The sequence below is a fragment of the Acanthopagrus latus genome, chromosome 4, assembly GCF_904848185.1.
Source record: "Acanthopagrus latus isolate v.2019 chromosome 4, fAcaLat1.1, whole genome shotgun sequence".
NCBI lineage: Eukaryota > Metazoa > Chordata > Actinopteri > Spariformes > Sparidae > Acanthopagrus > Acanthopagrus latus.
Window position 1 is genome coordinate 8190397 of NC_051042.1, and position 144179 is coordinate 8334575.

At 40.9% G+C, this 144179-nt stretch overlaps 3 protein-coding genes and 1 long non-coding RNA gene across 17 annotated transcripts; 2 read left to right on the plus strand and 2 right to left on the minus strand.

Annotated features, from left to right (window-relative positions):
* Positions 1-7337: 7337 nt before the first annotated feature.
* On the plus strand, positions 7338-44363 carry txlng (taxilin gamma). Of its 6 annotated transcripts, XM_037094637.1 has the most exons (13): positions 7496-7961; positions 10147-10189; positions 10287-10395; positions 10990-11137; positions 15145-15236; positions 19000-19071; positions 27944-28114; positions 31517-31711; positions 35577-35696; positions 35826-35900; positions 36038-36130; positions 36253-36348; positions 41463-44363. In XM_037094637.1, the coding sequence occupies exons 3-13, from the start codon at positions 10303-10305 to the stop codon at positions 41868-41870; spliced, it is 1563 nt and encodes a 520-aa protein (XP_036950532.1). In that variant the 5' UTR covers positions 7496-7961; positions 10147-10189; positions 10287-10302; the 3' UTR covers positions 41871-44363. The 6 variants fall into 6 exon arrangements, with proteins under 6 accessions (XP_036950530.1, XP_036950535.1, XP_036950532.1 ...); XM_037094635.1 differs by lacking the exons at positions 7496-7961; positions 10147-10189 and adding an exon at positions 7338-7486; XM_037094638.1 differs by lacking the exon at positions 10147-10189.
* Positions 44364-45657: 1294 nt separating this feature from the next.
* On the minus strand, positions 45658-91476 carry LOC119017720 (histone-binding protein RBBP7). 2 transcript variants are annotated; one of them, XM_037094643.1, is made up of 12 exons: positions 91278-91476; positions 90508-90652; positions 62256-62401; positions 54441-54614; positions 54217-54332; positions 53421-53581; positions 52972-53098; positions 52807-52884; positions 51744-51820; positions 49805-49862; positions 48150-48260; positions 45658-46371 (listed from the first exon to the last, which is right to left on the minus strand). In XM_037094643.1, exons 1-12 carry the CDS (start codon positions 91291-91293, stop codon positions 46300-46302), a joined length of 1281 nt encoding a protein of 426 aa, XP_036950538.1. In that variant the 5' UTR covers positions 91294-91476; the 3' UTR covers positions 45658-46299. The 2 variants fall into 2 exon arrangements, with proteins under 2 accessions (XP_036950538.1, XP_036950537.1); XM_037094642.1 differs by having other exon boundaries at positions 54441-54617; positions 91278-91473.
* Positions 91477-96153: 4677 nt separating this feature from the next.
* On the minus strand, positions 96154-105949 carry hdgfl3 (HDGF like 3). Of its 8 annotated transcripts, none has more exons than XR_005074530.1 (7): positions 105623-105949; positions 104818-104894; positions 103736-103874; positions 103273-103434; positions 98537-98663; positions 97867-97952; positions 96154-97252 (listed from the first exon to the last, which is right to left on the minus strand). XR_005074530.1 is itself a non-coding variant. In XM_037094649.1 (6 exons), exons 1-6 carry the CDS (start codon positions 105704-105706, stop codon positions 97170-97172), a joined length of 672 nt encoding a protein of 223 aa, XP_036950544.1. In that variant the 5' UTR covers positions 105707-105949; the 3' UTR covers positions 96154-97169. The 8 variants fall into 8 exon arrangements, 6 of the variants coding, with proteins under 6 accessions (XP_036950544.1, XP_036950547.1, XP_036950546.1 ...); XR_005074531.1 differs by having other exon boundaries at positions 97207-97252; positions 98532-98663; XM_037094649.1 differs by lacking the exon at positions 97867-97952.
* Positions 105950-128726: 22777 nt separating this feature from the next.
* Positions 128727-130814, plus strand: LOC119017728. The gene is made up of 4 exons (XR_005074535.1): positions 128727-128739; positions 129023-129074; positions 129632-129796; positions 130767-130814. It is a non-coding gene; the product is annotated as an uncharacterized LOC119017728 (long non-coding RNA).
* Positions 130815-144179: the final 13365 nt, after the last annotated feature.

The window sequence follows — 144179 nt, forward strand, 5'->3', positions numbered from 1 at the left end:
ACGGTTTACACACGTAGGTTTATTATAGATAGTTGCAGATTCGTTTTCTGTTAAAGGAGAACTTCGGTCGATTTAATCATGCAGCTTCATTGCTTAAGCTACCCTTGGCTTGCCAGCACCGAAGACATTTGGTCCAACCATTACAGGGCTCCGTGAATGGAGAGTTAGCATTGACAGCTACCAGCATTGGGTCAAACTTTACACTGTGTTTTAAGCTTCTTAACATGCTCCACATCTCCAAAAGTTATGCAACATCAACAGCCACCTTTCAACACAGCACTGTAGCGTGTATGACTCAAAATGAATTAAAAAGTAGTTAAAACAGTGTGTTTGTGCAAGGACATACATACCAGTTTGTTGAAATGTGTGTCTTCCGGTAGCTAGACCAAACTAGTCAATCCGTCGAGCGTGTGCTTAATCCCTCGCTGGCGGAGACAGAAATGTATTCCAGCATTTTCATTTTTCTGTTCAAAATGTACATGTCCATATTACAGCCTGTCATGAGCCATGAGCCTGTTGAGCACACGCTCAACGGATTGACTAGTTCGGACTAGCTACCAGAGGAAACGGATGTCAACATACCAGTATGTGGCTACTTGCACAAACACACTGTTTTAACTACTTTTTTATTCATTTTGAGTCATACACGCTACAGTGCAGTGTTGTAAGGTGTCTGCTGATGTTGCATGACTTTTGGGGTGAGATGTGGAGCATGTTAAGAAGCTTAAAACACAGTGTAAAGTTCTGACCCTATGCTGTTAGCTGTCAATGCTAACGCTCCGTTCACAGAGCCCTGTAATGGTTGGACCAAATGTGTTCACGTCTTCAGCACTGGCAAGTCAAGGGTAGCTTGAGCAATGAAGCTGCATGTTTAAATTGACCAAAGTTTTCCTTTAATTGACTGATTATTTAGACCAGGCAGACCCCATTGGAAGCAGTTCCTGTGTGATCCTTTAAAGTGATCCCCCATGCTGATGGAAAGTCAGGTAAAGTTTTGTTTTAAAATGTCAAAATGAATTGATTTGTAAAGATGTTATTTATAAATCATATCTAATCGAATATATTTAAATCATCCAAAATCACAGTCTCATTGCCTCAGTGGGCTCTACAATCTGTAAAGTGAACAACATCCTCTGTTCTTACATCCTTAGTTTGAGTGAGGGAAACTTTCAATGATGAAACAAAGAAAATCTTTTAGCAGGGGTAAAAGATGGAAGAAACCTCAGGGAGATTAACAGAGGAGCAATCCCTCTCCGAGAACAGACAGGCATGTAATAGATGCCACAGTACAACAAAATTACAGATTTACAGAATTCACTGAACATCTGATACAAGTAAATTATTCAAAATATATTTGAGGAATGTGGCTCCAGTAGGATGACTGTGCAGCCTAAGGCATCACCAAGCCAAGCCACACAACCGCCACTCCTCCATGGGGACCTGGATGTGGACAGGCCACACAAATTAATACCCCTGAAACCCAGTTCATACAGGTTGCACGCTGACCCTTTTGGCTTAGCACCTCCAGTGAGGATTTCATCTAAAACAGGGTGAAAATTTCATCTTTCTAAGTTTCAGTTTGGGATTTTGGATTCTTAGATTATACTGTACAAGCTGCATGGAGCCATTTCATGATTTAGTTGTTGTTTTTAAATCCCCAGCTACGGTTGTTTCCAAGGATACTGCATGTATCTGCAAACAATACTGTTTGTAGACTACTAAACCTCATTCAACATTCCATCTGCATGGCAGTGAGTAGATGGTTACTGAATTTTCATTTTTGGCTGAACTTACCCTTAAATTTTGAGTGTAAACTGTTCTGCATCTGATTATTTTTTAAATTTTCACCATATTTTCTGTATTCTCCATAATAAAACAGCCCATGCACACTTAGCAACAGTGAGTTTACCTTTAAAACCACCAGAACATCACTGACACCATCTACAGAGCATCAGTGACATCAGTGAAGTGAGATGTCTGCACAGAGTCCAAAGCTATGAAAAGACAACACCCACCCAGACACAGTCTGTTCATCCTGCTGCCATCTGACAAAAGATACAGAAGTAGCTGCCGCTGTGCCACCAGACTACAGAGCAGACTCACTCCCCATGCTGTGAGATTCCTGGACTCATCTTCCCCTGTCTACTACAGAAATATTTTTTCTTGTGGAAGGGAGTACAGCTTACAACCCTGTTGTAGAATGACAAATAAATGTACCTTAAACTAACTTACATGGCCCCAGAAGTGCTGTGTGATATTTGAATTTTTTTTATGACTATACAACATGCTGGAACAAAAGTGAACGAAAAGTGAGTGTAAGACCTGAAAAAATATAACATTTTCCAAATGAGCGTCTTACAATGAGCATAAGGGTTAGGGTTAGTACAGGTGTGGTTTTTATACCCAGATTTACTTTACAGTGAACATTGCTCCATTTAACACATTTCCCAGATAGCAAAATTTGATTGTATCAACATTGAGATATTGTCAGGCTGAAGCTTGTAATCAACATTGATGTCAGATATTGAAATAAACATTGAAAGTTCTCGCTATGATCAACATTGAAATAATGTTGAATGTCCAATCAGTTCTGACAATGAATCAACCTTGATTCAACTATGATTTGATCAACATTGACATAACATGAAATGGCCAATCAATTCTGACAATGAATCAACCTTTATTCTATGATATGATCGACATTGAAAGAATGTAGAATTAAATCAACATTAATTCATCTATATACATGCATTGCATTATACATTGAAACAGGGTTATTTTTAAAGGGGCATTTCAACACTTTTCAACCTTTCTTTGTGTCACTCCCTCAAGGAAATACATGGGACAACGATACTTCAGTAACAGATGACTTTATTCCACTCCTTCATCATAAACCTTCCTTCGTCGAACTGTTAAATGCAAAGTGTATCATTTTAAGACAAAATTTGTGTGTGACAGAAATACAGAATATAACCACATATGCACGATACAACATGACAGAAATAAACGTACCTCGCTGGCTGCACACAACCGAGAGGGAACGAGTATACTTCAGAAATATTTTGAGCAGTAAATACCTCTGCAAACTTAAGGTTAAAACTTATTTTTGGAGGCTTGCACACTTCTCCTGCTTTATAACCTTCTTGTTCACTCTTTTCTTCCTGAGTGACGTATCGTGATCAAATTCGTTCTACTTGCAACTCAGGTTGAAAACAAGTTCTTACTCATTCTAAAATTATTATCCATGAAAATGAACAGAACAAAAATAAAATATATAACAAATCATTAAATGATTACATGAATAATATTAGTGGCAGTTAAATTTTGTATGTTTTAATATGCCTCATTAAAAGCCCCATTAGATTATTTTAATTCTTTTTAAGAAACCAAGGTTGAGAACAGCTGCTTTACTGCATGTTCATGAACAAAACCCCCCTAACAAAACAGACCATTATTCAATAAGTTATTTATTATATATTCAAAAGCAATTACGCTTTTGTACTTTTTTTTTTTAGCACACACCTTTTCATCTTTCATCAGGTTTCCTGCCTGGCTTAGGTGGAGAATTATCTATTTGCCCTGAAAATCCAGGGGACACAAACATTACAAATAGGACCCCAGTTCAATATGAACTGAACATAAGAGCACAGTAGCTTTAAAGCAGGCATGTCCAAACTATTCTATAAAGGGCTGGTGTGGCTGCAGGTTTTCTCTTCAACCAAGCAGCAGCACACCAGACCTGAACCATTTAATCAACTTATCTCAGTCTTCAGAAACTTGATTGTTCAAACTGTGTGCTCTTGACTGGTTGGAACAAAAACCTGCAGCCACAGCGTTCACACTGGTTCGGTTCTCCAATAATACAGCCCCGATACTACCTCCATAGGTGGATCAGGGCCAGAGTGAAATTTCACCCCTCACTGCCTCCGATAGATTCACACTGAGATGAAGGTGGAATTGGTGTACTAAAGCCACACCCAAAAGCCAGTGTGAATGTGGCTTTTGTTGATTAATTGTAGAGCATTTCAACATTGAAAATTCATCATCTGTACTACACTGATCCAACAACAGTTTTTCAAATGTTGAAATGTTAACTGTGATTAAACATTGCATCAACATATATTTTTCAACCTCAAACAAAAATAACCAGTCTGACCAAAATCCAACATTGAATTAATGTCTTTTGCTATCTGGGTTGCGGCATGCTGCTTTCGATAACATAATTGCAGATCTCTGAGAAGGTAATGCTGTACCTGGTGGGTGAAGACACTGTATGTATGCTGTGATGGGACAGGGTAGTGGGGATATTCAAATGATCAGTCAGTGACGTTGGAAACCGATGCCAAATATGACTTGCTCATCTGGAAACTGCAGGGATACACTGTGAGAAATCTGTGTCTCACTCAGAAATGCACAGATGGTCTTTTTTTCCTTTTTTTTTCAACATTTATATGAGTGTGGCAGCACCATAGACCCAAAATAACACCAGATCCCAGAAAAGGTGAGTTTTTCATAGTATGGGACCTTTAAGACCTGTACCCAGACTTCATAGAAACTGCAAGACTGGCTGTGATTATCAGAGTTCATCACTGGATGAAGGCAGTGGAGAGGTAAACCATTAAGCCACCTCTGATGGCTGGAGACCCAACAGAGGTGTTTGCAGTTTGCTGTTTGCAATCCAATAATAGACATGGATCAAAAGAAGCAAAACAATATGGAATATCACCTCATACCTCTTTGCTCACTACATACAGATAAAATACAGCTTAGAATTTTTTTTTTTATACAAAAATGCCTTGAGAAGCAGGTAGTCATTCGTTATCGTATCAGCTGAAAAAGAAACATAGTGTGCAGACTAATTGTGTTGCATGTAAAGTTTAAAACAAATAATCACTTCTAAATGTGCACAATACAAAAAAATTACAGTTATCTGTGAGGAGAATTCACTTCATTGCAGAGGCCAACACCATGGTCCTCGGCTTTTGCGATGAATTGAATTCTCCTCACAGATTACTGTTGTAGAGCATAGATTTTTTTTTTGGCTTGGACTCATATGGGATGTGTCAGTGACTTTGTACTCCACGCCAGAATGAAAAGAATGTCCATTATTTGCTTGTGGATTGTGTTAGTTTATTGTCATCTAGAATGGCACCAAATAGAGTGCATTTATCCACCAAGGCCCTCTAGTTCTCTTTAATTCAATTTACTCTCATCTAATATCAAATAAAACATATTCAAATCCACTTGGTCCAGATTAATATGTGGATCTGCATCAAGTTAAGCCTGCTGACATTCCAACTGACCAACAAACAAACTGAAAAGGGCAAAAAACAAAACAAAAGGCTCCTTGGGGTGGTGAAAGTCTGAATATAAACTGGTAATAAATCTACTTCTAAACTGCATGGTGCAAAAGTTGTACCAAAACCCATATAGCAGGCCCTCACTGCCTTTGGCATTTTAAATGTGAAACAAACTCTTACAGGGAGCAACTTCATGGCTTAGTAAAATACTTTAGTATATCATGGTGCTCAATTTCAACTGACTAGGGAGAGTTCTAATTTCTTGAGTTCTCTACAAAGCTGTGTTAATAATGTCACTTGAAGAAACAGGGAAGACTTGTAAGAAAGACTTAATGATGTCCATTATACTGTGGGTTAGGGTTAGGGGTTAGGGTTCATACATGGAGCCAATAGAAAATGTTGTACATTAAGGAAATGCAAGGCAAGTTTATTTCTTACAGCACACAAGGCAACTCAAACTATTTTAATGGGGTATAAAAATTCTATTAAAATAAATTAAAAATTGCATTTAAAATACAAAAAATAGGAAGCAATCAAGAAACAAAACATTAAATCAGTAAAATATTAAAAGGTAAGAGCCCCCATTTCATACACACTGCAAGAGCTTATGCAGCGATGCAGCCAACCAATAAAACTCTGAGACTTAAATTTCCCTTTGTGGGATCAATAATTGTCTAATTGCCTGTTGGACCATATGTGAGTACGTGCCTTTGCTTTCTAAAATTAGTTTCTTATTCTGAGCATACTGTCTGTGGCTATTGTATTTGGAGTAATTAAATAATTCCTGTAAGTAAGTAAGTAGTTACTGTGGATGTGGTTGGGATTCTCTGGGATTACTAGGTGACTGTGGTTTTCCTCCCTCTCTGACTTTGTGAGAAAAGAAGGGCTGAGCTCAGAGATTTCCGCTTTTCACTTTTAACTGCTGCGGGTTAGTCACATTACTACCACAATCATGAGGGTTCAAATAAAAGGCATGGGAAAGTCAAGTTAGCAGGTGCAGAGGAGGGCTACAATTACATATGATCAGGATCAGAATCAGAGTTCCTTCATTAGTCCCACAAACGGGGAAACTGGTGTGTCATGGCAACCAGAGGACAGTTCAATTTCACAGTAGACAATAATAATAATAAAAAATAAACTATTTGATAAAAAGCTAAGAAATAGAAATAAACACGTATATATGTACAAATATAAACAGTGTAATTAATAGTGTATTGTGGCAGTGTATTGTTATTGATAAATAATGAAAATGGTTATGTAAATTGCCTAGTGGCTTATGTATGGAGTTTTTATTGCACAGAGCAGGGTGCAGTGCTGTTTGCAGATTCTGACAGCAGCAGGAAGAAAGGACTGTGAAACTTCCCCTTCACACACAGGTGTATCAGTCTATCACTGAAGGAGCTGCCCACTGCTGTGATAGTGAGCTGCAGGGGGTTGGACTCCTTCACCAGCAGCGATCACAGCTTGTCCATCATCCTGCTCTCTCCCACCACCTGCACTGGGAGGGCATCCCAGGATGGAGGTAGCCTTCTTGATAAGTTTATCAAGTCTCCTCCTGCCTGCTGCCAAGATGATGCTGCCCCAGCAGACTACTCAGAAATAGGTAAGTTTATCAAGTCTCTTCCTGTTTGTTTGTTGATATGGGTATGGTGGAGTTGGTATGATTACATTTGCTGTTAAATGTATTAACATTATACAAATTATTTTGTAATTTTATTTATTTATTTATTTATTTATTTATTTATTTATTTAATCTATATATCTTTTAGATGTAGTACAAGTGAACGTACATATACAACATGGCACAAGATGAGACAGGTGACACTAATAACAAAGAAACACAAAAACAAACCAAAAATAAATTATAATAATAATAGGAAAGAAGAGAATGCTTCCAAGTCAATGGTGAAGGGTAAATCTTTCAATTAAAAACAGAGTAGAAAGAGTTGCCAAAATTGCACCTCTTCTGTTGCCTGATTAACACGAATACAGACACACTATTGTTAACAATGACATGAAAATGGTTGGAATACAATGTTCTGGATGTCTCTCTCTCTCCCTCTCTTTTTTAACTTGGGCAACAGTTTTATTTTGAAAATATTTAACCGGACGTTTTACTTGTTATCGGACACTTGAAGCTCGCTTTACAACTGTGCCCAGCTTGCATCTACAGTGAAAACACACAGGTAAACGCTTCAGCTATATGAAAAACACATCTGCTGTGTTGGTATTGTATAGTGCTGATTTTATATCATTTCAAAGCAGAGTATCACGTACCACTATAAACTTAGGCGTGCAGCTTTTACATTCACTATTAAACATTTAGTATTTGCCGAAGTAAAGTTGACTTGTAGTGTTAGTCAGCAGGGCTAGCCGCCGACTAGCTGTTAGCACAGGATTAGCATGGCTAACAATAGCAAACCAATGTTAGCTGACCTGAGAAAGCTTAACCACAACCAGCTGCGTTCTTTACAACCCAAACACCTGACAGAATAGATGCACGGCATATGTTAACGGAAGTCAACAGTTAGAGGGATAAATACTAATATGCCTTTGCGTTTGGCTATGTAACGTTAGCTAACGTTAGCTAACACGAACAGAAACCGTACGCGCCGTTCTGTCCTGTGCCGATGGGACGTCATACCACACTCCCTGTAAAATGTAGGAGGTTTACGGTTTTCTCATTAATATGCAGTACCACATTGCTGATACACTTCCTTTCAAGCTTTTAAAATGAATATGTACGCGTTTTTCGATTCGGCTAAGGCATTATATTTAAGTTGGCGCGGAATTCTGCGTATTTTCATCTATCTGGAGTTGAGTAAAGGTAGACAACTTAAATTATTGCTAACAAAGGTCAACAGAAAAGTCCGTCAGTGGAGGTCAGACGTACGCCGGCGTAGCTATTTCAGAGGATATAGGTTACATGAACGCTTTCTTTCGGTTCGTTTGTCCTAAAGCATTCTTCATATTCAGTAAATAACATGACGGCTAACGTTATAGCTGCCAAGTTACATGCTTTGCGTGTTTGTCAGTCGATGGTAATGCATCTGCTGTGAAGGTAGCTCTGATAATGCAAGACCTGTTGGGGATTGTGTTTCTTCGACTCGAAAGAGTCCACAATAAATGCAGCGTTCAATACAATCACATGGCGTAGTACCACAGTCAACGGCAACACTGACATGACGTTACACCAGTTTTTGACAGGATGAGTTACAGTAACGTTAGTGATTTAAAAGGTTAACATTGGTCCTTTTGTCATCTTGCATCATAGACTGTAAAAATCCGACAAGCTGAGCTAGCTTAACTGCCATCAACTTGTAATGGTTACCTGTCTTTTGTTAAACCCCTATCTCATAAGGTTATGTAAGTTAGCTATAGCCTGGTGTTAAAGGTGCGATCTTTGAGCCGTTGAAATCATTTCATGTGATTGTGGATGCGAGAGTGCTAAATTAACAGTTAACTATCTTGCTTACATTAATGCACCTGCAAGGATTAAAAAGTAAACGTGTTTGTGGGCCTGAGAAGCCTGACAAGCTTGGTCCTGTCGCAGCTGTACACACTGGTTGACTTTTGCCGCTTGGTTAAGTCTTAATTATCTCAATGGGGTATAGTCAAATGACAATAGCCACAAATGACTTAAATGGGCTGGGCAAGCTTTTGGAGGGGTTTCATATTTGATAATGTTGAAATGGCTTCCTGTAATAGGAATCTAATGTAACTTCAGCCCTGCTGTTGTGTGTGTGTGTGTGTATATGAGTGTGTGTGTGTATATGTGTGTGATTCTTCTTGCTGTAATTCATCTCTGTATTGTGTCGGCATCTTCAAATGACCTCGTCAGTCTCAGAGCCTGTCCACACCAGCCCATGCAATTTTGCAACCGTGAAGTTATGTTCCTGGTTAGAGGTTGTTATCTAGCTAGAGTAAACGTTTGCTTGATAGGCTAAAATGAACCTGACAAAGTTGTTGTTGTTTATTGGCTTGCTGTCAGCTGTGTTCGGCTGTCATGTCCAGCTGCTCAACCTAATGCAACAACGGTGGCGCCTAGATGAGCAACGAAGGAGACTGCTCCTCTTGCTAGCGACCCCAACTACAACTTTCTCAAGGAGACAGCAGAGACCTTTCCGGTGTCAGTGGAAGTTCTGGACGAGGCTAAGTCGGACCTCTGCCTGTTGGGATAATTTAGAAAATAATGAAAAGTTTATTGGTTAAAACAGCCTTCCCATTTTACCTTACATCACCACCTATTGCTGTGGCATATGTATTACACATATATTGCATCATTTGGTGGCGGATTTTACGGTTGCGTGTGTACATAGTTATTCTCTGTAATTTTTATTACACCACTCGTGTGGACACAGAATTTTATTTAACAAATCCTTGGTTGCAAAATAACCTGGTCTTGTGTGGACAAGGCCTCAGAGGCTGTGTTCAGTCTCAGTAAGGTGTTCAGCTGTGTTCACTCTCAGACTGCTAAACCAGTTTTAGTTTAACCCTGTTGTCTGTGGTGATTCCCTTGTGATCCCAATGTCTTGATCCAGGCAAACTCTTGTGTGACTGGGTCTTGAGCTAATTGAGCCATGAGCTAATTAGCCAAAGGTAGCTAGTTACAGCCAAGCGTAGCTAATAAAGCAACAAGGTGCACTGGTGATATGCTCCCTCCTGTACTTTTGAAGCTACCTTCAAAATTCAAATAGCACCTTCAAGGCAAGTTTTTGAAATACAGTCTCAAATTAGATTACTGACTGACTGAAACCCAAATCCAATCTGATATGTGAAGATTGTTTGCCCAGTTGTCATTTTACTGATCACTGGCTACACTGTCTCTTTCGGTCTTCGCACTAAGTGTTGAAGATCTGCTTGGAATACACAAGTACAGAGGAGGCAGAGTAAGTGAGGGAGAGGATAAGAAAATTTAATTCTGAATTGTCATGGTACAATCTCACTTATGTTTTCTAACAATGTTGGTTTACTGTGAATTTCTAGCTTGTGATCAGGACTAATGGAGACAACGGAAGTTTGTGAGATTGATGTGGCCACCAGAAGAATAGTGGGAGGTAGTTATTCTCCTCCAAACCTGGACAGTCCAGGACAGGTAAACACTATCAACATGTTTTGTTGATGTTCTCTGCTGTTCTTCATTTTTTCATTAAATAAAAGCAAGCAAGCATGCTCAATATGTTAAATGTTCTCTAAACACATTCAGATGTAAGAATTTTGCTGGTTAAGTCAGGAATTGTTTGATAACAAATCTGACCAGACATTTTAGTACTTCTCAGTTGTTGATACTCTGTGCTTTGAACAGAAGTTTACACTCATCATTATAAACTATTTTTGTATGCATACAATGAAAAGCTAAATGTTCCTGGTATGCTTATTATTACACAAGAGTTTTGACTTGTTTTGACTGACAGAAATTTCTGTAGTTACCAGTTTTCAATCCTGCTATTCATACATCTTTACCAGAAAAGTACTGAGGTGAGATACCCATCCCTACAGCAGCACAGAGTTTACAAAAGTCATCTGCCTGAAACCTCAGACCTATTGGCAAATTGAGGGTGGCAAAAGTAAGATAGAGGTATGCAGTGAGTAACATTTCCCTGCAGAATCCTGTAGCATCGCACTGAATCCCTGCCCTGTTAAGAGCTTATTGAATCTGTTATTTAGTCACTTGGGTTTGTGTTATCAGGAGGAGGTTGCAGAGTTTGGTTTGGGTCTGTGCTGTGCTGAGGAGGAGAGGGGAGAGACTCCAGGCAGAGAGGACAGTCCCAGTGACCTAGGGGAGGCAGAGCTTGACCCCGGAGGAGATCCCAAGACTGGAGAGGACAAGACTTTTGGTAGGAACAGTAAAATGTTAACATGTCAAACTGACAACATCAATCTTACCAAGTCAGAACTGCATTGAATGGATCATACATCAGCCATTATTGAACCAATAATGATGTTTGCAGTTAGTGTTGTTCCAATTTCAGAATGCTGAAATTCAAAGTGCAGTCGTAGGCAACTGGATGTGTTTCAATTTCTTGAAGACAATTCAACTCTCATCCAAGAGGCTTTATCAGTTCTAACTAACTGGAGGAGTGTTGTAGGCTTTTAAGCTCTGTGTCGGAGTGTCCTTCCAGAGTCGTTAAGGATGACCATGAAACTCAGAGCTCACAAGTGTCTTCTACAAACTGAAACACATCCATATGCCTATAATATAGCACTAGCATCCAAATCTAAGTGTTAAATCTAAATATTACATCTAAATCTAAATGTCAAATCTGAATATTACATCTAAGTCTTAATGTTAAATCTAAATGTTCACCTGACCACAAAACTCCCCTCCAGAAGATTTTTTTGTTCGTCCACGTTATCAAAACAGTCGGGAGTACTGAGCTCTTTGGACTTGCTTGTAGAGCCTGACTGATAAAGGATTTTTAAGCGGGATACCGATACTGATAAATATTTGGTGATTAAAAAATCCGATATTCCGATGTATTGGCTGATATTTAAAAAAAAAAAATCCAGAAACACGTAACAAAACAAATATATATATATATATATATATATATATATATATATATATATATATATATATATATATATATATATATATATATATATATAAAATAATGCAGTTTAAAATATACTTGTTTGTTTTATTGTCATAACAGAACAGAGGAACATCAAAATATATTACAGGGTTTGTGGCATTCTAAACACGAGTGTTACCATCAGGGATGTTGTAGAGCAGGGGTGCCCACTTTTTTTTAGCTTGCACACTACTTTCAAAATGACCAGAATGATCTACGTATATAACAAATACTAAACATCTGTTTATTTATACACACACTGAGTATACTTTATATAACACAATGCATAGCTGATATTGAGAGAGTAATGTAACCCTTGGTTGGTATTGCACATAAAAACTGACAGCAGTAATGCACATAGGTGACAAACAGCCACCAGTACTGCACACAGTTTCCACACTGGGTGCTGGTGGTTTTCTGCACAGTTTTTGAATGCCTGAAAAATGTCCTCTCCCCGCATGCGTTCCTTCATGAGCAGTAATGTTAATAGCTCCACTTTTGCAGTCATATCTGTAAACACCATCTGAAGAAAAATGCGCAACTGGGCTGTATCGTTGGTGTCTGTCGACTTGTCTAACTGCAGTGAGAAATACTCGTAGTCTGCGATGTCTCTCCGAAGCTGCTGTGTCAAATCCTTGGCCATTACCTCACAGCGCTGTGTAACTGTACTTCTTGATAACGCTGAGGCTATGGTGGAGAGAGGACCAATGTAATAATGATGGACAGCCCACAGAGTATTGAGTACCTCAGTTTGACAGTTAGCGTTTCTAGGGGAACAGCTGATCGACGAGGCTAACAGCTTATCAGCGGGGTTAACAGCTAATCAGTGGAGAAGAGTGAGTTCACGGAGCCAGTTGTTCAGGTGGGCAGCCTTCAAAATTAGTAGCACAGCCCCAGAGCTTGTAGGGGACAACTTGGCTTCCTTTTTCCAACAGAAAAAAACAGTTTTGTAACGGATTGAGAAGTGGCGATATTCACGCCAGCATCCTCTCGCAAGATAGAGTGACTCACCTGTAGCAATGCTTCGGTGTCAGCCTTTGCTTGTGACTTCCACTGTGTGGAAAACGACAGCTGTCCGATTGACTTTGATTTCAGTTCCCTCACCTTTGTCTTTCTCAGCTCGCTCTTTGGGGGGAAGTCAGTCAGTGCGTTTACATGACACTTCACCCTCTGGGGTCGGGGGTATAATTGGCCGTTTTTGAGTATTTTTGATTTTACTGTTATATTTCACCTTAAACTATTTACCTTGCCTTGTTTGGTGTCATTTTTTTCAGCACAACCTCACATGTGTGACTGTACAGTTATTTATTCATTTTGACATATTATATTAACAATATGGACCTAAAATCACAAAAAAACATGAAATTCGAGTAGGAAAAAGTTGCAGCTATTTACATTTAAATGCAAGCAATGCCTCAGACTCTGGTCTGCCTGAGCTCCTCCTTGTTTTGACTCATTAAACAAAAAACAACTACACTAAACACACTACACTAAACACTATATAACACACTAATTATACACTCCAAACACGCTAGATGTCACAAATCTCTCAACTCTCAAAACTCGCTTTCTCTATTGCTGCCTCTGTGACCGGCCCTGCTGCTTTCACTTTTCCGCCCCGTCACTCCCACCTGTCCCTCAGCAACCAAATCACGTGACTTGTCATGTGATTTTGTAATTGGCTGGTGTGGTTCCTTTTTCCACCAATAGGAAAATGATGCTTTTGCTTTCAAACACTTCCTGTTTATGGACACTTTCGTGAGGAAAGCCCAATTTTACTGTCTCTCCCTGCACCAAATGCACAGCAAACGTGACTGTGACATCAGCGAAAAAACGTGCCGTACATAATATATGGTAAATCCGGTTTTACTTGGCCTATCAACACGATTTAAAAACTTATATATAGTTTGAAGGCTGCTCAAACCCATAAAGTCAGAGCCGAGACTCACAGAGGCTCCGTCTCACTGCTGCGTCATCTTAAATTGGTCATGTGATTTCGATGTGCCGGCATGTGAATCGACTCCAGAGGGTTAAGAAAACCGAATTACATGGTTAGTCTGACTATGATCGGATCCTTAAGATGCATGTATACACCTTGGTCTAACTAAAATCGGACCAGATCAGATTTCTCATAGTCGAATTAAAGCACCCAGATTACGCCGTCTATCTTGAATGCCGAGGCAGCTGGTGACTTAAAGAGGTCAGCCGGAGGTGTTTCTGTTACCACTAGTTGAAATGGGTACAGCGCCACCTAGCGTACCGGGGTATGACATGCACTGGCCCAGTGATCCGATTTTCTCACTGGCATGTATACTCTGATAATTGCAGTTGTCTGATTGAGTGGCATAGTCTTTGGCTGTAATCTGACTAAGCTGTGCATGTAAACGCACTGACTGTCATACGTTTTACAAACAATTTGAAAGTGCCTCTCAACATTCCCCTTCTTCAGAATAGTGACGGAAGTTAGACAAATCAGACAAATGCACTTTTTTTTTATATCCGTTCTTTTGTTGATATCAATTGAAGCCGCCCACCAGGACTTTTAGCTCGCTTGTGTTTTGCATTAGCTTGCGCTTTTGCACATGCATGATGACCCATGACCCGTAACCTGTGACATGTGACCCATACAAGAAGAGATCTCAGACTGGTTGTCCTGTACGTCAATCAGGTGGTATAGACCCGACCTGTTGTAGAGTGCCCTCTGGTGGACACCAACACATAGTTGGAGGGTGTTTCGTTTCGTCTATTCATTTATCGGCCATTACAAATGCAGATACCAATAGTTTGGAAAATGCCTAATATTGGCCGATGATATCAGCCCACTGATAAATCGGTCGGGCTCTACTTTCTTATTGTGATTTTTGTGGCCCCTGGGAAAAAACGTTTAGATATAGGAAGGAGAAAATGCTATCACTACATCTTTACCTGCAGTATTATGTAAACCATATCTCAACAGGCCTACAAAGTAGAGTAGTACTTGTTTGGCGGATTATACCAAACAAGGACCTCAGCTCCTTTTTATTGATTTTTCATTGAAAACAATCACAAATTAACATGTAGAAACGTGTATAAGAACGAAAAGAGGACACATGTGGCAGGGAGTTCAATTATAATTGAACACACAAAACACATGGTGTAAGGATAAGGCACGGTGCCCCTCACTCAGCTCAACAGAAATTCATAAATGTATCAGATATGTATCGCTGCACCAGTGCTGTAAAGTGAAGATGTCTCTGTAAACTTTTTTTCTCATATTTTTTATGTTCCAGGGAAGGAGGTTGTTCTTTTGATGCAAGCCCTAAACTCCCTTGCCACTCCTGAGGAGAAACTGGCTGCTTTGTGCAAGAAGTATGCAGACCTGGTAAGCAGAACTTGTGGATATCTTCATTTGAACAGCTGTAGCAGTTGTAACCAAATGAAACTGTTTCCTCAGAAATTCATTATATGGATTAAAATAGTGATAAAAATAATTCTTGGCTGTCTTTGACCGTCAGTATTTAGTGTCTCCTAGCAAGCATGTTGACAGCTTTTGTGTAGACTGAAGTAATGTCTACCCACTACTCACTGGTTATGTCTAAGGCACTGTGTGTGAGCAGCACTAGTGCATCAAAACTCTTGCCTTTAACCCCTTCGCACCCACCTTTGTTGGTAATTTTCGCCTAATTAGAATACCGAAATGGAAAAGCTTATAACACAACAACTACAAGTCCCCGATGGATGTATGATACTTCACTTGAAAGCTGAGTACCTAGCATGTACCATACACACAACCTAAATGACATCAGTTCAAACATGGCTCTAAAACATTTTTTTTTCTTTGAAAAAAATAGGTCATTTTTGAATAACAATAACTCAGATGTGCTTTAGGTAAGGCATATGGCAATATACCACATACCTTCTACATCTTGTCAACTACACCTGCATGAAATTTCAGACTTCTAGGCCTAACCTTATGGGAGTTATGGAGTTTTTAGTTTGTGGTGTCACTGGCGTCCACAAACCTCTCCAAAATGTCTCCAAATGGCCAAATTGTGCCAAATGCTTTTTCTCACTTCTGTGACACTGGAAACATTACTGAAGCATTTTGGTGACTATAAAGCTTTCCTCCATGATTCAAAACATAATTTTTTCACACATTCATTTGATGGGTGGTCGGAGGGGTTTCCACACACTTCTAGGTGGCCATATTGAGATATTGTCATGCGACAAGACACTACAGAATAGTAAGCGTTATACAAAAATGACATACTGAAGTGAATTTCAAACAAGGATTTTATTATCTTTCAATATACTAGTACTGTATGTACGCAGTGGGGGAGGTAGCACTGGTGGATGCAGAGGAGGATCGTTGGCACTTCTGATGACCGCCTTCAGCAGGAGAGGGGGTTGGGCGTCTGACTGCCTCACTCTCAGGCTCCCAATCCACGTCACTGTCTTCAGACTGTGACCTACAAAACACAATGCAATGCACAAATGTTAATAATGAAAAAATATAATGAAAAAATATATAAATGCAATTCAATAGGATGCTATTTACATAGGAAATAAATAAACACAGATATATATATATATATATATATATATATATATATATATATATATATATATATATATATATATATATATATATATATTACATATTACACAAAGACATCAGGAAAAGTAACCGTACATAAACAGAATAACTGAATTGGGGGAATATTCCCAGTGTCTGGTCAGTGAAAAAGATCTAGTTCTATTTGTTTACAAGCTTGAAAAAAAAAAAAATCTAAATAAAAAGGAATTAGAGGCTCAAAGAGAATTACATCATAGAACAGAATTACAAGGATTACATAGCTTTGGTTGAGTAGTTGAGGCTAGCTAGGCTAATTAGCCCCTGGGGCCCTAACCATTTAGTGTCATTTATGAAATGCTGATGTATACTGTACTGTTTACTGTAAGCATAAGAACCCCTTCCCACTAACTTTCATTCAAATTTCACTCATGGCTAAATAAATAAATCAAACATCATCAAAGATAACGGTACTCACCGATCTAAGATGTCGTCGAGGCCCTTAGCAAACATCTCCTCTCTCTCAGAGCCCTACTCACTGTCTACAGTTTCATCAGATGATGCCATGATCCATTCCAGGTCTTCTTCTCGGATATATTTAGTGTTTTTTGCGGATTTCGCCATTGTAAACTGTGAAAACTGCCGTCAAAAAAAATTTAAATGCCCGGTGCGAGTGCGTCTGCTGCGTAAAGTTAGCCCGCTAGCTGCCAGACGCAGCGATATTCCTCGGCTTGTACAAAACGGACCTGGGCACGCCTACCATCGTTGGAAAGGTAAAATAATTGGCTAGAAGCCTGAGTGATTGACATGTTGATAGCCAAAACGCTATCCCCGTACTAAGGCGGCAAAAAACAGTAAACAAAGCCGATTGGCCCTTTAAACAAGGGGCGCTCCATGTACTTCACGGGCTGTGCTGGGGTGAAAACTGAACAGAGAAAGATGGGGACACTTTTATTTTGTAGCCAGCAAAGTGATGAAAACAAGCACACCCAACAACACAATACAGGAACTAGAGAAAATAAAGATACGGCCGGCGAAGTCTGGATTTTATGTGACAAACAAAGTTGGTAGACGGTAAACAAATGGACTTTATAGGACGATATTCACAAGCTGGAATAATTTTATGAAAAACCATTGTGATGCTTTTCATCAGTGTATTCTTACGGACAACTGGAATATAAATAATTGAGGATCGGACACATATTACGGCTTTATGGCCGCGTCAAAGGTAGGGAGTCGCCATGCGTTTCTTGTATCTCACGTTTACCATGCTGGTAAATATCAATGATTTATGGTTTAGTGCTCATGATTTCTGCAAAATCAACTGGATGAATGAATTGCTGAGATTCTACCCTTTCCAACAATGTATAGTATGTCCGTAATGATGAAAGTTGAAGCGAGATACGTCACTGCGCAGTGTAGAAAACAGTCAGTTATCTGAAATCGCCCGCCGGCGGGCGGGTGGGTGCGTAGAGGTTAATGTTGGTGCCCATGTTGACACCTAACCCAAGATGGGTATAGGACCACTTTAGTGGTCAGGATCTACAAGAAAGCAGAATATTTCTAACATCGTAGTTTTTGTTCTTTTATTTTGTATTTAGTTCCATATTAACATAGTAATACAAAAATGCAACAGTTTGTGTATTTTTTTTATATGATTTAGTTTTTTACCTTTAGTACAGATTTTTTTTGGCTACTCTCAAATAACTTATTTATACGTTACTCTGAACTAGCCAATGGAATACATTTGTACATTACTTCTTTCCATACAACTGGCAGCACTGCTCATACTTTTTTCAGAATCAGTATTCCTTTACTGTCCCACAAATAGGGAAATTTGTTTGCCACACCCAAAGGACAGCACTATTTACAAAAAAACAATAACAATAGTAAAAAAAGTAAATTGATGATGAAATTGATTAATGAATACAGGTATTTATAAAAATTGTCCAGATAGTGCAAACTAAAAATGATAAATGAGTTATGTATGCTACTGGGAGCAGTGCTGATTGTAGAGTTTGACATCAGCAGGAAGGAAGGGCCTGCGATAGTAATTGACCCCTATTAGAGTATAGATTCTCTCAAGAGAGGCTGGCCAAGCCTGAGCCTGACCCTGACTGCAGGCTGGGTCGGGTCGATATTTCCCTCCACTATCCTTGGGCCGGGTCGGATCGGGCGCTTAATCAAGCATCTGTATTTTTAATAACTCAAAATAATGACTGTATTTCCAGCTACAAAATGTGCATCTCTCTCCACCCCCCATGTTTTTTGAGTCGCTGCATGGTCACACGTGAGTGAGTTGACCTCATGCTGAAAACGTGACTTGTTGCACACGTGACATCACTCCCTGAGACGCAAGAAGAAAGCAAAAATATATATTTTTTTAATAAGGAAAATGACAAAAATAATTATAACGCACAGTGAATTGAATAAGTTCCTTAATCTGATTACTGGTTTGGAAATATTAACATGTTAGATTAGTCTTTACTGAAAAAAGTGGTCAGCTCATAATTACAGTTAATGTGTCAATTTTGTGGGCCCGCTCTAAACTCTAATCCCTATACGCGAACAGGGTCAAATCATAGAGGACCGGGTGTTCTGCTACAGCAGCAATCAACTTTTCCATCGCCATCTTGGAACAATGGTAGGAACCAAAACTACGCGGGTTGTTCTCTGGGTTATCTATTGTTCTATGGGTTCTCTTGGTTATCGCATGGCTTTTCCACCTTTTCCACCAAGACGTTTCATAGCTCATTTCATAAAGTATGTGTTTGGATGGGGCTTTAGTACGCCAACTCCCCGCCTCCGTCTCAGTGTGAATCTCTTAGAGGCGGCGAGGGGTGAAAATTTTGCTCTGGCCTTGATCTGTCTCTGGAGGTAGTATCAGGGCCACATTATTGGAGAACCGAACCAGTGTGAACGGATAAGCCAGCTTCGCGTATAGAGGGCATGTCGATCAGACGGTCAGTTAACTGCACAGGTCCTTCACTCAACTGAATACAGAGAAATGTCTAGGGGTGGGTAAAAATATCGATTCATCCGGACGCCTCTTGGTCCCCGTCTCCAGCAGCTGGAAGCGCCTTGCCCGTGACCTCGCTCGAGGGTTGGAGGGTGATGCGCCACGGAAACACTGTCTGAGCTGCAGATGCAGATAGCCAATGTCTGACGCACCGCTCTTTCAGAGACAGTAAACTCCCATGGCAGCCGTGTGTTTGACTGGGGAGGCGAGGATATGGGCCACGGGTCCATAACTAAGTAAATCTATCAAATGTCGCCACATTTCTTACGATGCATATGTTGTACATCACTGTTCACGGTCAACTTCATGCTTCGTGTCACATCTCATGTTTATGCCTACCCCAGTGGCGGCTTTTTGGGAAAGAAGGAATATTAAACCTCCCTTTTAGATAGACAAGGCAGCAGAGTGCTGCCTTTACCTTGCAGCAAATGCCTTTTCTATCTTGAAGGGGCTAGTAATTACTCTCTCAACCAGTAGAAAATGCTTGTGAACACCTGATTATGCATGAAAAAAAATTACCGGCATATACCGTGAAACCCTTAGAATTTTGAAAAATACCTATACATTTTTGGTCATACCGCCCAGCACTATTTCTGCCCGAAAAAAAGCGTCAGTCACTGGCAAAAAAGTTGAACTCACTGAGTGAGTGAATTCTCTGTGAATTCACGGTGGTTCGTCTTTAAGGCAGAAATGCTTTGCTTTGTGTGAATCACCATCGGTGGAGAATTGGTGAACCGCCACTCCGCCGTTTATGCATCTTCTCCTGTGTGAATGGGGGTATTGCAAGAAGTCAGGAGTGGCCCTTGCATGCCAAAGGACCTGAGCTTCCTCAGCAGATGGAGTTTGCTCTGACCTTTCTTGTATATTGCTGCAGTGTGATCAGCTCAGTCCAGTTTATTGTTCATGTGAACTTCCAGGGTACTTGTAAGATGTCACCATCTCAATGTTTGTTCCCAGCATGTTCACCTGTGTGCAGGGTTTGTTTGTGCCTGTGGAAATCCACCACCAGCTCTTTGTTCTTCCCGACATTGTGCTGAAGGTGGTTCTACTGGCACCATTCTACAAAATCCTTAATGGGCTCTCTGTATGCTCTGTCATCCCCGTTCCTGATGAGGCCAACGTTAGCAGAGTTGGTTCGAACTTTTGCAGAAGGCTGTGAAGTAATTGGTGGGATAAGTCTTTAGTGTACCTGGTGAACAGGAAAGGGGCCAGGACTGTTCCCTGTTGGGCCCCTGTACTGCAGACAACTGTGCCCAACACACAGTCCCAAATCCTCACATACTGTGGTAGTCAAGGATTCAGGTTGTGAGATGTTGGTTCACCCCTGTGAGCTCCAGCTTGTGCCCCAAAGGTGTGGGCTGTATGGTGTTGAAAGCACTGGAGAAATCAAAGAACATAATCCTCACAGTGCTTCCAGGCTTCCTCCAGGTGAGGAAGTGATCTATCCAGGAGGAAGATGATGGCGTCGTCCACTCCGATGCCAGGTTGAAATGCAAACTGGAATGGGCCCATAAAAGGACCCACCAGAGGGTGAAGATGGGTGAGGACCAGCCGCTCCAGGGTCTTCATCAGACAGCAGAGCGTTGTGGAGAGTGCTCCAGAGCATTGTGGAGAGGGTGAGAGACATGCTGCAGTATCGCCCGCCCCTTCGAGCAGCATCCTCCTGTCTGACACTGCTGACAAAGTGTCCAGCTCCATCCCCACAATGTCACTGGCCTTTCTGATTAGTTTATTGAGTCTGTTGGCATGGGCTACTCTCAGTCTGCTGCCCCAGCACACCACAGCAAACAGAATAGCACTGGCCACTCAGACTCATAAAACATCCTCAGCATTGTCCGGCAAATGTTAAAGGAGCAGAAAATAGAGGCGGTCCAGTTTATTGTAAATGTACACACCCAGATATCTGTAATGTTCAACAATGTCCACGTTATGTTCCAGGATGGAAACTGGGGTCACTGGTGTCTTGGTTCTCCTCAGATCCACCACCAGCTCCTTGGTCTTTGTTGTGTTGAGCTGCAGGTGGTTTAGCTCACACCGTGAGACAAAGTTGTCCACCACAGCTCTGTACTCAGTCTCTTCACCCTTGTTGATACATCCAACTATAGCAGAGTCATCAGAAAACTTCTGAAGATGGCAAGACCCTGTCTTGTAGCTGAAGTCCGTGGTGTAAAGGGTGAAAAAGAAAGGAGAGTGGACAGTCCCTTGTGGAGCTCTGGTGTTGCTGACCACCGTATCTGACACACAGTGCTGCAGGCGCATGTACTGTGGTCGGCCAGTGAGGTAATCCACAATCCAGGACACAAGGGGAGGATCCACCAACATCACTGTCAGCTTGTCACCCAGAAGAGCAGGCCTGATGGTATTGAAAGCACTGGAGGAGGGGATCCAGGTGCAGACTGACCATAGGCCTGAGCTGCTCCAGGACGAGTCGCTCCAGGGTCTTCATGATATGAGACGTAAGAGCCACCGGTTGGTAGTCCGAGAGACCGCTGGGCTGTGGCGTCTTTGGCACTGGAATGAGGCAGGATGTCTTCCATATCACAGGGACGCTCTGGAGGCTCAGGCTCATATCGAAGACATGGTGAAGAACTCCACAGAGCTGTTCGGCGCAGGCTCTGAGAACCCATGGGCTGACACCATGAGGGCCTGCAGCCTTACCGACGGGGAGTTTGCCCAGCTGTCTCTTTACATGAAGCAGTGTAAACAGTGTAGGTTGAGTAGAGGGAGAATTAAAGTCCACAGTGAGGGGAGGGAAGGTTGCAAGGGAACTAGGAGAGGTGTGAGTTTCCACTCCAGCTTTCTCCTGTAGCTGTCCTTAGCCTCCTTGATCTTTGATTTCAGCTCCCTCTGAATGTCTCTCAGCTCCTCCCTGTTGCCAACTCTGAAGGCCCTCTTCTTCCGGTTGATAATGGCTTTGATTTCTTTAGTTACCCAAGGCTTGTTGTTTGGGTAACAACGCACAGTCCTTGCTGGGACAATGCCGTCCACACAGAAATTTATGTAGTCTGTAATGCGCTCAGTAAGCCTAGTAAGTAATGTCCTCACCATGCGGCTCACAGAGTGCATTCCAGTCCATCACCTCAAAACAACCCTGCAGTGCCTCATAGCAGTCCTCTGACCATGTCCTCACTGTCTTTGTGGTCACAGGCAGCCTCTTCACTAGAGACACATAGCAGGGGGTGAGAAGCACCAAGATGTGGTCTGATCTTCCCAGCGGGGGAAGGGACGTGGAGGTGTATGCGTCCTTCACATTAGCATACAGCAGGTCCAGTGTCTTCTCCTCTTTGGTTTTACAGGTCACATACTGGGTGAATTTTGGGATTGTCTTTTTAATGGAGACATGGTTGAAGTCACCCGAGATTGTAATGAGAGCACTCGGGTGTGCAGTCTGTAGTCCGGCTATTGTCGAGTGGATGGGGGGAATATTCACAGCCACTGCAATGGCATGCGAGAACTCACGGGGTAAATAGTACGGACGGAGGCCCACAGCTAACAGGTCAATATCCGGGCTGCGGATGCACCAATTGTTTGATTTGTGGGCTGCCACGGTCTTCTCCGTCCGTTCCCCAGCTGACAGTATTGTTGTGTAGGAACAGTGAAGTTTTGGCACCGCGAGTACCATGCAGCATGTAAGGGATAACACCCGATGATGTATCCATAAACAGAAGTAGATGGACGACTTGGAGGCCTAAGAACCGTCCGATGCGCAGCCTTTAGTCAGCCGTGACTAACAGAGACAGCCATGATGCTGCTAATCAGTGTGCTTGCAACAGCAGGGCATTATAATTAATTACTTGTGGTGGTGTTGTTGTTGTTGTTGTGAATGTACGGCAGGCTGTAGCAAACGATATATAGCGCAATTCATTACTTATGGGAAACGTTTCAAGAGCAACAGGCTTGCCCCCAGGCAGCACAGCACAAGGGAGAAGTGGGTGTAATGCGGAAGACGAAGCTGGCACTGGAGCCAGTTCAAACCAACCAATAGAAACTCTTCTCTCATCCACCAGCGTAGGCCCTGCCCATCAAGTGCAGTTGAATTCGTAAGCAAAACTTTAGAACTTGCAAGCAAAGAGGACTGATTTGCAAGCAAAGGTTTTTAACTTGAAAGCAAAGAGGACTGATTTATAAGCAAAATGGTCGTATGTTTTTACTTACAAACATTAGTTTTGATTAAAGTTGAAGAAATATGTTCTGTCATATTTTTTTTCAATTGCAACCTATTCTGTTTCGATCTCAAAAAAAAATTATGATTGCCACTCACTTTTTTTTGCTCTCAAATCTATTTTTTGGTTTCAAATCTATTTTATTTGATTGAATAATAAAGGAACACAATTCTCTCCATAGTGTTATACTTTCACATAGAGACTTTATTTGAACATTAAAATATGAATTAAAATTTTACCTATTGATGTGTATTTCAAAGTGTCAGTAGGCTTTATAATAATATAATATAATAATCAAAGTTCCATGATCATGATAATTTTGGGAGAAATGTGGAGATAATAATGGATGTGTATGGGAGAGGGATTAAAATCTATTCTCTGTAAGGCTTCACAGAAGCAAATGTGAGTGTACATTTATGATTTTACCTACAGAATTTAGACAAACCTGATCTCTCCCATGAAATCTGGCCAAATAAGCAGAGAGACAGAATTTGCACAGTAAGCCTCGGAGTGCAGATTTTTTTTAACTTGCAGGTATATGCCTGATGCTCTGGGTGCAAGGGGTGTGTAAGGTGTTTCACATTCACTCATGCACACAGCTGCGTGTGCCGGTAATCTGCCCCTAAGGAATGAGCTCGAAATGTTTTGGTGGGTATATTCCTAGTCACCTTCTGAAGATATGAAGATATCAACTCAGTTTTGTGACAATCAGAAAAACGGTTAATGATTTGGGGCCAATATTCGCTAAGCCCCGCCCTTTGCGAGGATATTTTTCTTGTTTTTTGACTGATCGTGCTCATTGATTAAACAAATTACTGGATTGGTCCTCCAATGTCATATACCAAATTTGGTGTTGATGGCATATAAAGTTCTATTCATTTTACTGTTTTAAAGTTTATGCAAATTTGAAAAAAATCTGTAATAGCGGCTTTCATGACTACAGAGGCTCTTCTGTAGAGGACTATCAGGAGGATGTGTATGAAAAATTTCAAGTCAATAGCACTTATGGCTTGGCAGGGAGAGCCATTCGAAGTTTACACCCTATGTTCACATTTTTGGAACAGCATTTGGTCTTCATTTATATTCAGCGTACCAAGTTTCGTGTCTCTGGGTCCTGCCAGCTTGCCATAAATTGATAAAATGCAAACAATGATGGTTAATGACGAATAGGCCATGCCCACATGGCACTCAAGATATTAGTTAATACTTGCCTGCAAAGCATTCATACCAAATTTGGTGAAGTTCCGTCCAGTGGTCTTTGAGATACGCATTTGTAGCATTTATAGCGCCCCCTGTAGGTTGAGCTCAACATGCTTTGGTAGGCAGATTGCCAGTCCTGTTTTGAACCTACCCTCCAAGTTTTGTGATGATAGGGCAAAGGGTGTGGGAGTTATGGCCAATCATTTTTAAGCCCCGCCCATTAATGATAAACAGGTACAAACTCAATAGGGTTCTACCCCTTCTTGGTTAGAACCCTAATGAGTACTGGTACAAACTCAGTAGTGTTCTACCCCTTCTGGGTTAGAACCCTAATGAGAGGCTACCATATTGGTCATCCTCAGAGATGGCAAAGACCCAGTGTGCTGTGAAGGTTACAGACCCATTAGCCTGCTGTGTCATGATCAAAAGTTGCCAACCAGTAATTTGGCAAAAAGGATGCAAAAAAATTTGTAACAAAATTAATTATTCGAGACCAGTCTGGCTTCATTCCTGGTTGGCAATGAGCCTGCAACATTAAAGGGATGCCTTATAACATGGATATTTTTGTATAGAACACTGGCATCTATGGGAATTTGGGGTTAAATACAAAAATCCAAAGTTGTGTGTCAGAGGAAATGGTGGTGTTCTGATTTTTTTTCAGCCTTGAGAGAGAGGTCAGATAGGTAGATTGCCTCAGTCCATTACTTTTTGCCATATATTATATTAAATATTATATTAAACCGCTAGCTGCTTTAAATTAGACAAAATAATAACATCACAGGCATAAGTGATTCAAGTCGAACAGATCATGAGATTTCCTACTACTGTGGACAATTTATTGATGTACGTCAGCAGCCTAGTTAACTGTCTTTATGAAAAAATATGGCAACCTCTCAGGGTACCAAATTAACCAATCAAAGTCAGAGGCGATGATGCTGATAGGGCAATGGCCCACAAAATGGTCAGGAAAATGGTAATATTGCTGGTCCTAGCAAGTGCTTCAGATACCAAGGGAAATTATAACTTCTGAAATTACTCAGTTGTTTACAACTAATTATGGAGAACTGATGGGCTTTGTAAGAAATGACCTTAGTAGGTGGGAAGTCCTCCCCTTATCCCTAATCAGGGCAAGTGTAAACAGTACAAATGAACATACGGCCAAGCCTATTTTTCCCGTTCCAATGTTAACCTTAGAGATACCTACCTCTACTTGTAAGATAATTATTAAATGCCTGTCTAGCTTCATGTGGCAAAATAAAAGACCCCAAATTATTTAAATTTTTTTTATGTTTTTAAGAGATTTGAGTGCCTCATTTTACCCAACAATTATTTGAAGGATGTGATCTTAGGTATATGGAACAACTTAGGTGTAAATAAATTGAGCCCATGTTTTCTTTCAGTATGTCCAACTGAGAAATTATTTACAGAAACACAAAGAATGGCAAAAATGATGTTCCTCACCATCTACTTCCAGATTATTATTTTTTAATAAACAAAGGGACTATTACAAAGAAGACACTGAAAGAGCTGACTGGCAAGGCAACAAGCAAAAGTGCCTGTCTGGCAGTATTTCTGATTTAAACTCAGTCATGATAAAGAACCTGATACATTAAATGAGGAAGAAGTAGATGTAATCTCACTAAAGAAGCTGGAAGTGTGCAGCCTGTTGCCTGCAGCTCCTCATCCAACAGGACCTTCTTGCCCATAAAAACTACTTCCTGACATATTTAAAATTGATCTGCCATTTTTTTGCGAAGAATTAGGTTTTTATTGCATAAAAAGGGGTTTAATAAAAAGAAAACGAGAAATAATTTTGTGGAAGGGCTAGCAGTTTGAGACCTTTGATGTAGAAAGATGAGGCTAGCAGTAGCATCACTGCAGCAACAACACTCGTGCGTTTACATGACACACACGAAAACCGAATTACTGCTTTAGTCTGACTATGATTGGATTTTTAAGATTTATGTATACACCTTAGTCTGACTAAAATCGGATCGGATTTCTCATAGTCGGATTAATACACCTAGATTATTTGATTGATAGTCGCATTACTCTTGCATGTATACGCTCCATCAGATCGGATCAGATTTTTGCGTTCTGCGCAGGCTCGAGATTTTTCTTTGCCGGGGCCGTGAGCTGGAAGTAGAAGGACGGCGGTGGCTTTCCTCCGGAATAACCGCAAGCAAGAGCGCAATTGTGCATCTAGTTTGTGTAATTATCATGTACACCATATACGAAATTTACAAAGATGAAGTTTCTCCTCGCTCTTCGTATGGAATCTTTCTCGAATGCCGAGGCAGCTGGTGACGTAAAGAGGTCGGCCGGAGATGGCTCTCTATTACCGCTAGTTGAAATGGGTACTGCGCCACCTATTGTACAGGGGTATGACATGCTTCGGCCAGTAATTCGATTTTCTCACCGGCATGTATACTCTGACAATTGCAGTTGTCTGATTGAGCACCATAGTCGAACTATGGCTGTAATCTGACTAGCTGTGACTCTCAGGTAGAGGCAGTAAGTGTGACCCAGGTGTGACAAATGTTAAACAGGTAGGATGTACACACTGAATTGAAGTGAAAACAAAATGGTAGTACAGATGGATTATGATTGATGGCTCAGTGAAATGTGTATTTAATTTCCTTTTTCCTTGTCATTACTTATGTGATTTTAGGTATGATTTGTTGGTAAAAAAAAAAAAGGAGAAATAAAAATATGTATCTTTAACAAACATCCTGAACTTTTTTAGGCAGGGAAGATAACTGACCATGGATTACTTTTAACAATTTTCTTGACAAAGTCCAGTTGCCTACCTTTTCAGACTAACAGTATAGGAGCAATTGCCTTTTATCATGGGAGTTGTTCCTTAAATGCTATCCACGTAAGGCACCAAGTTTAAAGGAGAACTTCAGTCGATTTAATCATGCATGTGTAAAGTTCTGGCTCTACGCTGTTAGCTGTCAATGCTAACTCTCCGTTCACAGAGCCCTGTAATGGTTGGACCAAATGTGTTCGCGTCTTTGGTACTGGCAAGTCAAGGGTGGCTTGAGCAATGAAGCTACGTGATTAAATCGACCGAAGTTCTCCTTTAACTGTAATGTAATCCTTTTCATGTTGAATCTGTGTTGTGGATTTAGTTGGAGGAGAGTCGCTGCATGCAGAAGCGGCTGAAGGCCTTGCAGAAGAAGCAGTCTCAGATTGTAAAGGAGAAGATCCACCTGCAGGGGGAGCACAGCAAAGCCATCCTGGCCCGCAGCAAGCTAGAGAGTCTCTGTAGGGAGCTGCAGAGACACAACAAGACCCTGAAGGTACACCTCATCCTACTTTTGCTGTATTCATCAAAGTAATTTTCATCTTGTGTTGTGGCTTGACAATATGTCATTAGGCAAATCACCACAAAATAAGTATTTTCACAACATAAGTTCATGACCAGTACAGTTTAAAGCATGCCTATTCAATTAGTGGCCCGTGGGCCACATGCGGCCCAGAGCCAACCCCCAAATGGCCCGGCGTGCCTGAATTGAAGAGATGCGGGGACAAATTTCATTTGTAGTGTTTGAGACAGTAAATGCAACGCTCCACATAGCTTAGTAAGTCTGCCCACAATGCAGCACGTTGTTTTGATGCGGTTCTGTCAGAAGTAGTTCTAAGACAGCCAGGCAATTTGGCTATCAATAATAATAAATGATTATTTGGGATAATGATTAATTATGATACATAATGTGATCCAATTTGCATTAGATCAACTCGTGGCACCACCCTTGAAGAAGGGAAAAGATAGCAATTTTACTAAATTGGTCTTATAAAAATGTACTGAACTGCTTATAACTGCTTAATAATTAACTTATTAACCACAACCAAATTTACCATAATAGCCAGTAATGTGTGAAGGATTTGGAGTTCTTGACAGAGTAGAGGTTAGCAACATTCACTCTTGTACGATATTAAATAGACAGCAAGAAGGTTCAAAAGTCTTTATTCCATGGTCTGGGGGAAAACTCGATTCTGATTGGCTGCAGGATGTCCATTAACCCCTGATATATGGACACCTACTAAGTAGTGCCAGTGAAATTGTCTGTTCACCGTTCTAAATCAATGCACTAGCTGGCGTATCAAATCTGAGTATTTTACATATTTCCAACACTGAGTGCAGTCCATCAGTCCTTCAGTGCCTTATCCTCTGAACACCACAGGGTGGCGACTTACCCTCTAAAGTGAATAATCTCACATCCCGTTCACTGTTCAACTCTCTACTTCAGGCTACGGACACAGTAACGTTAGACACGGGCGATCATTTGTTCGTGAAAATCTTGCTATTGATTTGGGGACAATGACATGACTGGTTAGCTAGCTAGCTAGCTAGCTACTGTCAAATTATATTTACTATTTGTCAACCGTACGCAATGTTATTGAGTTTGAATCTTGCTAGCATAGTGTTAGCTTTCTGGCTCATCGCTGAGCGGACTAGAATATCTCCCATTGCCAAGTCATATCTATGGTCCATCTTATTTACTGGAGGAGTGAGAAGAATCTTACGGGAGACTAATGATTGTTCCAGATATTAGTCAAACCCTCAGGCATTACCAGGCAAACTAAGGTACGGTTTGTGAAAAACTTTATATTTTGATTGTAAAACGTATGAAAATATAAATGAATGGTCCGAATTTCTTTTCTTTGGCAAGTGACCATAGTATAAGTGGGATAATGCCCTTCGAGGTGTCCATAATCAGCTGTGCGTTGGACGGTTCTTAGGCCTCCGCGTCATCCATTAACTCCTGATTATGGACACCTCCTTGGGCATTATCCCTTACTTATTCAACACAAAGATGAAAGCACATGATCTGTGTGTGTGTGTGTGTGCATGTGTGTGTGTGTCTGGCAGAACAAAGAAACAATGGCGGTCACTAGCTCTTTTTAGATGGAAAGGTGGCACATTTGCTCCAAGGTAAGGGCGGCAATGTGACGTGACGTGAAGCTTGAAGTTGGGCTGTGAACAGTTACAACAAATTTGTCTTATAAAATAAGAGCTTTACATTGCACCCCATTGGAGTTTAGAACTGGGTTATTAGCGGGGGGGCTTTTAATTAGAAAGTAGCTACCGTTCCTAACTTGCCGACACAACAACAAGATAACATAACCAAACAGGTACAGAGACCGAAGAGACACTAGCATCTCCTGGATCTCAGCGGCTGTCCAGTTGCTCATCTTAATGTCCGCGGATGAAATGATGGACTGACTACTGTGATCAGCTGTTTCTTGGTTTTAAAACTCCCCGGCTGTGGGACGCACAGGTGCAGGTAAGCAACACCTCTGCCCATCTCACGCAGAGGCTGGAACATTTATGCCTCATTTTTAGATAGCAGGCGAGGCGGAAATAAGTGTACCCTCTGAGGCGGAAAATCGGCGGACCAAAGCAGACCCCCAATTTGCCCACCTCTGTCTAAAACCACGAACCGAGCCACCAAAGGATGGGCAAATTGGCGGCTTGCTTCCCTGTATAAAAATGGCAACTGATATCACATGTGGGTGTGATATGCTCTAGGCTCAAGGTATGTGTGGAATGTGCTTTCAAATCAAAAGCCCCCCGCTAAGATGGCGGTTCTAAACTCCAATGGGGTGCAATGTAAAGCTCTTATTTTGAAGACAAATTTGTTGTCACTGTTCACTGCCCAACTTTGAGCTTTACGTCACGTCACATGTTTACGCCTACCCCTAGATATATGGACGTATTTTATCCATAAGTATTGGAGAGTGCTGTTGGACAGAAAACTTTTCTCTCCATATTTCAACTTTTCAACTTTTTTTCCAACATATTTCCACTGTTTTTTTTTCATGATATGATGCTACTGCATCATCACTGTCACTGTGTAGCAGATCTACAAGTTAAACACATTGCAACACGTTGAGAGCTTGTCGATCTTATGTACTTATTGACCTAAATTAATTTGTTAAAAGACAAGTTCACATTCAGATTTACATATATTCAAATTTTGTCCACAAGTTCACATTGTCTGAGAGAGGTGCACAAATATGTTTTGCACAAAATATACTACAACAATTGGAGCAAAAATGTGAGCGTGTCATTTTTTTAAATCTGTGACTTGTAAAATAGGATTTGTGCACCTGTAATTAAGTATGTGTGAATGCGTAAGTGTTTTGTATTTGTGGAGAGAAAAAAAATCTACAAGTACACAACTCATAGAGTACGTGACTACACATTTACTGACACACATATACAATCACTGTATACAACTACAAATTCCACTGTTATGGTCCTCAAACCTTTGGCACCTTCATACAGGTGGCTGTCCAAAGGTAAAGCACTGGAGCGTTTCTGTGATCTCAGAGAGGAGATTACAACTTTCCTCCACAGCAGCAAGCACAAAAAGCCAGGCTCATGCTTGAAAAACATACTGGACAGCAACTGTAACATATCCGGCCCAGCTACATTTCTTCATTTTAAAATTTAGCCCAAATGAATTTGTAATTGAATAGCCCTGGTTTAAAGTCTCAGGAATATCATTCACTTGGTTCTAAATTTGTCCCCAGCTTGTCAGCTTTTTAATGTTGACAGTTGTGCTCTCCAAGGTGCAGTGCTTTGCTGTGTATATTATGTCATTTGTTGTCACTGCGAAGGAGTCCCTCTCCTCCCCTGTCCTCTTTTAAATTCCTTGTTGAGCTCCTGTCTTCCCACTCATGTCACCTAATAGGAGGAAAATGCCCAGCGGTCCAGGGAGTACGAAGAGCAGCGGAAGGAGGCCATGCTCCACTTCCAGATGACCTTGAGCGACATTGAGGTGCAGATGGAACAGCATAGCTCCCACAACACCAAGCTGAGGCAGGAGAACATGGAACTGGCCGAGAAGCTCAAAAAGCTCATTGAGCAGTACGAGCTTCGAGAGGAGGTAGGGCTGCCCAGGAGTCACATAATTGGCTTGTTGAGTTAACCTTAACCTGTCCTGTCCTGGCCACCACACCAAATGCACATGTGTCAGCAAACTTTATTTAGTTTTGGTGGTGTTTAAAAATATTTAAAGGGAAGATAAAGTAACTATGTGGTGACCCCATCTTGATCATGTGGTAGCACTTGCATGTTTTCTGGCTCAGGCAAACTAGTTTGTATTGTATTTTAAGTATTCTTAAGTTCTGGTAATGGTAAAGCAGATTAATTTATAAAGCTCTATACACTACAAAAGCAAGCTAAAAGCTAAATGCTAGCTATGTTATTTTACAGTGAAACCGCAGAGTTCTTAAAAATCGAATAAAAATACCATAACAAAAGCTTTATTCATTTACAGTGAAGTTCTTCTGTCTTTGATAGAATCTGTGAAGATGACAGTAGATGTCCGATGACTGTATGACTTTCTTCAACAGGACAGTCAATAAAAGTGACTTTAAGTGAATTTGAGGTCCCCTTGATAATCATAAACACTGGTATATCTGGACTCTTATTGTTAAAGGTGTGTCTGTAATGCTGATTAAACGGTTGACAGCACTGGTTCAGGCTCAAATTACAGAACCACCATATCCGTAAACATTAGGAATTCTGTCTTGATGTGATGTACACTATATTACCAAAAGTATTCGCTCACCTGCCTTTACTCATTCTATGAACTGAAGTGCCATCCCATTCCTAACTCATAGAATTCAATATGATGTCGGTCCACCTTTTGCAGCTATTACAGCTTCAACTCTTCTGGGAAGACTGTCCACAAGGTTGAGGAGAGTGTTTATAGGAATTTTTGACCATTCTTCCAAAAGCGCATTGGTGAGGTCACACACTGATGTTGGTCGAGAAGGCCTGGCTCTCAGTCTCCGCTCTAATTCATCCCAAAGGTGTTCTATCGGGTTCAGGTCAGGACTCTGTGCAGGCCAGTCAAGTTCATCCACACCAGACTCTGTCATCCACGTCTTTATGGACCTTGCTTTGTGCACTGGTGCACAGTCATGTTGGAAGAGGAAGGGGCCCGCTCCAAACTGTTCCCACAAGGTTGGGAGCATGGAATTGTCCAAAATGTTTTGGTATCCTGAAGCATTCAATGTTCCTTTCACTGGAACTAAGGGGCCAAGCCCAGCTCCTGAAAAACAACCCCATACCATAATTCCTCCTCCACCAAATTTCACAGTTGGCACAATGCAATCTGAAATGTACCGTTCTCCTGGCAACCTCCAAACCCAGACTCGTCCATCAGATTGCCAGATGGAAAAGCGTGATTCATCACTCCAGAGAACGCGTCTCCACTGCTCTAGAGGCCAGTGACGGCGTGCTTTACACCATTGCATCCGACGCCTTGCATTGCACTTGGTGACGTGTGGCTTGGCTGCAGCTGCTCGGCCATGGAAACCCATTCCATGAAGCTCTCTGCGTACTGTACTTGGGCTAATCTGAAGGTCACATGAAGTTTGTAGCTCTCTAGCAATTGACTGTGCAGAAAGTCGGCGACCTCTTTGCACTATGCGCTTCAGCATCCGCTGACCCCTCTCCGTCACTTTACGTGGCCTACCACTTCGTGGCTGAGTTGCTGTTGTTCCCAAACGCTTCCATTTTGTTATAATAGAGCTGACAGTTGACTGTGGAATATTTAGGAGCGAGGAAATTTCACGACTGGATTTGTTGCACAAGTGGCATCCTATGACAGTTCCACGCTGGAATTCACTGAGCTCCTGAGAGCGGCCCATTCTTTCACAAATGTCTTGTTTCACAGTCTGCATGCCTGAGTGCTTGAATTTATACACCTGGGGCCAGGCCAAGTGATTAGAACACCTGATTCTGATCATTTGAATGGGTGAGCGAATACTTTTGGTAATATAGTGTATGAGTAATGATGGCAGTATGTATTAGCAATAGACATGTCATCCATAGGAATAAATAAATAATTAGATAAAATGCGTGATGGACTCATAAAGCCTGTTATATCTCTTGATAACAGAGAATTTAACAAATTGCTGGGCCTTGCATCACATGAGGCCCAGTTAAGGAGTGTTTATGCAACAATAAAAGGGAGATTTACGTTAAATTTAGCTATCAATAATTATCAATGATTATTTGGGATGATTATTAATTATAATGAATAATATGATCCAATTAGATCACATCGGGGCACCACCCTTGAAGAAAGAAAAAGATAAATCGGTCCCATAAAAATGTACTGAACAGTTTATAACTCTGGTTAATAATTTACTTAATAACTACAACCAAATTTACCATAACAGGTAGAAATGGTTGAAGGATTTTGGAGTTCTTGACAGTGTACAGGTTGGCAACATTCACTCTTGTTGAATTGTTGAATAGACAGTAAGAAGGTTCAAAAGTCTTTATTCAACACAAAGATGAAAGTACGCAATCTAACTAACATGTAGTAGATACAGGTAGGTGTGTGTGTATGTGTGTGTGTGTCTGTCAGAACAAAGAAACAATAGAGGTCACTGATATCACATGTGGGTGTGATATGCTCTAGGCTCAAGGTGTGTGTGTGTGTGTGTGTGTGTGTGTGTGTGTGTGTGTGTGTGTGTGTGTGAGAGACATGATGCCAGATTATAGAAGATGGTTAGTTGTATGCATAGACCCTGAGTCTGTGTGAAGACTAACGTCAAATTAGACGTCTAGGAAAGCAAACTACCAATAACTTGACCTAAGGTCACAGTAATACCAACAGTGAACGAACACATACATTGAACACAAATGCATTACATCAACCAGAGTTTAAAGTCCTGCTCAAGTTACCAGTCTGTGAAGAAAAGGTGCCGGTGGTTGCAGAAGAATGTTGGGGTTCCGGTGTTGAGCAATGCTGTTCTTGCTGTGCCAGGGTTGATGAAAGTCGGCAGAGGAGGAAACTGGTCGCTCCTTTCATTTGCAAGGATAGCAGCTTGGTGCTAACGTGCTTGATGTTCCACACATCCTCAGATTGGCAGGATCTTGTGTCGCTGCAGTGAGGAGAAGTTCTTTGGGCCTGCTGGCAATGCAGCTTGTAGCTCTCCACAACTTGTTGGGCCCAGAAGAAGAGATCTTGAGGGCAGGCAGCCCTGTGGGGGAGGCGGAGAGGAGCCCTGGAAGAGCCGAAGTTGAATGAGTAGAGGGCGTTGAGTGAGAGAGAGGGAACAATGAAAGCGCTGGGGTTTTGACTACCTGATTGGGGGGGGGGTCACCCTGACTAATAGTAGCTCAAACCTGAATTTTCCACCTAGGTGTGACGAATGGGGAATTCTGGGACACTGAGTTCAGTTCAGAGTCAATTTTGAAATCCACAATGCATGACTTCATCTGTGGGTCTCAACAAAGTGACACATCCAATCATTTAAGAGAAAAATTCCAAGTGTGCCTCCTCCCTGGCTCACTTAAACATCATATCATCAGTGTCAGCGACTTCAGCCATGTTGCATGATTAACAATTATTTAAGAAACTGCTTGGTTGTAAGCTGAACAATATTCACCTGTTTGAAGGCTGAATGTTATTTAGTATTATATGGTTAGACACAGTCGGCAACCTCCAACCTCACACTCTGATGTATCATCTTGGGTTTACTCGTTATCGCAGCAGCTGACCAAATTAGACACACTGATATCTTTTGATAGAATTACAGAGTCTTCTGATTTGGTAATTGTTAAAAAAAAATTCGTTAAGTACGCAACTAACCATGATGTTTAGCAGGTTAAGTTGTTTCTAGACATTTTATTGATGAAATTTTGCATATTTTGCCTCTCTATTTTATCTTTGATATTTGTCATAGTTGCTTGCAGCACAATGAAACTCTGATGTACCTTTCCTGCAGCACATAGACAAAGTGTTCAAGCACAAGGAGCTGCAGCAGCAACTGATGGACGCCAAATTGCAGAGAATTACTGAGATGATGAAAGAAGTGGAGGAGAAGCAGCAGAGAGAGAGAGACTTTGTGAGTACATCTTCTGTGCCTGTTCTTTTTCTTATGGTCTCTCCTAGTTCTCAGACGTAAATAGCCAGCAGATGAAGTGTGTGCTGTACCTGTGAGAGCTGTAGAACTGACTGTACTGTGATATATCAGCTGCTGAAGGATGCCACAGAGTCCAGGCAGAAGTGTGAGCTGATGAAGGAACAGGAAACACAACTCAAACAACAGGTAAGAACACACACAGTTTCTTGTTGGATGGCTCGCAAACACTGCAGCCAAAAACACTGGCTCTTTACAGGAAATGGACTGGAGAAGCCTTATATTTACCTTAGAAAATAACTTATCACTACTCTTCTCTCTCTCAGCTGTCTCTGTACATGGACAAGTTCGAGGAGTTTCAGAGCACTCTAGCTAAAAGCAATGAGGTGTTCACCACTTTCAGACAAGAGATGGAGAAGGTGAGGGCAAGATACACCTCACCTGTCATTTGTCAATGACAGACTGACTTCCTGTTTCCTAGTTTCTTCTGGTTGTGTCTCACTGGTTTCACTGCTAACTATCTGTCTGGATCTTCCTCTAGATGACCAAGAAGATCAAGAAGCTGGAGAAGGAAACAACACAGTGGAGGACCAAATGGGAGAATAACAACCAGGCCCTGCTGCAGATGGCTGAGGAGGTGATGTTTATGATCCGTGCTTCACAGTTAGCTTTTGGATGCTTTGGTAGAGTAAGAAATATAAAAAGATTAAAATTAGATTATTAATTTTAGAAAATGTGCCTATTCACATTTAGCGCCTGAACGTTTTTATCGGCCGGTAGGGCCCTTAAGTGGGCCCATTACAGACATAAATGTGATTGTGTGTATGTTTTCTGATAAGCGCTGATATGAAAAACTTATTTTACAAGCCATATAGTGCAGAAAACCAAGCCTGAAATAATTTAAAATTGTGATATTGTGTACAGAGCTCATTCCGACTCCACTCTTAACACCATTCTGAGACAGAGCAAGGCTAGCAGAATGTTGCAGTGTGTGTCACAGCTGACTAGACACTAGTATGGATGAAGCAAAGTGAAGCAGTGTCTTCGTGGTAAGGTCTTAACTGGTTTGTGAGTGAAGCACACACTGGAAAGTTAATAAATAATGTCCCCATCATTTTCTCTTTTTAATACGGTGTCATTTCACCCTGTCATATTAACTTATATGGTAGTTGCTTGCTAATGTTAGCAAGATAGCTAGCTAGCCAGTTATAGTACAGTCAGTTATATAGCTGATTAAAAAATAAGTGTCTTAACAAATTTTTGCAGCTGAGGAGACAACTGTGTGGTGGTTTGAGTCTGAGACAAGTGTTGAGTGTTTACTTAATGTTGTATTGTCACTTGAGAGCTAGGTGCTGAGATTCAGTGCTGGAAAATATATGAGCAACATGCCCATACTTTACTCTCCTATGACAACCCCCATTATCTTACACACTTATCACATCTTTCCCATGTGAGTGAGGTTGTGCCCAGCTAGAGATTGTTAGTACACAAAATAGCAGATTGAAATGTAAGCAGTAAGCATCAGAGCATCTTTGTGCAGCTCAGCAGAAGACAGTCCACTGGAGTTTTGAGTCACTTGAGTGTTAATTACCTAATTTGTGAGAGACAATGATTAAAAGGAAATGAACAACATCCCCATCTTTTACTCTCAGAGAAAACTAAATTATTATAGTTGTTAATGCTAAAGGTTAATGGTGAAATATTGTTAAGATGACATAATGATAAAGAACAAAAGCTTTTCTGATTGCAGGTTCATTGGAATAATGGTTCAGAATTGGAGCAAAGCTGCAGCATTAATCTTAAGAATCGTGAAGGGTTTAGTTGAGAGCAGATGTGGAATGTAATGACTCAGACTTTATTTTATTGTCATTCGAATTTCCCTTTATAGTGCAATGGGACTGAAATTTTCATAATCAATGGCTCAGAATAGTGCAGGATAAAAACAACATGTACTTACGTGAAAAATAAATGATCAAAAAGTGCGGACATAAATACTATATAAAAAATACAATATATTGCACAAAATACAAAAAGGATGGAGGAGGGAATGGTTATTTTGTGTACAACAGTCTTATGGCAAGAGGGAAGAAGCTGTTGTGGAACCTGGCTGTTCTGCCGCGGAGCAGAGTCCAGCCGCAAGAACAGTCAATGGTGGGGGCGGTGTCACTCCTGATGTTGTGGGCACTGAAGCCACAGGGGGCCAGTTTGCTCACCAGATGCTGCGGGATGATGTTGTTTCCTCCGTTGTAGATGTTGTAGGCTCGGGTGGTGTGCGGAGGAGATAGAGATGGCATCCTTTGTGGAGCATTTTGGTTGGTAAGCAAACTGGTACGGGTCAAATGTGGGAGGGGGAGTCTGGAGACTGCATGGTCCTTTACTAGCCTCTCGAAGCACTTCATCATGATGGAAGTGTTGGGAATCGATGATAGGGATGTTTGATTACTAATTAAAATATTATTATTTATTAATACAGTTATTATAGTTAATAAATGAAAGGTAGGTATGTATGATTCATTGAAGTGACACTCCCGCCAAAATGCAACCTACACTTTTTTTGTGAATGTATGAGTCAAACCTTAGTGTAAAAGCATAATTATAATGAAAGAGGCATTTTTTTAGATTTGCCATATTTTTGGGTCAAACTTGAGTGCTTGAAGCAAATTAGCCATAGCAACAAAATCGCTATTTTTAAAACACTAAGAATGCTTGACACAACATGAAACTTTGCTCGTAGTATTACCAGGGTCTCTACATATGAACACGCGCATTGAGAACATTGTTTGTATACACAGAGTTTCCTAAAAAGAGAGTTTTTGGACAGCTCACATTAGCAGATGATTCCTCCGCTCGCCACCGTCCTGCCAGTGAGAAGTGTCGATCTCCGAATGCGACATAACATGGAGGTGAGCTAAGGTGGACCATTCCTAAAGCTTAGTTCCATATAAATGCACAATACTTCATTGTTTTGTCGTTTGAGATAAACAATATTGACCTTTAAGTTGAAAAAGGAGACTCATATCAGAAAGGGTACTAAAATAAAAAGCCGGAAAAGTCACATGAGATCTTGCATGGATAGTTGTTGCCGGAAGACAGTAGCATTCCACCTTAACTCTCCTCCAGGTTACGTCGCATTTGGAGATTGATACTTCTCGGCTACCGTGACGGCTGCGAGCGGAACAGGCTACTGCTAACGTGAGTTGTTCAAAAACTCTCTTTTTAGCAAACTCTGTGTACACAAACAATGTTCTCAATGCTTCATGTTTCATGAAAGTACAGTAAATCTTAAAAGTGCCTCTTTTGTCGTAATTATTGAGAGGTTTGAATGATATACATTCACAAAAAACGCCTAGGTTGCATTTTGGCGAGAGTTTCACTTTAATGAACATGGGGCACCCTGAAATCAGGGGTCGATAATCAAATGATAGACCTTTAGCCTCAAAGCCTGAAATTAATCCAATTGTCAATATTATGAAAATATCAATAATTAAATAAGAGGGAAGGCATAAATCCGAGCACTGACCATCTCACTTAGCTGTTATTATAACATGGGATTGTGCAAAATTATTACAGATACTGCTCACTTAAAATCAACAGTGTTTATTAAAGCTTTCTCCAAAACATAAACCACCTACGTCAATAAACAACAGTTGTTCTCTAGAACTAGCACCACAAAAATATAAGCAAGCGATACATAAAAGGGTGGAAACATAAATGTCTGTGTGTGTGTGGGGGGGAGTAGGGAGTCCTTTGTAAAAAACTACCAATATGGCCAGACGTGGCTTGGGATATCAGGTTCACCGGACTACAAACTAGTGGACGTGACTTGGTAAATCTCGTCAGAAAGACTACAGAAAGTGTCAAACATGACTTGGCGAAGTCACGTGAGAACACGGACTCCGAGGTGATGATTCCTATTCAATCATACACCTGGAATTCAAAAATGGCGGCAGTGAATGTGTCAACTGGAATACGACGTACTGTGATCACACATGGGGGGGAAACTACATAAGCTATCCACAGAGTGGATCAGCATGAATGAGCTCCTAGCGAGCTTAATAACACGTTTAGCAAACATTACAGTCAACCATAAGTAGGACTTGGCGGTCCCTTCACAACAAAAGCACGCTATTTACTATCTGTTTCTGCCCAAACAGTAGCCTCTTACTTGGGTCACTCATTGCGACTAGCATGAAACTTGGATGCGAGCGCGGGGTCAGCTGTAGCATCCCGATGATAGGCTGCTATCACACAGCGTTACCGACCTGATGGAGGGACCAGACCTTGGTGGTTCTGTCTCTCCTTCTTGAGGCAGTGAGGAACGACAGGGTTGCGCAGCGTTCCTCTATGGATCCAAAACAATAATAAAGAATATTCTAACAAAAATGAAAGTAAAACATAAACAGTCTCTGTCTCGTCCAGCGAGGAAAGAACTGAAGCCTAGGTCAAGCAAAGTTCAAAATGTTTCTCAAGTACACCATTACGGTAACTACTTGATGAAACTGAGTCTTTCCAAAGCATCATGTTACCCTAGGAATGTGACGTGCAGTGGGGTCTCCTGACCTTTAAACCCATAGTGACGTCATGGTCATCTTGGCGGAGTTTCCTGGCCTGCAGCCAGTAGGGACCAGGTAAAAGTTTTCGGGGTGTGTCATACCTTGAGTTACAGTTCTTCACACCTTTTGGGCTTTGGTTCAGTTCCTCTGTTCTTCAACTCCACATGTTGATAAGGCCCTCGTAGTTGGGCTTTTGTTTTTTTAGGCACCGGTATAATTGTGGCAGTCTTGAGGCATGTTGGTACCACAGTCTGGATCAGTGACGTGTTGAAGATGTCTGTGAGAACCCTTGGCAGCTGGCCAGCACATTCCTTGAACACCCATCCTAGTATGTCTTCAGTGCCCGGTGCTTTCCAAGTGTTCACTTTCCTCAGGGTTCTCCTGACATCAGTTGTGTCCAGGCTGAGTGGCTGCTCATCCTGGCAAGGAACAGATTTCCTCAGAGGAGTGGTGTTGAGTGCCTCAAACCTCCCAAAGTGGTTATTTAGCTTACTGAGAAAGTTGATGTTGTCACTGGGGGAGGAGTAGATTTATAGTCTGTGATGACTGATACCCTGCCACATTCGTCTAGTGTTAGTGGGGTCATGGAAGAAGTCTTGTACTTTCTGAGCATGAACATGCTTTACAATTCTTATGGCATGTTTCAGGTTGGCTCTAGCTGTTCTAAGTGCCATCATGGCACCAGATCTAAAAGCAACATTTCATGCTTTCAGCATCGCACGTACATCACTGTTAATCCAGGGTTTCTCATTGGCCCGTGTGGTGATGTTTTTCATCAAACTAACATCTTCCATGCACTTTTGAATGTATAGACACAGACTCAGCATACCCCTCCACCCGCGTGTAATGATTGTCAGTAGTAGCTGCCTTGAATGCAGAAATTAGCATCAGAGAGATGGTCTGGGGGTCTACTTAGACCTAAACTTTTCCTACATTTTCCTTAGTTGCACTGTAGTGGAGAGTTTTGATATTACGGTGTCACTACCTTTGCTAATTCAAATAAAGGGTCTTGTTCCAAGATGGAGAAACTTACTGTCATAGCAGCTGGGTGGTATACTTTCTTTGTCCAGAAAGGGGAATACAGTTGTATTTGATTTCCTGTATAACAAAACTACGAAACACTTAGATGTGATAATCTTTGCTCAAGCTCAGTGCACTACCCATCTTATCATCAGGTCCATTTTCTATTGTGTTGTAGAAAACTCTGCGAGACGGACACTTCAAGGCCCTGCAGGGGAAGCTGGAGCTGCTGGAGAGGCTGTGCAGAGCACTGCAGAAGGAGAGGAATGACCTCAACAACCGACTCAGCCTTCTCCAGGAGCAGGGAGACAAAGGGACCGCTGCACCTGCTGAGGCCGAGCCACAGGAGGCGTCAGCAGGTGAGGAGGAGGAGGAGGAGGAGGAAGATGATGATGGTGATGATGATGATGAGGAAGAGGAGGAGGAAGAAGGCTTGCCTCAGGGTGACAGCCTGAAGACGGAGAGCATCCACCAAGCATCCAGACTATCTGAAGAGGGCCCTACACCGGCTGCTATTGACAAACCCACCACTGCTATGATGACAACCAACCAGCCTGCAGAAACACCACCCACACAGCAGGACTGAACGAGCCTACATGGCCTGTGTGTGGAGATGAGAAGGCTGTGATAGGAGGACTCCACACACCTATGCCTTGTTCAATAACTAGCCAGAAAAATGTCTTTGATGGAGATAAGTTTCTTTTTTTATATTCTAGACTGTCCTCTCTGGGTGTCTACACAGAATCTGAACCCATATCTTTTTTGTGTGATAGTCTCAAAAGATTCAAATTATTGTTTCAATAATTCTATTCAGTAACTTGGCCCACGTTTACATTGGTTGTAAGAATTGGCTTTGTGGCGAGCACTTGGTACTCCCTGTTTTATATCATAAGTGTATTTTCATATGGGATTTCCATGATGTCAAATCGAGGCTGTTCAGAGTCAAATTGGCCTTTTATTTCTCTTTTCACATGGTCTCTCCCCTGTAGTGTCATATGTCTCTGAGGAAATGCTAGGGATTCAATTCAGAGATGGGTACACCAATAAGCCACAATATTGAATCCACTGAGAGGTGAAGTGAATAGCATTGTAATGTTACAATGCATTGTTCTGCTGGGAAACCAGGTTTACGTCTTGTGTTCCACGTCACATTCATTCTTAAACAGCTTTTGTGGGGGCAGGGCCCATTGTCCTGCTGGAGATCAGGTGTCCTTGTTCTGTGACAGTGTTTGCGTGGGTGGTGTTCCAAGTGGCATCCACATGAATGCCAGGCCAAGTTATCACAGCAGAACATTGCATTGTAATGAGATGATCAATGTTACTCTCTAGAACTCTTAGTGGTTTTAATGTTGTGGGTGATTGGCTTATATCACATGGTCACTTATTATTGATTATTAATGAAGCCTTAAAGACACAATGGGACCTGTAAAGCTATAAGGGATGTGGGACGAAGTGTAGAAAATGTGCAGAATCAGTTTTTTTTTTTTTTTTTTTTTTTATCTGTATAGGCCATAGGGTATTGAGTGTTTTTTTCCCCTTTTTTTAATCACATCATTCATAACGTGGATATGTTTTTCTTTTCTCAATTGTGGGATTGTTCGGTTTGCTAATTGCCAATTAGCAAGCTAGCTCACAGGGCTGTCACTCTTGATCTGAAAAGAAAAACAGAGTATTTGATTTATGATTTGTTTGAATTGAAAACAAGCCTGACAGTCCTAAAATCCACATGCTCTGTAAGTAAACTGGTTATTGCTTTTCTTTTTGCAATTTTACAATCAAAAACACGTCATTCTGAGAAGTAATGTGTGGAAGCAGTTTGGATTGTTGGACGGAAGAACTATGGATAAAAGTGAGGCTGACTTTGGAAAATGTAACTTGGGTCTTGGCTAGTGAGGTCGCAGTGGCTCCATGGACAGAAAAAAAATTACTCTGCAACAGAGTTTAGATTGGTCTGTGGCTTTCCATTCTAATTAACTGAAACAAATGATGTTGCAGTCTATATTTGTTGGAACTTGGCTTTTGTAAATGGTAATGGCTCTACTAGCTAAATTTCAACAAATTTCTACCACAGCTCCTGCTAAATACATCTCCTTTGTTGCGCAGTAGCACTGGGGCATTCATAATTGTTTAACTATAGGGATAATAGGCTAGCTTTGTCTATTTGAGACAGTTTTTGAGGTTCAGTGATACCTCATTGGAGTTTAAGTCTCCAAAAAAAGTCTGCTTGTATAAATGCCACTCTTGGGTGTTGTGTTCTGTGGACTGGGACTAAAGGCTGTTTTAAGGATGAACTTGATGGCTCATCACCAGATTGATTGATGATTGATGAAGAGGGTTGCTGGTAGTTGGTTCTGTTGCAAGCTGTTGTTCTCAAAGTTATAAACTGTAAGATTATTTTGTATCAATCCTCAATATTTGTTGCAGTTTAAGGTTGAATTCCTTTCTAACCTTAAACTCTGAAATTGCACTCTGTAATTTTCGCTAAAGTTTGCTAGTCTATAGTCCAACTATGTGGAATTCAAACAACTGGCCTCTGTAGTGGTGGATTCTGCACAGAATTTTAGATTTGTATTACTAAATGTCACTTTAGTTAGCACAAGTGTCACCAAATCAAGCAGGACTTGGGGATTAAAAATCCCATTTTTTACCTGTTTTGTGTTCAGACAGTCCCGCCATCCCTGAACTATGGGGAAATTAAAAAATAAAAGAGTAATAAAGGTCAGGATGTTTATTTAGTTGCCTGCCCGAGGGACAACTAAAGTGATGTAAAGAGATAAAAGGTCAGTAAACATGCAAAATGTTCTGCATGATTTTAATCTGCAGCTCTACAATCGATGTTTAATTTAATAAACCATGTCATTTGACTTCCATATGGTCAGGTTAACAGGGTGTACAAAGAAAAGGCATGTCAGGAGTTCTGAATCGCCTTTGTCCACCGGCAAATTATTTTCTGTAAATTATGTTTATTATGTCACAGTAATGGACCCTGTCATTTTTGCAAATTTATACTGGAAAAAAAATGAATGTGATTCGCTTTTCTATTACATTTTAATAAATATATTTTGATTTCCATCTTTGATGCGCATCAGTAAGGGGCTGTTACAGGAGCTGCAGTTATTGTTCATGAGGAAAGTCATCAGGGCCTTGAATTCAGGACATCTGTTGTCACCAGGGTCAAATCGAGTTTCACTCAAACACACATCCTGTCTGCTTATTGGATTATCATTGAACAGTTTTCCTTTGAGCCACCATTTGCAGATCTTGAACACTGCTTGCTCCATGACCCATTCAGTAGCTCCTGAGGCAGAAACTGTTCTGCAATGGGCCCAGTATCTTGAATGCAGGCCTTAAAGGCAAATTATCAATGGAAAGTGAAACGTTGCATTTTTTGTTTAGGCGAAATACTGTTTTGCTTGAAAAATGTTTTGTGGACTGCAAAACTTCACCTGACTTCGATCAGCATGGAGGGGGGAGATGATGACTGAACTTTGATTTTTTCAGTGAACTATTCCTTTAATTCTCAATGTTAACCCACCCCCCAGTTACTTAATTAGTATCCTTATTTCGCGTCCCAGTCTGTTTTTTGTGGGTGTAAATACAAGACTGATGCCAGATGAGGAGAAAATTCCCATAGCACTGTTAAGCCTGTTTCAGCTCACCAGCCACCAGTTCTTTAAAGCAGCTGTCCTTTTTGAAATCAGAAAAATATCAAGTCAGTGAGAACCATACGGGTCGTACTGACAGTCATTCCTGTCCAAATGCGTACACTCACTGGCCGACAGATAACTCATGTGTAAGGTCCTCTAAAATGTCCAGTTGTAGTCAGATGGCGACCTCTGGCCTTTATGAACTTGTCGTGCATTTATCTTCACATTGTGCAGTTCAGAAGCACGTGTACACAGTGAGGTGGTGCCTGCGTGATTTTCTTTCGCTAGAGGATAGGTCTAGTCACATCCCAAACTGAAGGAACACTTGTAAGCTATTTCCTCTTTCATTGGAGTTGCCCCAGACTTACTCAGGTAATGTCAGAATCTACCTCTGCAGGTGAGACTAACTGTGAAAGAAGAGGCGTGAGTCACCATAACTTTGGAGAGCTTTATTTTTACTTAGGAAAATGAGTCCATACCCCCCCCCCCCCCCCCCCCCCCCACCGATTGTACAATGTTCTTACAGTCCTTTTTTTGCTTTTCAATAAACATTTTATAGAATTTTCAATAATGATGGATTCATTTCCTCTAAGCAAATGTTGACTTGTGTAGTTTCCACTGAGAGTAAGAATCAAGTAGGTAGGAGGTGTGAATGTGTAATGGGAGTGTTCAGCCAGTCCTCAGTCTGAGGCCACATTCCAGGTAAAATTTACATGAATGCAAAACTTAGTTTTGAAAAGTTATAAAAGTTTTATTGCAATTTATGGCGCAGGAAACAAAATATGGCAATTTCACATGCAAGAACACAAGAAGGGTAAAAATAAAGATGTGCACTCCCATCAAGTGCCCTTAGTCAGTCAACTTTTACTCAAGCCAAACGCTGAAGAGCTTCTGTACCTTATGAACAGGAACCAAACATGGCAGGGAATGTATATCAAAGGACAGCTGAGAAGTGTCATGTCAGTACCACATTCTGTGACAAAAATAAGGTATGACAGAACTGGCTGCTCACAAGTCAAACTGTAAGGTAACACTTCTGAGTTATCCTTGCATGACTCCTTTGAAATTATCTTATAAATAACTCGCATGACTTTGTGCACATGAAGATGTTTTGCTCGTACGAGTTTTCAAAGCCCCTTTACCACAACATCCCATTCCCCAAACACTGCCAGCTCCTGGCAAGTGATTTTGGGCAATAATGAAGTGAAAGCAGGATGACACAGAGTCCAACTGTTAGCAAGGGTGGAGACCATGTCGTACGTAACTCCCCACAATGCTCACAGTCATGATAAACCAGAGAGGGATACGACAGGCTGGGCTCAGTCTGGCACTCGGGAGTGGAGGGGGTTGTGCCTGCACGCAGCTGTGTTATGACCCCTGAGGCTCCAACTCTGATGCAGGGGTGTTGTCTGGCTCCTCATCATTGTAGATATTCTCAGCCTGGGAGAAGAACAAGAAGCACGAGGACAAACTCACAGGTTTAATGAGGGCAGTAGACAGCTCTGTGACAATACTGATCCGGACATTTCGTTTCTAGATCAACATTGAAAAGGCTCTTATTTGACTGTCAATTAGAAATTGGGTTGACAAGGAGCATAGCAAAGCCATGGTAATATTAATGCTTGACAAAATACTGTAAAACCTCAGATCATTACCTCAGTTGTAGAGAGAACCAGGCCTTTGTTAGTGGACATTAGAGATAGATCATTGGTTCAGCCTGTTCTCAAGTTAATACAAACCCAACATTTCCTCTATGTTCACTTGTTGTCTTTATTAAATTAAGTCTGATGTAAAATTCAGCAGCACTAATTCCATCACTATACAGCTGGAGTCATGTCAGTCTTTAAGTCTACCTTTTAATATTTATAATATTATCATAAGTGGGCCATTAAATGTCAAACTAGGATTTCCACCTCATGGTCATAAGCCTCCACCAACCAGTCAAGTTCCAATGTATATTAATATCTGTCAAGACTTTGAACTAATTTTAAAAAAGCTAAAAGTGTAGTTCTTGATGACATGGGAGTTACCCCTATATTGACATGTATGAATCCGGTGAATAATTAAGACATACAGCCTTCACTTAAAAAGGAGTCCAGAAGACTGCTATTATACAGCTTCAACGCATGGTCCACAGAATGAGAAGGTTGGGGTTGAGAACCACGGGTTACAATCTTGAACAATATGTTGTTCATCACAGTAATGAGTAAATTAAAGTTTTACAGTTGTAGTAAATACAGCTACCTCTGAAATGTCTCTGGAGAGGTGTAGATGTAAAAGAGTAGCATGAAGTAACAATGCTCAAGTAAAGTAATTAGGGTTCTAACCCCAAAGGGGTAGAGACCAATTTACTTTTGGGCTAAAGACCAAGGAAAATGACATGAGCTTTGATTTTCCCTAAAACTGGAATTTAGTCAGAGATGTTGTATGATGTGGTAAAATGTGACCGCTGTGTAGAAACCAAAGCCACAGTTCATGAAATAATCACAGCAGAAATGTAGCATAAGTCGGACCACCAACTATTTATCTTTAAAATGTTACAGTTACAGCTGAAAATGACAAGAGAAGGAAACACATTTCAGACTGCATATCCATGGAGCAACTTATCTGGCAGTGGTCAACATGGAATGGACTGTTGTTCGCATGTCCTAGTGAGTCAGGCAACACTATAGAAAAGGAGTGCTGGAAAAATGTTGGCAGAGGTTCTGGTGACCCTGGTCACAGACATCATGATTATGGTAACAGTAACACTGTTGTAGACTCAGCTGGCCTGATGGAGCTCTCCTGATTACGAGCCTCTTGGTAGTCTGACTTGACTAGCCATCTAACCATCCATCTCAAAATCAAATGGCTTGCTAATTTCACTTAAAAAACAACTACCGGTACCTGCCATTCAGCTGTACTTAACTGGTGACCAGCCATTGGTTTTAATAGACTGGGTATGGCTTGCTTTGAGCATTAAGACCTGCACAAACTTCATCCTGCTGGGGTCTCTTTGGAAAGTGCAGAGAAAATAGAAAACACGTTTTATAGGTCTATGTATAACTCTGGTATACCACAGATCTTACAGTGTGAACAACTGCCACATTGCAGTAAACAGCTCGTCCGCTGGAACATCACAATGTTAATCGTGACAGAGGTGTGATGTTCCAGGTTCAATAATATACAAATAATGCAAATTGATACATGCAAAGAGCTAACATACAACTACTTCTCACCATCTGCCAGACTTGCATGATGTTGTCTTCGGACACTGAGCATATGACCCAGGGTTCATTGGGGTTCCAGGAGAAGTCAGAAATCTTTGCTGTGTGGCCACCATGGATGAACTGATGGAAAATAGGGAGAAATTAGAGACAGGCACTTGAATAACAGCCAGAGAGCAAGCAGGAGTTTGGTTAGCTCATGTCATGTTCAAGCCCCACTTGTGTGTTCTGAAACTGACTGGGAACACTGAAAACTTAACTGGAATTACACCATTGATCAACCACTTAATGTGATAAATTATTAACAAAGTGATTAAGTTAAAATGGGCCAGTCACCTAGACAGCTGCAGCTAGACACACCTGATCAACTCTTACATGTTTAAAACTTGCTCAAAGCATCATTTTAGTGAACTTCCTGTCCAATTGCAGTTGACAATCCCCCTTCCTACTCTCTATATCAACACATGAACGTGCAGCATAATCTCCAGACATAGCAGCAAATCTAATCTGTCATGATTGGATTAAATGACAGGGACACCAGATTTTTATTTTTTTATTTTATTCTTTATTTTGACTTGTAAAATCCAGTTAAATAAAAAGTATAATACAGTGTTTGTTTGTGTTTACATGCAGGAAGATTGTATGGCTTCTGTCAGAGCTATGGATCTCATGATGACTGAAAGAGCTTAATGTAATGTTGAGGAAAAATCAATAGTAGTCAACAAGCACCAACATATAAACCTGGGCTAAATATAAGTTCTAAATCAAAGCCACATGCGAGATGTCACAAGCACTTCAAAGACAGGTTTTTTTGACCTGTTTGAAAAAATACAGCTGCACAGCGATGAAAATTTATATCAAATAAACAGTTGGGCTGAAACATACATTTTTTTGGCACTAAGCACTGGTGCTACAGAGGTTGAAAGTTTTGTTGCACAGGTCAAAAACATGTACCATCAAGAGTATTAAAGCATCAAGTAACTTTACTGCAGTTTGAGCCTGTACAAGTTTTGTGTTGGGAGTTTAAAAACTTGCTTTCCATGAGCTCCAAAAATAATGAAGTAGCCAGAATAATGCAGAAATTGTTTTACAGGTCTTATTTTCTATTATCAGCCCAACTTGAACTTAAATTGATTTCTCCTTTACATTTCCACTCAGTGTTTATTAAAGTAGCTCTCTAGTCTGGGAAAGAGATGTTAATGAGCAGAGAAGGATCTTCATTGGCTTCTGCCTAAACAAACTAAAACAAACTCTCTTGTTTTCATAACTGAACAAACAAACTGACAATTTATACTGTTTTACTTTGTATGTTGTAGACTCTGCCACCTTTTCTAGCTTCAAACATCATTCTGGGACCTTATTTTCCTCCGAGAAAAGCTTGTTTAATCACTTATGGAATAAATAAATATTGCATTATGATGTCATTAATATTTTCCTCTGAGAACAGCTTGTTTATTCACTTATGGAATAAATAAATGTTGCATTATGACGTCATTAATATTGTGCACATTCAATTTTGAATGTATTGTCCAAAACTACATATTGCCCCTTTAAGTGCAATGGAATCTGCACGTTCAAACAGATGGATGGAAAAGCCTCATATAGCTTGTTTTAAATCATACAGGTGAACCTTAAAAAGCTGACATATTGCCCAGCCCATCACTTACCAGCAGCTCAGGTGGGCCATCCTCAGCATCCTCTGCTGACTGCTCCTCACCGATTTTACTAAATAAAAGAAAGAAAATGGACTGATTGGTATAGTTACTCATCAACAAACTCTATGTCAAATGTGGCTTCCACTTAAATAAAACACCACATTGTGTGGGCAGTGCTGGCTAACCATCTCTGTGTTTTGTTGGGATCTGAACATGAAGGGGCATTCCTGAACACTACAGCCTTGTGTTGGTCCTCAGATAGAGGCCTGTGAACCACCATTTGATAGACTGTCATTATGTAGATCTTTATTGGGATGGTTAGTGGCAAGTTAAGATTTATTGGGAAAACATCATATTTAAGAATATTGTAAGCAGAGAACACAACCAAACTGAGGATCATTTCTTAAAGGGATAGTTTGGGTTTTTTGAAGTGGGCTCCAGTGTCTTCAACAAATGACGAAACCCGGTGTTGTCAACAACAGAATAATGCCGTAGATGCTTACTGATAAAAGCTGCCACAGATTGAGCTATTCTCTTCCTTTTCTCCATGTTGGGTGGTAGAGTTGGCAGCATGTTCTTGGCTGGACCGGGTCTGCTATCTCTTTTGCAGCCGATAACGTTGACAGTAGCCTCTCCAGGTGGAAATGGCTTATGTGGTTTCTCAAGTTAGTGGTAGTTCCGAGGTAATTGATTTTTGTGTGACACACTTTACACACCGTGTGTGTCTTGCCCAGTTTGCGCTTGTCAGTGTCTTCATAAAATCCAAAATGTGATCAGGCGGCTGCTTTTAAAATACTACGTGAACTTGTTATGACTTTTTCCTCAGCCATGTCGCACAATGAATGAGGTGACGCATTTACTGTAGTTACTGTGAACAGGCAGAAAGAGTAGAACAGAGAGAGAGAGTTGAAACTTGTACTGACGCGGCCCAAAAATCAACAAGTTACGTTAGCAGGCTATATGGTGCGTCACAGCATGGATGCATAATCCATGCATAATTGTCCATGTCCGCATCGCGATGCATCGTTAAAATTATTAATTTCCACACCCCTAATCTATAGTTGGTCTGTTCCCTACTGTAATTGCCGATCAGCGCAGCCTCAGTTTGGAGAAGCAGAGAGCCCTTCAGCCCAGACGCTCAGCTTTGTATTACACTGAATGGATTCCAGATGCAAAGCCAATTTTAACCACCTAAAACATCAGCGCAACTGGGCCTCGCATTGTATTTCGCCGCTCGCAGATCACCTGTTGCCTAGTTGCACTAATGCGTAGGGATACAGAGGTTCTATGGTTGAGAAAATGTAGTGCCAAAAGAAAGCGAGGTCTGATCGTGATGAAAAGTGTGCAAATTTTCTCTATACAACATACACTTGAACGGATATAGATTTTTTTTTTAGGTGGGCCTTGTTATAAGTGGTTAGAATTTGCTTTGCATCTGGACTCCATTCCCTGCAGTACAAAGCTGAGCATCTGGGCTGGAGTGGCTCCCTGCTTCTCCAAACTGAGGCTGCACTGATCGGCAATTACAGCAGTGAACAAACCAACTATAGATATGTACTTTATATGACCCCACTTCAAAAAACCCGAACTATCCCTTTAAGTTTTTAAACTATCATCTGATACACAACATGATCACAAGATCTAATCTTTGTCACATGAGCCATATCAAAGCACATACACAGTGTATTGTGGCTGTCATGCAAACCTACCCATTTTACTCAACAAAGGAGGATTTTGCTGCAGTTGCTTTTTCTGTGTCTTAATGATTGATTTATTTTACTTATTTGTGCGTCCTAACAGGAGCTCTCAGGAGACATGACAGCCATTTGTTGTTCTTCAATGAGCTCGAGCCACACACCAACCCAGAAGGTTTCTGACAGTTTCATTTTAGCACGAGTTATATGTTATGTTCCCTATTTAAGTAATAAGAGGTACAGTGGACACTTCTTACCTTAGGTCCCAGACATTGAGACGTCGGTCGGTGCCACTGGAGGCCAGGATTGTCTCGTTGTGAGGAGACCATTGGACCTAAGGAATTTGACAGGTCACTGGCAGGCTGATGTAGCAAGAGTCAGCATGGACTTTTTTGTAAACGAAATTCTTCTTAAAGTGAAGTTCTCACCAAAAAGCAACCTAGGCTTTGTTTGTGATTGAATATGAGTCAAACCTTCGTGTAAAAGCATAATTACGACGGAAGAGGTACTTTTAAGTCTTACCGTAGTTTTGTTTTCGGGCAAGCTAACTTTCAATGGAATGTGGGGGCACTGGCACGCTAGCACCAAAATCGCTATTTTTCAAAGACTAAGAAGGCCTTCATGGCAGATAAAAAGTGTCAATCCCCGAGTGCGAACTAACAGGCAGGAGATTAATGGTGGACTGCTCCTTAAGCCTTCCTGTTAGGTCGCACTTGGGGATCGACTCTTTTGTCTGCCATGAAGGTGGCGCGTCGGAGAGCCAGCTCCTACGGTGAGAAGTTCAGAAACCTTCTTTTTAGCAAACTCTGCGTACACAATGTTCGTGTTCCATGTGTCGAGACCCTAATGATACTACGAGCAAAGTTTCATGTTGTGTCGAGCCTTCTTTAGAGTTTTAAAAAAAGTGATTTTGATGCTAGCGTGCCAGTGCCCCCCCCCACTCAAAATGAGCTTGCCCAAAAACGAAACTATGGTATCTTAAAAGTGCCTCTTTCATTGTAAGTATGCTTTTACACGAAGGTTTGACTCATACTCAATCACAAATCAAGCCTAGGTTGCTTTTTGGCGAGAGTTTCACTTTAAACATGATAACACTGGGGGTCTTTCACCTTGGCAGAAAAATGACTCCCAGTAGTCCCAACAGTGTCAGTGAGCACTGTTGTTGCCATGGGGGAATGAACTTTGTGTGTGTCAAGTGTCCACATACATGCCTGGACCCAATCCCCTGTCTGTAAGTTGTGGCTGATAGGTGTACATTCATACAAAGCTGTGTTGAACTTACAAATAATTACAACACTTTGAAGCAATTTAAGTTCTTGCCTGGAAAATTTCATCTTTGTGGGACTCGAAGGAGTGGAGCTTTAGTTTGAGGTTCCTTAGATCCCACAATGCAACAGTCTGAGAGAAACATAACAAGCTTTGTATTAAACGTTAATTTTCGTCTATTCAATTTTATAGTTCCGTGTATTTTTGCCAGTTGTCTACCTTATCAGCAGAACCAGTAGCAAGAATGAACTCGCTGTAGGGGTTGAAACTCAGACAGTTGACCTCTGCAGTGTGAGCATCTACTGCGTGACTGGCTTTGGATGTGTTGCTGGATCGAGTGTCCCATCTGATGGAGAATTAAGGAGGGTCAGAGACAGCAGGGACATCACTTATTTGCTTGGAAATAATTTAAAAAAATGAGCAATTTTAACTTGACTAATCTGTAGTCCTGCAATGAGCTGGCAACTCATCCAGGGTGTACCCTGGCCTATGCCCATTGTGTGAACTGGATTTGGCCCCAGTAAGACCCGCAGCCCCTTAGGGGGAAATGGCAACATCCCACGACCCTCACGGATAAGCGGAAAGACAACGAAACGAAACGAAATCTGTTGTCCCCACTCACAAAACCAGAAAAGAGACTATGTCACTTGTCACTATCAGTCACTTGCATCATGAGTTTCTGGTCGTCAGCCACTGAGCCAAATAGGGATTCGTGGAGCAAATGCCAGGAAACATCTTCCACCACTGCTGTGTGGCCAGTAAAGATGGTCTTGGCATCCACAATCTTCCCTTCCTTTGGGCCAGCCCCAATGTCCCATAGACAGATCGTCTGGAGTGAAATAAAGAAGACACACAATCAATTTTCTATCCAATTTTTACAATGAACAAGTACACACTTTTAAACAGCTTTAAAGAGCTGCAGTTACAATAACAGCTTACAGTTACTTTTAAAATGTAAAAACCTTTTCATGTGACACAAGGTTATTTTTAAGTATGTTTAATACATTTATTTGTATGATTTAGTCTGAGTGGCTTCAAAGCAGTTCAGGTAATTTTATAATAATGATTTCATTAATTTCTGGCACAAAATGGAGGACGTAGAAGAACTGAAAGTACAACAAAAAACATCAGTATTGGCATCGGCAATCGGCAAAGTTGTTATTTTAAACATCAGTATTTGCCCAGAATTTCACAATTGACAATCGTTAAATGTAATCAATTGAAACGGATTGAAATGCAGGAAAGACAAAAACATCACAGCATGGCAGACAAAGTAACCAGGTACATTTACAAGTACTGTCCTTATGTACAATTCAAAAACAAAAAGTTGTTTCAGCTGGGGATATTTCACTACATTTATCTGACAGCTGTAGAGATAGATTAATTTAACAAAACACATAATCAGCTCATATATGATTGGTTGTTTCAGACTGGTACAACCTCACAGTATTTCTAGTTACTTACATGGTCATCAGAGGCACTGAGTAGATTGCCGCTGAGGTTGGGATTCCAAGAAAGGCCATACCCTTCTTTCTGGTGGCCTTTCAGCCTCATGTCAGGACTACACTCTCCACTGGGATCTGAAACACATACATACACACTGCAATCACCCATCCGCTGTGCCTGATGCAAGTGTGAATATTCTGATGCATGTAGTCATTAGTACATAAGAACAGCAGTGATCCAACCTGGCTTTGATGGGTGCTTATTGTAGTTGAAAACCAGCACGTCAGAGGTGGGAGTCTTGGTAGCAATGATGCAGTGATTCTGAGGCATATAGCGAGCTCGATTCACCTCTCCTTCATGGTTTATCTTGATCTCGATCTCTATTTTCCCACTCACTGAACCAAATCCACCAAACTCTGACAACAGAACACACTCAGACTGTTATTACGTCTAAATTAAGAATTTGACACCAGGCACTTAACAACTTTTGGTTAAACTTGCTAGGCTAACTCTGAGGATGGGACCAGGGAGATACTAACTTCATAACTTCATAGTTACTTCATAACTATGGGATTTCTGTAAATGGATTTTGGAATATTGCCAAAAATAATCTCTGTGTTTAACACAATGTAATGATACTTGCACGTTTTGTTCATCAGGATAATCTTCACAGATGAACACTACTTTGTGATTTTTGAAGCTTAAATTAAATCTCTAGATGTAAAAAGCTAATGTTAGGCTATAAACAGACTACACTGCGGTCAAAATCATCACCACCAGTAAACACCTTACTACATAATTTATTTATATATTTTCTATAAACAGATTAATGCACAAATTGTAAAGTTCTACTGTAAACCAGTTCAAAAAGTTCATCTAAATCTTTTTTTAGTATTTTTTAAGTCTTGTACTTATTGTATGTCCGTCTAACTGCTACTGTAACAAGTGAATTTCCCGATGTGGGATAAATAAAAATCTGAAGTAAAGTCTAAGTCTTCTATAACAATCTGAGGAGAGCCCAAGGTTTGCATGTTCCATGTTTTATTGTAAGTGTGTCATTAGAGTGTGGGACTGGTCTGATCTGGTCTCAACCCCACAAAGTCATCGTCTTATTTCAGTATTGATAAACTCTGGTCTTGGTCATAACTTGGTCTCAGTGTACGTGGTCTTGACTGAAACACTGGTGCACACTACAAGATGGAGAGGAGAGGATGAATGATGTGACAGGACTGATAGCTGGTTTATTGTAAAAGGCTTGCATAATTTATATACAGACTTTGGAAAATTCAAATTCATTATTGCAAGAGCATGCAAAAATATCTTAATTTAGCCCATACACGCTTGTCAATATATGTACAGATAAGGTTTGAAGGTGATTTACTACTCTAGATATAAACGACTAAGATAGTAAAGATATAAAAAATAAACTAATCAGGTTAAAAAACAGTAACTGAATATATGTTGATTGAAGAGCTGATGAGGGCTCTCTATACAAGCCCCCCTGAAGCCCCCCTAAATAATTTGATGGGGTTTTTTTTAACTTGTTAGGGAACATTTTTCCAAAACAACATACCGAAATTAAAAGCATGACAGCTCCCACATAGTTTGAAACTCAGAGATGTGCTTGGTACCATTGGAAAGTTTTTTCTAGAAGTGTAAGTGTGATTCTATGACATACAGAGTTACAGAGGTTGGAACACAGGTTTTGGTTTCCATCCAATTCAAATGTCAATCAATCAATCAATCTTTATTTATATGGCGCTTTTCATACAGAAAAAAGTAGCTCAAAGTGCCTCACAGAAATAAACAAACAACAGCAGAAGAGTAGAAACAGCAAAATAAAATGAGAAGATAGTTAAAAGAACCCAACCCTCCCACCCCTTCAGACATGGACAGAGACATACACACTCATACACACACTCACACATACGCACACAGACACACACACACTCAAACACACCCATGCAGTAGCTGTCACTAAAGAGACATGGCTGGACAGCGAGACTTGGTGCATGGAGGAAGCTACCTTTCAGGAGCCAGCCATACTGGGAGAGATCTCGGGCCAAGGCCGCAGGGAGCACCACCACAGAGACCACCCCAACCCAGGCAGACAGGAGGCCCCACACCAAGGTGCAGAGCCCTCTGGTCACCCGGGCCAGAGCCGTCCATGGGACAGCACCCCCCGCGGCCAGACCAGAGACAACTCCCAGCCTGGCAGGCCCCCATGAGGAAACACTGGAGATTAAAAACTGACAGACTAAAACAGTAGAATAAAGCAAAAGCATAGAAGCTGAAAACACGAGGGACTAAAACATAAAAGTATAAAGGCTAAAAGCACGAGGGACTAAAGGTTAAAATATGAGAGATTAAAACAGTAAAAGAAGAAATAAATAAATAGGTAAATAAAATAAAATAAAATAAAATAAAATAAAAAGGATTTATATGAATAAATAAATAAATGAATGAATAAGTAAATAAATAAATAAAAGTGCTCTAATTAGTACGGCATAAAGGAATTAAGAAGAATTTAAATTTCAATTAAAAGCCTGGTTAAAAAGGTGGGTCTTGAGCCTCTTTTTAAAAACCTCTACAGTCTCTGCGACCCTGAGGCTCTCCGGCAGGCTGTTCCACAGTCGGGGCCCATAACAACTGAAAGCCGCCTCCCCGTGCTTTTTTGAACTAACCTGTGGTATGGTTAAAAGGCCGGTGCCAGAGGACCTCAGGGTCCGCGGGGGCTGATAGACTAAAAGCAGGTCAGATAAATAAGAAGGCCCAAGACCGTTAAGACATTTAAAAACTAGTAAAAGAACCTTAAAATCAATCCTGAAACGCACGGGGAGCCAATGAAGTGACTTTAAAACCGGTGTAATGTGCTCCCGCCCTCTGGTCCTCATCAGCACTCGTGCAGCTGAGTTTTGTAATAATTGTAGATTCGAAATGCTCTTTTTGGGAAGGCCAGAGAGCAGAGCATTACAATAGTCTAAACGACAAGAGATAAAAGCATGCATCAGCACCTCCGTGCTGGCCTGAGAGAGAAACGGGCGGACTCTGGCTATATTCTTAAGATGGTAAAAACCTGTCTTTGTTATATTTTTGATGTGTGGAATAAAACTGAGCTCAGAGTCAAAAATCACACCCAGATTTTTTACAGATTGTGATGGTTTAAAATCCTTTAACTTTGGTAAAAGTTTCTCTTTCAGGCCTTCAGGACCAATGAGTAAAACCTCTGTTTTGTCCTGGTTGAGCTGTAAGAAATTTGCTGCCATCCATGTCTTGATATCTAAAATGCAGTTAAAAAGGACATCAATGGGCCCTGTGTCATCAGGAGACACAGCGATGTACAGTTGTGTATCATCAGCATAACTATGAAAGCTGATGCCGTGCCTCCTGATGACGTCCCCAAGGGGAAGCATGTACAGATTAAAAGGAGTTGGACCTAAAATTGACCCTTGGGGAACCCCACACTTTATTTTGTGGGTTTCTGAGGAACATGTATCCATACTTACAAAGAAGTGTCGGTCTGTGAGGTAAGAAACGAACCAGTTAAGAACAGTACCAGAGAAGCCGACCAGGTTCTTCAGTCTGTTTAATAAAATGTGATGGTCTACTGTATCGAAGGCGGCGGTTAGATCCAGCAGTACCAAGACTGTGAGTTTATGGTTATCTAAGTTGCACCTGATGTCGTTTAAAATCTTTAAAAGGGCTGTCTCTGTACTGTGGTTCGTCCTAAAGCCAGACTGATACTTCTCCAAAATGTTGTTTACAATTAAAAAGTCATTCACTTGGGCGCCGCATAGCTCAGTCGGTAGCGCGTGCGACCCATGTGCCGAGGCTCTGCAGCGGACCCGGGTTCGACTCCCGGCCCGGGTCCCTTTGCTGCGTGTCACTCCCCGTCTCTTACCCTGTTTCCTGTCCAACTCTTCAGCTGCTCTATCAAATAAAGCCAGAAAAGGCCAAAAAAATACTTAAAAAAAAAAAAAGTCATTCACTTGATTGAAAACAAGTTTTTCCAAAATTTTACTTAAAAACGGTAAGTTGGATACAGGCCGATAATTATTAAAGGTGTTGGGATCTAGGTTGCTCTTCTTCAGAAGGGGCTTCACCACCGCCGTTTTAAAGGAGGCGGGGAAGACACCCGTCTGAAGAGAGCAATTCATCATATATAACAGCTGATCCTGAAAAAATCCACAAAGTGTTTTAAAAAACGGTGTGGGAATTGGGTCTAATAGGCAGGTCGTGGGCTTTACTTGGGAGAAAACTCGACCAAGTGTCCTCGCATCAACCAGGGCAAAACTCTCTAGTGTTTCCTCGGGTAAAATCAATGATCCAGGTGTGTCGACATTTAAAATCTGTTGAGGTAAGAGACTCGATCTGATGTCATTGATTTTACTTCTGAAGTGGTCTGCAAAATCCTCGCAAAGAGCGTTAGTTGGTGTTTTGGAGGATCTATTAAAATGTGTGTTTGTTAAAAAGTCAATTGTGGAAAAGAGGAATTTTTGGTTGTTTTTATGTTCGTCGATTAGCTTTTGGAAATGGGAGATTCTTGACTGTTTGACTGCGTTATTGTAGATTTTGAGGTATCCACGTAAAATTTCATGGTGAACGGTTAACTTTGTTTTTCTCCATCTCCTTTCAGCACTCCTGCAGTTTCTCTTGAGTTTTGTAGTTTCTGTATTTCTCCACGGGGGTGTAGGTCTTGTATTAATGTTTTTTATTAAAAGTGGAGCCACTGAGTCCAGTGCTGATTTTATTTTATGGTTAAAGCTGTCAACAATAAAATCACATGGTGCTGGTAAAATTTCTACAGGAGTGCTCTGTAAAACCTGAATAAAATTTGCAGCCACTTCAGAAGTTAGGTAGCGTTTCCTCACTGTTCTCACTGGGGCCTCCCGCTGGTTAAAACTGGTGATTGTAAAAAACACACAAAAGTGGTCAGACACAGCCAGGTCCACAACAGAGGGCACACCAATGGACAGGCCATAGGTTATGACCAGGTCCAGGGTGCGCCCCCTGCTGTGGGTCGGCTGCGTGACATGCTGATTAAAATCTAGACAGTGTAGAAGGTTTAAAAATTCTCTCGACATTGAATCGGAGGAATTATCTATGTGTAAATTAAAATCACCGGTTATCAATATTCTGTTATAATTGCTGTGAGTTATTGACAGTAGCTCTGAGAATTCACTGTTAAAAGAGGTGGAATAGCGGGGTGGTCTGTAGACTGTAATACAGAGGATCGGGGGCTACTAAAAACAAAGGCATGGTATTCAAAGGATAAATATTTGTTAAAAAAGACTTCATTTGACATCATGGTGTCTTTAGTAATTGATGCATGTCAATAAACTGACTAAGATATAAGGGTTCAGGTATGTCTATGGACACAGCAGACACAATTAGGCCATAGCCACTGGTCTCAGCTTGCGACACTCAAAATTTGAAGTCAAAAGACTAAAAAATTGATTTTTCACAATTTTTTCTAAAGGCATGTCTGTGTGTTTTGCTTGGGTCCTTTTTTTTCCAAGAGCGCCTACTGAGATTCAAAGGCTTATGACTTGAGAACCCCTTTACCTAGAAACATAATCTCTCAAATGAAAGCTAAGATCCTGGGGTTTAAAATGACACGGATTTTCCCATTCGATGGACTCTTGGTGAACTATGAAAAAAAACCTGTGGCATGACGTTGTAGTTGTGGAAAAAGGGAACACTGCAAAGGTATGTAGGCATTCTTGCTTCTTGCTGGTAGAGGGCTCTTTCTAATGTTATGTCATGGTGAGTTTAGAAGGCTATTACATAGTCTGGAAATAACTTTTTTCTTTTGTGTTTGGGCTTAGAATAATCACGCCAGTCTCAGCTTTCCAACAGTGAGTATATACTGTTAAGATCTGATGCTTGAAACTATTAGCAAAGTTTTTACGAAGGGTGTTCATTCAGTTAAGGGTTTTCTTATGTTGGAACAGTGTTCCTTAAGTCTGAAGTCCCGACAAATTCCATATAAAGTGGCCATATTATGAGTTTAAATAAATAATGATATAACCTTATTCACTTATATATGATCATAAATCTGTCAGTTTCCCTTCACTTCATAGTGTAAGCTCGAGAGAGCCCCTTCAGTGCATTGTTATCCAATCCATTCCACTTGTTCATATTAAAAGAGAACTCCCACATCACTGAAAATCCAGTCTACGTTTTCACTGCGACCTAGCTTGTGAAAGTAAGTATTCAAATAAAAACCTAGCTTGCACACTATAGACAATCTCTGCGCACGTCTCACCTTTATTGTTTTGCAGTCAAAAGTTACATTCCAGCTCTAAAAGAATGCTGCTTCTTAGCTAGTTAGTCTGAACTACATTGTGAAGGCCCTGATTGTTTATAGAGTTAAGTGTGCAATCTTTTTACCATACACTAACTTCTGGAGCATCAGCTGTGTTTCTAACTTTACGCATGGATACACACCGTGAAACAGGAGCTGAGCTCTTTCAAGTATGATTATCATCAGTGGATAACAATAATACACTAATAATAATCACTCCACCACCCCTATTGACCTGTGGGAGTCAGGGTAGAGGAGCAGAGGGAGTGAGAGGGGAGAGACCTCTACTGGAAATGCGAGTCCAATGCAGACAGTCTTGGAATTTTATGGAACTCAATATCCATATGAAATATGAAACATTTCAGTCAAGACAGACCATATAAGACTTATTTAACTTGAGCTTTTATTAAGGGGAGTAATGATTAGAAAGTGGAGAAAGCCAAGCCAAATTAGCCAGACCCAAATATTTTCAAGAGTATGTTAATATTACTTTAATTCAAGTAATTAAGTAATATTTTTCAGGGACTGAAATTACAATCATTTTAGTCACATATGTGCCCAAAATGTAATCTGTGCAACTTCAAAATATTTGGGAGCAAACAATTATTGTGTTGTGAGCAAAAGTCATGTCATTGGCGTCTATGTTGATCAGTTATTAATTAAACTCATTGTGTTTCAATGTATCTTGAAAGGTCAGGAAGAGTGAGATGCTGAAAGAGAAAAAGATCAACATAATAATAATAATAAATAATTTCTCAGTCTTTGTTAGCTGTTTGAAATTTTGTGCTTGCGTGCTATGTGCGACTGTGGCAGAGAGAAGGACCCTGGACAAACTACTGTCCATACTGGACAACACCCACCACCCTCTGCACAACACCTTCAGCAGGCAGAGGAGCGTGTTCAGTGGCAGACTGCTGTCTCAATCCTGCTCCACCAACAGACACAATAACTCTTTCGTCCCCCTGGCCATCAGGCTGTACAACAGCTCGCAGTGATGTCAGGAAGCACAATAGACAATGGACAAATGCACTCAAAAGCACTCATCTTTTATAGCCCAATTTAATTTAATTGTACACGTCCCCTGTCCCCTTAATACTCTTTACCTCTATGTCACTTTATATTTTTAATATCACTTTATATTTTCAATATAGCTCATAGAGGTATTAAATGTATAAAACACTTAAACTTCTACAGTCACTTTATGTAAATAGCTACAGACGTACAAAACATTTTTATTTCTACTGTTTCTTTGATATTGCATGTATGTTCAATGTTTGTTATTGCTACTGCTAGGCGAGATTGGCTTTGAATGTACTGAGCATTAGACTTGGACTGTACCACTGGACTGTTCAGTGGCCAAACTAAAGGTATTGATACTACCTGAGTCTTCAGAACACTCACACACAGCTGGGTAGCCATCAACATACCTGCTGGAAGAGAGAACAGTTTCAGCATAAAAATTAATGGAATATGAATCTGGTCTTGAGTCAATCATATATTCCTTTGCATTATCAATGTGTAAACCAGTTTCTGACAAAGGCAGCATCCACCCAGCCAATCAGAACGTGGCAAACTAAAGTGACTTTAAAGATTTCAATAGTTGGGTGTCTTACAGGTGAACACAATGTATATTGAGAAGAATCAAATGCACACCTACTTTTACCTTGCCCAGTTATTCAAGCAAATTTTCTAAACTTTTTCAAGTATTCTACTGCAGTACTCCTGCTGGATGACTCATCAGTGTATTTACCTCCTTTCTCGCTGTCGTAGTGAGAAGCGTCAAACTGGGCATCATCATTTGGTACCTGGACGCTGGCAATCACAAGGTGGTTCTGCTCATCTGAGGTATGGGTCCCCAAAACCAGCCTGTGAACTGTGTAGTCTTTCCCCTCTGGCCTGTAGAGGTCCACAACATAGACATGATTTGAATCTATACTATTTATCTCAGGCTGCAATCTCTCTCTCTCTCTCTCTCTCTCTCTCCAATAATCTGTACTTTCTGATGGATCCCCCCTCCATGGCTCTTCCTTAAGTTTCTTCCAACTTTCCCCGTTATAAGGGTTGTTTTGGCCTTGGGCCGATGCGCACAAACATTTGCACATAGCATCTGTAGACTGTCCCTGACAGAACATTGTGTAAATAAAATCCAGATTCCAAAAGATACCAAAGTTATGAATTAATCATTTTTGTACGATAATTGCAAAAACAGGAAGTGTTGCATATCTCCACATTGATGTGTTCAAAAGACATGAAACTTGGGTCAGTACTTCAACACGTTCTCTTGAGACTCTGTGCAAAATCTGGGGACATGACCACAAGGTAGCGCTCTTACACCTCAAGATTTTTATATTTGAACATCAGCATGGTTGATTAAGATGAAACTTGGGTCAATCATTGCCCTTGGTCCTCTGAGGCTAGCTGAAGAAGGTGTGACCAGTCAACCCCCAGGTGGCACTCTGGTGGCAGTCCAAGTACATTTTTGTGACCCACACCGTAACAATTAACGAAAATGATATTCATATGGGCGGTAAAGACTAGTGCCAGTATCTTACACATCAAAAATGACATGTGTCCATCAGCAGGTGGCACTATAATCAGGGCAAACATGCACAGACCTGCGAGGGCCCTGGTGAAATTGTAAGGACTATTCTTACAGTTTTTCTCGATTGTTTACACACAAAAACTGGTACTTGAGACACAATGACCACAACATGTAACTCATGCACCAACCCCCTGAACCAATTCTGCTAAACGACAAGCACAATTCCTGCTTTACACTCAAATTGCAGTTCTAAAACACACTTTTTTCAAAACACTACACACAATTCTCTGCATTTGGCACAATTTTCATGGAGAAAATCTCTTGTTTTCACATGGAACACACTGTCATTCAAAATTCTAAAGTTAATTGCCCTTCTATGCACACTGACTCATCACATGGGCAAACACCTGTCACACAGTTTTACAATTAGCAATCAGAGCTTTAGCATAAAAGGTCAACAGGTGAGCTCTTCTGTTTTGGAGCAAAGGATGCCAACATTGGAAACAGAGGCAGTGTCAGAGCCAGAGCAGTGAGAATAATGAGAATAGGTAAGAAATCTACTCTCACTAGTAAATTGCAGTACTGCATATCGATACAGTACTCACTGAGTACAGTAGTACATTACTGCCTATGGACTGTTCTGTTGGCTGTAAAAATAAAATATGTTTCTTTGGGAAATGTATTCCTGCTTTGTATTCCTACACAGTATTTACAGTATTTTACTATTTGTATTGCAGAACTGAAAGATTACCAACACAAGGTGGATAAAATATATGTGTTACCATGTATTTGTGTGTCCTGAGTATAAAAATAATATTCTCAAATAATATTTTACAACACAGAGATGTATGAGCTGTCTGTAGTAAGTGTAACACTGAACAAAAAAAGGCCTAAGTCATTATGATCAATGAAGAAGTGTTGTCCATTCATCATAGTGTTTTACATTGAGCACATCAGTGTTCAACTGGTTCTTCTAAATGTCTATTCATTTGATGGTTTGTGTGTGCCATTTGAAAACAAAATGCCATTTTGAGAAGAGATAACATTGTTTTGAATTTAAAGGTTCATTTTGCAGGACAATTTAAAGGTTTTGCCCATTGTGTGTGTGATTTTTGATTTGTGTGTAGAGTTCTGAGAGTATGAGGCATGCTTTCAGAAAATGTGTGTAAACAATCGAGAAAAACTGTATTATCAGGGCCCGAGCAGAGAACCTTCAAGGCTCTATTGAAATTGTATGGATTCTTTTTCTTCTTCTCCTTATCATCATTATTAGGGCCCAAGCAGGTCACAATCCTGCAACATATCAAACAATGAAAACACACACAACAGTTAGTAAAGATGTTTTATTGTAAGAAACATTTGTGAAGATGTGTTGACATGTATAAAATAATATATCAATATTATTATTAACAACAATAATAACAACAACAACAACAATAATATGAAAATAAATATCTGAAGTGGAACAGTTGAACTTTACATATTAACTTCAATATCATTTGAAAATAATAAAGAAAGGGTATAACATCCAGCTTGTCAGGTCTATCATACTGAGCCAAGTGGTCTTCAGGGATTATAAGTTTCAGCACCTTGTTCATATATGGGCAGAGTCCTGGAAGACCTTCTCGAAGATCAGGTCCAACAGTGCATTTACAGGAAAATTTCACTAAGACCAAAAAGCCTTGTGCTGCAGTGTTGTAAAGTCACTCTGATTTCTCCTAATTACGTCTTATTTATACATTCTCCTTATTTATTATTTATTTTGAAAACCACCTAAAAATAATTCAGATTTTATTTGTTTGTGTTTATTTTCATCCTTTTGTGTTATGCATGTGTGTCCATGTTTATTTTATTTCGTGGGGTTTGAATAAAAGATTGTGAAACTTATGGAATGTCATCTCTGTCTTCATTGGTTTGGCACTCTCCCTTCCTGGATTTTGGAAAGCTCAGTTTGAAAAGAGGATCCCCTGATGATGTGGTGGCTTGTTAGCTCTATCAGCATTCTCATTGTAATGCAGTGCAATCAGGCACAGTCTTGGACACAAAAAGAAAATCAAACATAAAAACAATTGCAAGAAATGGGCAAATGTTCTCAAGAAGTAATCACAGTTTAATTCACCTGCATAGCATTCCCAGATATGGATAGGAGTAAAATATGTCAGCACTATTACAGTATAAATTCAAGCACTAAAGGCTGCAACAGCTCATTGTTACACTTGATCAAAAGCAATTTGCAATCTAGAACACTTCAACCCTTCACTTCTGTAATGTGAATGAAGAGTCCTAGAAGCGAGTTGTGTGCCCATACTGCATCTTTGTGGTGGCTCAGCCTGGCAGCCAATATCTCTTGTAGTGCTAACGGGTAACTGTAATGATGTAGTGGTCTATATAAAACAAGAGAATGGTTGGCCTGGAGTGTAAATTGTACTGTGATGTAGCAGTCAACCATACACTTGTTTTGCCCTGGGCTATGCTAACATATTCCAGTTTAGAAAACAACAGTGCATTGTTTCACAAAATCCTGAAAAAAAACTTAGACCTGGTGGAGGCTCTGTGCATGTACTGCTTAACTGACTGGGTCTCTGGGTTTGCATGTGGAGACCATGCTCTTTGCTAACTACAAGCTAGTGGTTAGCGTTAGCTTGTACTATGTGGCAAAACACTGCTTGGTTAGTTCAGGTAAAACTGCAAAATAAACACAGCTAAATATTTGTATATTCTGACATTTCCCTAGGACACACATTAAATAATTTGCAAGCTCAGAAAGGTACTACACAGAATGACTCTACTGTAGCACTAACTTGTGGTGTGGTCAGAGAAGCTAGCAGTTAGCTGCTAGCAAACACACACTACATCATGCACAAGCTCACGTTAATTGATAAAAGAAATACAGAGGTAATTATTTGAATACTTACAGTGGGGCAAATAAGTATTTAGTCAACTACCAATTGTGCAACTTCTCCTACTTGAAAAGATTAGAGAGGCCTGTAATTGTCAACATGGGTAAACCTCAACCAAGAGAGACAGAATGTGGAAAAAAAACAGAAAATAACATTGTTTGATTTTTAAAGAATTTATTTCCAAATTAGAGTGGAAAATAAGTATTTGGTCAGCTACAAAGAAGCAAGATTTCTGGCTGTCAAAGAGGTCTAACTTCTTCTAATGAGGTCTAACGAGGCTCCACTCGTTACCTGTATTAATGGCACCTGTTTTAACTCATTATCGGTATAAAAGACACCTGTCCACAACCTCAGTCAGTCACACTCCAAACTCCACTATGGCCAAGACCAAAGAGCTGTCGAAGGACACCAGAGACAAAATTGTAGACCTGCACCAGGCTGGGAAGACTGAATCTGCAATAGGTAAAACGCTTGGTGTAAAGAAATCAACTGTGGGAGCAATTATTAGAAAATGGAAGACATACAAGACCACTGATAATCTCCCTCGATCTGGGGCTCCATGCAAGATCTCACCCCGTGGCGTCAAAATGATAAGAACGGTGAGCAAAAATCCCAGAACCACACGGGGGGACCTAGTGAATGACCTACAGAGAGCTGGGACCACAGTAACAAAGGCTACTATCAGTAACACAATGCGCCGCCAGGGACTCAAATCCTGCACTGCCAGACGTGTCCCCCTGCTGAAGCCAGTACACGTCCAGGCCCGTCTGCGGTTCGCTAGAGAGCATTTGGATGATCCAGAAGAGGACTGGGAGAATGTGTTATGGTCAGATGAAACCAAAATAGAACTTTTTGGTAGAAACACAGGTTCTCGTGTTTGGAGGAGAAAGAATACTGAATTGCATCCGAAGAACACCATACCCACTGTGAAGCATGGGGGTGGAAACATCATGCTTTGGGGCTGTTTTTCTGCAAAGGGACCAGGACGACTGATCTGTGTAAAGGAAAGAATGAATGGGGCCATGTATCGAGAGATTTTGAGTGAAAATCTCCTTCCATCAGCAAGGGCATTGAAGATGAGACGTGGCTGGGTCTTTCAGCATGACAATGATCCCAAACACACCGCCAGGGCAACAAAGGAGTGGCTTCGTAAGAAGCATTTCAAGGTCCTGGAGTGGCCTAGCCAGTCTCCAGATCTCAACCCCATAGAAAATCTGTGGAGGGAGTTGAAAGTCCGTGTTGCCCAACGACAGCCCCAAAACATCACTGCTCTAGATCTGCATGGAGGAATGGGCCAAAATACCAGCAACAGTGTGTGAAAAGCTTGTGAAGAGTTACAGAAAACGTTTGGCCTCCGTTATTGCCAACAAAGGGTACATAACAAAGTATTGAGATGAACTTTTGGTATTGACCAAATACTTATTTTCCACCATGATTTGCAAATAAATTCTTTAAAAATCAAACAATGTGATTTTCTAGGTTTTTTTTCCACATTCTGTCTCTCATGGTTGAGGTTTACCCATGTTGACAATTACAGGCCTCTCTAATCTTTTCAAGTGGGAGAAATTGCACAATTAGTGGTTGACTAAATACTTATTTGCCCCACTGTACATGTCCCTCGTCTGCAGGTATTCCAGGCTAACTTGTAAGTGCCCCACCATTTAGAAAAAGTCTCCCGACTAATCCTGCCTTGTACTGACCAAGGTAGAGAAACAGTCAGTCTGGAAGTGGTTAGCACACACGAACAGTTTTTGCTAACTGTAGATGGGACACTGCCTTCAAAAATGAATTAAATCCACTGTCAGTCAGGGGAGCGCCGGGGGGCTCCCGTAGTTTATAGTGGACTCCACCCCCACATTGACTTTCCACAGAGAAACAAACAACTACATGCAGCGAGCCAAGAGCTCGCTCCTAAAACGGCACTGTCTCATTCGTAGCTTGGCATTGGACCTGGTCGGACACTTGTTCACTACGAGAAGACCGCGGCAGCCCACAAACACCCGCTATAAAGCAGCTAACATTAAAATTGAGTATAGTGGCACTGGACTAGCAGTATAGCGGCACAGCGCCATTATTCCACTGTCTGGGGAGAACCCTGAATGGATAGATAGATAGAGTTACTGTATGTTAATAGGCTCAAAAACCACCATTCTTCTGGTGCCACTGGTCAGATGTTAAAATCGGTTAACTAGAACAGTACTTTAATTTTATATTATACACCAATATACTGTCATAGTCAAAGCGCCACATGTTGGACACAGAAAATAGCCCCATTCACACTGGTATTTGGATGCGGCTTTACTACGCCAATTCCCTGCCTCCGTCTCAGTGTGAATCTCTCGGAGGTGGCAAGGGGGGAAATTTCGCTCCAGCGCTGATACGCCTCTGGAGGTAGTATCAGGGCTATTATTCGAGAACTGAACCAGTGTGAACAGATATTCCAGCTTTGCGTATCAATGGCGTGTCAATCGGATGGTCAGTTAACTACATAGGTCCTTCACTCAGCTTAATACAGAGAAATGTCCCACAAAGCAACGTTACATGACCAAACAAAAGTAACATAGTAACTGTCTTTGGCAACTTATATGAGGAGAAGCGTCTGTCCTTCAGCCCGTCCTCCCAACTCATCACATTTCTGCCCGAAAACTGGCGTCTGTCACTGGCAAAAAACTTTAACTCACCTAGTGTTCACCTTAAGGTCAGCCCTCCTGACCGAGACTTCAGTGAGCTTTCCTAAAGAAAACACTCTCCATCCCCATGAGTGAGGGAAGTCAGATTGACAAGGGGGACACCGGGAAAACACCTTGAAAACACACTGTGTTTGATGTGTACTGTCAAGCCTCTTTAGGAGCCACAGCGATAGCTTTCAGTGTGAATTCATGAGAGTTCGTCTTTAAGGCGAAGATGCTCTGCTCTGTGTGAATCACCATCGGCGGAGAATTGACGAACCACCACTCCCTCGTTTACGCATCTTCTCTTGTGTGAATGGGGCTAATAACATTTAACCCCTTCCTGCACTGTCCAAAATATGGGCATATGAGATGCGTACACAATAATTGGCCAATGGTCACACTCCGATGGCAGCATACCTCGACTCGCGTGGACTGCAAGGGCACGTTAATTGCTGCTTGCAGCTTTAATCAGGGCCTGAGCAGGGAACCTGCAAGGTCCCTGTTGTTTATGTAAATGGGGCCCGAGCAGGTCTCGACCTGCAAGGTTCTTATTGTTTTTGTAGTGACGACTTTTTTGTCCCAAATGATCGCATTTTTCATTGCCTGAACATACCCCAACACTCACCTAACTTGGAATATAAGTCACAACTGGCAAATTTTTTTATAATGTAATGTGATTGAGAATTTCCACCACTAGCTGGTGCTATAATCACAGAAAGTGCATTTGGCTTACAATTCCCATATACTGTATTTCAGATTCAAAAACCTTACATCCACACGTTCCCTGAATTGTGCTGAATCTTGTGATATAGGCCACGCCTATTTGCGGCTACCATTTTTTTTTTATTTTACTACTTTATAGTACTCCTTTGCAGGCCTGATTTATTAAAACAATTTTGATATTTCAAACAAAACTCAACTGTAATTAGTGTGAATGCTTATTGTTCTTCTGGAATTTATTATTAGTGTGAATGCTGAGTCAGCATTCACACTATTGTTCTTCTCGTTTCTTTTTTATTATTCTTCTGTACGTTTTTGCACACACTTCTTCTACAATTTCTGTGCTACAGAAACCATTCAAGTATCAAAATGTATTTCAAGGACAGCTTATATTTTTCTTTTTTCTACCTTTTATACTTTTGGAACTATTCAGCTTTGTCCGAAAAATTTTCCCCATTCATCCTTATGGGGATTTTTTCAAATTTCATTCTGCTACAACTTAAGCACACGTTCAGCTATTGAAACCGTTTTAAAATGTTCAGCTTTTTAAGCTCTTTCAACCTTGTGCTTTTTCAGGGATTCAGCTTTTTCTAAAAACATTTAAACATTGACACAAATGGGAAGAAAAAAAGACAAAAAAAACAATGCGGTTTTCGTCCAAGCCGTGGAACACTGAACCAGCTCCATACCCTCCGCAGGGTGCTCGAGGGTTCATGGGAGTTTGCCCAACCAGTCCACATGTGTTTTATGGACTTGGAGAATGCATTCGACCGTGTCCCTCGTGGCATTCTGTGGGAGGTGCTCTGGGACTATGGGGTCAGATCCCTCTTTTAAGGGCTGCATGGTCCCTGTACGACCGGAGCAGGAGCTTGGTTCGCATTGCCGGCAGTAAGTCAGACCTGTTCCTGGTGCATGTTGGACTCTGGCAGGGCTGCCCTTTGTCACTGGTTCTGTTCATTATTTTTATGGACAGAACTTCTAGGCGCAGCCATGGGCCGGAGGGGGTCTGGTTCGGCAGCCACAGGATTTCATCTCTGCTTTTCACGGATAATGTGGTCTTGCTGGCTCCTTCGAGCCAGGACCTCCAGCATGTCCTGGGATGGTTTGCAGCAGCTGGGATGAGAATCAGCACCTCCAAGTCCGAGGCCATGGTTCTCGACTGGAAAAAGGTGGCTTGCCCCCTCCGGGTTGGGGGAGAGAGTGAGGGAAGGATGGAAAGTGAGATTGACAGGCGGATCGGTGCAGCGGCCACAGTAATGTGGTCGAGAACTTTGGGTCATGACCGAAAGAATAAGATCCCGGATACAAGCGGCTGAAATGAGTTTCCTCCGCAGGGTGGTGGGGCACTCCCTTAGAAATAGGGTGAGGAGCTCTGTCATTCGGGAGGAGCTTGGAGTAGAGCCGTTGCTCCTCCACATCGAGAGAAGCCAGCTGAGGTGGCTCAGGCATCTGTTTCGGATACCCCCGGGACACTTCCCTCGGGAGGTGTTCCTGGCATGTCCCGCCAAGAGGAGACCCCAAGGAAGACCAAGGACACGCTGGAGTGACTATGTCACCCAGCTGGCCTGGGAACGCCTTGGGATCCTCCCGGAAGAGTTGGAGGAAGTGTCTGGGGAGAGGGAAGTCTGGGTGTCCCTGCTCAGGCAGCTGCCCCCACGACCCGATAGGATAAGCGGATGAAAATGGATGGATGGATGGATGGAAAATCTTAAAATCCTCTGCAAAACTCATCGCGTTTCAACCTCTTCTTGTCCCTCATGCTTTGAACTAGAGACACCATTCGAACTTTAAATGAGTCACAAAACCTTTAACTATTTGGCTTGTATTCAGTCTTTCAAAATCTTGTACGGTTTTAAAATAATAATAGTTTTAGTTTGAAGGATTTTTACCCCTCCTCTGAGTTTATAATGGGTGTGTATTGTGTCAGCTAGAGTGCGTGACACCATCAACTGTCGCACCCCAGAGTGTAGAGCAGCTCCAAAAACAGGAAAAAAATTATCTTCAGCTTGATTTGGATCCCAGATCTTTTACTTGATATAGACAATATATGCATAGAAATGTAGGAAATCTTGTTGGCTTTCAGCTGATGGTCTCATTTCAGATGTACGACTTACAGTTTTAGATGTGGAAGCCCTGGAGTGACAAGAACTCGAGCAGCTGCTCCATAAGCCGCAATGTTAATTTTGGGCCTATATTTCTGGAGGAGAGCAGACGGTACCTGTTATGTCTCTCACTCTTGTGCCCTCATTTTGCACTCTCTAGACATATAAACGACATGACTGCGTTCAGCAACTCCTCCTGTAACTCCACATACCACTTTTGGTGATAACAATCAGTTTTTTTTTTAAAATGCAGGAGTTTTCCCATTCATTCCTTATGGGGACATATTCGGCTTTGGCTCGTCTCCCGCTGACAAGTTCCCCGCTTTGGCTCTGCTCTGTGCAGCCATTTTAAGCTCTTTCTGCATTTAACTTGCCATGTTTTCAGCCTTTTTCACCTTTAAAAGCTCTTTCTGCCCTCTTACTCTACAACTGTTTGGCCTTTTCAGTCTTTTTTCACCTTTTTAAGATATTTTAGTCCTCTTACTCCACAGCCTTTAGCCTTTTCAGATATTCATCTATCTGCCTTTCCAGCTCCTCCTTTCAGCAATTAAAATGTTCAACTTTTTCAACTCTTTCAGCCCCTGTCAGCTTTTCTGCCGTTTCAGCTTTTTAAAACATCCATCTTTCTGCCTTTTCAACTCCTTCAAACATTCAGCTTCATGTTCAGCTACAGAAACTGTTCAGCTATCAATATGTTAAACTTTTTCAGCTTTTTAGGTATTTGGCTGTACATTCAGCAGATTTCTTCAGCCTTCAGCATTCACACTGTATTTTTGCAGGAAATGCAATTTTTTCTAGTTTATTATTCCTGATTCCATATGTTTGTTGGCTTGTTTCTCCTCCTACAAATTTTGAGCTACAGAAACCATTCAACTATCAAAATGTTCAGCTTTTTAAGGACATGATAGCTATTATTTTTGAAATACTTTTGGAAGTATTCAGCTTTTTCTGCAATTTTTTTCACATTCATCCTTAAAGGGTTTTTTTCAAATTTCATTCTGCTACTGCTTCAAGCATACGTTCAACTCTAGACAAACTGTTCAACTATCAAAATGTTCAGCTTTTTAAGCTCTTTCAGCCTTGTACATTTTCAGCCCTAGCTTTTTCAGATCTACAGCTTTTTCAAAAATCAATATGAAAGTAAATTGGAAAATCTGCAAATCCTCTTCAAACTCATCAAGTTTCAACCCCCTCTTGTCTCTCATACTTTGAGCTAGAGACACCATTCCAACTTTGAAAAAGACAGAAGACCTTGAACTATTGGGCATATATTAAGTTTTTAAAAATCTTGTTTTGAAATCATCACAGTGTTGGGCCTCGTGCCCTCATGCACATGTCTCAAACAAAGAGACCAAGAGAGGCCTCTAGGTGAATACATGTAATCTTATGGGCGATCTGTTGTAAAGTTGTAGTTAATAACCCCCGAGACGGTCGCAATCGTTGGACTGTGGAGGTGGGGGGGGGGGGGGTCTCATAGTAACCTAGGTGTCAATCAACTATAATGATTTTAATTAATTGATAGTATCATATTAATTAACCCTCTGGGGCTATAATTGGTATTGATCATACCATTATATTTCACCTTAAAAACTATTTACCTTGCCTTGTTTGGTGTCATTTTTTTCAGCACAACCTCACATGTGTGACTGTACATTTATTTTTTTTCATTTTGACATATTATATTAACAGTATGGACCTAAAATCACAAGAAAACATGAAATTCGAGTAGGAAAGTTTTTCTTACTGTGAAAACCAAACAAATATGTTTAACAAACCATTTTTATTACTTATAATGCAAATAGAAATTGTTGTTTGCTAAATTTGTGCAGAAGTTTTTAAAATTTACAAAGTCATATGTAACTATTTACATTCAAATGCAGGCAATGCCTCACTCTGGTCTGCCTGACCTCCCTCCAGCTGAATGAAGAGCTGCACTGGCTGCTCCACATTCAACAGTCTCCTCATTGTTTTGACTCATTCAACAAAAAACAACTCCACTGAACACTAAACACACTACACTAAACACTATATAATACACTACCTATCCACTCCATACATGCTAAATGTCACAAATCTCTCAACTCTGAAAGCTCGCTATCTTTATCGCTGCCTCTGTGACAGGCACTGCTGCTTTCACTTTTCCGCCCTGTCACTCCCACATCTTCCCCTGTCCCTCAGCAACCAAATCATGTGACTTGTCATGTAATTTTGTGATTGGCTGGTGTGGTGCCTTTTTCCACCAATAGGAACGCAATGTTTTGCTTTCAAACACTTCCTGTTTACGGACACTTTCGTGAGGAAAGCCCGATTTTACCATCTCTCTCGGTACCAAATACTCAGCACACATGACCGTAACGTTAGCGAAAAAACATGCTGTACACAATATATCGTAAATCCGGTTTTACTTGGTGTATCAACACAATTTGAAAACTGGTATATAGTTTGAAGGCTGCTCAAACCCATAAAGTCAGAACCAAGACTCACAGAGGCTCCGTCTTGCTGCTACATCATCTTAAATTGGTCATGTGATTTTGACGTGCCGTAAATCGACCCCAGAGGATTAATAATCAATATCGATTCCCAACAACAGTTTTAGTTTTAAGGATTTTTAGCTCATCTTCTGATTTTATAATGGGTGTGTATTGTGTCAGCAAGGGGAGAGCAGCTGGAAAACCTCGAGAAAAATTCTCTTAAGCTTGATTTGGATCTCACATCTTTTACTTCACACAGACAATCTATCCACCTGTTTCCTCAGAAGCCTGTGGGGACTGCCATGACAGATAACTACTTCTGTCGGCGGTTTTCTGTTTCCGGTTGCCTTGCAACTGCATGATGGACCGCTACCACCAAGCCAGCCCTAAAAAAATAGCGTTAGGTCATGTGCTAAATTGTTTTTAAAATGAGCTCAAGTACAACATGAGCCGTTGTTGGTTGCCAAAACAATTCATGAAAATTGAGGTTTTTTTCAGAAACGTCTTGTGTAGTACATCAACAACTTAGACAAACATGTGCCCTGTGCCCTAAATGCCATGCTGAGGAAGGAGGAACGGAGACTAGCGTTGCTTGCAGCTTTGGCACTAAAATAAATTTTGGGGTTTATGAACATCTTCCACAGAATAGCTGCTGCATGACTGCATGACTTCCCAAACCCCACAATGCATGAGCTGCTGCCTGTCTCCACGACTCCACTTTCCTTCAGCATTATCCATGCTGTATATTTAGCTTGACTGACGCTGTGGCTGGACACCAACGTTACTGCTGCCTTCTTCAACAGTACTTTCCCTATTTTGTTACTGTGCAAGTAGTTGTATGCTTCAGTGCTTTTGTAACTGCGTAATTCTCCGCCGTCAACACCTTCAGAAAATATAAGATAATTAAATGTTGATGTAGCTAATGTCGGGTTAATGCTTCAAGTCATCTGTCCACTCCGTGAGAATTGACGGGTGAGGCACTTTGAGAACTGTCCTCACAACTCATTGAAAAATCTGTACTGTTTATCCACCACCGATTTTTATCCATTCTGTCACTTTCTTTGTGTTAAAAGCCGGGTTTTAGAGCGAGCATGACAGCTACGTTAGCGTTAACGCCGAGGTCAGCCAGTTCAACTGGAAGAGCATAAACGGATATCGCTATGAACCATGGGTAAACTCACAAAGCCAGGAATAAGGTGGATACACAGAAATGTAGGACATACTGTTGGCTTTCAGTTGATGGTCTTATTTCAGATGTAGGACTTAGACTGTTGGCTGTTGTTTTTTCCCCCAATATTCAGCAATATGACCAGCTGCAGAAACTGTTCAGCTATCAAAATGTTCATCTTTTTAAGCTCTTTCAGTCTCCTTACTCTTCACCTTTTTCGAAATATTAATTTCTCTGCCTTTTCAGTTTTTTCATACATCCAGCTTTATGATGAGCTGGGGAAACTGCTCAGCTATCAAAATGATTCAACTTTTTTCTGCTCTGTCGTTTTTCTGAATCGTCTAATTGTGTAAATCATAATAATCTTATCTTGATCTCCACCTCTGACAATGGGGAAATGTCTCTGCAAGCACCTTACACTGTCTTACATAATAAAATACTAATCACTACTGCATCCCGGCACCCCACCTGCACAGGCAGCCAAAACCTTCTACTACTATTAAAAGGTACTTTGTTCCAATAAATAAATTATCTACCGTAAGCTCCACCGAACTGCTCATTGGAAACTGCTCCAATGAGCTTAAAACCCTCAGATCTGGCTTTATTAATATCAGATCACTCTCAACCAAAGCTTTACTGATTAATGATTTGATCTGTGAGCATAAGTGGGACATCATTGGCTTATGTGAAACATGACTGAAACCTAATATCTTTCTGCCCTGAACATCGCCTCCGTCTCCTCTGCTGTGTCGGACCACTCTCTCATTACATTTGAAGCTTCATTAGCCTGTCCCTATGTCTATAACACAAATGTATTTACTTCTCGTCATATGAGCCTGGCAATCACAGTGACGCTCAGTGATAAAGTGCCTGGGGTCCTGGCTCCCTTTGCGACTGTGACAAAACCTGTAGAAAGCCTCACAAATGAAGTGAACTCAGTACTTGTTTTGCTCCTCCATTCTGTGGCACCGGTCTTTACCAAGACAAGACAACCAAAGAAATCTAATCCCTAGTTTACTGACAAAACCCGGGATCTCAAGTAGGCCTGTAGGAAAATGGAACGAGCATAGCGTAAATCTAAATTGGGCATTTTTTTGCTTTTTCTTGCATGGTGTGATAGTGTACTAAACTATAAGCGTGCTCTAAATACTGCCAGAACAGCATATTTCTCTGGCCTAATAAACAATAATAAACACAATCCTAGATTTCTCTTAAACACTGTGGTTAAACTTAGTCAAAAACCACAGTCGGTGAGCTGTGCACCCTTTAATGCAAATGATTTTGCAATAAAATTGATGAGATCAGAATCAAAATTAACTCATCATCTCTGGCTTCCTTGTCAAAGTTTGTTAAAAAATATCTTGCTGCTGATTCTCAGTTAGTCTCAGCTCTAAACACTTTTGAAAATATCTCCCTTGAGATATTATCTGAAATTGTATCATACTCAAAACCTACCTGTGTCCTGGACCCCTTTCCAGCAAAACTGTTTAACCCTTAGAATCCACAATCTCGCCAGTGGGCTGGAAATATCACTTATATTTAAATGACTGGCATTTACAAACCATTTGTCCGATCCAAAAACCAAAAAGATCAAGTTTTCGAGGGTACCTGAATGTATCACAAGCAACAAGCGCAACATGTCTAAACAGGCCGGAGAAAACGGGAGAATTTCATGAAATTTCATCGACCTCGCTTTGATGTCTTCTTTAAAAATGTCCAGAAAATAAACCGTTTATTCTATCTCAATTCTGTCAAAAACAAGTAATTCTACTGCTTCTTCTTACTGCTTTCAGGAAGCCCTGAATGACGGCCATATGCAAAGTAAACGCGCTTCAAGAATTCTTTGAATTGTACGTCCCATGGTATTGTCTTGCAGGCGTAACATTTCTGCTCAGAGCTGCTCAGCACCAACGAGCAGGCTCTATATGCCTGCTCTCAGTGTCTTACAAAACTTGTTTCAAGTCAAATTTACCAACTTATTTCCCGGACAAACCAACTTTTCACGAAGGGTGACAGTGAAGAAGTTGGAGAGAGAGGAACTAGAGAAATACAGAGAGGAGAGGATCAATGTTTATTTTGGGAAAATGGCTCAGAAACATTATTCTGTCGACCAGACTTGTGTGCACCTTGAAATATGTTGCACATAGTTATTCACAGTTCTTCATTGTTTTGAAAATACATATTTAGAAAATGTCAATGTTCGTTTTTCTTTATTGAATGATTTATTGAATTCTGATGATGTTATACTGCTTAGGACAGTGGTGTCAAACTGATCCAGTAAAGGGCCATGTGGCTGCAGGTTTTCATTCCAACCAAGCAAGAACACACCTGATTTGGATCAGCCAACCAATCAGCCAACCAAGCAAGAACACACCTGATTTGGATCAGGTGTGTTCTTGCTTGGTTGGAATGAAAACCTGCAGCCACATGGCCCTTTACTGGATCAGTTTGACACCACTGGCTTAGGAGATATTGATGAGTTACATCTGGCTTTAGCCATGATTGTCCTGAACCCACAGAGGTGCAGGACTTCATATTTCACTGAAGAGACCACAGTGAGTAAAAATGTGACAGAATCGAAAATGGCCTGGAAATCTTAACATCAAATAAGACTGCAGAATTTGTAGATTCTTTGAATGTAGGTCCAGCACCAATATTTTTCCTATGTTCCTTAGGCCTGGGGGGTACCTGAAAATGTGGTGTATACACTAATGCCTTATTTTTTCACTTTTTAAGAAAAATTAAATCACAGAAATTCAATTTCCGTTTTTCTTTTTTCTAATGATTTATAACTTTTAAATTTTAGTACACCGCATAAAGACATAATTGGGTTACATCAGCCTATAGCCATGGTTGTCCTGAATCTACAGAGATGCAGCACTTCACTTTGCACTGACAAATGAGACCACAGGGAGTAAAAATGTGACAGAAGCAAAAAACGGCCAGAAACTGGTTGGGTTTCAGAGGGTTAAAGAACTATCGTCAGCACTGGGATGTTAAATATAAACGTTAAATATTCTTAATTCATCACTCATGACTGGTGTTGTCCCTTCTAGTTTTAAGTCTGCTTTGGTTTAGCCTCTACTTAGGAAACCACACCTCGACCCAGGATCACTAAATAATTATCGACCAGTATCCAACCTTCCCTTCTTCTCTAAAGTCATAGAGAGAGTCGGGTCCCAACAACTTCCAGGGTTCCTTCTTAATAATAATCTCCTGGAACCTTTTTAAATCAGCTTTCAGAGCCTGTCACTCCACCAAAACCGCCCTTACTAAAGTGGTAAATGACATTTTACATACTTTAGACTCTAACTCTACATCAGTGCTTATGTTACTGGATCTAAGTGCGGCATTTGATACTATCGATCATGGCATATTGTCAGATCGACTTGAAAGTCAATTTGGCATCTTTGACCTGGCTCTAGCCTGGCTAAAATCATACTTGTCCAAAAGAACACGATGTGTTTCTTATAATGGTACTTCAACAATTTTTACTGCAGTGAAGCATAGAGTTCCCCAGGGCTCTGTTCTGGGCCCTTTGTTCTTCTCTTGATATACTTCACCTCTCAGCAAAATTATTCAGAGCTTGGAATACGTTTACACTGCTATGCGACAATAAAACCCATAAAACCTGCTGACAAATCTCAAATCAGGAAATTAGAGACAGTGCAATGAAGAACTGGATGTCAGAAAACTTCCTACTCCTAAATTTGAAAAAAAAAACTGAGATACTGGTCATCGCCCCCAAAGAGACACCACGTTGATCAGGTGTATGTAGCTCTCAACAACTGTGTTATTTCTTAAAGTTCAACCGTCAAGAATCTAGTTGTTACTTTTGATTCTGCTCTCTCTTTTGATCAGCATATCAAAGAAATTACCAAGATTGCCTTCTACCACCTGCGCAATATATCAAAAATTAGGTCCTTCCTGTCCACCGCGGATGCAGAGATTCTGATTCATGCCTTTGTTTGTTTCATCTAAGCTGGATTACTGCAATGCATTATTTTCTGGTCTGGTCTTCAGATGGTTCAGAATGCAGCAGCCAGAGTCTTAACACAGACAAGAAAATTTGATCATATTATACCAATCTTAGTGTCTCTGCACTGGCTCCCAGTACATCTAAGATCAGACTATAGGGTGCTGCTGATGACATACAAAACTGTACACGGCCTAGCCCCGTCGTACATGTCAGATCTCATTACACCATCTATTCCAACTCAGACATTACGCTCTCAAAATTCAGGGCTCCTGATGGCTCCCAGGGTTAAGAAGAAGTCAGCTGGCTGCAGGGCTTTTCCTATTGGGCTCCCTTCCTCTGGAGTAACCTCCCAGCTGACATCAGACAATCTGGCTCTGCTGACGCCTTTAAATCTAAACTCAAAACTCACCTCTTCGATTTAGCCTTTAATTAGCCCTAATATCAATTGTAAGCTTCTTCAGTGGGTAGGTGTATCAATGAGTTCCTATAGTACTAGATTTACATTGTGCTGCCGACGAGAAACAATCTGTTTATTTTTCATCAATATCGCATTTCTCTAACCTTTGTTTTAGTTCTCTGTTCCCAAAAGCTGCAAGCTGTGTCACTCTCTACACTCTCAATAGCTTCCTCCTCCTCCCCCTCCTCTTCCTCCCTCTTTCATTCAGGCTCCCTTCTGATGGACCACGGCCCCCTGGTACCATCTACCGTTTCCGGGCTCCTGCTGCCTTGAAATACTGACCAATCTATATCGTGACATCCTGGGCTCCGTTGGATCATTGCTTTCCTCTCCTTGACTATCTCCTCATATGTATATTTCTGGAAATCTTGATGCCTCTCTCTGTCTATTTCTAATTATCTTATGTGGCATGCCCTCTTCCAGGTCAGCAGGGTGGACAGGAGGTCATGTGGCTCGGGCACCACTTGGTGATGCCTCATCCAGCTCAGTTGTCTCCTGGATCCACTCACTTTACATATAACTTGTATCAGACTTTCAGTTAATGTAACTTGTAAACTGTGATTTGTTGCAAGTGTGGCCAGTGTGGGGAATGGGAGTTCTGGGAGGACACAAGCACACATGAATGAGCTCATGTGAAATATAAATGCTTATCACTTTGAAATGAAGGCAAATTTTTGTAGATGTATCCCAAATAATGATTGTTCTTTTTTTTGCACGTGACGCCTTTCCAGGCGCCCGAAGCATCTCTGGACCCTCCTGACAAAAAGTTATCAAAAGAATTTTGATAGTCCTAAAAACACTCAAAATATCAAAAAACAAATTCCTGCACATTGTCTTCAAAAGAGACAGTCTTGCATATCTTCACCAAATGCAATCCGATTACCACAACACTTTTGCTCCTTGTGTTCCACGGCCCCATGAGGCAGTGCAAATTGTCCAATAGATGGCACTGTTATGGCTAAATGACAAAAAAAAAACAAAGAAAAAAAACAAACAAACAGCTGAAATGTCTTCACTTTGATTGTAAATTCAGGCTTTCTCTACCAGGGGGCAGTGCTGCTTTGATAACGGATACAAACCTCTGTTTGAGTCTGTAGGTCACACAGTGTAGTCCTCTCATAATTTGTTCTTCATGTAGATTGCAGTCAGTTCTTCTGACCTCAGCGAACATTATATAATGCCGGCAGGAGCAGGCCACCAAATGATAAACTTCCTCAACGTAAGGTGTTGCATGAACAAGCCCCGACAGCAGCACGCCCTGACGCACGTGGCCTGCGAGGGCCTGTTCATCGCTGCATGCAGCTTTAATTTACTGTTGTTATTGTTTTTTGTAATATTACTTTCCTTCGGCTGCTGTGGCAAACAAATATCCCCATTTGTGGGACAATAAAGGAATACTGTTGAAGAAAATACACATTTGAGGTGGCGTCTGGGGGGAGCCCTTTGACCTCCAGACCAACTCGTGATTTTTGTCTGCCTCCTGGACCCTGCAGATACACATTTGCGTAACACCAGTTGATCAAGAGACGCCTGGACCTGGTTTGATCACTATGTTAAATGTGTGCCCCCATACCTACCCCCACTCCCCACTGTTCCCCACAAAGAGCAGACACCCTCACCAACAGGCAGACCACTGCCCGAGTCTGGACGGTGACCAATAGTCCAGGACAGTGACCTATGGTCAATAACCTATAGGGGCACTTCTATTTTGACTGGCACCGCTTTTCTAGACTTTACGGTAGTGGTTTAGGGATCAGAAAATCCACTGACCAACTGCATGCAAGTTAAGCCATCCCATGTGATTCAGGCGATCAAATCTGTGCATTCCAGGGGATGAACATTGCAGTGTATAGCGAGTGACATAAGGAGAGATGACAGAGTGACAAGTAGCCGAAGACAGAGAAAAATAACTACACGTGGCACTTTCCTTGAGCTAATGAATGTTACCCCAGAGTCACTTGGATTTTTGATCAAAGTCATTTACTGATGGAGGAGTTGTCAAGGAGTGCGTGAGTGCAGTAACTGAACCTTACTTTAGGGGGAAAAGATACAGAAATTTTATTTTTCACAAATGAAGTACTTTATTTTAAGATGCACTTTTTAAGATGCATTTTTAAAAAGCAATCTTATTTAACATCTTTAATCTTTTACTTTTTTTTTTTTTTTTTTTAAAGTATTTTTTTGGCCTTTTTCGGCTTTATTGACAGAGTAGCTGAAGAGTTTGGACAGGAAGCAGGGTAAGAGATGGGGAGTGACATGCAGCAAAGGGACCCGGGCCGGGAGTCGAACCCAGGTCCGCTGCAGAGCCTTTGGCACATGGGTCGCGCGCGCTACCAACTGAGCTATGCGGCGCCCCCTTCTTTTACTTAAAGAGATGATAATACATATCTACTGTATTACATTGTTAATTTTGACAGCAAATTCTGATTTAGTCTCAGTCTTTTGAATAACACACCACTTAGTTTTAGTCATATTTTAGTCATCTGAAATCTTTTAGTCTTAGTCTAGTTTTAGTCGACTAAATATCGTAAGAGTTTTAGTCTTAGTCTAGACTTAGTGAGTGGTAAATCTCTTTCTCTCAATTCAATTCAAATGGCTTTATTGGCATGAGGTAACACTGTACATATTGCCAAAGCAAGGGTTTGGAGATAAAAAATAATAACAAAGGAAAACTGTATTTACAATAAATTACTGATAATCTATACTGTTGGTAATACTATAACTATGATTGACTCAATCATAGTCACAATCAATCAATAAGTAATTAATAACAATCATTCTCTCTCTCTCTCTCTCTCTCTCTCTCGTTGACAAAAGTGTCGGTTATATTTTGTCACAGTCTTCGTCAACTGACTTTTTATTTAGTTTTCATTCAGTTTTTGTCGACAAATGTTTTTCATCATAGACTTCGTCAATGAAATTAACACTGCTGTATTATATAACTGGATAATTAAATGTTAAGTGACAGTAAATATTGTTGAAATGTTTGGTTTTTTTTGTTTGTTGTTTTTATTTAGAAAGAGCATTTACAAATGACAATGCCACAGTCTGTTACAAACAGCCTCAAGCACATGTATGTATACAATGACATTATCATATAAATAGTCACAGATTACCTGCATATATTTCTATGTAGCTCTTTCAGATGTTTTTAACATTTTATGTAACATTGTTAAGAACTATTAACAAAAAGGAACATGGGAGGCTTTCACATTGGAGAGGTATAGAAAACAAAATGCCAGTGTAGCAATATAACAAAATAAATAGGTTCAGGTTAAAAAAAATAAATAAAGAAAGGAAAAAAAAAAACCTAGGTCAATAGAACAGTTTTCCTGACCTTTCTTCAGTAATTTAGGAGAAGTCCATTCTTATAGGTTTGATATACTCAGTCCATTTGCTCCAGATTATGTAAAATCTATCTTTCTGGACTTTAAGGGAATATGACAGCCGCTCCGTTACATAAATTTCATAAATCATGTCTATCCATTCATCTATAGTGGGTAGATGGGGTTTCAGCCAAGTTTCTTGTAATAAGTTTTTTGCTTCCAGCTAGGAGAATTTGGACCAACTTTATATCGTTATTACTCCATCCGTCAAATTGAATGTCTCCCATATAAATTGCATCAATTGTAAAAGGGATATTGACTCCAAATACATTGTTAATATGTTTGTGGATTTCCTGCCAATAAGGAACAATGACTGGACAATTCCAGAAAACATGGAAATGATTGGCATTGTCCATCCCACATTGTCTCCAGCAGCTGGAACCCCCTCCCCCATATCTTTTTTGTAAAGGTGTAATAAAAAACCTAATTACATTCTTCCAACAGAATTCACGCCAAATAGTCGAGCAGGATGAAGTCCACTGTATGAGACACATTCTTTTCCAAGCATCCTCTGTTATAATCAAATTGCCCTCTCTTTCCCACTTTTCTTTTATATACCAGGTATTTCCTGATTTGTGATGAAGTATAGCTTTATATAGTTTAGAGATAATCTTAGTACAGGGAGATTCTGATACCAACAAAAGAATTTTCAGAATTCCTGTTTCTATTTTACCTAAATTTGGTCTCAGATTCTGGTTAAAGTAATTTCTAACTTGAAGATATCTATAGAAATCCTTTTGTTCAAGATTGTATCTTTTCTTTAGGTACTCAAAACTATGGAATGTCCCCTCCTTCGTAAATGAGAAATAATTTGTTAGACCTTTGGCAGCCCATTTTTTAAATTTACCATCAGATCTGTTTGGAATGAATTCGGTGTCATAAGCACACCATCTCAGTAGTTTAATTGAATCATTTAAATTACAAGTTTTCGCAGTTTCCTGCCAAGTTCTCAATAGTGTGTTTAACCAAGGGTTGCCTATGTTCAGCTGTTTATTTAACAGTTCATTATCTGCAATAGTAGCTTCAATAGGTATCCCTTCTAGTAGCTCAATTTCAACTTCCTTCCAACGTGCAGAATAAGCTAGGGTACATAAGCAAACCAGAGGCCTCAACTGTGCTGCTAAGTAATACTCTCTTAAGGAGGGGAGACCCATACCCCCACTCTCTTTGCTTAGTTGTAAGGACTTAAACTTAATCCTGGGTTTTTTCCCCTGCCATAAATACCTGGATATCATCACATCCCATTCTATGAATTGCTTGGTTGGTATTGATACTGGAAGATTCTGGAAAAGATAAAGCAATCTCGGCAATATGTTCATTTTAATGGACTCCACCCTGGAGCCCAGACTCAAGAAAGGGATAACATTCCAACGCGAAATGTCAGATTTCAACTGGGAATTTAAGGGGTTATAATTCGAATCAAATAATTTTGTGATATCCTTTGTTAAGTTTACCCCTAAGTATCTAATTGATTCTGCATCCCATTTCATTTTGTATTTGCTTCTGATGTGATTAGGTGGGTTATAGTTGAAGGTGATTACCTGTGTTTTTTGTATATTAAGTTTATATCCTGAATACAACCCATATTGTTCTAGCAGGTTCATAAGCTTTGGAAGTGACTGTGTAGGTTGTGATAAATATATCAATACATCATCCGCAAATAAGGCCAATTTATTTTCTCCTGATGGCATATTTATCCCTTTAATGTCTGTATTTTGTCTGATCCATTGGGCCAAGGGCTCAATAAATAGAGAGAAGAGGAGAGGTGAGGCGCAACAGCCTTGTCTCGTTCCTCTTTCAAGGATGAATGGATTAGATAAGTGACCATTAAATTTTATTTTTGCAGAAGGTTTATCATATAGGGCTTCAAATACTTCAATAATAGATTTATGAAAGCCAAATTTTTCTAAAACTTTATACAAAAAAGACCACCTGACTGAATCAAAAGCCTTTTCGGCATCTAGACTAATAATGGCTGTTTCTATTCCTTGTTCGATAATCCGATCTATTATGTGCAAAGTTCTCCTAATATTATCCTGTGTTTGTCTTTGTTTTACAAAGCCAATTTGGTCCAAGTGGATTAGTTCTGGTAATATATTTTCAATTCTTTTGGACAGGACAGTTGTAAATAATTTATAATCTATATTCAGTACACTAATCGGTCGGTAATTGCTGCACTCCAACTTGTCTTTTCCATCCTTTGGTAACACAGAAATAATAGCATGTCTCCATGAGGCCGGGATCTCTTTCTTCTTCAACACCCAATTAAAAGTTCTCAATAGTACTGGAGCCAGTGCTTCTTTCATAGTCCTGTACCATTCAGAGGTGAAACCATCTGCATCCGGCGACTTTCCTGTTTTCAATTTACTTATTACTGCATTTAATTCTTCTATTTTTATTTCAGACAATAGTTTATCATTTAGTTCATTTGTAATGGTAGGTAAATTAAGAATGGCTAAAAATGATTCAATCTGAAAGTCATTATTCATTCTTGGTTGGGAGTACAGCGATTTATAATACATTTCAAAACTTTGCTGAATTCTCTCCGTTTTTGTTTCAATGTTCCCCAAATAAGGATTTCTTATTTTATATATTGAATTGTCTGCTTGTTGTTTGCGTAATCTGTAAGATAGGAGTTTAAGAGATTTTCCACCAGCTTCATAATAACGTTGTTTTGTAAACAACAGCATTTTCTGTATTTCTAAAGTACTGATTTCATCTATTTCTTTTTTGATCTTATTCATTTTTAATCTAGTTTCCTTATTTAGAGTCTCTACATGGTCTCTTTGTAATTCCTTTAATTTCTCTTCCAAATTAATGAGCCTTTCTTTTCTTTTCTTTTCGTACGACGAGATAGCTATTATTTTCCCTCTGAGGACTGCTTTGAGCGCATCCCAGAGCACAGATGGCGTCACCTCCCCATTGTCATTCAGCTCCAGATATATTTTAATTTCTTTCCTAATTTTTTCCTTAATTTGTGAGTTGTTTAGAAGATTCGAATTCAGGCGCCAAGGTAAAGATCTTGGTTCATTGTCTAAATATATTGACATGTATATGGGGCTATGGTCAGATAAAGTAATCGGACCAATATTACATTGTGTTATTCTGTGAAAGTCTTTGCCAAAAGTGAAAAAATAATCTAATCTGGAATAAACTGCATGAGGTGAGGAGAAGTGGGTAAAATCTCGGCCAGACGGATACAATTCTCTCCAAACATCGATAATTCCCACTTCCTTCATCAAAGCATTCACTTTCTTACTGATAGCTTTTAAGTCTGACTTTTTATTGGAGGAGTCTAATCTAGGATTCAAACGAATATTAAAGTCTCCTCCACAGATTAAAGTGCCCTGGCTTTTTGTAGTCATCATTTCAAATATTTTCTTGTAAAATAGCCAGTCACTTCCAGGGGGGATATAGACATTCAGAAGGGTTATTAAGGCTCCGTTAATTTTCCCAGTAACCAAAACAAATCTTCCTTCCTTGTCCCTAATTTCTGACACGTGTTCATATTTAACTTGACCAGATATCAATACAGCGACTCCTCTGCGGCGTCCTGATTTGTGAGAAGATGAATATATGTATTTGAAGCCCACTTTGTTTAGCTTATCATGCTCTATATCACTCAAATGTGTTTCCTGTAGAAAAGCGATTTGAATTTTTTCTTTTTTTAATTTGGACAAAATTTTCCCTCTTTTGATTGGACTATGTATACCATTTACATTATAAGAAGCTACTTTTAGAGTTTTACCTTGCATACATGTGAACAGAAATCAGTCTCCATATACTTCCTAGGGAAGCCTTCCCTCCCTGAAAGAACTGACAGGGAATGAACATAGAAAAAGAATGTTAAACCAAAAATACAGAACAAATAAACATGAAATATAACAAAACTGTGTATGACTTCCACTTCAGAGGTCTTTGATGTAACCCTACTAGAGTCTCTAGGGAAAGTCCCTCCCTGAATCCAGAAGAGGGGGCCCTACTGAAGATAGCTGCACCAACAAGACCCCCTCTGCACCCTGTAGTCTTGCATTTAGTAACTTAACATCATTGATCAGAATGACCAGGTAATAGTGACATTTCCCCGTTTAGATTTAGGTTTTTATATTTGTAAATACACCAGCCCAGTCTACCTGACTTTGAGGGGGAAAATAAAAAGAAATGAAAATGAAGGGGGGCTCATTTACCAGACAAACACGACCAGTCTTAACTTGAAGTTGTTGGAGGTGAGGCCCGCCTGAAAGATTGTAGTCACTCCTTGAAGTTGGACTCTCGTCTGGAGTGGGATGCGCGTCTCCCCCTCCGCTGGCTGTTCCTCTCCCACGTCAGCTGTCGCAGTTTGTCCATCAGCGTCTCTGGAGGTTTGACGATCTCTACCGGGTATCCTCTGTCTGACATGTCAGTTGCCGCTTCCTCGGCACTCTCGTAGATCTGGGTTTCGTTGTTATATTTGACTTTAAGCCGCGCTGGATACAGGGTTTGGAACAGGATCTGGCGCTCCTTCAGGATCTTGCGTATTTCTGTATATGCCCTTCTTTTCTGAAGAGTACGCGGCGCATAATCGTTGTCCAGGTTTATTCGCCTCCCTTACCAGGTAAAGCCCTTTTTCTGCCAAGCTAAGCGGAGAACATTTTCTTTTGTTTTGGAGCTGAGGAATCTCACCAGGATGGATCTCGGCGCTACGTCCTCAGGTGGCTGTGGACCGAGCGCGCGGTGCGCTCTTTCCAGGTGCAAGGGCATGTCGTCGGGTATGTCGAGGTTTTCGCGGAGTAACTTTTCCACAAATGAAGTCATGGATTGGGACTGCTTTTCGGCTCCCTCGGTGACCCCATAGAGCCGTATGTTTTCACGTCTCGACCGGTTCTCCTGGTCGGTTATCTTGGCATCCAGCGAGTTGTGTAGCTTAAGCATTTCTGCTAAGATATCCTCTGTGTTTTGGACTCGTTCTGTTGAAATGTTTTTTAAATACTTTTTCTTAATTTGATTTGAAAGTCAGTTCTTGATTACCGTATTTTCACGACCATAGGGCGCACCGGGTTATAGGGCGCGGTTTCAGTTACGGGTGCTTTTTCTGTATTTAACAAATACATAAGGCGCACTGGACCATAGGGCGCGGGCATGGTAAAACACACCGGTAAAACATGCATGCTAGTGTGTGTATTTAAAAAGGCAGCGGGAGCAAAACTGAGTATGGTTGTGCTTTATTGAAATACTGGCCTGGATGGAAAGATGGCACCGTTTCATGAAGCGAAAGCACCAAGACGGACCTCCTTGAAAATGTTCAATTTTCATTTCTTCTGCTAGCGTTACTGCCCTTAGTCATATGGTGACTGTAGAGACGCTTCTTCCAGCTGACCGGCAATCCATTGCTCGAGTCGGTCTTCCAACTCGGGCCATCTCGCCTTGTGTCCGCGGAAACTCAGCTGCGTCTTCTTGACCTGTCGCAGCTCGTTTTCCATCTTCCTCCACTTGCGAACCATTGATATTGTATTCCCTCGCGGCTGCTCGATTCCCATGTTCCACCGCGTAACTGACAGCTTTCAGTTTAAACTGTGCTTCGTAAGCGTGTCTCTTTGCCATTATCGGGGTTGCCAAAACAATGACGCACTTACCGGCACAACGTTCTCATCTAGTCCTCTGTTACGTCCGCCTTACAACAACAACAATAACGTTCACACTTCACCCTTCAACGTTCTCATGTAATCCGCCTTACAAAAAAACAACAAATTAGGCGCACTGCACTATAGGGCGCGCCGCACATTTTGGAGAAAATTTGAGACATTTAGGTGCGCCTTATGGTCGTGAAAATACGGTACATGCAGACATTGATACAACTACTAGGCTACTTCAATATAAATCACACTGATTCAAATGTGGAGACTGTATAATAGTTTGAGATATTAAGTTGACAGTGTTAACTGTGTATTAAGTTTTATGGTTTAATTTGTCAAATTTCAAATTTTAAGTTTCAATTTGTCAAATGTCAAGACAGTGCCAATGTGGAGGCTTTTTGATGACACAGGAAATTATTAATTATATTTATCTTTATTTAAACGGTCCCATATTATACTGTTTTTCATCAATTTCACACAGCTGTCAGAGGTCCAATAACACTGTCTTTGAAATGTATTGCCTCAAACCCATCCATGATCCTGAATTTCAGCTGTCTAAAAGTCGCTCAAGTGAGCTCTACTAAGAGGAGGCTGTTTTTGCGCCTGCACCTTTAAATGCTAATGAGCTCCATCTGTCAATGCATGCCTTGCCCACTACACCCCTCTCAGGGAGAGGATGCCGCTTACCCTAGTATGCACTAATGTTTACGTTGAATATAATGCTATGGCTCACCGAGATGGTGTTGTTCAACCTTACCAGTTTTGACCCAGAATCGGACCCAGAAGGAAATTCAGACTCTGTGGCTGCACCAGGACGTTTCAGAATGGTAAGAGTGTCTGAATATATTACTTAGTTTGTCCTTATGTGTTGTTACATGTACTACCATGTAGCGAATGGCTAACACAGCCTCCAAACTCTTGGACACTGTTCACATAGTCTCTGTCTCCAGTCTGCACATTTTCAGACTTTCTACTTTGACAATCAAGCACCCTCATAATATTATTAACATTAAACTTGCTTCAAACGCCATTGCATAGCGGACCAAAGCGTAAGCAACTGTAAATAAGGAAGCGTAGACGGCACATTGTCATTAAAATGAAACACAACCACTGTCACTTCTGTTTTTCTGTGGGACAGAATATAGGCACATATGTTACAACCAACAACTGAGCAATCTGCATATCTAGCTCCAAGCAACGACATTGCGAAACACTGATAGCTTACCACTGGACACACCGAACTTCACCTTGGGGATGGACGCCCCCTTTCAGATATCTCCAATCATTGTGCAGAGGAGGCTGGCCAATGAACATCTCCTCTTTCATTACGTAATGACAGGAGCTGACTCTGAAAAGCCTGTTTTACCATTTTTTCATAATATGGGACCTTTAACTTATTATTATTTGTTGTAACAAGCATAGAAGAAAATAAATCATGTCTTCCAATTCAGTGCATCTGTAACCAAATCATTATTTTTGTGGTAGAAATATCAGTATCGGTACTCTGTATCGGCAAGTACACAAATGAAAACACCCAAATTGGTTTGAAAAAAATGCTATTGGTGCAGCCCTATTGTTTTAATCTGCATGTCCATTTTGATCTCCATTTCTATTGAAACTAACAGCAACTAAAAGCTGGAGTCAAATTCCTTGTATGAGCACACACACTTCTGACTCTGAATGACTGTTGGAGTTATGCAGGTGGTAGACAGTGGCACATGACTAAAATTGGCAGAGGTTAGTCTCTAAGACAGGAATGCAGCCAGATCTAGTGGACACTGATTTTAATGAGTCACGTAATATACAATTTTCTTCTTTAAATATTTTTTCTTATACTTCATTTTTGTTTTAGTTATATGAACATAGAACAGATGAGGGCTAGGTCACCACAGTATAATCGCTGAAAATTAAGACAGATACATTTTTACAGGAAATTCAAACCATTTAACCAACCAGAGTTGTATAAACAGTAAGATAGAAGAAATGTAAATACCTAGTGACATCTGGAAGCCACTGGACAGTAAGGCTGGGCCACTCCAGTGCATGAGTCATCACCAGGTCATACAGGAAGGGTGTGTTTTTCTTCCAAATCTTGTACTCCTCATTGATGACCCTTTCTTCCACTGCATCGTCATACACTTTAGCAGAACAACACAGTGTAAGTTACAGGTATAATTGCAAATGATGGAAGATTTTGTGCGGCTATGTATGAAGTAGAAGCACTGTGGTACTGCTGACTATGCACAGCTGCACTGGATCAATTGAGGGCTCATAGACTAACAGATAAGACAGCATCAAAACATAACATTAATGATAACGTTATACTCTGTGATAAAATATTGACAAAGAAGTTCAAGAATAGTATGTGGAAGGACATTCTGCGATGCTATCTTACCCACCATCATGCTACATATAGCCTATCTTCAACGGGTTCAGAGCTTGAGTATTGCTCGCTACCACCCACTATGGCGTATTTTGGTGAAGGGGGTTGTGGCGCCGTAAAAAGTAGTTTCTCACGTTGAAATAAGCGTTGTTTTGTGTCTTCGGTGTATACGGAACATACAGGGTCAAGGTATTACAGAGGTCTTTAAACAGCGTACAACCAAGAAGAACATAAAGACTGGCTAAAGTCAACACGCCTGATAGGACTTTCCTGAGCTAACATGTAATGCTAGCATCCACTGCATAGTTAAAACAGCAGTGGTACGCACACAGGGAAAACGGACCGCCGCTTTATCCACTATGTGGTTTCAGTGAACCTACCCTCTTTATCGGCCATGTTGCCAACTCTGCGGTGTGTCACAGTGTTCGAAAGCAATGTATCTAAGTAGTCAGTGTTTACACTGTTGTTCTCCTAGCTAATAGTGCTTGGTTTGTATCCCGGGTACTCCTTCCTTTTTCAGCGCCGAATTACTCCATACCTACTGCGCATGGGTTAGTACGAGCATACCGATGAGGGCTAACACTGCGCGATGACTGCGCATTAGTGAGGGCCGTGCGCAGACAAACAGGTCCTGCCGGGGCTTCCCACTGTGACGCTTCTAAATCGCACGTTACTTGCACTCCACAAAATGGGGAAAAAACAATTCAAACATTTATGTTTTGCTACCTCGTGAAATATAATACTTTGCGGACACCAAAAAACGTTTTGTATTTGACTTTAGACAAAAAAAAAGAAAAAAAAGAAAAAAAAAAAAAAAGGTAATTCACAGCTTTTTCCTGTGGCATCACGCTCGGGACCCCAGGGAATGGAAGAGGTGTTTGTGTGTACTGAGCACTACAACGTCAGAATGCATTCTAATGAGTTTATTTTGTAAAAGTCTCATCCATAAACAGCAAAAACAGTTTACAGTAAATTACAAACCTTGAAAATGCAAAGCATGTTCAAAATACAAGCATAATAAAAATCTGAGGGAATTTTTAAAAAAAAACATAAGTTTACATACAGAATGTGTAAGCTACCATTAAAAAATAAAAAAGGTCTATATTTCATGAAAACAACAGAAGAAGGAAAGTAAAGGCAACTGGCATATGGTTAAAAGACAGAGCACTCTACTGTCAACTTAAATCCAACTAAGTAAGCTCTCATAGGGAAAATGATCAATTTGGCAATTTCAGAGAGAATTATTACTTTCAGATTAAACGTTCTTTACAGCTCTTTCACAGTTTAGAAATTAATGTGGTTCAGTTGACAGTCAGGTTAAAATGTTGAGACTAGGCAACAGAAGAGGTGTGGCCTATTTTGTGTTCTTTTTCATCTACGTCTACCACATACCAACAAATATGTGATTTTAAACTAAGAACCAATAGACACGTTAATATAAGAATGATCTGGAGTATAACATTAGAGCATGCCACTATAAAAAGCTCTGAAATATACAGTGATCTATTTCACAGATACACAAAAGAACAAATGTATCACTTTACACAAAAAGATGAGCTGTTACCTAAAGCAGTCCGACAGTGTGGTTTTTGGCAGACATTTTAGATTTAGTTTTAGTCTTTTGGACTAAAATGCTTTTTAGTTTTAGTCAAATTTTAGTCATTTCTATACGTGATAGTGTTAGTGCAGTTCTAGTTGACGAAAACTCAACCAGGTTTTAGTCTATTTTTAGTCAATTTTAGTTTAAAAAAAAAAAGTATTGTCTTTTAACAAATTAATTTAGGTCAATAAAAACATAAAATCTACAAGCTCACAATGTGTTGCAATGTGTAGATCTGCTATTTTCACAACTTGTGTGTGACACTCTTGTATGATGATCGGGCATCAATTCATGAAAAAAAAAAAACAGTTGAAATATGTTGGGAAAAATGAGTTGAAAAGTGGAAATATGGAGATAAAATGTTTCTGTCCAACAGCACTCTCCAATAATTATGGATAAAATACATCCATATATCTGGGGGTAGGCGTAAACGTGAAGTGACGTGAAGCTCGAAGTTGGGCAGTGAACTGTGACAACGAATTTGTCTTCAAAATAAGAGCTTTACATTGCATCCCAATGGAGTTTAGAACTGGGTTATTGGTGGGGGGCTTTTAATTTGAAAGTAGCGACCATTCCTAGCTTGCCACTCCAACAACGTGCAAACAACGAAGACAGCAGAAATGTCATGCATTTTGAACGTCTGGCAAACCACCCACTAACATTTACGTCCATTCTCGTCTCGTCAACAAAAACTCACACACGTCTCGTCATGTTTTAGTCATCAAAGAGCCATGTTTATCTCGTCACCGTCTAATTATCGTCATGGAAAAAAGGGGCGTCAACGAAATCATTTTGTCATCGTCATCGTTGACGAAAACAACACTGCAGTCCAATTAGAATAGTCGTCCTACATCCACATATAGTTAATATTGAGTTACAATATGTAACCCAGTTGTGCACAACACTTCATACATTGATCTATGTACTTCCATACTTCTTTTTCTGGTTACAAGAAGAACATAGAGGGTGACGGATAATGTTTGACAGTTATTGAATAATCCATATGTCCCTCTCCCCCCCTGCCCATACCTCCCATAATTATCCTTGTAAAAATCAATGTTAGGCTACAATTAGAGTGATCAGTACACTGTCATACCAAACACATATCATAGATGGTAGGAGAGTAAATGTATATATACATATATATTTAAATACACATATATACATACATATATACATACACACACATACACATATACATATGTATATATACACACACACACACACACACACACACACTATATTGCCAAAAGTATTTGCTCACCTGCCTTGACTCGCATATGAACTTAAGTGACATCCCATTCTTAATCCATAGGGTTTAATATGACATCGGTCCACCCTTGCAGCTACAACAGCTTCAACTCTTCTGCGAAGGCTTTTCACAAGGTTTAGGAGTGTGTTTATGGGACTTTTTGACTATTCTTCCAGAAGCGCACACACTGATGTTGGGCAGGAAGGCCTGGCTCTCAGTCTCCGCTCTATTTCATCCCAAAGGTGTTCTGTCAGGTTGAGGTCAAGTCTCTGTGCAGGCTAGTCAAGATTATCCACGCCAAACTCCCTTGTCCATGTCTTTATGGACCTTGCTTTGTGCACTGGTGCATAGTCATGTTGTAACAGGAAGGGGCCATTCCCAAACTGTTCCCACAAAGTTGGGAGCATAGAATTGTCTAACATCTCTTGGTATGCTGAAGCATTCAGAGTTCCTTTCATTGGAACTACGGGGCCATGCCCAGCTCCTGAAAAACAACCCCACACCATAATACCCCCTCCACCAAATTTTACACTTGGCACAATGCAGTCAGACACATACCGTTCTCCTGGCAACCGCCAAACCCAGACTTCTGCATCAGATTGCCAGATGGAGAAGCGTGATTCGTCACTCCAGAGAACACGTCTCCACTGCTCTAGAGTCCAGTGGCAGTGTGCTTTACACCACTGCATCTGAAGCTTTGCATTGCACTTGCTGATGTATGGCTTGGATGTAGCTGCTCGGTATGGAAACCCATTCCATGAAGCTCTCTACGCACTGTTCTTGAGATAGTCTGAAGTCCACATGAAGTTTGGAGGTCTGTAGCAATTGACTCTGCAGAAAGTTGGCAACCTGTGTGCACTATGCACCTCAGCATCCATTGACCCCGCTCTATCATTTTACATGCCCTACCACTTTGTGGCTGAGTTGCTGTCATTCCTGATCACTTCCACTTTGTTATAATACCACTGACAGTTGACTGTGGAATATTTAGGAATGAGTCACTTTCATGACTGACTTGTTGCACAGGTGGCATCCTATCACAGTACCACGCTGGAATTCACTGAGCTCCTGAGCGACCTATTCCTCCACATATGTCTGCATGCCTAGGTGCTTGCTTTTATATACCTGTGGGCATGGAAGTGATTGAAACACCTGATAGCAATTATTTGGATGGGTGAGTGAATACTTTTGGCAATATAGTGTATATATGGAGGTCAAATGCATTTGAACACAGTGACAGTTTATACAAGACAGATATGTATGCATGGGCCAGTATAAACACCGAATGATAGCTGTCTACAATATGTGATTATGAACTACTGGGAAGAGCCCATGCCACCAAAATTCCCTGTTTCATCTGGCCTAAATGTGACCTGTAGTAACATGATGCTATCATATCATGTTACATACTGATTAGAGATGCACCAACACTGTTTTTCTTAATTGTGACAATCATTTTGCAATCCACTGTAAAACTGGCTGTCTGAGCACATATAATAAATAACTATCAGCAATAATTAAAGAGGCAGTAAGCAATCATTTTCATTGTTCCACAGCACAGACATGTTTACCACATGTACTATAGGGAGTGACTGGGTTAAGGATAAATACCAGTGAACCTTTAGCTGAAGATGTTATTCCAACATAAGAAGGCAAGTAGGTTTCATCTGCTTCATTAGTATGGTTATTTTTAAAAGCAGATGTTTTCTTTTTTCTTCAAAAATTTGTCTATTTCCACTTTACTTAAATAGTATTAGCCTAAGCCTGAAGAGGCTGCGCTACTGACATGCTAGAAATTCACCATCTTATTTTTTTCATGTCCTTTGAAACCTGCTACAAATTGTTTTGTGAAGCTTAAGCTTTAATTGGCATCTGTTACATTCACAAATCCAAAATTACATTAACAAACAAACAAACATAGGCGTTAGAGTGTAGTAGGGTTGTACCTAACTAGTTAAGAAGAGCTACCTTTATGGCTGCTGCACATGCAATATCATTCATGTATGTCTATATGTTAGCCCAGTGCTGACAGGTATATTCAGTGGTTTACCAACAGAAATTACTTTTCTGCTACTGAACAGCCTCATACGCAAGCTAAAACAAAACACAGTGATCGTGGTATTGAGAATTCGGAAATATTACTTCTTCACTGGACTTCAACCTAGCTAGCCAACCATTTACTATTGTCAAACTGTGACTTTGCATTGTGGCTTGGCTGTTAGTTAAAATGTTTCCCACACTAATTAATCCACATCCTTAATTGGAAAATGACTTTTTCCAATTTACTTTTATTTGACAACTGAGCCAACAAGGGAAAAAGCAGTTCTAAAAAAGTGAGGAAGCAGACCTTGAGTTAAAATTATTATGTCAAGGCTTCAAAGGCCCCATACTATAGAGAGAGATATGTGTTTGTCATCTTTTAATATAAAGCAGGTCGAGCTGCTATACAAATACTGCGATAGGATTAAAATGCTCAATCCAAACAAAGTCACACAGCGCAAATTCAGACACTGTTCCTTTGAATGAGCTGTGATGACTACACAGTCACTGCCATCATCATGGCCATGTTTGCAAAAACACAAACAAAGAAGATGCTGAAACATAGTGGGATGCCTGCCACTAAAAAGCTGACAAATCAAAACAGACTGGGCTTTTCAGGAGGGGTATTGGAGGTACTGCAGAGGTAGACGGCATGAGAAATTTAATGTGTGTGTTTGTTTTTTTTGAGAGATTAAAGCATTTACACCTATTCTTGTAGACACCCTGGTGCTTGGACATAAGCATAGTATGGGACCTTTTAAATGAACTAAAGCAAAAGAAAGGGAAGACATTTTACTGCAACGTTTTCTATTGAAGCAACATATTTAATTATATTCTTGCAGCCACCCACACTACCCACAAATGACTTAATAAATAAGTTTCACTGAACAGGTTATGAAAGGAGTATACAATTCCAAACATTTTATTCTGATTGGGCTATCAGTCAGATCCTAGTAGAAAAAAGGCTTTGTATAAACACTGCTAATGTTATCAGTGCTCCTAATGTTTGCCAATAGCACACAATAAAAGTCTTCAAGTACTTAATGCCCCTTTAAATATCCTAGAAATAGTTTATTCAACAACATAAACTAACAAGCTTTCAGAGTCACTCAATAAAAGTGATTAACTATTTTAATTTGTGATTGAGAGTTTTAAAGATGACAACTTGCTTCGATTTCTGATGCAGATACTGGCATCAAGTTTATGTGCTGAAGAAACAGTGTGACATAATGGCCAGTTACAACCTGGCATCCACATGAGCGCTATGAATAGCAGGATGGGTGCATCTTTCACACAAAACACATACTGGAAGTCCCAAGAAGAAGTGGAGGTGACGATGGCAGCCAGTAGATAGTGCTGATGAGAGATTATTTTGTAGATTCACCTTTCCAACATCACAGCTACACAGACTGATTTCCTCTTCAGGCTTTCATCTCTTAATGTTCTTCTATGAGAAGCTTGTTCTGACGAAACCAATAATAAAGAAATACAAACATATAGCATTTTGATAGTAGTATTCATCAAATAAAGTAAAATGAAAACTAAACAAATACAATGTTTACATTACAGTTAACTGATTTAATAATGAAGTGCATCTCATGGTAAACTCAACAAGTGATTTTTGGGGGGGCTGCAGAAACAACCAACAATCATGAAGAGATGAAGAGAAACATTAACATTAATTTAGAGTTGTGTTCTTGTCAAGTATTCATTCTTTCTTTATCTGTTTTGGTCTCTAAATATCTGGGGGCTTACAGTGGCAACTCAAAGACAGCTTTTCAGACCAACTTCATGCCTCCCAAGGAGGCAAGCAGCTCAATGTATTTAACTGCTGACTTGTCCTTGTGTGGACTACACACTACTCTCATGTCTGAATGTGTGTGCGCTCTATTGTAGCTTGCTATTCAGAAATAGTTAGCGAACGACCTTTTGGGACCAGGGTGCACATTCAAAATTTCTGGGACCCCAGATTTCTGGGAATAAGCACTATGTACCGTATTGACCCAAATATGGGACAAGGCATTTTTCATCGAAAATAATGTGAAAAAGTGGGGTCGTCTTATAATCGGGGTCTAACCGTTGACACATGCTGATAGTTGTCTGGGGTCGCTACACGGCCGCAACGGCAGAGGGCACCAGCTTATTGTAGAGACATCACTGACACTGGAGATGAAAAATGGAGAGGCAAGATGATTGTACAGAGCAAAGTGGATCAAAAGTGGGGCAAGTTAACATACATCTGAGTCAGAGCTATGATGCTAATTTTACAATAATGGTGGTCAGTGCAGCAGAGGCGTCAAACTGTTAGCCAGCCAAGAAATATGAAGGTACAGAGTGTAACGTCCAAAGATGGTGGGTCCAAAAGACCATCTAAAAAATACTAACAGTAGGAGAAAAGCTTATTGTGGTCGCCAAAGTCAATTTTGGTTATCAGAGTCTTTTTTCTGAAGATTAGTCTTGAAAAGAGGGGTCGTCTTATAATCAGAGTTGTCCTAGATTCGGGTCAATACAGTAGTTTTTTTCAGGTCAATTCAAAATACCTCCATCCCACAAGGGTGAATTCATCCAAATTCAATTCAAATTGTTTCAGGTCAGAAAAATTAGGAAGATACTCAAAAACAGTGCGATTTATGGGATTAGGGAACTTCAACCTTTAACTGTGGCTTGTCCCTGTGCAAATTTACCAAGTGAGCACTAACTAATGATCACAGCGCTGAACAAGTAGGCATTTATGAGTCACACCTTACTGTCGGTAGTATTTTGGATGTCATTGTCAGGGTCTCCTGCCTCTGAGCCGCTCTTCTGGTCATCATCTTTCTGATCCTTCTTTAGGTCATCCTCTCCAGAAGAGATCCTCGACAGCTTGGGGGACTTCTAGCACACACAGACACACACACGCACGCACAAACCTTTAATATCTTTATAAAAGTACCTTAACTCAAATCTAATCATGTTAGGCTTTTGCATCTTACAGTTTTGCCATTTCCACCCCACTTAGCTACTATTGTTATGCAATTAAAGCTTTACATTCTAGGGCCGCACATATGCCATTTACAATAATAACACTGACAGTTGGGTTTTAAATGATGGGACGTGGATTTTACACAATAAATCTCAAATTCCTAGCCCGTGACAATAGATTTTTCTCTCTTTATCATTTGGTCTGAGTTTCTTAGTCAGCTCCTGCACACAGTTTATAGCATTAACATTATAGACAGGATTACCATGGTTTACCAGGGACCTCGAAAACAACGATAATCCAGATGCTATCATGATTCAATATGCACCATTTATTTTTCACCGACATTATTCTTAATCACCACCTAACATTTGACATTTTCTCCAAGAACGGTTTCTCTACTTATTTAACTTAATTAAAAAACAAATAAGTAAGCCTTTGACACAATATGGAAATGTGTTCCCTGAAACTGCCGACCGAATAGGCTTCTATTTATGTTCATGTGCACCCCAGGCTTTTGTTATAAGGCTATGGGTATACATTTCAAATCATAAAATCAAAAGTCCAAAATCTTATAGTTAAAGTAGCACTAGCAGCATTAGGATGTGTGCCCACAGGAGTGTTGTTTGACATGAGGCATTGTGATGCTTCTCATCTTTGCACGCTTGACCAAAACAGCTACACCCTCCAACAACACTCACTGGCTGCACCTGATTGGAGGGACACTACTGGTGGGCCATGTGCTCAAACCGGACCAACACTGCGGCTTGTTTGAAAACTTTTACTTATACAGTTGCTGGTCATATAATTAGAACATCATGAAAAAGTGGATTTATTTCACTAATTCCATTCAAAAAGTGAAACTTGTATAATGTATACATTCATTCCACACAGACTGGTATATTTCAAGTGTTTATTGCTTTTAATTTTGATGATAACTGACAACTAATGAAAACCCCAAATTCAGTATCTCAGAAAATTAGAATATTGTGAAAAGGTTCAATATTGAAGACACCTGGTGCCACACTCTAATCAGCTAATTAACTCAAAACACCTGCAAAGACCTTTAAATGGTCTCTCAGTCTAGTTCTGTAGGCTACACAGTCATGGGGAAGACTGATGACTTGACAGTTGTACAAAAGACGACCATTGACACCTTGCACAAAGAGGGCAAGACTCAAAAGGTCATTGCTAAAGAGGCTGGCTGTTCACAGAGCTCTGTGTCCAAGCAGTTTGATAGAGAGTTGAAGGGAAGGAAAAGATGTGGTAGAAAAAAGTGTACAAGCAATAGGGATAACCACACCCTGGAGAGGATTGTGAAACAAAACCCATTCAAAAATATGGGGGGGATTCACAAAGAGTGGACTGCTGCTGGAGTCAGTGCTTCAAGAACCACCACGCACAGATGTATGCAAGACATGGGTTTTAGCTGTCGCATTCCTTGTGTCAAACCACTCTTGAACAAGAGACAGCATCAGAAGCATCTCACCTAGGCTAAAGACAAAAAGGACTGGACTGCTGCTGAGTGGTCCAAAGTTATGTTCTCTGATGAAAGTAAATTTTGTATTTCCTTTGGAAATCAAGGCCCCAGAGTCTGGAGGAAGAAAGGAGAGACAAAGAATCCATGTTGCTTGAAGTCCAGTGTAAAGTTTCCATAGTCAGTGATGGTTTGGGGTGCCATGTCATCTGCTGGTGTCGGTCAACTGTGTTTTCTGAGGTCCAGGGTCAACGCAGCCGTCTACCAGGAAGTTTTAGAGCACTTCATGCTTCCTGCTGCTAACCAACTTTATGGAGATACTGATTTCATTTTCCAACAGGACTTGGCACCTGCACACAGTGCAAAAGCTACCAGTACCTGGTTTAAGGACCATGGTATCCCTGTTCTTAATTGGCCAGCAAACTTGCCTGACCTTAACCCCATAGAAAATCTATGGGGTATTGTGAAGAGGAAGATGCGATACGCCAGACCCAACAATGAAGAAAAGCTGAAGGCCACTATCAGAGCAACCTGGACTCTCATAATACCTGAGCAGTGCCACAGACTGATCGACTCCATGCCACGCCGCATGGCTGCAGTAATTCAGGCAAAAGGAACCCCAACTAAGTATTGAGTTCTGTACATGCTCATACTTTCCATGTTCATACTTTTCAGTTGGCCAACATTTCTAGAAAACCTTTTTTGTATTGGTCTTAAGTAATATTCTAATTTTCTGAGATACTGCATTTGGGATTTTCATTAGTTGTCAGTAATAATTATCAAAATTAAAAGAAATAAACATTTGAAATATATCAGTCTGTGTGTAATGAATGAATATAATATACAAGTTTCACTTTTTGCATGGAATTACTGAAATAAATCAATTTTTTCATGATATTCTAATTATATGACCAGCACTTGTATGTCTTCTATATCAGAGACTCTTGCACTCACATCTTTGCAGAGACTGTCGACACCACGACATCCTGGATCAAGTTGTTGTACTTGGCAAGCAGACCATGTTCTAAGCCGACAAAGTGCATGAAAAAAATTGTTTTAAAATATACATACAGTTATTCTAATGTTTTCTTAAATGTCCTTCAGCCATTATCATTCTGATTACATGCTTTTGAGACTAATTTAGCCATTTCTATACCACTTTTGAATTGTGTGTGTCATCACAGAAATCACTGGAACTCAAGAGTGCATTATATGTTCTTTAGAAGTGGATGGAAATTTTGAGTCATGGTCAAAACTGTACACACATTAGTGTATGTATATCTTTAAGACAGCAGATTTGGTCATATTCTCAGAAGACCAATACTACAATTATTACTGAACCAAACTTCACAAATGTTTTTTGTGACAAAGTAGTATGTGCTCCCCTCACTGCATGTTCACCACGACTGTATCTATACACAAGAACACCTGTCAGTTAAAACTGTGGTCTCCAAAACTAATGTTAAGTTAATGTGCTACAAGCTAGCACATGAACTTAGTAGACAGTGTAGACAATCTCTGTAGCCAGTGTAGACAATTACTCTCCATACTCTTCATCTGGTTTGTTAACCTAGCTGGGCAGTGCTTGTGTATTATTTACCACTTGCATTTCTGTGACTTAGAAATATGAGACTGAAATACAACTGATGTTATTTATTACATGTATGGGCAGTGGTGAAAACTGCTGCATGTGTGTGCATTGCATTCACATGCACACACATCTAAAAACCAAAATACTTCCATGAGCTCCATTTGAGAATTCAATAATAATTTCACCTTTGGTTAGTGCGTGTGTGTGTGTGTGTGTGTGTGTGTGTGTGTGTGTGTGTGTGTGTGTGTGTGTGTGTGTGTGTGTGTGCAAGAGTGAGGGGGTTTGGGTTGAAAGAGGACTGAAGGGAGGTTTTATGAACAACCAAATGATAGCTGCCCCCTCTCACCACCAAATAAACACAGAGATCACATTTAATCTCTTCCCAGCTGAAAAGTTCTCTCATGTACCTCACACACACATACACATACACAGTGTTTCAATGATGTGACAGGGCACACACATCAGCAAACTGCTTCCCCACAGTGCCACATTCCTTCAGATGCACCACATGTGCTGTGCGTAATAGAGCCCAGTCGCTAGGCAACAGTGGTTGCTTAGTGAAGAGCAGGATGCATGTGACATTTTCAACCTGTTTCCATTTACAGCAGCAATGGCTTATGCAGTAATACAGTAACACAGTGTGGCAGTGCTCACACCCGAGCCCTTCAAACCTTTTTTTCTTTCAAAAGAAAGGCATGGTCAAACAGACGAGAATGGCACAACGAACAGTACCATTAGAATAAGATCATCTGAAGCAGAGGTTGTTAAAGAAGCTTACATGGTCAGATGAAAGAAAACATGAGAAATACCATATAGTGATGCTAAAGTTCAGCCGAAATTAAAAAAACTCAGCAAGTATATCCTATTCTGAAAAACCCTCAAACTCAAACCTCCATCTGGGCTGGTGTGTAGGAACACCATGGATGCCTCCGAGGAGGGACTTTAAAAGACACACTTAAGACTTCAAAAGGTGGTCAGGGAAGCAGTGGCGTGCAGTGGAGGTTGTGTGTGATCATTAGGAACCTTTGGATATGGTCAAACAAAAAGTTTGGCGAGTTAAACCTTGAAAAATGCCATTGCCAGTGTCAACCTGTTTGTGGATGATCACACCAGAGTTGAAGCAGCTCAGAACTTAAATCCCAAAATGCTAATGTGCCAGAACACTATGCCTTCAATTTCATGGATCGATGATGATGTGTAACCCTCTCTGAGGCTAGTTTTCCCTGTCAGTACCACAAATGATTCACAGCTGATTACCACTACTGTTCATGCCAAATCTTAAACATTCAAAACATAACATGAGAAGTGATTGAAATTGGTCCTTAATTCGAAAAATGTAGTCTCTAAACTTATTGCATCATTTTCAGGCTGGTTGTAGTTGTCACAGCATCTTCAGTGCTCCTTTATACCTGAATTGTCCTCACTCCTGTGTAAGAGTGTTTACCAGCTGAAGTACCTTGGAGGTGGCTGTCTTTTTCCGTTTGGATCTGGTCTTGTCCCCCTTCAACTTCTCCTTGTCATCTTCCTCCTCAACAGAGTCACCCTCCTCTCCCTCACTGCTGCCATCAGCAGTGTTCCCCCCTTCTTCTATTTCTGATGAACTCTGTTGGTGAATGACCTGACAAAGAGAGATGCTCATCATTTCTTTAGTGCAAAGTGAAAATTGCAAAAATTACTAGTTTGACAGATAGTGACACTTTCAATTTAGAAATGTGAAGCAGCAAGTTAAGACAAATGAATCAATCTTACTTCAACAAACACTATCGGCTTTCAATAACCCTTTCAAATGTGTCTTACTGGTTTTGGCAAGAAAACAATGGGGCATTGTTGAGCATCAAAGCCTGTCTGCTTGGCATCTCCTCATGTTTTCTACCCCTGTCGTCTCTCTGAACAACAGGCACAATCGACTGCTAACTGACCTGATAGCCTGTGAACTTGACTCCAGGGTTGTTCTCGATCTCCCACAGGCCCTCGTTGAAGCCTTTCCTCTTGTTGGACTTGCCAAATTTTTCTTTATACTCCATGTATGGTAGAAGATCCTTCGGGCCCAAGAATGCACTTCAGAAAGGGGATGACATATTTACTGCTACTACCATCCTAAAATATTTTGTGCTGTACTGTATCGATGTGTCAGGAGTTACACCATCAACACACAATAATTGGCAATTTACACACGACAGCTGAAGATATAAAATCTTGCTAAAAATCAGAGCAGCTGGACAACTTCCAACCAAGACACTGCATTTAACTGTAATTATCTATACAGGTAAAGCCTTGCTGAGCCCATTTATTTTTTTATTTTTAAAGTTTGCTTATGCATAGGCCTGAATGTCAAACCTCTGACATAACTGCATCTGTACCAGTACTGAAATTGGAAATTGCACAGATTCATATATTAGTTCACTAATCATTCATTTTATCTATATCAGGATACATTTATCTAAATCAGGAAACATTTTAACTTAAGACAAGATTTTATTTATTACTTTATTCAACACTGATGCAATTCATTATATTTTGTTAAATGAAAAGAAAAGGGTAAACCGTGTTCTCTTGGTCACATGATAACAGGTGTTGGTATATGATTACAATCATATGACTCATATTTATTTCACCTGATGACTACTGACACCTGAACTGTGGATGAAGACTGCAAGATGTGGTCAAAAGCTCCAGAACAGGCTCATGTTCATGATCATAAGTAGAAATTATTTTGTCAGATTATCAGCAATGCCAAGAATTAACTTTCACGTGCAAGCTTAAAACATGTTGATATTCTGTAAACAAGGTATTGAAAAAACTACAGTTATGAATTGCCTTGGCAGGAATATCTAAAAAAATTCAAAACATTCCTTGCATCAAAATGTGATATGGCAGTCCCGATATGGTGCAACTGCATCACAGCTTCATTGCAGTCATGTAAGTATGAGTGGCAGCTGCCTTTCTCTATAACAATGTGAATTTAAGTAAAATGCTGCACATCCTGGAGAAAGGTGCTTACGTTTCGTGGGTACCAAAGAAGAAGATGGGGTACTTGTTGGCAGGGGGTTTGACTGCTCCCTCTGGAAGCTCATCAATCTGAATAACAGGAAAAAAAGAAAAACTGTCATTGTATATTCATTATAATCCTTCAAGTGCCAATAAATTATCTGTTATCTGTTGTACATCTACCAATAGACTGCTATGGAGCTGTGGTGAAACTGAGGTGGGTCAGGCTGAACGTACTGTACTGTAGAGAGTGTCACTGAAGGTTACAATTGAAGCCTGACAGCCTGCTGGACCTCCAGTCACTCAAGGCACCATAATCCATGTGCACCGTTGAATTTGTAGTAACACTCTGCTGTTATCGTACATAACATCCTTTATCGCAAACGAGACTGGTGTATTACTACAGGTTACCTGAGGTCAACTGAAGACTCATTTATTCTATTGGTCTTAAATGGAAAAAAAAAACAATTAATGAACTAATTAATGAACATTATGAATATAAAAGAAATGCTATACAACCAAAGCAAGAGCTGACTGGAGCCGAGGCGCACTCAGAAAATGGAGCCCAATAAATGTAACGTGTTTTCCTAATTTTGAAATGTCTACATTTTTCCTCAACCTAACGGAAAACGAAGGCTTTTATTAGATGTCTGGGTCGTCAGTAGCAGGAATACGCAGACCAAACGTGGCTTAGGAGTCAGAACCAGCTGAGTTCGGGGCATCGTAGCATCCCTCCGGTTCCTCCGGCGAAGCAGCGGCTGTACTGTGTAAATCAACCCCGCCTCCCTGCTCCCAGCCCGGCCGCAACACAGACTCACCCTCGCCGGCCAGTGCGGGTATCCCTTCATTTTAGCGAAAACCAAATCTCCTGCCGTGTAATCCCGCGGTCGTGGTCGAGCCATGTCTCTGGATAAAAAAGTGAGCTCTTGGATGAGTTTTTAATCCTTTGCAGTTCTCCCCGGTGCCCTCAACGCAGGGCTAAATTATCGACCATCAATGATTTTGTATTAAGACTGCAGTTTACACGGAAATAAATAATTAAAAAACGCGGAAAATGGGGCCTGGAAGAGGGCTATCCTCTTACGCACATATTCGGGTGTAAACGTAATCGAGAATTGCATGAATTGGAGTAGAGTATCTGTAAGAAACCTAAACCAGGTAGAGCAAAAAGATCAAACTTCCGGTCTTTCGAAATAAAAGCATTTAATATTTACTTAACGTGTATTTGTTTAATATTAGTGATTGTACGGATGATTCAACAAAAAGCGATCTCTCAACTCAACAAATGCAAACTTAACAATTAATAGAACCAAACCCAACACAGTTTCCAGTTAATACCACATGACAGGCTGAAAGTCGCCCGAATATTACCACTCTTAATCAAATACCTAACTCCAGTTTAAATTTCCTTATTTTATTGGTCACTCCACAGCTAGATGACAGTTGACAGTTACTTGGTGGAAGAATTTCCCAAGTAATGTGATCCCTGATCCCTCTCAACATTGAATGATTAGATAAAATACTTATTTAGTTTCATCAGCAGTAGGACCCTACAGTTTCTTCTTGCTTGATAATGATGGTCGAACTGCATGTCAGGCATGATCACTAAAAACAGCACCTGACCAACATACTTCTAGTTCTATAAATATCGACTCTTGCATCCTTCACCATCTCTGCACTAAATGATTTAAAATAGAAATGTTATTATATCTTTATATCATATCTAATAGAGATGTGGAGTACAAGTACAATCATTTATTAACACTGCGTCTCAGTCCTGTATGAAGAGTGTTCATAGAGATAGACCCATCCACAACAGTCCTCTATTTAGAATAACTTAAAGGCTGTCAGAGCCACAGACTTCTCTAACCTTGTATGTATGAGTTGACAGAATCCACAGGTCTTGCTTGACACCATCGGTATTGGTACTCCTGCATCACCTTCTGTTCCAGTTTTTCAATTGGTGAATGCAAAAACAATCTCTCCTTTACTTTGTTGGTCTAAGATCAACTACACATGACTAAATATCACTTCTTCATTTTACCCATAATCAAGTTTGGGTGGTCATTTAAAAAACTCATTCCCCTTTCCAGATGGGGCAAGACTTTTCTGTGTGGAGTCTGCATACTCTCCCCATGCTTGTATTTGTTTTCTTTAGGGCTGTGGTTTACCCCACCATCAAAAAATATGAATTAGGTCTAATGTTAGTTCAAATGTCAGTGCCCTTGACCAAGGCACTGGCTTAGGGACAAAGTTGGGTTAAGGCAGAGAACACATTTCATTACGCTGGGCTGTGCATGATTGTATGTGACAACAAAACCTGATTTGATCTCTATAATCAATCAGTGCGTTTACATGCACAGCTTAGTCGGATTACAGCCATAGTTAGACTATGCTACTCAATCTGTCAACTGCAATTGTCTGAGTATACATGCCGGTGAGAAAATTGAATTACTGGCTGAAGCATGTCATACCCCAATACGCTAAGTACCGGCATTCAAGAAAGGTGTGGTACGAAGAGCGAGGAGAAGCTACATCTTTGTACATTTCATATATGGTGTACATGATAATTACACAAACTAGATGCACAATGCACAATACTTGTGGTTAATTCTGAGGAGGAAAGTCGCTGCTGCCGCCACCACCACCGCCACTGCCTTCTACTCCTCCTCCTTCTACTTGCGGCTCGCGGCCCTGGGAAAGAAATCTGGAGCCTGTGCAGAACGCAAAATCCGATCCGATCCGTTGGAACGTATACATGCAGGGGTAATGCTACTATCAATCAAATAATCTAGGTGTTTTAATCCGACTATGAGAAATCCGATCCGGTCCGATTTTTGTCAGACTAAGGTGTATAAATGCTTCTTAAAAATCTGATCATAGTCAGGCTAACCCAGTAATTCGGTTTTCTTGAGTATCATGTAAACGCACTGACTGACTCGTTGACAACAGGTTGACTTCCTGTGTATTTAAAACAAGCTTTTATTTGTTTTTTGTTTTTTTATTTGTAATTCTGCTTTGTTGACCTGTAACTTTGTGAGGTGTGTAGGGCCTTTCTGCTGGTTTTGTAACTCAAGCAGAAGGAGAGAGAAGCTACATCTAGAGAGGCTGAGTGGACTGGTTATATATGGACTAAGAAGCTGAGTGGACTGGTTATAATGGGACAAAGAGGCTGAGCGGAACGTTTATAGTGGAACAGAAAGGCTGAGTGGACTGGTTATAGTGGGACAGACAGGCCGAGTGGAGTGGCTGTAGTGGGACAGACAGGCTGAGTGGAGTGCCTACAGCAGGACAGACAGGTTGAGTGGACTGGTTACAGTGGGACAGACAGGCTGAGTGGACTGGTTATAGTGGGACAGACAGACTGAGTGGACTGGTTATAGTAGGACAGACTGGGCTGAGTGAGTGGGACAGACAGGCTGAGTGGACTGGCTACAGTGGGACAGACAGGCTGAGTGGACTGGTCACAGTGGGACAGACAGGCTGAGTGGACTGGTTATTGTGGGACAGAGTCTGAGTCTATTGGTTGCAGTGGGACAGAAAGGTTGAGTGGACTATATAGTGAAACAAAAAGGCTGAGTGGACTGGTTGTAGTGTGACAGAGAAATCTGTCAAATCTAAATAAATTGGTTGTGAATGCTGAGCCACAATTTTTCGTCTGCACAAGAAATTCTTAATTTTTAAAACTATATCTTCCGGGTCTGATGTCTTGGCCACAAACTCGTTCAACGTTTTTTTTCTACTTATTCAGATGCTTCAGCTCATTTGCCTGCATAAGCCAAAGGTGCTGGAGCTTAAGGTCACAAACTGATGGCCAGACATTCTCCTTCAGGATTTTCTGGTAGATAACAGAATTCATGGTTCCATCAATTACGGCAAGTCGTACAGGTCCTGAAGCAGCAAAGTAGCCCCAGACCATCACACTACCACTATCATGTTTGACTGTCGGTTTGATGTTCTTTTTCTGAAATGATGTGTTAGTATTATGCTGGATGTAACGGGACGCACTCCTTCCAGAAAGGTTTACGTTTGTCTCGTCAGTCCACTAAATATTTTCCCAGAAGACTTGGGATCATCAGTATGTTTTATGGCAAATGTGAGAGGCTTTTTTTGATCTTTTTGGTCAGTGGTGGTTTTTTTTACCTTGGAATTCTCTCATGGATGCCATTTTTGGCCAGTCTCTTTCTTATTGTTGAATCATGAACACTGACCTTAACTGAGGCATATTAGACCTGCAGTGCTTTAGTTGTTCTGGGTTCTTTTGTGACCTCCTTGATGAGCTGTCGATGCGTTCTTGGAGTAATTTTGGTAGGCAGGCCACTCCTGGGAAGGTTCTCCACTGTTCCATGTTTTCTCCATTTGTGGATAATGTGGTTAATCACAGTTAATTTATGATTTAACAAGGGGGGCGGGCAATTATTTTTTAACATAGGGCCAGCTTGGTTTGGATAGCTTATTTCATTTAATGAAATCATTTGCTTTTGTGTTTACTCAGGTTTTTTGTCCAATATTAAAATTAGTTTGATGATCTGAAACATTAAAGTGTAACAAAAAAAAAAGAAATCTGTAAGGGGGCAAATACTTTTTAACAGCACTGTATCACTGTGTACATGATCATAACAGTAAATGAGTTTCCATGTGCAAAGCATAGCCTAAAGGAAACCCTGGTGCAACATGAAAATGAGACTGACCGCACGCACACGCACACACACACACACACACACACACACACACACACACACACACACACACACACACACTTGCAACCACACACACACCAGCAACCACACACACCTGCAACCACATTCACACGCACCTGCAACCACACACACACACAACTGCAACCATGCACAACTGATTGGGAACAACAGTGTGTTTACATGACACTCAAGAAAACCGAATTACTGGGTTAGTCCAACTATGATCGGATTTTTAAGATGCATGTATACACCTTAGTCTGACTAAAGTCGGACCGGATCGGATTTCTCATAGTTCGATAAAAAAAAAAAAAACTAGATTATTCGATTGATATTCGCACTACTCCTGCATGTATATGTTCTATCAGATTGGATTCGGATTTTGCGTTCTGTGCAGGCTCGAGATTTTCTTCCCGGGGCCATGAGCTGGAAGTAGAAGGACGGTGGTGGTGGCGTCTTTCCTCCAAAATCGCTGCAAGCAAGAGTGCCATTGTGCTTCGAGTTTGTGTAATTATCATGCACACCATATACAAAATGTACGAAGATGTTGCTTCGTCTTGCTCTTCGTGCGCCATCTTTCTCAAATGCCGAGGCAGAGTTTGTTGTTGCTGCTGACGTAAAGAGGTCAGCCAGAAGTGGCTCTATTACCACTAGCTGAAATGGGTACAACGCCACCTATCGTATCGGGGTAGGACATGGTTTGGCCAATAATTCGTTTTTTGCAGTTGTCTGATGGAGTAGCATAGAGAACTATGGCTGTAATCCGACTAAACTGTGCATGTACACATACTGACTGTTTGCATTTGGCTCAGCTAGTCAAAGACCATTTGGACTAGCCCAACAAAATTTTTAAAAATCGAACTCACATCTGACTGCTGTTTACTCATACTGATGATTACATATGACAAATTGTTGACAATCATAATTGTTGACTTCATAAAAGTTGACTTCATAAGAAGTCAGATGTTGGAAATGACCTTACCACTGGGGACATTCTACTGTGCTGTACATTTACAGCTCCCGACTGTCACATAGCAGGTCTGCTCCCTCAGAATGGCTTCATTCTTAAACTTGATGGGCCAGCTCTTAGTCTTAAAAAAACAAAACAAAACAAAACAGAAAAATACACACATGCCTGTGGATATCATACCTACACGAGTTCACATTCATCACTATCACAATGAAGACTGATCCACGGAAATCCAGAAAGGTGAAATAAATTGAGTTGTGAAACAATGTCCCCTTTAAAGTTTTGTCCAATTGCTAAAACACAATCTTGCAAACTAAGCTGGTTTTATCAAAATACTTAACAAAATTCCTAAAACCACACACCCAAACTACAAAATACCTCAGAGGTCCTGCAAAATGAAGCACTGCGACCAAAACTACATATAGCATTATCAAAAACAAACTTTCGCACCAATTGGCACATACTTCATTCATGCTACCAGAACTACACACTGTTGGAAGAGAGTTCCTGCCTCAAGTGGAGGAGTTTAAGTATCTTGGGGTCCTGTCCACGAGTGAGGGAAGGATGGAGCGTGTGATTGACAGGTGGATCGGTGCAGTGGCTGCAGTAATGCGGTCTGTCATAATGAAGAAAGAGCTGAACCGAAAGGCGAAGCTCTTGATTTACTGGTCAATCTACGTTCCTACCCTCACCTATGGTGAACTTTGGGTCATGACCAAAAGAATAAAATCCCGGATACAAGCAGCTGAAATGAGTTTCCTCCGCAGAGTGGTGGGGCGCTCCCTTAGAGATAGGGTGAGGAGCTCTATCATCCTGGAGGAGCTTGGAGTAGAGCCGCTACTCCTCCACATTGAGAGGAGCCAGCTGAGGTGACTTGGGCATCAGTATCAGATGTCCCCTGGCCGCTTTCCTCGGGAGGTGTTCCTGGCATGCCCCGCCGGGAGGAGACCCCGAGGAAGACCCAGAACAGGCTGGACTGACTATGTCACTCGGCTGGCCTGGGAACACCTTGGGATCCTCCTGGAAGAGCTGGAGGAAATGTCCGAGGAGTGAGAAGTCTGCTCAGACAGCTGCCCCCGCGATCCGGCCCCGGATAAGCAGAAGAAGATGGATGGATGGATGGACACTGTTGGGCACAATGAAAATCACTCTCATCTTTATAATGCTTTGCCCCATGGGTGAGGCTAGCCCCTTTTTAGGGGCTCAGCACCCCTAAAACTTGGAGTAAGAAATGTTGTTATTCTTATTTATTGTTCATCTTTGACAAGGTTAAATGATGTCCAAAACATACTCCATAGTTTGTGGTTTCAAATGTTAGTTTGCCCTACAGTTTTTTTTCCAATTGCTAAAGCACAATTTTGCAAACTAGGCTGGTTTTTATCAAAATACTCAACACAATTCACAAAACCACACACCCAAACTACAAAATACCTCATATATCCTGTAAAATGAAGCACTGCGACTAAAACTACAGAGACTTTTGCACCAAATGGCACACACTTCATTCATATTACCAGATTTTTGTCTAACCAACTACACACTGTTGGGCGTAATGAAAAGCACTCTCATCTTTACTATGCTTTGCCATAATACTACAGTTTTTCTTGATTGCTTTGATGCCGCATTCAACTCAAACTCCACATTTTCAAAACAGTTAACACACAGGCTGAAACAGTGGCACTCATGGCCAAAATGACTTTGTTTGCAAAAGACTTAAACTGTACCAAAACATTTAAGATATGCAAAAAAGCAAATTTTGCCTTCAAACAACACAACTTGAGCTCTTCCAATCAACCATTACACAGTGGACAACAAAATACAAAATTCAGCACTCAGTGCGAATCAGTGCACCATTGCTTGTCATTGTAGCCTATTATTATACGTAGCTTTCATGCCAATGCCATTTGTTGTCAAATTTGCCTTCTTGCAAAGAATTGGATCCAGAATCAGAGATGCTTTGATGCTAATTTAATTGATTCCATTGATTCTTTTTTCAAACTGTGGCTGAAAACTCAAATACGGTAAATATTACACAAAATACATATAAACCAAAATAAAATCTATTAGAGTTGAGACTACTAAAGCTGGTAGTCTCATGGTCCACAAAACATTTCTGCAGCTTCACAGCAAGCACTTTTCTGAACAACTGACGTAGCTGGGGACTTGTTTTAAAATGTAGAAAAGAAGATAAAGATAAAATCTATTACAGTAAAGTATAAAAATCTATTACTGTAGAGTATGTGAAATTGCCACTATTGATACTCAGTCGCTTTTGTCTTGATGATGGGGCCACATGGCCTCATCCACATCACATTCAACATCCTCTCTTGCAAACCATCGAGGGAAAAATCTTCTTGCATGCCTCATCCAACCTTGACATTCCTCTGCACCTATTTTTCACTCTCATCTGCCTTAGACCTCTTCCATCCATGTTGTCAAAGAACAACACAGACGCTGCACCTTTTACAGTTTTTACCCATTGCTTGAACACTATAGACACAAGCTTAAACCAAAGTAACATAACTTGAAGCTGTTGTTACTGTAAGGAGTTGAACTAATGTAAAGAGGCAGCAGAGGTGTCCTCTTTATGTTCAGCAATTGTTAAAGGAGCTCCCAGAGGGCGCCACCTGGTTAGTCTGTTTGGTGCCACCTTTGGCTGCTTTTCTTTGTTGGTTGCGGCCATCTTAGGTCACAACTTCTTGTCCTCTTCCAACAGGTAAGCAGGGAGAACTCAGCCTCTTCAGTCTAAAGGTTGTTTTGCATTTTCCAGTTGTTTTGTTCAGCAAATATAAATGCTAAGAGCTATTTTAATGAGGGGAAGCCGCTATGTGTGTAAGAGACGGCTGTGGATTTGGTTAAGTTTATTACCAATGTATGTGGTGGCCCATTAGCATGTTACAATTCCTCTGCTAGAAAAATTAGTTGGGTCCGTTTTGTACTATTGTTCTCTCACACGCGCAGACACACGCACACATGGTCACACTCACTCGCTCATTCACCCTCGCGCGTACTCACAAGCAGACTCACACATAGTCACATTCACTCGCTCCTTCACACCCATGCACGTACTCACGACACACGTACACATGGTCACACTCACTCGCTCATTCACCCTCATGCCCGTACTCGCGCGTAGACACACATGCACACAGTCACATTTACTCGCTCATTCACACTCACACACACACACACACACACACACACACACACACACACACAGTCACACTCGCTTGTTCATGCACACCCACACACACACAGTCATGCTCACTCACCCACCCACACACACTCCTGGTATTAGATTATTACTGGTTACTGGAAAAGACCATGGGAGACGTTTTATGGCAGTGTGACTTCTTGTCCTCTTCTGAAAGGTGAAGCTGTTAAATAAAGACTGCTCAACCCAGATCCTGTGCTTCCTCGCCTGGTTCTTCTCTCCATCTTCCACCATACAATCGGAACAAAATACACAATGCAGAGACTTTATAGGGAGACTGAGGGCCTGGACCTATATGTGCTAGAGGGAGCTGACATCAAGGGTTACAACTGGTGCCGTGACCCGGAACTGCGGATTCCACACAAGATTAGAAGAAGAAGTTAGGAAGGGAAGGAAAGAAAATATTACTGTATCTGTTAACATATCCTTTGAGTTTTTGTTGTCTTTTGGTTGTTCCCATTTTTTTTTACTGACATATTTGGACTCAGCTGGTTATTGTTGAAGAGTAACAAAAAAAAAAAAAAAAAAATCACTGTCCATATTCCAGTGTTGCATATACCACAAGCACACATTCATGCCCCCCACATACCACACACACACACACACAATCCTCACCCCAGCACAAGCACCTAAGTTACATGGACAAGCAGCCCTTTTGAATTCTGAAAATGCAGCACCCCCAGGAGGATACTCCCCATCGACCACCAACAGAAGTAAACTCCACAGTAAAACAGACGTTAAATCGAAGTGTTGGCACAGGGTCGTCACCTCAGAGTATAATCGATATGATGGCACTGGATAAACATCACGTGGACCCTCAACAGGCCGTGAGGCCCAAGACGATACAGGGACTGCCCCACCAGGTAAATACTGCACAGCCCTACGAGTCCCCCTTACCAGCCACCACGCAAGCTGCAGCTACCACCCCCAGTTTTGGGAACACAGTGCTTCCCACTGCTGGACGTGCATACACATCCAGTGTACAGTCTCCCCAAACCCCTGCACCCCCCGTACTCCACCCAATATCTAATAGATCTGATCTCCCAGGTTAAATTCAGGCCCAAACACCTACACCACTAAATCAGATTGCCCGATATGTCCCACCACTCCGGAGCCATCACCTCCCTGAGGGAATGCACACCTCAGCGCTTCTCAAGCCAAATGGGCACTCCCAAATGACTAACCAGGACCCTCATGCTTCTGCACCAGCCCCATGGGTCTTCACTTACACCCCTGTATCCGACATTTGTGATGCTGCCTCCATCACAATGCCAGATCCCACAGCCATAGCGCAGGGTGCTGCTTGCCACTTGCCAGCTCAGAGTGGCCTCACCACTGGATGGGATATCAGGTGTGCCCCATTTCCCCAGCCACACCTCCCCCCTGACAGAGTGTATGCCGTCCAAACTCCCAATATGTATGCATCCCACGCAAACGGTCCCTACCCACCAGCTCTGACACCTCCCTATGAAAGTCCACAGACTTCAGAGCTTAAATGTCCAGCCACAACACATGTGCCTACAATGGTGGTAAACAATACTGCCTTGCCCACAGACTGGTATGCCTCCAAAGTAACCATTTATAAGTCACAAAATCCCCCACCACTGGCCCCAGTTCCAGCCATATCGACTTCCATGCCCACTTACCCGAATGTGCTCCCTGCTGTGTTTCCCATCATAGGACAGGCAAGATAGAGCCTTACTCAGCCTACACCTGTTGGGTTTACGCAGACACATCAAGTGAGGAATGTGCAAATCTTCAATGGAGGTCCTGACTGTAGAATCCTAATTGAAGACTGGATTCATGATATGCAGTATCTTCTTGATGCTGGAGGGCTGCCTGCACATCTCTTTTTTGCAACGATTGTGCGTCATCTGAGTGGCAAAGGAACAGCATCCTGAGAAAGCATTTGATGAACTGAGAGCTGAATATGGAGACTTGCAAAGGTCACTGGATCTGTTAGCTGACTTGCTATCGCACTAGACGCCACCCTTCGTTCAGTTGAGGAGTCACAGTGCAGAGGCCAACCATTCCCAGACCGGGATGCCAAGCTAACTCATCAGTTCTTGAGGGGATTAAATGATGAAGGGGTGTACCTTAGGATTGCCCCCTTGAAACCTAGGCTCCTGAGTTTTTGTGAACTTCAAGAGGAACTATGAAATCTAGTAAGGGAGGCGAAGAGGTTTCAGCCTCAACAGAAATTAAAGAAACCATTCACCCAGGTTCATGTCACCGCCAGAGATCAGCAAGGGGCGGCAAAAGAGATGACTGATGCTGCGAAGCCCCCCTCTGAGTTGTCTTCATTGACCGCACTGATACAGAAGCTACACTATATTACCAAAAGTATTCGCTCACCCATTCAAATGATCAGAATCAGGTGTTCTAATCACTTGGCCTGGCCCCAGGTGTATAAATTCAAGCACTCAGGCATGCAGACTGTGAAACAAGACATTTGTGAAAGAATGGGCCGCTCTCAGGAGCTCAGTGAATTCCAGCGTGGAACTGTCATAGGATGCCACTTGTGCAACAAATCCAGTCGTGAAATTTCCTCGCTCCTAAATATTCCACAGTCAACTGTCAGCTCTATTATAACAAAATGGAAGCGTTTGGGAACAACAGCAACTCAGCCACGAAGTGGTAGGCCACGTAAAGTGACGGAGAGGGGTCAGCGGATGCTGAAGCGCATAGTGCAAAGAGGTCGCCTACTTTCTGCACAGTCAATTGCTAGAGAGCTACAAACTTCATGTGACCTTCAGATTAGCCCAAGTACAGTACGCAGAGAGCTTCATGGAATGGGTTTCCATGGCCGAGCAGCTGCAGCCAAGCCACACATCACCAAGTGCAATGGAAGGGGTCGGATGCAATGGTGTAAAGCACGCCGTCACTGGCCTCTAGAGCAGTGGAGACGCGTTCTCTGGAGTGATGAATCACGCTTTTCCATCTGGCAATCTGATGGACGAGTCTGGGTTTGGAGGTTGCCAGGAGAACGGTACATTTCAGATTGCATTGTGCCAACTGTGAAATTTGGTGGAGGAGGAATTATGGTATGGGGTTGTTTTTCAGGAGCTGGGCTTGGCCCCTTAGTTCCAGTGAAAGGAACATTGAATGCTTCAGGATACCAAAACATTTTGGACAATTCCATGCTCCCAACCTTGTGGGAACAGTTTGGAGCGGGCCCCTTCCTCTTCCAACATGACTGTGCACCAGTGCACAAAGCAAGGTCCATAAAGACGTGGATGACAGAGTCTGGTGTGGATGAACTTGACTGGCCTGCACAGAGTCCTGACCTGAACCCGATAGAACACCTTTGGGATGAATTAGAGCGGAGACTGAGAGCCAGGCCTTCTCGACCAACATCAGTGTGTGACCTCACCAATGCGCTTTTGGAAGAATGGTCAAAAATTCCTATAAACACTCTCCTCAACCTTGTGGACAGTCTTCCCAGAAGAGTTGAAGCTGTAATAGCTGCAAAAGGTGGACCGACATCATATTGAATTCTATGAGTTAGGAATGGGATGGCACTTCAGTTCATAGAATGAGTAAAGGCAGGTGAGCGAATACTTTTGGTAATATAGTGTAGCTCTGAATCAAGAGGAGCAGGTCAAAAGGCTTGCACAGCTGGAAACAAAACTAACTTCCCCACAAACCCCTGCACCAACCAGGCTGCCGTCAGTAGTGAGGAGTGACGGTGAACATTTGACTACATTCGTGTGCTATTGATGTGGGAGGGCTGGACATGTGGCGAGAGCATGTAGAACTGTAATGCCTGACAACACGAACACAAACCCCCAGCACCCCCATGCTGTCTCCCAGGAGGTGAGCACAACACAGACTGGGCATTCTTTAAATGCTTGAGGCCTATGGTAGCGGGGGCAACCATGGGCAGCCAATTAGGTCCCCAAGCAGAAGAGCAAGGAGAGGAGGAGGGAACCCCTCTGGTGGGCCCGAGGAATTGGGGGGATGTTGAGGTCAATGGGGAAATGTGTAGGGCTTTAATTGACTCCGGCTCACAAATAACCAGCATTACCTATGAGTTTTGGCGTAAGCACCCTGAACTGTGCCAGCAGAAGCTTCAGCCATCCAATGTTCCAGTAGAAAGGGCAGGGGGCCAGGACGTCCCTCACCATGGTGTACTACTTGTCAGACTGAAGGTTCGGGGCAAGGAATATGCCAGTGTACCAGCCTTTGTTGTCCCTGAAACGGAGTACAGGTCCATGGTTCCTTTACTGGTGGGGACGAATGTAATACGAGCCTCAAGACAACACCTTTAAGACACTTACAGTCTACAGTTCCTCCAGTGCATCAAAGATAGTCATCCGGAATGGCATGCTGCACTACTTGAGATGGACAAGATGGGGCCTGGTGGTCTGGAAGGCAGAGTGAGCCCAGTTCTGTAGCATGAAATACCCCTGGTGGATCCAAAGCCATTCCGACTCCCCTACCGCAAAATACCACCCTCCCAGTGGCAGTGGGTCAAGAAGGCTTTCATAGAGATGGAAGAGGCAGGTGTCATTCGCCCAAGCAAGAGCCCCTATGCTTCCCAGATGGTGGTGGTAGTCAAGAAGGATGGGTCCCTCAGAATATGCGACTATGGGAAGCTGAACCTATGCTTTTCCATTGCCGAGGATAGAGGATGCACTTGAAGCATTGGGGCAGTCCAGATACTTCTCTACCCTTGACCTCATCTCTGGGTACTGGCAGATAGAAGTGGCAGAGCAGGACAGGCACAAACAGCTTTCAGCACACCGATGGGGTTATACGTGGCCAACAGAATGCCATTTGGGTTGCAAAACGCCCCATCGACTTTTCAGAGGTTGATGACCTGCTATTTTGGTGACCTAAACTACATCAATCTGCTCATCTACCTTGACGACATCATCGTTTTCTCGAAGACCTTTGAGGAACACCTGGAAAGGCTTCAAGTGGTGTTCAGCCGGCTACGTGAACATGGGCTGAAGCTGAAGCGCTCCAAGTGTCATTTGATGATACATTACTATACCTTAAACAAAGTGTAACCATACCTTAAACAAAAGTGCTGCTTTGCGCTTTAGTTGCAATTCTGTAACACACTTGCTCCTTTCTGAAACACACTCCTGCACACTACACACTATTTCATACATAAGACACAAATGTAATCTCAGGGTACCACTGGGAAAACACATCTATTCAAAATACAACACACATTGGTTAATCTAACATACTTAGACACACACCTGAAAATACTTACTTACAAAACTTAACACTTATTGCCAACTACAAAAAGGCCTCAGTTAAGCAATTTTGAGAACTTTACTGTACAGGATAGACCAGAGCAGCCTAAGTTTGTTGTAGTCCGGGATAATTTTAATTTCCATCGTGCTGCCCTGGTCCAGAACTGGTTCACCAACTATGATCAATTTGAAGTTGTGTACTTGCCCCCTTACTCCCCATTTCTAAATCCTATAGAGTAATTTTTTCTCCGCTTGGAGATGGCACTTATATGACAGCCACCACATGCCCGTATGCCTCTTCTGCAGGCAATGGAACAGGCCTGCAGAGACAATGAGGTAAGGTCAGTCCAGGGATGGGGGATATTTTCCCCGATGCTTAGCGAGATGTTGATGAGATCCTGTGGCCAGACCCCAACAGACGGCATGATCCATAAGCCCACTTGTGCACAGTTGTGTTTTTCTGTTTACAGTAGTGTATTGTTTGTTTTATTTTTGAATGATTTATTTCCCAGTGTTGTGTCCTATTTGCTGATTTGTGTGAAGGCGTGTCAAACAGGTGCTTCAGTGATTTCATACTGATGTAGGTAGTTTCTAATAGTTAGGAACAGATGGTTTCTGTTTAGTTACCATAGCTAAAGCAATGGAGTTTGGATTGCTTGAATGACATCCGTGTTAACTGTTCTGAAAAAGGGTGGGGAAAATGTGTCAGTCCAATGAGAAATCATTAACACATTTGCAAGAGGTGTCTTGTGCTCTGCTGAGACAGTGATGAGGAAAACTGTGTGGATCCCAGTTTCTTTAAGCAGGTCAAAATAATGAAGAAAAACTGTAAAAATTGTTTGGCCAGGTGGCACATATAGTGGCCAATTAGCTCATGTATTGTCATTTTGAATGGCAGTGTTTTGACATGGTAAACATGTGACTTAATGTCAGATTGTTGTGTCTTATGCAGAGAACCGTGTTCAGTGCATTTAAATAGTACCATTTTGAATTGCAAAATGTTTGTAAAGCAGAAAATGCATGTCATTTTAGTGTGTTACAAATTGGAAAAAACATCACCTTCTGCAAAGCAAATGATGGTTAATCAGAAATGTGAACTGATTCTGTGAACTGTCTACTAAGGAAAACATTAAGGTGGTCATCATGTTCATACAGCTCAGGGGTTTCAAAGTCTGAGACTGTGGGAGCCTATGGGATTAACATTATGTTATTTGATCCTATCAGCACTCACCGATTTATTCAAGATAGCCTAATATTGCTTTTTTATTTATTTTTTTAATTAGTTCTCTGATTAGTGGACTCTGGGCAAGGGGAGGAAAAAGGTTAAAGCTTCAAGACTACTGTATCTCTGATCTATGTCTTTAACCAAATGAAATCGATGCATAGGAAAAAAGTCATGTTGGTTTCAGACTTGTGTGGATTTACATATCCAGACTGTTTCATATTGGCCAAATAGAGCCGTTCCTTCAGAGAAAAAAAGATAGTTACAGAGTGGTATATTCAAGCTGTTGACAGTGTTATGATAGTAATCCTACAAAGCACTTTAACAGAATTATTTTACCGGAGGTGTTTGTAATCAAATTGCGAAAAAAGTAACAACAACAATAAACTGTTCTATGTTTTCAATAATTAAAGCAAGTATTTTTTTCATTATGAATGCTGAAGACATTTTGCTTTTACGGACAAACTGTTTTTTGTTGTTTTTTGGTCATGTTTTTTTTTGCAGCAGCAGCAGCAGAACTTCCACATTTCTTTTCTTCAACATATTAACTCCCAAATATGCACTTCAATTGGGACATTATTGCTAATTCTTTTCTCATTCATAACTTTCATCATTTCTGAGATATTAAATGTTTTTCAGTTATTTTTGCTCATTCAAGTAAATGGACGGAATGTGCAAAAATCCCACATTATCACATTTTTTCAAGCATTTTCAATACTTTACATTTCATTCACTCTTTCAGCTAGAAACTCCATTCGAACTTTCCAACATCTTGTCTACACTGAAGGTGTTATTCCTCTTTCAAATCCCATTAGAACTGTTTAGAGCTGGCCAGTCAGGCATTTGAATACCCTTTCAAATATTACTGTTCACCTTTTGATACATTCTGAGATGTATTCAACTTATCTGTTCAGAGTGAGATTCAGAGTAATTTGTCCTCCTCAAAAAAGTGTTTTGTTGTATGATAAAAGAGATCATGAATTATAACTGTTCATGTCCAGGTCACACCTGCTTTTGTCATGGACTTGCCCATATAAGCAGGTGCGTTGTTATACCTGGGCATTAGGAGCTATTGAGCTATTATTATCTATTGAGCTATTATATATATATATATATATATATATATATATATATATATATATATATATATATATATATATATATATATATATATATATATATATAGATAGATAGCTAGCAACGTATATAGTAGTTAGTTATTATGGATATACAGAGGTTCTTTGAAAGAGGAGGAGGAGGAGCAGGGATAGCTTGCTTGCACAGATTCAGCAGTCACGCCGTGAATTCAACCTCTATTTGGTCACACATTAGACAAGTTAATTATTCTAATTTTAATTTCTAATTTTGCCTGCTGTGGGAAATCAAATTGAAATTGTAGTCGTGGGTATAGTCTGGGTGTGTAGTCTCTGTTAAATGACATTTTTTTTCTCTTAGTACCCAGTAAAGCCTACTGTAGGCCTAATGCAGATAGACAAAGAAGTGAAGAAATTATAATAGGGAATGGTCTACCTGCTGTAATAGCTAATAATATGCACACAGCACAGGTCTTATTACCGGCTATAACATCTATAAACATTATTCAGTGGGCCTATAGTGAGGGAAAATTAGCTTTATTTGTGATTAAAATGTGACGATGAGGACCCTAATGATTGGCCTTCCTTTCCTTCTCAAACAATGCTGAAATTGCATCTTGCATCTGGAAGTACAATCATTATTTTGAGTTTGTATCAGTTAAAGATGAGAATATTAAGGTTCGTTGTACACTATGTGCTGGCTGTACTTTTTAAATGAGTAAACAGCAATAAAATTACTAATTCAAGGTAACTGAGGCTAAAGCCCTGGATGTTTTGCACTCCTAGCGACGAGGCTGGTTTTATAACACATGGTATTCTATCTACTGTAAGTTGTCTAAGCAGGGAGAATGTTGCAGGAGGTGCAAGGCAGTAGAAAGTCTGTGACATGAGTGGCAGGAAACGTGGAGCAATAAACTGTGTATGATTTCATGCACTTTGTTGAACAAGGCGGTTTTTCCTTACAGCACCAATTGACCCCAAAGGTCATCCCACCATGCCATGCTGACTGGACCATGTTCGCAGGTCAAGGACAGGACTTTTTCTGTAACAGCTCCCCGACTCTGGAATAGCCTACCAAAGGCCATTAGAAAGACTGAGACAGTTGATGCTTTTAAGATCCCCTTTTATTCACTGGCTTTTTTAATGTGTTCAATTAGTTTTACATTTTTTCAGAGTCATTGGGTTTTTTATTATGACAACTTTTTTTTTTTAATCTTCATGTATTTCCTTAATATTTGCTATTCAACATCATGGCTTCATGTTCAACTGCCTCTACTTGTCTTGTCTTACTATACACATATGTGTCTTTATGCCTGTATGTATTTACTTAGAAGCACTTTGTTTTCAAAGTGCTATATAAATCAGATAAACTTGAAAAAGTGAAAAAGTGGCTCTTCGTTGGCTAGAGTACATATGGTCCATCTAACTATACAGTACTAACCATTTTGTAACAGTGACGACTGTGATAAAGATGAAATAAACACTTGAAAATGTAAAAATAAATGCTGTGTTGACAAAAATGGTTGACATAAACAGCCAATTAACAGCTTAAGAAATAATTATTGAAAGGTCCGATTTGTTAGAAATGTGATTTTTCAGGTTGGCTGGCAAGATGGGAATCCTTATAGATTTTACCATTAAAAACATATGCACTTTGTGTGGTGTAACTCAGTCTGCTCAAATAATTGGCTATCAATTTGTGATTTATGTCTATATGTCTGTATTTGCTTTATTTCTATGTATTAATTTGTTATCATTATTATTATTTCAAACCATGGCTGCAACTTTTTGTTACAGTTTTTCTCGATTGTTTACACACAGAAACTGGTACTTGAGACACAATGACCACAACATGTAACTCATGCACCAACCCCCTGAACCAATTCTGCTAAACTACAAGCACAATTCCGGCTTTACACTCAAACTGCAGTTCTAAAACACAGTTTTTTCAAAACACTACACACAATTCTCTGCATTTGGCACAATTTTTCTCTTGTTTTCACAAGGAACACACTGTCATTCAAAATTCTAAAGTCAATTGCCCTACTATGCACACTGACTCATCACATGGGCAAACACCTGTCACACAGTTTTACAATTAGCAATCAGAGCTTTAAGCATAAAAGGCCAACAGGTGAGCTCTTCTGTTTTGGAACAATGGATGCCAACACTGGAAACAAAGGCAGAGCCAGAGCCAGAGGAATGAGAGTAATGAGAATAGGTAAGAAATCTACTCTCACTAGAAAATTGCAGTACTGCATATTGATACAGTACTCAATGAGCACAGTAGTACAGTATTGCCTGTGGACTGTTCTGTTGACTGTAAAAATAAAGTATGTTTCAAGTATTTGGGAAATGTATTCCTACTATGTATTCCTACACAGTAGTTACAGTATTTTACTATTTGTATTGCAGAACTGAAAGATTACCAACACAAGGTGGATAAAATACATTTGTTACCGCGTATTTGTGTGAGTATAAAAACAATATTCTCAATGTTTCACACCCCAGTCATGTCTGAGCTGTCTGTAGTAAGTGTAACACTGAACAAAAAAAGGCCTAAGTCATTATGATCAATGAAGAAGTGTTGTCCATTCATCATAGTGTTTTACATTGAGCACATCAGTGTTCAACTGTTTCTTCTGAATGTCTATTCATTTGATGGTTTGTGTGTGCCATTTGGAAACAAAATACCATTTTGAGAAGAAATAACATTGTTTTGAATGTAAAGTTTCATTTTGCAGGAGAATTGGGTTTTTTCTTCCTTTTGTGTGTGATTTTTGATTTGTGTGTAGAGTTCTGAGAGTATGAGGCATGCTTTCAGAAAATGTGTGTAAACAATCGAGAAAAACTGTAATGTGTGAGAGTATGGTATTACATAAGTTCTCCAGCAGATGGCGGCAAGAAACAACCATCTGTCTCATGTGAAGTCAAGGTGAAGTCTTACTATGTTTACAGTTTTTGCCTAATGCTTGAACATAAAAAGTGGTTGCTATGCCCAAAGCATCACAACCTATAACTTTGGTGACTGTGCCCTATACAAAAGCACCAACCTTGCAAACACAAAATATGCTTTGCACTGTGTTTGAAATTTTCCAACACACCTGCAAAACACTACACACTGTTATTTACATAAGACACATTGTTCAAAAAGGAAATCTCATGCAATCTTTGGGGAAACACATCTATTTAAAATACAAAACACAACTAAAATTGGAAAAGCACACAGACTCACACACATGAAAATATTTAAAAATTAATTGTAGACCAATCAGTTTAATCCATATCACTACAAATACACCTGATGTGAGGGGCCAGAGCAGCCCCAGTTTCCTGTCATCTGGGATAATGTCAGTTTCCATCAGGCTGCTCTGTTCGGGACTAGTTCACCAACCATAATAGATTTATTGCACTCAACTTGCCACCATACACCCCATTTTTGAGTCCAGTTGAGGAGTTCTTTTCAGCATGGCGCTGGAAAATTCATGACCATCAGCCACATGCCTGCATGCCTCTTCTACAAGCCATGGAAGAGGCATGCAACAACATTGAGATGAGGTCCATACAGGGTTGGATATGGCATGCAAGGCAATATTTCCCCCGTTGCTTGGCAAGGGAGGACATTGCCTGTGATGTGGATGAGGTGATATGGCCAAATGCCAACAGGAGACAGGATCCATAGCCTAAATGTCTTCTAATCATTCCCTCACAACACTATGTTTTGTAGAACATTCTAGTTGTACCATGTCTTTTTTTTTTTTTTTTTTTTTTTTTTACATTTGCAAAAACCTGAAAAAACAAAACAAAAAAGAAATTCTGAAGCGTTTCCATTTTGTTTTCATCGAGATAAACTGCAGTGGATCAATCTTTCACAAAAAAATCTGTATGAGACTTTTAAAGTCAAAAACCATCCAAAGTACTGAATACAGCTTAAAGCACATCGGTGTGTTGTTGCTGCTAGGAAAGGGTAATTCAAAGGTGCGTGTGTTCAATGTTTTGATGCTAAAAACAGTTTTGAAATGGGATTGTTAGGTTTTGTTTCAAGAGTTTCATTTTGCCGTGTAAGCTGTGTCTTACTCGGCCTGTGTGTTAAGTTATGACACAGTGAGCCAAAGTCTGCAACATGTGTGTAAGCATTCGGCAAAAGCTGTAAGCAATGGGTAGTTTGAGTATTGGGTATGAAGAAGCACTTAATATTAAGAAATATTTATATCATGTGTTCTTAAAGATTATTCAGGAAGAGCTAATGTTGTGTTGTGTGTGCTGTGGCAGCTCTGTATGAGGCGCCAATTATAAAGTTGTTAAAAAACATATGTGAATTTTGACCAGATTTAAAGCAATATTTGTGAACTTTGTGATATTTACTTCTCTTATAAAATATAATTTCAAAGTTTAATCTAAATAAAAAATCTAAGACTAAATGTTAAATATTAGATCTAAATGTTATTAAATATAAATCTAAATGTTAAATATAAATATAAATGTTAAATTCAAATATTCAAACAAAATTCAAACATTTAAATGTAAATGTTGAATATAAATCTAAATATTAAATTCAATCATAAATGTTAAATCAACACTGCTCCTCTGATACTACCTCCAGAGGCATATCAGCACAGTATCTGCTGGCAATCCAAACACATTATAACAGCATCCATATGATTATAAACAGTCAGCAGGTACATGTTTGGACTGACAGGTAGACATCTGGGGAAACACCTTGAAAAAAAGACGCAGACATCATCATGATGTATACCCTTATGCCTCTTTAGGCTCTGCAGTGCTGGCTTTCTAGGTAAATTACAGAGTGGTTCACCTTTACACCGGCACTGCTTGGCTCTGTGTGACCAAACAGTGGTGGACAATTGACAAACCACCGCTGCGGATGTAACAGTGTTACAGTTTTTTTCAATTGCTTAAGCACGATTTCGAAAGAGGGCCGAGTTTTTCAAAACACTACACACAATTAGCACAACCATACACACAATTAGCAGAACACCTCACATCCTTTGCAAAATGAAACACTCTTGTAAAAACTATACACTACTTTATAAAAATGATATTTTGTGACCATATGAAAACACACACGTTTCATATGACTTAATTCTGTCTGAACCAGTTACACACTGCTGCACTTAACCTAAAACACTATTAGCAATTCTACTGCTCAGTTATTTGAGTAATGTAAGTGAAGTACACAGAGAAAGTGCAAATATACAATACTAAAAATTTACCAAATAAAACACAAGACCAGTGCTGAAGAGTGATGAAAATATAATTTATTTATCTAAATCAGTCAAAATTTCAACAAAAGATGTCCATGCTACAACAGTACTGTGTATAACACACACACACAAAAAAATATACACCCAATCAAAAAAAACAAAACAAAACAAAACAAAAAAAGATACTATAAAAAAATATGGGGGGGGGGGGGGGATGACAAAAAAAGAAAAGAACTACAGCAGGGAAAATATTAGGGATTACCTCTTCACCGAGCTGGATCAGGCCAGAGAATATCATCGACATCACAGGCGATATCTTCATTAGCAAGACAACAAGGGAAGAACCGCCGTGCATGTCGAATCCATCCTTGAATGGCTATGGCGTCAATTTGGTCACAAGCCTCCTCCATGGCCTCAATGAGGGGCACTTGAGCCTGGGGCTTTAGATCATACACCTTCCACTGCCACGTTGAGAAGAACTCCTCGATTGGATTGAGAAATGGAGTGTATGGTGGAAGGTATAGCACAGAAAATTGAGGATTGTGCTGAAACCAGTTGTGGACCTGTGCAGAACGGTGGAATGATACATTGTTCTAGATGACAATGTATTGCATCTGTTGTATTTGGTTCACTGTGAGGATGTTGTGCGGTTGGTCCAGAAATGTCAGAATGTGAGCTGTGTTATAAGGGCCCATATTGGCATGACGGAGGAGGACCCCATTCTGTGTAATGACAGTACAGAGGGTGATGTTACCCCCACGCTGTCCTGGGACGTTGATTATAGCCCTGTGGCCAATGATGTTTCTGCCTCTCCTTGATTTTGAGAGGTTAAACCCTGCCTCATCGATATAGATAAACTCGTGTGGGATTTCTTCAGCATCCATCTGTAAAACTCTCTGTAATACAGTGAAAGACAAGATTGTGTAGTTTAGCATGGATCTAATACACAGTAAATTTAGCTTGCAGTGTGTAACATCACAGTGCTAAAGTGAACAATACATACCTCCACATATGCATGCCGCAGTTGTTTGACCCTCTCCGAATTCTGCTCAAAAGGCACTCGATACAGTTGTTTCATTTGAAGTTGATTTTTTTTCAGGATGCGTGCCAGTGTTGAGAGAGATTATTGAAAATGCCATCGTCGCCAATGATGTTTACTTGAATTTCTCTGAGAGTTATTGCATTATTGGCCAGATCCATGTTTATGATTGCTCTTTCTTGTTCTTGTGTGAAAATAGGCCCCCCTCCCTCCTTGTCGCTCTCACCCCTGAATCCTATGTGGAAAGAAATACATAGGACCTCACAGGAACCAGTATGAATAGTGCTGAAGCAGTTGATTACTTTTGTAGAAAGATTTATTTTTACCTGTTTTCTTGTCGAAATGTCCTGATCACAGATGCCACTGTATATCTGCTAAGATTTGGCTGAACTCTCAGTCCAGCCTCCCTCAGTGTCAGTCCGTGGTTCACCACATGGTCAACTAATGTTGCCCGATAATTGATAAATTTGGTCCTCTCCTTCTTAGGGCATGTATTCCTGCTTCTGGTCTTCCTCTGCCTCTGCCTTGTCCTCGTCCTCTTCCTCTACCTCCACCTTGTCCTTGACCTCTGGCATGGCCTCTGCCTTCACCTCCTTCTGCTTCTCTTTGAATTCCTCCTCTCATTCTTTCTCTTCCTCGTCTTACTCGTTCCATTGTGGTAGAAGTCAGGTGACCTCACCTGCTGCCTTTTTGTAGTGCATGAACCTGATTGGTGTGTCTACAATTAAGCAAACATGTGTTGGTACACCTGAGTGTTGTGTTTAACCAATTAGATAATGAGTGTGATCATTTGAAAGTCAGTGCTTTGGAATTTGCAAAGAAGTGACATCATGATATGCATCTGTGTCTAATGCATACAAGTGTGTTTAGTGTTTTGCAATTTACTGTGTGCAGTCATTTGCAAAAAGTGTGAAGCTGACATTGTGCTTATAGTTGTGCTAATCTGGTCCAGAGGTTTGCTCCTTGAGTGTAAGGTTTTTATAATTGTGTACGACGTTTGATTTTAGTGTTTATGCAATCCAAAAAAACTGTAAAAATGCACTTTATCAATTCTAATTTCAATATCTGTATTTGTCAATTTTATCTATCATTTAATGATTGTTGAGTACATACGTGAATTTTATCGTAGTAAGTTTATTTGATTTATCATTATTTTTATAATGTTTTCCTGTAGAAATCACTTTGCCATACGTCACCTTTTCTGTACCTCCTAAGCTTCCGTAACTCCGACTGACTCTCACATTGCCGCCTTGCATTGTTGAGGGTAAGTCGTGTAGAAAATGCTGCTGCGCTATTTTATTGTTTTCTTCAGAAATTGAAATTGAATGACATACATCGTAACGTTAATGCATAATGGTTACCGCTAACACTGCTACGTTATCCAGCTGTTGCGTGCTGTTTTGACAATTGATATAAGTTTTGTAAATGTTCTCGTCTAACTTTCTTGGCGGCATTGTAACGTAGCAGACCGCCCGTGTCTAGTAAATGAAGTACCGTAGAATCCATCAATTAATGTAGACTCTGGTATTTTGTCTGTTTATGAACAGAGGTGCAGAGAAGGAGAAAAAGGCAATTAATATGTATTACTGTCTTCTGCAGGTATGTGCTTTTCCTCGCTACATGTGTTAAGTTTCGTTTTCTCTGTGCAGCCACTCTCATCCACGCAGTGTTCTAATTTGCCAACAGAGTTCGCTGTCCCCCCCTTTTTATACACGTTTTTATGGTTTTAAAGGGGACATATTATGCAAAACTCACTTTTTCGTTGCTTTACTATGTATATGTGCATACCTGGAGTGCCTCCTGACCCCTTAAGAGTGATTTACGACCACTAAGTCAATGTTTTGTAAACTGGCGGAGTCAGGAAATGTGTCTCTAAATGAGCCATTTGGATTTTACCTGTACTGTTATGTAACAGTACGGGTGATTTGAATACTCCCACCCTCACGCTGGATATCTCCTTCCATATTACGCTGGCTACATGAATGAGGATCTGCCATTTTTTTGCTTCACTTTTACGTGACAGCCTGACCGCAACCATGTACAACCCAAAATCCAAGCACTGCTCTGTTGTCGGATGCACGGATACTCATGTTTCCCTATATCGCCTCCCTACCAAAGAGGATATCAGAGCTAAGTGGCTAAATTTTATTTTTCAGGGAAACGTCCCAGCTTCAGCGAGCAAAAGTGTTGTCTGTGTCAGTCACTTCACACTGGACTGTTTCAGCAACCAGGGTCAGTATCAGGCTGGACTGGCAACGAGATTGTTCCTAGAAGATGGATCAATACCCACTGTCCGTGGCAATGCCACAGAAGAAGAAACTGTAAGTATTTTAAAAAACAGTGTAGTTTGAGTTACTTTTTTATGGCTGTTTAGCACATCAGCTAACGCTAACCGATGATGTAAATATGAGGCTGAGCTAACGTTACAACATTGGGCTTACTGGTCATAGGATTCACGGTAATGTTAATGTTGCCAAACCTTAATTTGTCAAATCAGCATTCTTTTAAAACATGACAGTGAATTGAGAAAATGAATTAGGATATTGAGATTTGATCACTTCTAACGGGCCGGTGAACCACTGAGAAGTTGTTAACAGACGATGACCTAGCTAGCGCTGCTCGGCCGCGAACTTCTCAGTTGTTACTGCTACTGTTCCGACATGAACACGCATGGAAGGTCGTCTGCTCCACATGCTCACAGCCGATCAGACAGTGTGAAATTGTCTCAGTTGTTCACAGACTGTGAGCTAATGTTCCGCCGTGAACACGCATAGAGGACGGTATGAAATCCTGTTATTCACAGCCAGTGAGATACGTTACGTTAATTAGCATTTTGTTCTAAAGGACATTGTGTTACATGCCCAGGAGCACCTTGGCAGTTGAACGACTTCTTTTGTGTTGGTATACATGTAACTACGTGTGTAGTGTTAGCTGCTGGCATGAGAGACCCGGTCTGACAGTACCAAAACTTTACCTGCAGTCAAGCAATCACTACTTTGTTTTGGAGCCGGAGACAGGGGTTACTTGTCTGCTGTGCTACAATTAATGTTAGTTATATGAAGGCATGGACACAGAAAAGTTGCCTTGCAAATATGTATTGCTCACTTACAAAATCTAATGTGAAACGAGGGATTTGCATGGGTCTGCTCGGATTATGATTGGCCAGATTTTGCCTTATTAAATTGATTTTTTTAATCATTTCTGTCTACATAGCTTTGTTTCATGTAACATGAGAAAACAGACACATAATTATAATTATTAATTATTATTATTTCTTCCTTTTGTGTTTAGCCAAGCACATCTGTACAGCAGCCTGTAGTGCATCATGTTGCCTGCCAGACAGACCAACCAGTGAAATGCACGGTTGGCACACAGCTTTCCATGAGAACTCTCCGGCCTCACTTCAGAAGCACAGGTTTGTTGAACAAAAGCATATGATGTCATGTTAGTCACTATGTTACTGTAATATGTAATTTTGTTTTACTCTGTTATGAATATGGATTGGCAGACATAAAACATCACTATCTGTTTAACTGATTATAGTTTAGTGTGTATACTATGATTTTTAAAGTACTATTTTTCCAACCAAGACTCTACCTGGCTGTCCTGCATTACAATGAAAATACTGACCGACCACAGGCAATATCTCCAAGTGGAGAGCTTCTGTACAGAGTCAGCTTCCCCAAATCTAAGCATGGAGATTGCACTGCAAAGCCTGTGAAAGCAGAGCCAACATTCCGTAAGTTTTACAATCTTTTATTTGAACCCCACAAATAAAAAATAAAGATGGACACACAGGCAATAACACAAAAGGTTGAAAATAAACACAAACAAATAAAACAGTTTTCAAAATAATAAATGAGGAGAATGTATAAATTAGGAGTGTCAGGCTTGGACAAAAGGAGAGGACTCAGATGCAGAATGGCAGATGTACAATCAAGTTTTATTGATCTGATTCTTTGACTCTCAGGGTAGAATGATAACCAAACGCTCTGAAAAATACTGAGGCACACACAAGACAAACAACATAGAACACTGAAAACGAAAAGCGCTCCCGAAGGAGGAAGACTACACTAAACTAGAATCAAAATCTGAGAATATAAAAATTACAACAAAAATTCACTCCGAAGAGGAAGCACAGAGGCTATGAAACTTATCTATTCTATCTTATGAAATTTAACCAACAAAAATTCGCTCACGAGGAGGAAAACCAAAAGGGCTAGGAAATCTCAAAATACAAACAAAAACCTTAACCAGAAAATTACAACAAAAAATCACTCTTTGCGAGAGGACAAAAAATACAGATAAATAAACCATGAATATACTTAGCACAAAGGAGATCAAGACTGTGGCTTCGAAGGGCTTAGGCATACGACGTAGAGACGAAATACTTTGGCACGGAGACAGGGGAAGACAAAGACTTTATACACATGAGGGAGGGGAACACAGGTGGAAACAATCAGGAATCAGGGATGACGTCAGACCAGGGACACAAGAGGAAGGGCAAGTGACCTGAAACGAGAGGAGAATTAATTTCAAAATAAAACAGGAAGTTCACACGACAGACCCCAAGACAAGACAACCTCACCGCGCTGTGGCAAGGAGAAATAAGAAGAGACACTTAAAAGCACTGCAGCACAAGGCTTTTTGGTTCTTGTGCAATTTTCTTGTAAACATTAATTTTTGTTTATTGCACTGCAATAACGTTGATGCACTGTTGGACCTGATCTTCAAGAAGGTTTTCCAGGACCCTGCCCCATATGTGAACGAGGTGCTGAAACTTATAATCCCTGAAGACCTCTCGGCTCAGTATTAAAGACCCAACAAGCTGGACATTATGGCCAGTTACGTGTCAAGGTTCAACCAAGGACAGGACTGAACCTAACATACTGTCCTTCTGCGTCAGGGAACTCTGCAGGAATCCTCAGCACCACGCAGGCAGGCAGCACAACTCTCATTCTCCGCCCCAGAAAGCCCCAGCACCAGCTTACAAAGCTTCTGTAGGCTGTAAGTTTAACTGTTCCACTTTACATATTTATTTTGTATGTCTACAATAGTTTCTTGCAATAAAACATCTCTCCTAACTGTTCTGTGTGTTTTCATTGTTTGATATGTAGTTTTCATGTTACCAAGTAAAAGATAGTAAAGATAAACTATAAGCAATGTAAGATAGAGGAAGCAGTTATGTAGTTCATAACACTTTTACAATAAACTAATATTTATGGGCCTAAAAAGCTTATTGCACTATTCCCCTCAGACGTAAAGGTCCGTAGTCTGCCCGATAAATGTTCAGTGCATTCTGCAGTGAAAACACATTCAGGCAGTCAGGTTCAAGGCCAGGATGGTCCACCATGCATGATGGTGGCTCAGGAAGCTGCTGTTACTTAGTCTTCGTGTAACCTAGAAGGTAAGTGAGTGACAATGGATTACAGAAAAGAGACTGCAAAATAACAACCTTGTTTGCCCAGTGTTCACACTTACCTGTGGTATTTCCACACAGCAGATATTCTTGGGCTCTGTAGGCATTTGTTCACAATTGCCACAGGAACACCTGTTTTTAAGCAGAATTTATATTATTCATTGGAAACTACATAGCTAATCAATCACATTGCGTTGTTTCTTTTGTAATATTTATTTAAAGTTTATAAACTGTTGGAACCGGTTCAAAAACAATACTGCTGGTAGAGGTGACGGGAGGCAACTGTGGCTTGTTGAAAACTACAGTTGTTGGAAACTGCTAGCTAATTACAGGTTGTCACTGTAAATAAGAGCAGGTTCTCCATTGACTTACCTGGCTACATAAAGGTAAATAATAATACAGGATTATGCTTTTCTCTTGAAACGGCAATTGCTAGCTTTTTCTTCGTTACTGCAACTGAAGAGCAGTAAACACCAGCCGAGGTTTGGCTAAGCTTTGTTATTAAACACTCCAGTCAGGCAGGAGAAGGGGGTTGTGATCTGTAGCAGTGTGGGGCAGAGAGCTACTAAGCCTGTAAAACTTTTGTTAGTCTATGCAGTAACATATAAGTAATGTCGAGGTAAAAAAAAAAGTTAACTACCAACCATTGAGAAACATCCATGTTCATTCTTGGCTGCTGAACTTCTTCTGGAGCCTCTTCTTGTTCTGGGTCGGACTCCGGCTCGAACATATACGGTTGCACCGCAGTTTGTTGTCCGGCAGCCATTTCTTCCCGTAACTCAGCCGTTGCCATGGTCACATGATGCCGCCCTCACTTCTACTGCAGACAGGGAGAGGTGGGCGGCGCAAATACATCTTTGGGCGGTACACGTAGTAGCTCATTAGAATTTAAAGGGACAGGAACACCTGGAGCAGGGCTGTGAAACTGGTGTCTAAAGAACCTTGCTGTGCTCAATCCTTAAGCTTTTTCGACCAAAGCATGTTAGTAACATTCCATTTAGACATCAGGGAACCATGTCAGGAAGCAGAAATGAGCATAATATGTCACCTTTAAGGAGATATGTTGTTACAGTTGAAATGTTTTCCAGCCAATTTAAACAGCTCTTGGCTAGTAATGTGTATATTGAGCTGAATACATACTGTAATATTAAAATAATGTGTTTATATGTATTTTGAGGCACACATTGCCGCCTTGCATTGTTGAGGGAACAGAGGTGCAGAGAAGGAGAAAAAGGCAATTAATGTGTATTACTGTCTTCTGCAGATAATAAATGTGGGAAAACATTGGTTGGTCTTCTTTCATCTCCTATCCAGACCTGTTAGACAGACACTGTGAAAAGGGCTACTGTCTCTGTTGTTGCAGACACATTGCTGAAACTCTGTATTCCCTACCAATGTTTCCAGCTAAGTCGCTGGACATGCTGGCAGCATGAGAGCATGGTGAGGAGACGCGACTAACAGTGCAAAATGCGCAATCGCTCTGTCTGACCACCCAAAGAAGACTGCGGCTAGTTTTAGTTTGTGTCACTGAGCTTTTATTTTGATACTTCCAGTGACAGGCAACATTTAGATTTAAATTTAACATTTATATTAGATTTAATATCCAGATTAAGATTTAACATTAAGATGTAACATTTAAACTATATTTTTACAAGAGTTCCAGATGGTGATGGCTTCGCACATGAGCCACCTCTCGTCCCAACTTCAAGACCTGCTCGATCAGCTTGCTCGACCGATAACAGCAGCTGCGCCTCCGACAACAACTGCCACATCGGCTCCCACCATGCCTTTCATCGTAGCTGGCAGTAAGTTGGCTCCTCCAGCGCAGCACACTGGGGAGCCAAGATTGTGCAAGACCTTTTTTCATAGACTGCTCAATTCATTTTGACCTAACCCCCCATACTTTTCCCATGGACCAGTCAAAGATAGCCTTCGTGATTTCCCATTTGACTGGGAGAGCCAAAGCCTGGGCCTCAGCGGAATGGGGTCGGGGCTCACCCATCTGTAGCTCCCTCACAGATTTCCAGGCAGCATTAGCAAGGACTTTTAACCTGGTTACAACTGACTGGGAGAAAGTGCAGGAGCTGAGCGGTCTGAGAGAAGGCAGCGGTTCTGTATGCAATTACGCCATCTGCTTCCGCACTTTGGCAGCAGAGAGTGGGTGGAACTCCACAGCTCTCTATGATGTATTCCTGAAGGGGCTGGCAGCTCCTATTCAAGACATCCTTGTTCCTCTAGACCTACCTCCAGATCTGGACTCCTTTATCGCACTCGCCATCCGGACGGACAACATGATCGGCCAACTCAAACGACAATGGAGCGGGAGACCTGCGGCAGTGGAGAGACCCCAGCGCTCACAAACGCTGGGCTTGCTGGCCCCCAGCGTTCACCACTGGAGCAGCGTCATTGCTTCCCCACTGAAGGAGAAGAGGAGCCCATGCGGCTGGGGAGAGCTTGGCTGATGGCGGAGGAGCGAAGAAAAAGGCAGCTGGAGGGCCGGTGCTTTTACTGCGTGGAGACTGCTCATCTCGTTGTCACCTGTCCAGCCAAGAGGGCCATGGCAGTGAGTCATGTCACAGCCTCAGGCCCTGTGTCATGCATTCTCACAAGTGTAAAGGTAACGCACCACACCACCACAGAGCTTGAGTCACTCATAGACTTGGGCAGGTGAGAGTCTGATGGACTGGGGCTTAGCAAAGGAGTTGGGCCTCGGCTCTGAACTGAACTGCTAAACCCATCAGGGCCAAATCACTAAATGGAAATGAACTTTTTGCCATCACACTCATCAGTGAACCCATCCAATTGCACATTAACAGCCATAGATAGCACATTTTCTTCTACTTATTCAAGTCGTCCTCTCATACTCTGATTTTGAGACAACCATGGCTGTTTCTCCACAACCCCATGTAAATTGGAGAATGGGGGAAATCAGAGGATGGGGGTTGGACGGTGTCAGGGACTGTATTGACTCTTCAATGCAAAGGGAAAATGTAAAGGAAATTAACCTGTTCGCTGCTAATCCTGCCACAGACCCCAAGTACCCAGACCTGAACTCAGTGCCCTCCTGCTACCACCACCTCCAGGAGGTTTTCAGTAAAACGAAATCTCTGTCTCTTCATCCACATCATCCGTACGACTGCGCCATTGACCTGATCACAGGCTCCACCATCCCCAGGGGCCGCTTGTACTCTGTCTCTGGACTGGAGAGAGAGGCCATGAGGAAGTACATCATGACCTCACTAGAAGCGGGCCTGATCTGCCTCTCATCATCCACACAATAAAGAACGTTACCCTCTTCCTCTCATGTCCTGTTGTTTTTGACCAGCTCCAGCAGGCCAAAGTGTTTACAACGTTAGACCTTCTCAATGCTTACTACCTGATCCTGCATAAGAGAGGGGGATGAGTGGAAGACCGGGTTTAACACCCCTAGTGGCCACTACGAGTACCTAGTCATGCCTTTTGGGCTCACCAACGCCCCCCTGTGTTCCAGGCCATGATAAATGATGTACTGAGAGACTTCCTTGACCATTTTAGTCAGATTCATTGCTCTGCCAAAGCTGCCCTCCACCAAAGAAACGGCAGAGGTCATGATGACCACTGTGTTCAGGGTTCATGGATCATTTCTGACTGGGGGCCCCAGTTCATGTCACAGTTCTGGAGGGAGTTTTGCAGGCTCATTGGGGCAAAAGCCAGCCTGACCCCGGGGTATCACCTGGAAGCCAACAGCCAGACCGAACGCCTAAACCAGCAATTGGAAACCGGCCTCCGGTGCGTGGTCAGAATCCCTCTACATGGAGCAAAACACCTGGTGTGGGTTGAGTACTCACAAAAGAGAAGGCCTGCTCCCGCCTATCAGCCAGGCCAGAGAATATGGCTCTCTGCCAAGGATTTACATCCTAAAGTCTCCTTCAAGAGGCTGGCGTCACAGTTTGTGGGTCCATTTCCCATCACCAGGGTCGTCGGCCCTGTAGTAGTATGGCTTTGTCTGCCTCGGTCCCTCTGCATACACCTGACCTTCCATGTAATCCAGGTGAAACCAACCAAGGAAAACTCAATGGTTCCAGCCGATGCACCTCCCACGCCACCTGAGGTGATAGAGGGTGGCCCAGTATAAAGATAAGCAGTTGTTGGCAGTACGCAACCGGGGCCGGGGCTGACAGTACCTAGTGGATTGGGAGGGTTACGGACCTGAGGAGAGACAATGGATTCCTTCACGACACATCATAGACCCGACCCTCATTGATGACTTTCTTAGGGATCATCTTGAACAGTCTGGACCTTCAGGAGTCGGCCCTAGAGGGAGGAGTACTGGTGAGGTGTGTCTCATCCTGTTTTTTTTAATCTCTTGAACTTCCTGTTTTATTTTGAAAAGTAACTCTCCTCTTGTTTCAGGTCACTTGCCCTTCCTCATGTGTCACCAGTCTGATCGTCTCCTCTGATTCCTTATTATGTCCACCTGTTCCCCATTACCCTCATGTGTTTTATCGTGTGCATCTCCTTTTGTCCTGTGCCAGAGTATTTCCTTCAGTTGTGTACCACAGCCTATCGCCACAGTCCTCGCCTTGATCCATGCCAAGTGCATTTCTGATTCCTTGTATCCTCTTAAAAAGAGTGATTTTTTGTAGTAAATTTGTCAGCTCAGATTTGAAGCTTAGTTTAATTTTGTAGCGTTTTCTGTTTCTTTGTTTTTTGTTTCATACATTTTCAGCCCAGTCATGTAGCGCAGATTAAGTTTATAGCCAAATTGTTTTTCTCTGTTAGAGTGTTTTTCATTGTTACTTTTCAGAGCATTATCTCATAGAGTAGTTGAGTTCATAACCTTTTTTCTTTGCCTCCTTTGGAGTGATTTTCTTTTGTTATTTTTTGCCTTTTGCATACGTGTTTTGTTTTGAGCATGTGTTTCTTAGTTGTATTTGTCAGCCTAAAATAGGAAGATTTTTTTCGTAGACTGTTTGTCACTCTTTCTAAAGAGGAGATAAGAGTTTTTCAGAATAAAAGTTTGCCTTAATTGTTCATACTCTGCATGTGAGTCCTCTTTTTAGTCCAGGCCTGACAAGAAGTAAATATAACAAAGTTCACAAATACTGCTGTAAATCTGGTCAAAAGTAACATTCAGACAATTCGCATGTTTTTTTTTTAAACATGGTTTGTTGCTAAATGTGGCAAAAAGTTGCTGTTTATTGTGGCATGCACAACTTTACAATCGGTGCCCCATAACTCTGAGCCCAGGTGAACTCTGTACTGTGGGTGGCAGCAGAGGCAAAGACAACTGCAAGGTTCTCATCTGTCTCCTGCAGATGTTTGTGGACTTCTGCGCTAATGTCATGTACCACTAATTCAACATCAGGAGACTATTGGCCCAAAATGATTACCTTCCTTCTATCTATTGCTACAGCTATTCATCTCAGAATCCACCCACTTATTCCTTTATTCATACCTCTCAGGTGCTTACACATTGACAAGTGGTCAGGTGTAAAGAGAGGCATTTCAATCTTGCTTTCATTTGGTTGGATGGAGTTTTTTTTTTTTTTTTTTAGCTGATAGCATTAGCCTGGGTCACTGGTGTTTATCAAGTCCTTGAAGTTCTGTTAAACTGAGAAATGTTCTAAAACTATTTTTTTCTTTCACTCATTGACTGCTGTTTATTGGTGCACAAAATCCAGATAAATCTGGCTTATATGGCTGCCAGTAGTACACTGTCAACTCCCATGATCCTAAACAGCCATAGTCATAACAATGCCTGCGACCAGCCACAGCACTTCACAGCCATAAACCCCTCCTGGCATGCTCAATTTATCATACATTTTGCACTTTCACACTGTTCACAGAAAGACCTTCATGTGGCATTAGTGTTAGTTTGTGAAGAGGTCTTCTGACACCCAGCCTGATGCACCTTCCATGGCTTGCACTCATGACCAACCTGAAGGGAGAGGCGCAAAGAGAGGACCGCACCACACAAATGTGGGCAATTTGGTTTGCGGCTGACACCCGGTGCTCTGAATAAATGATCTAAATGCTCACAGAGATTATTTTGCCACTGCTGCCCTTCAGTGATGACACGGTGCTGTGCCACCCCCTGTGGCCCTGTGATGTCCAGCCAGGATGAATATGAGGAAATGAGGCAGACATCCAGTAAATAATAGTTGCCATTGTGCCCCTCAGCAAGTGGTGGGGCCGGGGGTGGGCTGGAGGGGAGGGGGAGGCTTCCCATGATATGCCAGTGCCTGACACGGCACCCAGACCCAGAGCTGTCACCCCTGCGGAAACATCACCCTCGCCTCCACAATTTGTGCACTTAACACTTCAGTTGGCACATGACAGGTGCTTATTTCCCCGCACTGGCTTTTTCCCCTTGCAGTGATGCCTCTGAGCCTAGGGCACTCAGGGCATCTGGTATGGATGTCTGTCCACGATGCTACTCTGTAAAAGTATGTGACTACACCAGTGATACTTTTCACATCCGCTCACACTGCATTTGCAACCCACTGAGCATGGCTTCAGTGTGTGTGTGTGTGTGTGTGTGTGTGTGTGTGTGTGTGTGTGTGTGTGTGTGTTCATATAGGAGTCGTGTCCAGAGCCAGACTGGGAAAATAATAAATCCTGGGTATCTAATCTGTGAGTCCACATTTACAATGGACCACAAACACTGTACATGTTTTATTGATTTTTTTCTTCTGTCTACCTTTCATGCCAGAAACATGTGTTTTGAGTCATGAGTACAAAGTCCTTATGCAAAATATTTTCAGACAAGCTTCTATGACCTTTCGGAGGTGCTGTAGAAAAGAATATACAGGTCCTTACTATTACATGCATGCAGACCTGCTTTCCTTGATGTTTTGTTGGTGCACTTTTATTACTCCTTACATAGAATCAAATGGGGACTCTGTTTAAATCAATGTAGCAACTAGATATTTGGTTTATTATTAATTATGCTCCTGGTTGTGAAACGGCTGATGTTACCTCTCCTTTTTGACATCATGCATGATAGGTGCAAGGTACAAAACATGTTGGTATGGACAAAATTACGTTAAGTGTGCTGAGGACTAAATCTCATTATTTGAAGGATAAGATATTTGCCAATTTTGTGGTAAATTCGAACAGCCCTGATAATGTATGGTTGTCAGCACACTGATCAGCTCATCTCCTCTGTGTCTGGCACCTGACATATCAAATATCAAATTAACACAGGTGGACTCATCCTTGTAGCCAATCAAATGCTAGCACAGCATGACTAAATTGTTCTTGAAGATGAAGACATAGCCTCTAGGAAGGTATATTAGAAAAACACATTTTCACCTCAAAAGTAATCCATACCACATGTCCGCACTATCCCTATGACTATGCAAACATGTGCCCTTGTGTGTAACAACTTGTATCCTGTCCTGCTGTTGCACCCTTACTATGCAGATGTAGATTTGGCTCAGTCAGAGTTTAAATAATGGTGCAATATTACTGCCATGAACAGGCAGTGTAAAAAGGGCTCATAGCAATGGATATTAATTGTTTCAGGTAAAAAAGTACAATATTTGAATATTTAAGTGAAAAGTTGCTTGATTACAATAGTTCAATAAATTTAAATATGAGTTTTCTGCTGCTGAAATTGAATATTGGTTAAAGAGGAGACACTTTTGAATCTGGAAGCATGTACTTTTTCCACAATAAAGTCTGAATGAGCAAAATATGAGTTAACTAACCTCATTGTCAGCTCAATCGAGATCAGTGGTTGAATGAGTTTAGAAAAATCAGACTTGGAGATTGTTCATGTTCACATTTGTACATTTTATCGGTATACCATATTAACACAATAAATGTCATATCATGTTAACATTACATCATTATGTTTTGATTGATCTGCCTGTCATATTTGGAGGTTAGGGATAGTGGAAGGTGGAGGAGTTTCAGGTACCGTCGACTGCAGTTTGAGACTGTTTAACCATTTGTAAGTGTGAAACCATGGGATATTTTTATGGAGGCCTCAGGACAATTTCCATCAGTGCTTGTGGGGACAAAAACACATTTTGATGAGAAGTCCTAATATATCCAACTTTGTTTTTGGCTACAAAACAAGTATTTTAATCCATAACAGGATCTTTTCTGAACCCTAACAAAACAGAGCATAAGCACACAGTTGTCACAACATTGAATTGAATAGAGAACCTGAAAAAACCTAAAGTTGCAACACAAAGAAACGTGAAGTTTCAATATATGTGTGAAACTACCAACATTTTTATTTTTTATTTTTTTGTGACTGGGTTGAAGAGATTTATGGGAATCTTAATCACTTTGGTTATAAATAAGCAAATTAAAGTTTGGAAATCACCAAAAATCAGAGGATCATGTACAACATTTTGTGGCAGTCTCTCCATAGATGATAACTGGATAGGTGGCAGTCAGTACTTTGGAGACTAAGTGTATAGTATATAGAATGACTGCTGACTATATTTCACCTCTGGACTGAAAAGGTAAACAGACCACCAAAGAGCTGCACTAAAGTGTTTGCCTTTAAACTGCATTATGATAGGTGAAAGATTGATGTTCTCCAGGGTCAGACTGTGGCTTCTGGGTTTGTGCAGTGTTCTGGTAACAGACCTGATCTACAAATGGGCTATTACAGTGCAAAAATCTACACAGGATTGCTCAGTGTTGACTTGATTTCTGTGTGTTAGAGCAAATTATCTATATGCTGCACCTCTCAGCAGATGTAAGATGAATATTAAGACACATAAAAACACTATCTATACTAGCACAGAATTTTCTTTATTTCACAACTTACATTTTGTTTGTCAGCTCACATGTCTTAAGTTTAAGTCAGGCATAATAATCATGGGATTTAATCATAAAGTTAGGAATGGAATCAGCACGGTATGTGCTCACCTCTCCAGCAGCTATTGAATTAAGCCTACATTAAACCTACATCTCCCTGTTATTGATTAGTGTGCAGAGGTTTCCCAATAAGCCTTCATCACAGCTTTGTTTTATGTTTTTTGTATTATTAGTTACCTCTATGACAAAAGCTACATCAACATGGTGGTGTATCAGTGACATGGCTTGCCAACTTTTAACAGCTGGGGTTTTGATACAGTGCATTTGGGTGGCAATCCATTTACATGAAATTATTTTATTGTAACTATAAATGGTGGAGTTGGTGTTGCTTAAGTATCTGAGAATATACCTTCCTTGAAGTGGCTGTATTCTGTTTGGCCTTGAAATTACCCACTCTCCCCAATGTTATAAATAATTGAGTGTCCTGTTGAGACTGTCTCTTACCTTGGTGCCCTAAATGACTTTCTTCAATATTGTAATCACACTTGTCATGTGTAAGTCCTTTACTTCTTGTAGTCAAAGTCACGGTTTCATCCTCCACTCTCAAATCCCATGGCTGTGGTTGACAATTCAAAAACAGAAGAGGGACTAATCTTTTTGTCCTTGTCAATCATAAGGAGTCTGGCGCCTTTCCTGCAGGCCACAGTCAAGACTTCGGGGAGCTATTGTCAAGTGGCATTACTGTCCCACAAACGCTGCTAAAAGCCAGCTTTTTAACATTAGAAAAAAAATTGTTGATGCATTATTTAACACAGAGATCAGGCACGATTTCTAGATGGCTATGGAGTTGTAAAATGGAGGCATGCAGCCAAGACTCCTGGGTGATGGTGAGGCAAAAGGCACTGTGACGGGTTAGTTTCTTTCTACCTCACACATACATACACACACACCTATGTCCATACCATCTTTCAGAAAACCTCCAAATAAACCCTTAACCCCAACTGTGATCCTCTCCACAATATGCCTAATATTAACCGCCTAATCTGTTCTCCTGTTAAATTATACTTCATGTATTTAACTGATGCTTTAATGCAAAGCTAGTTACTGTGTGTAATGATTATTAACAAATTAATTCACAGTTATTTAAGTTGGAACTGTAAATGTTCAGCAAAACTCTGTAGTTCATCAATAACCATTATATGGATGGCCATGATGAATTGCAGCTGACGTTTATAAACCTTCACAATGACTGTTTTGTATTGTTTTGTTAATGTGAAATAACTATTAATTAAAATGTGTTTGAATTTTAACAGTTTTATTACATTTATTATCGATGGTTATTATGAAATATTACTGGCTACCCTCTTCAACTGTCAATACACATGCACCAGTACGAATATAATTAATACTACGCAAATCCTCTAAACTTGAGGTCAACAGTTACCAGAGCTAATTTGACACAACTCTAATAAACCGATCATTCCAATCTAGTAATCAAACTCACCATTACCTTGAGTAAACTTGTGGATTTCTCTGGTTTTAATATTGTTGGAAACACTATGTAATGTAAGTACACAACCCAACAAAATAGATGGCACATTTTTCATAATTTCATACATTTAAATCCAGATGTCACAGTCTGGGTTTCTATTCTGTTTTTCCCACCCTTTTTACTCCTCACCTGTGTTCTATCAGTTAATCATTTAATTTAAGTCTTCTCTTCTCTCTGTGTCTTTTCCTCATGTTCAACCTGCATGTGTGTCCTAACCCTAACCCTAAAGCTAAGGGGAAATTTACTCAGTACAGATTAATACATAGGTTTTATTTTACCCCATATAAGCTCCACAGAATGGGCTTGTTGGCTAATTGCAGGAAGGAATAAAAAGTTAACACAGACACATATTGAGTGAAAGATTGTGTAGTATTAAAAAATCATAGCAGACACAGGTTTGCAACTGTCTTGCTCCTCTGTGGTGTAAAAGCAGGGTGTTGTGAGAAGCCAGGTCCTGACAGGTAGGGAGGAGAGGCCAGCTGTGAGCGATAGCCAGGTGGTCCCAGTCCCAAACCCTCCCACCACATCAGCCCACTGCTGGCCTGATTGGCATTAATTGGCAGGTGGTGGGGTGAGGGTCATGGGGGTACAGAGGATTGGGGGGGGTTGGAGCTAACGGCGAAGAAACACAGACAGGAAATGAAAGTGAGACAGACAGGGGAACTAGAGAAGCTGTGCGCCGTATGTACAGTCTGTAACCAACCAATGTGATGGGTATCATTATTAGCTGTACTAAAAAAAGGAAAAAAATTATTGTGAAATGGGTGATGCTATTGGCTGAGATGCTAATCAGCCACCATTAAACACATTGTTGAATAGTTGAAAAATAAAGAGAGTCAAAGGAGAGAACTTTGAGTCATGTGCGTTCTGTTGCTACCTGTAACCAATATGAGTGCATACAATTGGTATTTAGAAGACTTATCTGGTCAGGTTCAGCTCTACACTGCCACTGGGTCTCAGCCTGATGAAC

Bases quoted from the DNA above. Each gene is read 5' to 3' on its own strand.
- txlng (XM_037094635.1), top strand. From the start codon at position 10,303: ATGGAGACAACGGAAGTTTGTGAGATTGATGTGGCCACCAGAAGAATA. The intron at 10,396-10,989 runs GTAAACACTATC...TTGTGTTATCAG, and splicing joins ACCTGGACAGTCCAGGACAG to GAGGAGGTTGCAGAGTTTGG. The intron at 11,138-15,144 runs GTAGGAACAGTA...TTTATGTTCCAG, and splicing joins TGGAGAGGACAAGACTTTTG to GGAAGGAGGTTGTTCTTTTG.
- hdgfl3 (XM_037094649.1), bottom strand. From the start codon at position 105,706: ATGGCTCGACCACGACCGCGGGATTACACGGCAGGAGATTTGGTTTTC. The intron at 104,895-105,622 runs GTGAGTCTGTGT...CCTGTTATTCAG, and splicing joins ACCCGCACTGGCCGGCGAGG to ATTGATGAGCTTCCAGAGGG. The intron at 103,875-104,817 runs GTAAGCACCTTT...CCCTTTCTGAAG, and splicing joins TTCTTTGGTACCCACGAAAC to TGCATTCTTGGGCCCGAAGG.
- LOC119017720 (XM_037094642.1), bottom strand. The intron at 52,885-52,971 runs GTAGACAACTGG...TGTTTCTCTCAG, and splicing joins CTACTGGTTCTGCTGATAAG to ACTGTTGCATTGTGGGATCT. The intron at 49,863-51,743 runs GTAAGAAGTGTC...TCTTTTATTTAG, and splicing joins CTCAATGTCTGGGACCTAAG to TAAAATCGGTGAGGAGCAGT.